Here is a 144,179-nt window from a genome sequence, read left to right as displayed (position 1 = left end):
CGGAATCCCAAATGGTTCCCCTGAACTTTACAAGAGTGATCCCTGAGCACAGAACCAGGAGTAAGTACTGACCCCTGTCAAGTTAGGCCCCAAAAACAAAACAAAACCCCCAAAAAAAACCCCAAAACTGGTATCAATGGTTCACAAATAGACTAAATTTAGAGAGAGAGCCTAACCTATACTGCTGCTCTTCTAAAATAAAAAGAGACATTTTCTTTCTTTGTGGTTCTAGAAGTTCTGTTCCTTCATCATAAGCTCCACTCCTTGTCCCACAGGTTAAGATCTGTAGATCTAGGTCAAGACACCAAGATCTCTAGATACAGAGGTCTGATTTTGTCACCCATGACAAAGCATAAGTCCCCCATACTTCACAAAAGCACTGAGGGGAGAGTACTGAGGGGAGAGTAAATGAACATGCAAGGAGTCTATAGTTAATCCCATGACAGTATACTTCAAGGGTGGAGAAACCCTGAATCTCTTAGGCCAAGGGAATTCCCTCTCTAATGTCCCCAACATTTACTGTGCCTATGCAAGAAAGAAATAAAAAAAAGCACAAAATAATCTCTTTTATTTATTTATTTACTTTTTTTTACTTCTTTGTTTTGGTATAGATATTGAAGTTGATGTCTCCAATTTTATTTTATCTTTTTCTTTTCTTTTTTTTTTTTTTTTTTTTTTTTTGCGCTCTGGTATGTTTTTATTTCAGGACCGAGACTATTATGTGGTGCTTGTCTTTATTACTGTAGTGCTCACTGGATATTCTATTTGATATTTCTTTTTGTATTGTTGTGGTGTTTCAATTCCTTTTTTCCTTTCCTCTCTCAAACTGAGGTTGAGAGCCTCTAGAAGGACTCTGCCCATTTCCGCTTATTTGATTTTTACCCCATTTTTTTTTTTTTTTGGTTTTTGGGCCACACCTGGTAACGCTCAGGGGTTACTCCTGGCTATGCGCTCAGAAGTTGCTCCTGGCTTGGGGGACCATATGGGACACCGGGGGATCGAACCGCCGTCCATCCAAGGCTAGCGCAGGCAAGGCAGGCACCTTACCTCTAGCGCCACCGCCCGGCCCCTTTTTACCCCATTTTATTGCTTTGCTTTTCTTCAAACAAAACCACATAACTTGAACTATCTAGTTCCACCTCTCAGATAGAGGGGGAAATAAGGGAGTGTACCAGGACCAAACAGATGTATGATCACTCTGTAGTAAGCTAGACACAGAGGGGACCACTTATTCTAGCAGCCCAAGAGGTTATGGGGATGCAAGATGGGAATGGGGTGGAGGGAGGACAAATTTGGTGATGAGAATTCCCTTGATTCAATGTCAATATGTCCCTAAAATATTACTGTAAAAGATATGTAAGCCAATATGATCAAAACAAAAATTATATTAAAAAAGAGATATTTTCATCAACAATAGACTTGTTAAAATTCTATTTTTTTAGTGACTGCTCAATTAGAAAGTCAACATTAGACATCTGTCAGAAGAGTGTGAAGAAATTTCCTAGATTGGTGTGCATCAAAAGATGAACAATCTTGGGGCCAGAGAGATAGCATGGAGGTAAGGCGTTTGCCTTTCATGCAGGAGGTCATCGGTTCGAATCCCGGTGCCCCATATGGTCCCCCGTGCCTGCCAGGAGCAATTTCTGAGCCTGGAGCCAGGAATAACCCCTGAGCACTGCCGGGTGTGACCCAAAAACCACAAAAAAAAAAAAAAAAAGATGAACAGTCTTAAAAAAAATTAAGCTTCCTTTTGGCCCAGCAATTCCACTTCTTGGGCCCAAAAACCAAGTGGAAAAAAGACATTGCACCCCTTTGTTTCTTACAGCACAACTGATAAGAGGCCAAGTATAGATGACTGGATAAAGAAAGTATGGCATCTGTACACAATGGAATGTTAGTCGTAAGAAAAGATAAAATCATGCAATTTGGGGGGGGGCAGGCGAGGTGGCGCTAGAGGTAAGGTGTCTGCTTTGAAAGCGCTAGCCAAGGAAGGACCGCGGTTCGATCCCCCATCGTCCCATATGGTCCCCTCAAGCCAGGGGCAATTTCTGAGCCCTTAGCCAGGAGTAACCCCTGAGCATCAAATGGGTGTGGCCCGAAAAACAAACAAAAAAAAAATCATGCGATTTTTGGCAACATGTTGGGTCCTGGAGAGTATCATGCTGAATGAAGAGAAACCAATACAGAATGAGCTCTCTCATTCGTGGAATATAAAAAATAATGATGGAATAACAAATACTCAAAGACAATAGAAACAAAGAATTTGAGAGCTGGTATTCAGTAGGAAACATGCCATTTGAATTAGCTGGAGAATAGGACAGGGAGCGGGCAATGACTATCATGGAGGAAAACATTCAACCAGGAGGAGGAGGTAGCACTAAAAGGTGCTAATGTGTTGAGCATGAAACCCTATCAACACACTACTGTAAACCACAGCAAAAGCAAAAACGTACCCCCAAGAAAGTACGTCTCATAGAAACAGATTAAAGGGTGGTTGGGAGGCAAAGTGGGAAACTGGAGGGGGCATTCATGAAAGAAAATGACACCAGTGAAGGAATCTGTGTTAAAACAGTGTATGTCTGAAGCCCAATCACGAATAATTGTAATTACAGAGTGATTAATTTTTATATCAACTAAATAACAAAAATGAAATCAGCATTTGGAGGTGGGGAAGAAAGGTTCTTAGAACAGTGGAAAATGAGCAAGCAGCCTTTCCCCCACTGCACAGCTCTTCATCTTCAAGGCTAAAGCAAATAGTCACTGGAGGATTTGAATAATCCTCCCAGGGGAAATGACATTTCTGGCTCAACTCAAGAACAAGTAAAACAGGCCCGTGACCAGGCAGAGGCCCTGACAGCGACGATCTATGCCACATCCTGCGAAGAATGTGACACGTAACATGTCAGCTTTATCAACAAGCACATTGTAAGGCAATGTATTTGCCCGGCTGTGGTTTCTCAGAGTTAGTTCACTGACAACAGAAAACTGAAGACACAATCAGAGCTGCGTGGGAGTGGCAGAAATGACTGAAATGCTGGGTGAATCCAGAACTCATCCTGCAACAAAGTCTTTACAATCATGAGGAAGAAGAGGGAAATGAAATATGAGGCGATTTCTAACCCTTCCAAAACTGATCTAGCAGATCAGTTGGACTGCCTCTGGCCTCAGTTGACACCCTGTGAGCAAATCCTATAGTAATGTTGGTCAAAGATGAGACTTAGCATTGAGTAAGTGCAAGCACATCCTTTGCCTGCCATTGTTGTTGCACTTAACTACCAGGAAACCTGAAGAGATTTTCTATTTTAATATACATCCTTTTGTATGATCCAGAAATTGGTACACAATATTGATGTTTTTCCTGAAGACTATTTTCCTTAATTTTGCACCATGAAATTAAGCTTATGGGAACTGATGAAATAATACAGAGAACAAGGCACCCCCGCAACCAGCCCCTCAGAAAGCCTATATTGCTTTAAATATAAGCCATAAATACAAGCTTTAAATACAGAGCCAGGATTAACGTCTGAACATCAGTGGATGTGGCTGCCCCCCAAAAATTAATAATTAAATTAACTTCCAGCCAGTTTTCTTCTTTTCTTTTCTTTCTTTTTTTTTTTGTGTGTGTGTGGTTTTTGGGTCACACCCGGCAGTGCTCAGGGGTTACTCCTGGCTCCATGCTCAGAAATTGCTCCTGGCAGGCACGGGGGACCATATGGGATGCCAGGATTCGAACCGATGACCTTCTGCATGAAAGGCAAACACCTTACCTCCATGCTATCTCTCCGGACCCCAGCCAGTTTTCTTCTTTACAAATGCATGACTCTATTGATTCTACTGTCTGGATGAATTTTCAAAAAATACAATATTCTGGGGCAGGAGAGATAGCATGGAGGTAAGGCGTTTGCCTTGTATGCAGCAGGATGGTGGTTCGAATTCTGGCATTCCATATGGCCCCCATGCCTGCCAGGAGTGATTTCTGAGCATAGAGCCAGGAGTAACCCTGAGCACTGCCGGGTGTGACCCAAAAACCTATATATATATATATATATATATATATATATATATATATATATGTATGTATGTATATATATGTATGTATGTATATATATATATAATATTCTATATGAATTCCTTGGAGATCTTTCAGCTCAAGACTACTGATAGTTTCCTTTGTACTTTCAACATCAGGAGTAAGCGTTCATCTCAAGGAACAAATGGTATGAAATCAGGTCTCCAGAAAGGAGATGGATATTGCTGTCATTTGGATCAATGGTGCAACCTTCCTGAGTGCCAGGGAGAAAACTCAAAGGGCTGGCATAAAGAGGCCCCAGTGTTGTAGTGGGCTCAGACATTCAGGTTCTTGTCTCAAGCAGTCAAAATTAAAAGCAAGAGCCAAATTTAATAAAAGACTTTATTTAGGGAAACACAAAGAAAGAAAACAAGGCAGGGAAGATCCCAGATTGTTGGAGGCATCTTCTAAAGCAGAATTCCCTTTTAGGCCATCTCCTTTAAACCTTTTTAACAAAGGTGGGTTGGTGAACATTTCTTTATTATGCTCCAAGAATGTGAACCATTAAAAGGAGCGGATGATGCTCATATGATTCTCGTCTGCTGGCTGGATCCAGCAGAACCTGGATCATCTGGGTTACTAGACACCACCAGAGTTGTTTCCTTTGTGGCCCTCTGTAGCAAAAGTGCTGAGTGAAATAAGCCAGAGAGAGAGAGAAAAACGCAGAATGGTCTCACTCATCTATGGGTTTTAAGAAAAATGAAAGACACCCTTGTAATAATAATTTTCAGACACAAAAGAGAAAAGAGCTGGAAGTTCCAGCTCACCTCAGGAAGCTCACCACAAAGAGTGATGAGCTTAGTTAGGGAAATAACTACATTTTGAACTGTCCTAATAACGAGAATGTATGAGGAAAATGGAGAACCTGTCTAGAGTACAGGCGGGGGATGGGTGGGGAGAAGGGAGACTTGGGACATTGGTGATGGGAATGTTGCACTGGTGATGGGTGGTGTTCTTTACATGACTGAAACCCAAACACAATCATGTATGTAATTAAGGTGTTTAAATAAATTAAAAAAAAAAAAGAATCTCTTTACCTGAAAAAAAAAATAAAGATTCTTTTCTTTTTTTTTTTTTTTGTTTTTTTTTGTTTGTTTTTTTTTTTTTTTTTTTGGGCAGTGCTCAGGGGTTACTCCTGGCTGTCTGCTCAGAAATAGCTCCTGGCAGGCATGGGGGACCATATGGAACACCAGGATTCGAACCAACCACCTTAGGTCCTGGATCAACTGCTTGCAAGGCAAATGCCGCTGTGCTATCTCTCCAGGCCCAAAAGATTCTTTTCTGTAAGGGCCACACTCCTCATTTTACCCTGCCTGTTCCCCTATCTCTATCACCAGGTCCCAAGTGGGTCCCAGCCTCCTGAGCACAGCTTGAGAGAACCTTCCACCTCCCCTCAAAAGAAGTCCTGACTCTTCTTTTTGAGGGCAGAGTATTCAACTGGTGAGAATTCACACTCATCAAGCTATGGTTTCCAGTAGGACCCTGGAAATATACCCTCCCTAGATTTACACAGCAAAAGCAAAAGCCCAACTGGTCCAGCCAAAGGACCATGATATTGTTGCTATTTCCAGGAGTTCTGGGTAAAGAGAGGCATCAAAGATATTGCTAAATCTAATGACTGGATGAATTCAAAGGCAAAATTGACAAGTACTATCAAGAGAATTGATTATGTAACTCAAATCTCAGCCTTCAAGATTTTCTTAAGTGACTCACTCATAGTGAGCAACCCACCTGACCTGCAGTGGGGAGGATAACTCAAAGGGCAGCAAGCTTGGGAATCCTTGATGAGCTTACAAGCACAGTGATGCAATGACAGTATCACCCAGTGCTCGATACTGGGGCTGCTGATGGCATAGAAAGACAACCTGGGGGTCGGAGAGATAGCATGGAGGTAAGGCATTTGCCTTTCATGCAGAAGGTCGTTGGTTTGAATCCCGGCATCCCATATGGTTCTCTGAGCTTGCCAGGAGCGATTTCTGAGCGTAGAGCCAGGAGAAATTCCTGAGTGCTGCCAGGTGTGACCCAAAAAGAAAACAAAAAAAAAAACGAAAGACAACCTGGACATCACCTACTTGGAATGCTGGGTAGCTGCTTCCCTGGGTAGTTGTTTTCTTCTAAGTTGAGGATCACTTGTGTTAGAAATGATCCTCACATGATTAAACAAAATTAGCCACCACCCTGTGGTTTTTCCTGATGAGCAACAAATTACATGAAAAAAGTCTTTCTCATATAAATAGCAAGAACTCATTATTGCAAAATCTTCTTTTATACAATATGCCTTGGGCCACAGAAACACTGATGAAAACACAAAGCTCAGGCATGTATAGTACTAATATTTTGCAGGTGAGGAGGAAACTAATTTCTAGGAAGCTGCATGACTTGCCCAAGGCACTAAAACATAGGGAAAATAACTGATGTAGGTCTTCTGACACAAAATCACCAACCTTTCACTATTACACTATATGGCTCATGAGTCTGCCCTAAATTCAGACTCTAAAGCTTGGAAAATAAATGTAATTTAAAGAATAAAAAAACTTATTCCCCAGGATTTCTCAAATGAGAGTTACTATAGATTATACACATGATGCTCCTTTTCATAAATCACTACATGCTCACAAACAAGCTAGTACATGGACACGGTTAAAACATCTATTTTCTCAACAACTAATTCAGTTTCTTTTTAACATATAGCTAAATATAACTAAAGCACATGAATTCACATTTTGCTCCAAGTTATACAAGCCTTCTTCAGAAATTCCTAAATAAAATGAATTTTGATCTTGTTGGTAAAATATGCCTTTGCTGAAGGGCAGAGTGTTGAGCTTAAGAGCTTTTAAATATCTGTCACTGGAGTGACAGTACAGCAGAGTGGTTAGGGTGCTTGCCGTGTATGTGGCTGACCCAGGTTCAATCCCTGGTTCCCCATCTGCTGCCCCAAATCAGCCGGGATTAATTCCTGAGGGCAGAACCAGGATGTGGCCCCCAAAGCAAAACAAATAAATATTTTTTAAAAATCTGAGTAGGAGGTCAAGTGTGTTGCCTCAAGTGCCAAAATTTGGCATCCTTTCACATGCCAGGCTGTGAGATTAATGCCCAGTGCTATCCATTGATGCTGCTGTCCAGAACCCCCAGAGCCTGCATGCTGTTCAGGGCACAACTAGGTGTGAGTACCACACCAGGAATGATTTCTGAGCTCAGTCAGGAATAACCCCTGAGCATTGCCTAGCTTGGCCCAAAAACCAAAAATATTTAAAAAAAAAAAAATGAGCACTAAGGCCAATATATGTAAGCAGCGGAGATTCAGGACAAACCACTACTTAAATATGTATGCCCCACACCAACAAAAATTTATCCTCTGTGAGCATCAAGGTGGGCTGTTTGAGCATTGTGACCAGAGAATTTCTACTGGTCATTGTAACTGCAACAATCTGTTGCTAGTAGGATTGGGAAGGGGGATTTTTGGAAGTAAAAAAAATAATAATAAAAAAGTGGATTAAGGAAGCCACTGATAACTCCAACCCCAAAGCAGCCAGAAGCACATATACTGGAAACTCACTGAAAGGCAGAAAAAAGGTCATATAAAATTCTGAATAATGGGGCCGGGCGGTGGTGCTAGAGGTAAGGTGCGCCTGCCTTGCTTGCGCTAGCCTTGGACGGACCGCGGTTCGATCCCCCGGCGTCCCATATGGTCCCCCAAGCCAGGAGCGACTTCTGAGCGCATAGCCAGGAGTAACCCCTGAGCGTCACCGGGTGTGACCCAAAAACAAACAAACAAAAAAATTCTGAATAATACAAGCACAGGCTGATGTCTCCTCTCAGAAGAGGAAAATCTTCAGCATGAAACAAAGGGAAGTAGTGCCAGAGTGACAGTACAATGGGTAGGATAGGGCATTTGCCTTACAAGCTACTAACCTAAATTCAATCTCCAAATGATCCCCCAAGCCTGGCAGGAATGATCCTTAAGCACAAAGCCAGGAGCCCTGGGCACTGCCAAAAGGTGATCCAACCCATCCCTCCAAAAAGGGGAAGAAACAAGAGGCTGTGATAGGTCATGAAAGAAGAACACCAAGGAGAGTCTTTATTTGGGGGTTGGGAGCCCAATGGACTGGAGAATGTGCTTTGTGTATAGGAGGTCTGAGTTGAATCACCAGCACCATGTGGTCCCCTAAGCACAGTCAGGAGCAGCCTCTGAGGACTGCCCAAGAGTAGCCATTTGAACACCATGGGGTAAAGCCAAAAACACAATAAAAAAACAAAATCTCTGACCAAAGAGAAAATACAGCAGGTAGGGTGCTTTACTGCCTTGCATGCAGCCAACCTGGATTTGATCCCTGGTACCATATATGTATATTCCCAGTCCCCGAGTACTACCAGATGTGACCCCCAAAACAAATAAAAAAACCAAAATCTTTATTTCTCCCAGATAAATTGTCTCATTTGTTCTATTTATCTCTATATTTACATAATTCATTAATCACTTTAGTTACTGGGATTTCAACCCTACACACACACACACACACACACACACACACACACACACACACACACACACACACACACACACACACCCCAAAAAGAAAAAAAAAAGAAGTGAAAGTAAACTAAATGATTCACAAGAAACAGCAAGAAAAGCAACTCGAAAAACATCTGTTGGGAGATTTTTTTAGTTTCCTGATGCCCAGGCTTGGCATTGCAGCCATGGCAGGTCAGAAAATGTTCTGAGAAAAAGAGCAGAAGACATCAGGGAGACCTGGGAGCCCAGGAGCCAAAGCAATCCTCTAGGCACACCACAGAGAATAAAGCAGAGAGCAGAGCTGCTGGGGAATGGGGGTGTCACCTAACACATTTCCTTTCACCCAACAAGCCCCTGGGACACAGACAGAGCCTATCCCCACTGTCCTGAGGGGAGGGCCCTTTGGACTGGTCTCATGGCTGCTCTGGTTTTGATAATTATTATTATTATTATTATTATTTTTTTTTTTTTGGTTTTTGGGCCACACCCGGTGACGGTCAGGGGTTACTCCTGGCTATGCGCTCAGAAGTCGCTCCTGGCTTGGGGGACCATATGGGACGCCGGGGGATCGAACCGCGGTCCGTCCTAGGCTAGCGCAGGCAAGGCAGGCACCTTACCTCCAGGGCCACCGCCCGGCCCCAGATAATTATTATTATTATTGGAGCACCTGCATGTGCCATGTCCAGCTCTGATAACATCTTCCACTCATTCAGTTCTACCCACATAGGAACAATGTTATTGTCCTGTGTTAGATCAAGTTCTCCAACCAATAGATGCCAAGATTTGGTTAAGGTGCCCATTTTTTCCCCGAATAAGAGATGAATTAAAGTTAATTGACCAACCACAACAAAAATCATTCATTTTACTCTGCTAGAAATGAGTTCTCAGTCCTGCCAGCATGACCTCAGAGGCAAGACAAGGGCTTTGTTTTTAAGTCTAGAACTGAACAGAAAGAAGCAAAGGGCAAGTTTGTGAGTTCATAGTCCAGTGTGCTCCAGCTATGCATGCCATCTCCTGGAAAAGCACAAGATAAGGGCCTGTCTGCCTGCCACCTCTGTATGTGTGATTTCTAGAATAAAATATTCAAATAACCTTTGGCCTTTACCATAGTACTTTCCCAACATAGTACTGGCTGACTCTCAACTAAAAAGTTCACTTTGAAGCTAAAAGTTTCCCTTTTAACTAAAATGCTTGAAAGCAAGCATTTTTTTAACTGAAACTTAGAAAATGATTACATGTCTTTTCTTCTACAGAACAATAATGTATTATTCTGTGTGTGGCAGGTGGAGAGGCTGGAAGGAGCTGCCACTATCAATGGGGATAAACACGGATTGTCCTCTTCATACAAAGAACAATTCCCCCACTCAAGCCGAGTTTCAAGGCTCCTCGAGAAATAAGGTGGCTGAGATTAATTCTCACTCTGTGAAAATCAAATGGAACACGGGTACAGCTTGATGCCTGGCGTGGAGCCTTCAGGGAAAATAAGGCCTGTACTGTGCAGGTGTGCAAAGCCAGCTCTGCCAGTTCTAATCCTCTCAGAGGCTCCCTAGGTGACTGAGCTGGGTGACATGAAAAGCAATGGGCTCCCCTCTCCAGGATTCCACCTCTCCTCTCCCCACTTCATATATGGCACCTGCAGCCACCCACTGCAAGCCACTTCCCGATATCAACTAAGTCCAAGCCTGAAAAGGATGGCCAGACACTCAGAGAAATCTGCGTGCTGTTCCCTAGGCCTGGTTCCTAAGGTTGGCTTTGATGATCACCTCTGTACTAAACTACAATTTAAGAAACAAAGAGATAATAATGCATGTAGGGCACTTGCCTTGCATGCAGCTGACCCAGGTTCAATCCCCACCACCTCATATGGTCCTCTGAGTACCACCAGAAGTTATCCTCAAGTGCAGAGTCAGGAGTAAGCTCTGAGCACAAATAGGTGTCCTTGCCACCAAAAAAATAAAATAAAATAAAAACAAACTACAATTTAACTTTGACTTCTCTTCACAGCAGTGATAATCTCAAGTTAACAGTACTTTGTGATAAGAAAAATATTACTTTTTATACCTGTAATTCCAATTGAATTGGACACATTGTTGTTTATTTGGTTTCTGTCTAACAATAGAATCAACCACTATGTGAAGGAGAAATGTGGGCACAGGAGCTCAGAAGGGAAAGCCACAGACTGAGATGCACATTTGAACACATGAGGAAACAGATGTGAAGAGGAAACATCACAAAGTCATCTAGGGGTCCTTGGATCAAAGTAACCAACTTCATGTGGGCCAGAATAGATTCTGCCTTAATATCCTTACCAAACGGTTGGGGAGATAGTTCAACAAACTAGAGCACAGGCTTTTTATGCCGGAAGATGAGGTTTCATCCCAAGCACCACAGGAGCAACCACCAACCAACTAATCAGAAGTACTACTAGTTGTAGCCCCAAAGCAAAACTATATTTTCCTGTTGTATTCTGGACTTGCTGAACCCCTGAGGAGAGACAGCAGAACTCAGCTGCTAGGCACTGGTCAGAGATGCTTCCTATTGCTTGTTTTGCAAAGCTAGAGATGGCTGCCACCCACCCCTCCCCATTCTATAGGCACTGAAAGTAAGCCTCAGAGAGTCTCAGAACTTCATCAAAATCACAGAAAGGTGTTTAGCAGAGGAGAAAATAATTGAAGTTTAGGACAGCCTGCCTGGTGGAGGATCACTATGTAGGCCATCTGCTAATCCCATACTTCTTTTGGTTTGTTTTCAGGCTACACTCAGGCCATATAATGCTATGCACTATATTCTACCCATTATACTCTCTGGCCCTAAGCCCAAGCCCTCAAAACCATGTACTTGAGAGACAACCCTTTGGGATTTGCTGGGTATAAAAATAAATAAATAAATAAATAAATAAATAAATAAATAAATAAATAAATAAATAAATAAATAAAAAAGGAAGTCTACGTGTCCTGGATTCAATCAATCCCTAGCACTACAAGAAAGCAAAAAGGAAGGGTTTATTCATTATAACTGCAGAGGGCAACAAAGAGGGAGAAATTCATATTAACTTGGGGTGGGTAATGTTATAAAAAGTTTCCACCTTTAGAAAGGAAAGCAGGTAGGGGGCATTTGTATGCTGCCAGCCCAGCCACCCCAAATGGTTCCCAAGTACAATTAGGAGTGATCCCTGAGAAAAGAACCATGAGTAACAGGAATTTTCTATAACCTTCTTTACTGCTGTAAATGGAAGACACAGCCAAAAAATCAAGAGCTGAGCATATAATTCAAAAAGCCAGAACACATCCATAGGGGCCCTGACTGGCTTGATCCTAGTACCACCAGGTCTCCCAAGCACCATCTGGACCAGCCTTGCTTCTGTGGCAGTGATGGTCCCAGCACTGCTGAGAAACAAACAACAACAAACTAGACATAAACATAAAATTTTATTTGACCACAAGATTCCTAAGGTGAATTTTCTATAGTGATTGCTGTGAACCTTAACCATAGTCGGAAGTCAGACAGAGCCAGAGAACTCAACAGACTGGAACATGACAAGCTGGAGCATAACAGGAGCCTCGGGTTTGATTCCCAGCATGACCCCACTACTACTCCCCACCCCCAAGAAACACACATACGTGCTCGCTTCGGCAGAACATATACTAAAATTGGAACGATACAGAGATTAGCATGGCCCCAGCACAAGGATGACATGCAAATTTGTGAAGTGTTCCATATTTAAAAAAATAAAAAAGAAAGAAAAGAAACACACACACACACACACACACACACAGAACAAACAACACAGAGCAGGGAGCAACCCCTATGGGTGTGGCTCCAAAACAAAACTAACAAAAGTCCCTTTGTCAAGCAGAGAGATAGTACAATGGGTAGGGCACTTGCCTTTCAAGCAGCAGGCCTGGGTTCCATCCTAAATATCATACACAATTCCTTGAGCCCACCAGGAACAATCCCTAAATGCAGAGCCAGGAGCTCTGCCCAGAGCACTGAAAGGTACAGACCAGAAACAAAAAACCAAAACAAACAAGTGAACAAAACCAAACAAATAAGCCCTTTTGTCCAAGATCTACAGGTCCTTTGCACTGGAAACAATCAGGGTTTTACCCACTTCAAAGAGAGTCTTTTCTTCAAAGGAAAGAGACAGATCAGTGTTAATGACCCAGTAAAAAGGGGAGGCACCAAAGTACCACCAGCCACTCAGCTGAGGGCTACCTCTTGGGTGGCAGCACTGAGAAAGGGCAATGCAAGGAGTTCTGGAAGGACAAACCCCATCCAGGAGGAACCACTGAGTCAGAGACAGTTTTCACTAAATATAAGGAAGTCAAATAGCTTTAAAGGAAACAAGGATGTGGCGCCCTGTCCCTGGGTCCACAGGAAATGTTGCTGTGGTTGGTTACTGGTTCAGCAAGATGGCAGATAGGACTGTGGCAGGGAACATAGAATCTTTGGTTCCTGGAACAGGACAAATTACAGGAGCAAAAATGCATTGTAGTCCAGAAGCTGTAGGAAATGCTCTGGTACTTTTTCTTTTCCAGATTCCCAGCACTGCCAGGAGTGATCCCTGAGCCAGAGTGAGAAATAGCCCCTAAGCCCTCCTGGGTGTTATCCTCACCAAAAGCATTTAGCATCTGGATTTAAAACACAAGAAAATCTTTGCATTAAAAAAAAGAAAAAAAGAAAAAAAACTCTCAGAACAGAGACTGACATCATGGCATGAAAGAAACATTGAGTCAGATTGAATTTCTGTTGCTGGTGGAGGGGTCATGCCTGGCAGTTATAGTTTTAACAGAACACTTGATTCTCCAAATTGCAAAGCAAAATAGAGACATCCAGATGTTTCCCTCATACTAACCCCAGAAAAGACAAAGAAATTTTTCATCTGGGCCCAGAGAGATAGCACAGCGGCGTTTGCCTTGCAAGCAGCCGATCCAGGACCAAAGGTGGTTGGTTCGAATCCCGGTGTCCCATATGGTCCTTGTGCCTGCCAGGAGCTATTTCTGAGCAGACAGCCAGGAGTAACCCCTGAGCACTGCCGGGTGTGGCCCAAAAAAACAAAAAAACAAAAAAAAAAAGAAATTTGTCATCTACCCACCCCATCCCTAGGGCACAGGGAACAGACCATGCCAGGCATCCACATGCACTGTTTGAGATGGGGAGCCAATGTTCATCTTTCTCTTTTCACAGCTATATCTGCTCATGTTGGCAGTAGTCTTCAATGACAGCACACAGGAGAACATGTCTCCTTATTGTATATTGAGATGTTTCCACAACAAGCCAAACTCTAAATGGGCGTTAACAATTTAGACAAGGTCAAAGATGAAGGGAGATTAATTGTAAGATTTTTGGACTCACTGTGAGGGAGCATCAAACTAGTTGAAGCCACAGTCCTGTCAAAAGTGCTGGAAAGGGGCCACAGAAGTAGCTCAGGCATAGAACATGTCTCATGTATGAGACCCTGGGTTCCCCTTACCAACAGCCCCCACCCTCCAAGAAACAAATCAGTCTTACGCTAGGTCACCTGCAAAGGGAACCAGTCCATGGAAGTAGCTCTGAAAATCCCTGCTCACATTTTCCCACTGAAAATCTGGGCCTCCTGAAGACAATCAATAAACTATTTGACAAATAGCGCCACCTGCAGTTTGATTCCAGAAAGGCGCCTGGTATCTCAGTATCCAGGCCAGACATTGACTTAAAAGAGCCTCAACTAATATTACCCTAATACCCAAAGCAGAGTTATAACCAGAAAAGAAAATTACAGACCAATATCCCTGATGAACATAAATATCAAAATCCTTAACAAAATATTAACCAAATCCAACAATATGTCAAAAAAATACATCACCCTGATCAAGTGGGCTTCACATCAGGGATGCAAGGATAGTTCAACATATGCAAATCACCAAAACAAAACAAAACACTGGGGGCTAGAGAGATAGCATGGAGGTAGGACATTTGCCTTGCATGCAGAAGGACGGTGGTTTAATCCTGGCATCTCATATGGTCCCCTGGGCTTGCCAGGAGTGATTTCTGAGTGTAAAGCCAGGAGTAACCCCTGAGTGCTGTCGGGTGTGACCCAAAAACAATCAAACAAACAAGAAAAACCATAAGCAAATCAATTCATATACCACATTAATAAAAGGAAATATAAGAACTATATGATCAAATCAATTGATCAGAGGAAGTTTTTTTTCAAGATCCAACATCCATTTATGAAAAATACTCTCAACAAAATAGGTGTGGATGAAACTTTCCTCAAGATTTAGGCCATCTGGGGCTAGAGAGATAGCACAGCAGTAGAGTTTCTGCCTTGCATGCAGCCGATCCAGGATAAATGGTTGTTCGAATCCCAGCATCCAATATGGTCCCTCGTGCCTGCCAGGAGCAATTTCTGAGCACAGAGCCAGGAGTAACCCCTGAGCACCACTGGATGTGACCCCCAAAACAAACAAAAATAAAGATTTAGGCCATCTGTAACAAACACACAGCCAGTATCATTCTTTTTTTTTTTTTTTTTTTTGGTTTTTGGGCCACACCCGGCGGTGCTCAGGGGTTACTCCTGGCTGTCTGCTCAGAAATAGCTCCTGGCAGGCACGGGGGACCATATGGGACACCGGGATTCAAACCAACCACCTTTGGTCCTGGATCAGCTGCTTGCAAGGCAAACACCGCTGTGCTATCTCTCCGGGCCCCAGTATCATTCTTAATGATGAAAAATTGAAATCATTTCCTCTGAGATCAGGTGCAAGGCAAAAATGACCACTGTCTTTTTTATTCAACATAGTATTAGAAGTTCTGGCTATAGAGCCAGAGCGATGGCACAACAGTAAGGTGCTTTCCTTGCATGCGGCTGATCCAGGATAGACCTCGGTTCAATTCCTGGCTTCCCAAGCCAGGAGCAATTTCTGAACAAATAGCCAGGAGTAACCCCTGAGCATCACCGGATGTGGCCAAAAACCAAACAAACAAAATAAAAGAAGTTCTAGGAATCAGGCAAGGAAAAAAATATCAAAGGAATCCAAATTGAAAAGAAGTCAAGCAATGTTGCAGATGATTTGATAATAAACATCAAAGAACCTAAATAATCCCCCCAACAACAACAAAAATGCTCTTAGAAACAATAAACCAGTACAACAAAGTCAATACGTAAAAATCAGTTGCATTCTCAAATCTCCCTAAGCCGGGAAGTCCCTAATACTGCTCTGGCAGCAACTTGCGCTAGGGTGGGTTTATGACACATTGATGAGGAAACAGCAGCAACTTGATCTAAGAGCAGATTGTCCTACCTCAGCACCCTATAATGAGATGAAATCAGTAGACACTTCATCCTAGGAACTGTGCAAAAAACCAAGATCACTAATGATATAAGACCAACTACAACAACTACTACCACTGAGCAGAACTTTTCCTGGGACCATAATGAAAGACTCTATCCTAGACTTCATCCTAGAATCTGTGCTAAAAACAAGGTCTCTAATTACAGAGAACTGACTTTAACAACCAAGACTGAGCAGCATTTTCTGGTACCAAAAAGAAAGAACTTGAAGTTTGATAATGAACATGTCCAAAACCTGTAGTCTGGTCTCATGACAGTATGCTTCAAGAGTAGAGACCCCTTGTATCTCTTAGGCCAATGAAATTTCCTTCGAATTTCCCCAATACTTACTGTGCCTATGCAAAACAAACAAAAATAACTTGCTACATCAGCACCCCCTTTTTTTTTCTTTTTTTAAATGTATATTTATGGCTTCTAGAAAGGGGCTCCCACCAGCTTTCTTTTTTATTTCTTTTCTTTTCTTTTCTTTTCTTTTTTTTTTTTTTTTTTTTTTTTTTGGTTTTTGGGCCACACCCGGCGGTGTTCAGGGGTTACTCCTGGCTGTCTGCTCAGAAATAGCTCCTGGCAGGCTCGGGGGACCATATGGGACACCAGGATTTGAACCAACCACCTTTGGTCCTGGATTGGCTGCTTCCAAAGCAAACGCCACTGTGCTATCTCTCCGCCCCCCCCCCTTTTTTTTAACAGAACCATAGAACATAAATCATTTTGCTCAACCTCATTTCTATGGATTCCTACAAATTGAGAGAGAAAAAAGTGAATGGTAACAGGAGCAAAGTGGTTTCATGAGTATTGAGTGGAAAGAAAAAATGATCAGACCTAAATACCCAACCCAGGGTTAACAACGACAGAATCAAGAGGCCCATATTACAACAAGCTATATACAAAGGGGACCTATGATACTAGCAGTCCAGAGGGCTAAGGGTGGAGGTATGGGATGCATGCTGGGAATGAGGGTGGAGGGAGGTCAACACTGGTAGTGGGAATGGCCCTAATTTACTGTCACTCTGTACTTTAAATACAATTGTGAAAGACTTGTGGTCTCAATAAAAACAAAAATAAAATAAAATAAAATATGACCCCAAGCTAAAAATATTCAGTTACATTCTTTTTTTTTTTTTATTTTAGTTTTTGGGCCACACCTGGCATTGCTCAGGGGTTACTTCTGGCTGTCTGCTCAGAAATAGCTCCTGGCAGGCACGGGGGACCATATGGGACACCGGGATTTGAACCAACCACCTTTAGTCTTGGATTGGCTTATTGCAAGGCAAACACTGCTGTGCTATCTCTCCGGGCCCCTCAGTTGCATTCTTATACACAAAAAGTGAATTAGAAGAAAAAGCTATTGAGGGGCCGGGAAGGTAGCGCTAGAGGTAAGGTGTCTGCCTTGCAAGCACTAGCCTAGGATGGACCGTGGTTCGATCCCCCGGCGTCCCATATGGTCCCCCCCAAGCCAGGAGTGATTTCTGAGCGCATAGCCAGGAGTAACCCCTGAGTGTCAAACAGGTGTGGCCAAAAAAATAAATTAATTAAAAAAAAAAGAAAAAGCTATTGAGGAATCCATCCCACATGAAATGGCATACAGGGGCTGAAGAGATGGTACAGTGAGTAAGGTATCTGCCTTGCACATGGTCAACCTAGGTTCAATACTCCCTGCCCCAAGGATCCCATATGGTTCCTGGAGCACAACCAGGAATAATTCCTAAGCACCGAGTCAGGAGTAAACTTAGTCAGGCTGGGTGTGGTCCCAAAACAGCAAAATAGTATCCAAAAACATCATCAAGCATCAATTTAATAAAAGAAACTATATCTTTATTATATTATATAATAAAATAAAGTAACTATTTGTGGGCTGGAGAGATAGCATGGAGGTAAGGCTTTTGCCTTTCATGCAGAAGGTCATCGGTTCAAATCCCGGCCTCCCATATGGTCCCCCGTGCTTGCCAGGAGCAATTTCTGAGCAGGGAGCCAGGAGTAACCCCTGAGCACTGCCGGGTGATACCCAAAAACCAAAAAAAAAAAAAATCTATTTGCTTTTTGTTTGGGGGTTTGATTTTGTTTGATTTTGGGGTCACACTCAGTGGGTCTCAGGGGTTATTGCTGACTTTGCACCCAGGAATCACTCCTGGCAAACTCAAAGTATGATATAGGATGCTGAGAATCAAACCCGAGTTGGTCATGTGCAAGGCAAGTGCCTTATCCGCTGTACTATCTCTCCAGTCCTTATGCCATAAAAACTTTAAATCACTTTAAGGAAGATAGAAAAAGACTTAGAAAATGGAAATAAAAAATAATCCATACTAATGTAATGGACTGGTTATTACTAAAATGCTAAATGCTAGTAATTGCTAAAATGACTATCCTATCAACACTATTATATAGATTTGATGCAATTCCCATCCAAATTCAGGTGACATTCAAGGACCTAAAAAAAGTCAACAATAAAGTTTGTACAGAATCAGAAGACCACAAATAGCCAAAACCAGAATGAAAAATAAGAAATGCAGAGTGGGGCTGAGGTAATAGCACCGCAGTAGGACATTTGCCTTGGATCTGACCAACCTGGGATAAACCCAGGTTAGATCTCCAGCATCCCATATGTCCCCAAGCCTGCCAGAAGCAATTTCTGAGCACAGAATCAGGAGTAACCCAGGTTGCTGCCAGGTGTGGCCCAAAGAACAAACAAACAAACAAACAAAAAATGGCAGAGAGAGGTATTACAGTACTGTATTACAAAGCTCTAGTGATCAAAACTGCCTGGAACTGGGATAGGCTCTCTGACCAATGGGTCTGCTGAATGGAATAATCAAGGACAAAACAACAACAAAAAAAAAAAACACAAATATATGATCAGTTAATTTTAGAGGTAAGGTGTCTGCCTTGCAAGCACTAGCCAAGGAAAGATCGCGACCTCGGTTCTATCCCCCGGCGTCCCATATGGTCCCCCCAAGCCAGGGGCAATTTCTGAATGCTTAGCCAGGAGTAACCCCTGAGCATCAAACGGGTGTGGCCCAAAAAACAAAAAACAAAACAAACAAAAATAAATATCTGAGAACATAAAATGGAGTGAAGATAGTCTCTTCAATAAATGGTGCTGGGAATTTGGATAACCATGTGTAAGAAATTAAAGCCCTGAGGCCGGAGCGATAGCACAGCAGTAGGGCATTTGCCTTGCACATGGCCAACCCTGGATGAACTCTGGTTCAATTCCCAGCATCCCATATGATTCCCAGAGCCTGCCAGGAGCTCAGACTTCTGAGCATAGAGCCAAGAGTAACTCCTGAGTGCTGCTGGGTGTGACCCCAAAACCAAATAATAATAATAAAAGCCCTGCCAGGAGTTATCCCTACATGCAGAGCCAGCAGTAAGTCAACTGGGTGTGGCCCCAAAACCAAAAATAATTAGTTTTCTTTTTTTTTATTTTTGGGCCACACCCATTTGATGCTCAGGGGTTACTCCTGGCTATGCGCTCAGAAATCGCTCCTGGCTTGGGGACACTGGGGGATTGAACTGTGGTCTGTCCTAGGCTAGCGCAGGCAAGGCAGGCACCTTACCTCTCGCACCACCACGCTGACCCCAGTTTTTTTTTTAATATATTTTTATTTAAGTAACATGATTATATTTGGGTTATAGTCACAAACAGAACACCCCTTTCACCAGTGTAACATTCCCCCCTCCCAATGTCCACCTCCCCCTTTCCCATTCCCTGCCTGTATTGAGACAGGCATTCTACTACAGTTATTTGTTTTTAAGTTCAGTAAATTGTTTTTTTTTTTTCTTAAAGGATAAGCGTTAAAAAAAAGAATAGTAAAGGTGTGACAGTGGCAATTGCCGTTGTTTGCATAGGCCCAGAAAAATATGGGGAAAACAGAAAAAAAAATTCTTGGCCTGATTACAAGGCCTCAGCCCTGAAGTATAATGCATAGAATCCAGAATCTTTAACTATAGGAATCTGATATCAACAACAGCTAGTGTGAAAAAGTTTCACCGGGACCATGGAGAATGACTCAGATTGGACAGACTGGGATGCCTGGAGCCCAGAGTCGGTCTTATGCCAATAATTAGTTTTCTTAAAAAGAGAAAAAAATGATCCCAAGATGTAATTCAATGATAGAACACTTTCCTTCCATGCATGAGACCCTGCGTTCAATCCCTACCGTAACAAGTCACTAGAACTGCAAGAGTAACATGGAAGTCTAAAAGTCAATGTTTAGATGGATTCCTTAATATACCTGCTGTCACTTTTGTAACCTTCCTCTTTAGTTTTTACAATTAGTGGGATAAGCAACCATCCCACTGAGTGGAAATACATTTTTAGCTTTTCAGCACCTATAAGGCTCACTCTAGAACTAAAACTTCTACTCCCCCAAGCAAGGGACAGGTAAGTTAGAGCAAAGTTAAGTGGTTTGTTCCTGCTACTGCAAAATTTTAAGCTTGAATAAAGAAAAAGCAACCTTAAAAAAACTTTTAAGGGGGCTGGAGAGATAGAATGGAGGTAAGACGTTTGCCTTTCATGCAGGAGGTCAGTGGTTCGAATCCCGGCATCCCATATGGTCCTCTGAGCCTGCCAGAAGCGACTTCTGAGCATAGAGCCAAGAGTAACCCCTGAGTGATGCCGGGTGTGAAATAAAAACAAAACAAAACAGCAAAAAAAAAAAAAATCTTTTAAAAGGAGAGATGGGTAGGAAGTCATAGCACAGCAGGTAAGACATTTGCCTTTCACATGGCAGACTGAAGTTTGGATCCCGGCATCAGTTATGGTCCCAAACCTGCCAGGAATAATTTCTGATCACAGAGCCAAGAGTAACCCATGTGCCACTAGGTGTGGTCCAAAAAGCAACAAAAAAAAAGGGGGGGGGGTAAGGGGCAGGAGGAGGTAACTGAAAAGTGCTGGTGCATGTGCCCAACACACAAGGGACCGAGTTTAATTCCTGGCACCTGAAAGCCTACTAAGCATCACCTGGTGTAGTCCCAGTGACCGCAGCATCACTGAGTTCTGTGAAACCAAACAAATTGTTTATTTTATGGATTTCATCAAAACACGTAACTGAAACACTGACTTTTGTGGGGTTTTTTTGTTTGTTTTTTTTTTTTTTTTTGGCTTGAGGGCCACACCTAGCAGTGATCAGGATCTTTTGGGATATCAGAGATTGAACCTGGATTGGCTTTATGCAAGTACTGTAGCTGACCTAGGATCGATCCATGACACTTATATGGTGCCAGAGTCCCAGCAGCTGTGATCCCTGAACACAGAACCAGAAATAAGCCAGGTGTGGCCCAAAAATGAAGAAAAAAAGTTTATATAAAATATGCAATAGTTGGGCTGTAGTGATGGAGCAAGCGATAGAGCATTTCTCTTTCATGCACTAACCTAGGACAGATAGAGGTTCGATCCCCTAGACTTCCATATGGTCTCCAAGCCAGGAGCCATTTCTGAGTGCATAGCCAGGAGTAACCCCTGAGTGCCATTAGGTGTGACCCTAAAACCAAAAATCAAAAGAAAAAATAAAAAGCAATAGTTATGTAGTGAAGTACTAGTAGACTAGCACTAGCAGTTGTGTCTTGAAAAAGTAGTTGATAGTTGTCTTTTATCTAGCCAGAATCCTGGAGGAAAGGAAGCAAGATGATGATATACTTGGGAAGCATCAGCAGAATGCTATTTCCAAGCGCAGACCCAAAAGAACAGTGTTGTAGAATCCTATGTCACAAGGGGGCTGGAGAGATAGCATGGAGGCAGGGAGTTTGCCTTGCATGCAGGATGGTGGTTCAAATCCCAGCATCCCATATGGTCCCCTGAGCCTGCCAGGAGCAATTTCAGAGCATAGAGCCTGGTGTAACCCCTGAGTGCTGCCAGGTGTGACCCAAAAACAACAACAACAACAACAACAAAAAAAAAGAATCCTGTCACTTGAACAGAAGGGTGAATTTGTTGAAGCCCAAGTTTAAAAGAAAAATGAGAAAACACGCATCCTGATCTCCAAGAGCTTGACTTTCAACCACAGACCAAACAGGACAGTAGACAATTCCTCAAGGTCAGCCCAAAAGAAGCACTACAGAAGGATATTGTGGCAGGGGCGAACAGACTACAACCAGCCTGTTTGCCAAATGGTTTCTGGAGCTTGCAACCAAGAAACAAAATAAATATGCCCTATTTTCATCATGAAATTAAAAATCAAAGAAATGAGGCTACTTTCTGAGGGTCACATGGGCAGTAGGTATAGAACTCCAAAATAAGTAAAAGAAATTTTAAAGACCACAAATTTAAAGCATGTTAGTGTGTATATGTGTCATACATGTGTATATATGTACTTCTACGGCTACATCAGAACAGAGATGTCTAAACCCACAAGAATGCAATGCAAAAGATACATCAATGAAAAAAATACATCTGCCATTTTCAGAGTATTTTTATTGAAAGCAAAATAAATATTTGAAGTGGAAATCTATTTAGATTAGATCAAAATATACTTCCCCCAATTCAAGATTAAGAGTAAAGAATCAGGGGTTGAAGTGGTAGCACAGTGGTAGAGCGTTTTTGTCTTGCGTGCGGCAGATCCAGGAAGAACCTGGTTCGTTCCCAGCGTTCCATATGGTCCCCCTAGCCAGGAGTGATTTCTGAGTGCAAATTAGCCAGGAGTAACCCCTGAGCGTCACCAGGTGTGGCCCCCAAAACCAAAAAAATAGAGAGTAAAGAATCAAATGTTAGAAGAAAAAAAAAAGAATCAAATGTTATAGCAAATATTATGGAACTTCCATGAAGATTCATTAAAATCCAGAATCCTGGGCTAGAAACATTTCTGGCAGAGCACTTGCTATGTATATGCAAGACCCTATCCCAGGACTTTATGTCCCTTCCTCCTTCATACACAGCCCCATCTATATGGCCCTTGTGGTCCCCAGCACCTCTAACCCTAAGCACTAACCAGCACACCATTCAATTCATTCAACACTCAAATTATTGACTTAAAAGAATTCCTAAATTTATGTTTTCTTTTGATTTAAAAAAATTCTCTACCCCACCCCTTTCGGTGGTGGGAGTGTCTAGTAACAGTGCCAGGGACTGAATTCAGGGCCTTGGTCATGCTAGATTTGAACTTCAGCACATGAGCTATTAAGAGTCCAATAGTTCTCTAACCATTATGAAAAGCAGTTGTCACTTTGACCTCACAGCTCCAGCCCCACCTTTGTCCTCTTTAGTAACTTATCTCATTGTCTTCCTGTCTCCTGCTATTTCTTACTGTTGTAATGTGAAGCATTATTGATTTTCCACTCCAGAACATGAAGAACTGCTTTTCACCTACCCTCACCCAAATTCTTTCTGCCAATACATTGTCAACAGGTAGACTGTCAACACTTAGCTTGATTAGTATTCAAGGTTGCCAAATGCGCGCCTAGTTAAACATTTGTCATAGCTGGGCAATGATCATGTTATAGTTCCTTTCTCAGATATAATCAAGATTTGTGTGTATGTACATAAACATTTGTCATAGCTGGGCAATGATCATGTTATAGTTCCTTTCTCAGATATAATCAAGATTTGTGTGTATGTACATATATGTACATGCATGTTATTTTGGGGTGTATGTGTTATTGCAGTGGGGGAAAATGCTCAGGATCACTCACAGGGACACTGTCAAGATCTGTGCTTTGGCTCAGTGATGCTGGGGACCTCCAGATTTCACCTGATAGAATTGGGGGTGGGTCTATTTGGTGCTGGAGATAAGTCAGGTTCTTGTGCTTACACAATATTTGCTTCTAACCTGGTTCTCTTCTTGGTCCTTATAATGGCTTTTGTTTTGTTTTGTGGCTTTATCCAGTGATGCTCAGGGGTTACTCCTGGCTATGCACTCAGAAATCACTCCTGGCTTGGGGGATGATATGGGATGCTGGGAGATCCAACTGCAGTCAGTCTTAGGCTAGCGTGCAAGGCAAACACCTGCAAGGCAAACGCCCTACCACTTTAACACTACTCTGGCTCCAATAGCTTCATTTTTTATTTGCTTGCTTCTGGGTCATAAATCTATCCAGACTCCTTGCCAGCTATCCAAATCTCTCCATATTTCCTTATCACTGGGTCTGTTCTTGCCTTCAAAAACTCCTGGCTCTAATCCAATATGGCAGAAGCACGTGAGGGCCACAGCTGGGGATCTAGGTTAGGGTTGGGTTAGGTTGAAATGTGGTGTAGACAGCCAGGAAGGAAAGAGAAATGCAAAATCCAAAGCAAATTTGAAAAAGTCTTTGTGTTAAACCGTTCCAAATCCTCCTGGCAAAGCAAGCTTTGCCCTGTTCAGTCACAACATTGTAGCTATTCACTGAAAAATAAAACCAAGGATGAAGGGAAAAGCTCAAAAACTTCAGAAAATTATCTAAAGCTGCGTAAGAAACTCAACTGCTTGCTGGGTTCATAGTCTGCAGTAGTCAGTAGATAAGATACCTAAATCATCCCACAAATGCTTCTTGGTGGCTTCTATCAGGAGCAGAAGTCACAATTAGCAATAAGTCATCAAAAAACAAGGCAAATCACTGCACATGGGGGCTGAGTTATGAGTCTGCTTAAGAACACAACCCAAGGTGAGTGGGATACAAAAAAGAAAACAAACAACACAGCCCATCCTCTACCCCTCATATTCATGCCTCAGAGATAAGACTTTCCTACTGTGACATAAACTACTTTTTTATTTTATCATCTTTTTTTGGGGGGGGCCACATTTAGCATTTAGTGGTACTCAGGGGCTGCTCCTAATTCCATACTCAGAAGTGATTTCTGGTGGTGCTCAGGGGATCATAGGCAGTGCTGGGGATTGAATGTGAGTCTATCTATACAGCCTTATTTTTCAATTATAAAATAAACACTTTATAGAAAACCAAGAACTACTATTAGTAACAAAATCCATGCACTCTATTGTTTTTTGGTTTGTTTTTTGTTTTTGGGCCATTCTCTGCAGGCTCAGGGGACCATATGGAATGCTGGGGATTGAACCCAGGTCCATCCTGGGTTGGCTGCGTGCAAGGCAAATGCCCTACCACTGTACTATCACTCCAGCCCTCATGCACACTATTCTATCATTCAATCCAGATAAGCATGATTATGGGTTTTTTGTTTTGGTTTGGTTTTTTAGTCACACCTGACTGCGCTCAGGGGTTACTCTGGGCTCTGCACTCAGAAGTCGCTCCTGGCAGGCTTGGGGGACCATATAGGATGGCAGGATTCGAACCAAGATCCGTCCTGTGCTGGCCGTATGCAAGGCAAATGCCTTACCACTGTGCTATCACTCCGCCCACCCTGATTATGGGTTTTTGTGTTTTTTTTTGTTTTTTGTTTTGGTTTTTGGGCCACACCCATTTGACGCTCAGGGGTTACTCCTGGCTGTGCCCTCAGGAGTCGCTCCTGGCTTGGGGGACCATATGGGACGCCGGGGGATCGAACCACGGTCCGTCCTAGGCTAGCGCAAGCAAGGCAGGCACCTTAGCTCTAGCGCCACCGCCCAGACCCTGTTTTTGTTTTTTTTATGGGCCACATCTAGCAAGTGGTTCAGGCTTCCTGGCTCTGCTCTCAAATCACTCCTGATAGGGATCAGGGGACCACATGGAGTGTTAGGGACAGAATCTGGGTCAGTCACTAAGTGCAACTTGGTGCCCAACCTGCTATACAAACTCTCCAGCCTCAGACTTTCTATTTTAAAAAACTAAGTGTCGGGGGCCGGAGAGATAGGATGGAGGTGAGGCGCTTGCCTTGCATGCAGAAAGTCGGGTGGTTCGAATCCCGGCATCCCATATGTCCCTGAGCCTGCCAGGAGTGATTTCTGAGCGTAGAGCCAGGAGTAGCCCCTGAGCACTGCAGGGGTGTGACCCCCCCAAAAAGAAAACAAAAAAACAAAAAACAAAAAAAACAAACAAAAAAAAAGATAAAAAACTAAGTGTCCTTGGTTTAGTTGAAGTCTCTGAGAAATAATGACCTATCACTGTCATATTCAAAACGCGTTTATTAGTGAAAATTTTTCATTTTATTTTGTCTTCTTCCCAAGAAAGGAGCTATGAGAATAATCTAATCAATATGAAGTTCTTCCCATTTAAGGCACCTTTACTCAAACTTGATTCCTTGAGCCAGAGGAAGGTCCTTACTGTAGTTAACGGTACTAGGGGAGAAAAGGAAAAAGAACAAAATTAAAGATAGTACATAAAAATGTGATGTATAATATTTTTATATTTAAAAATAGAGAGAGAGGGGACCAAGCGATAGCACAGTGGGAAGGGGTGTTTTGTTTTGTACACGGCCAACCCAGGTTGGATCCCAGCATCCCAAATGGTCTAAGGCCTGCCAGGAGTGATTTCTGAGTATAAACACCAAGAGGAATCCCAGAGAATGACAGTTAAAACATATAAACAAAAAAGCAGTAATGTCTACATCTCGGGGGCCGGAGAGATAGCATGAGGTAAGGCGTTTGAATGAATTTCAGCGTCCATATGGTCCCCCGTGCCTGCCAGGAGCAATTTCTGAGCATGGAGCCAGGAGTAACCCTGAGCACTGCCGTGGTGTGACCCAAAAGGCACAAGAAAAAAAAAAAAAGTCTACATCTCAAGAATCTCAAGTGGGGGGTGTGCAGGTTACATGTGCTCAGGCGTCATGTATCCAGACAACTTTAAATCAGCTACTCAAGTCTGTACTACAATAACTGGTACTGATTTAGCAGGAAAAAAAAACAACACATAAATTCATATTTTGACTAAAATTTAAAAACCTGTAATAATTTAAAAAGTAAAAGTGTCCCTATTAGGGGGCCGGAGAGATAGCAATGGAGTAAGGGCGTTTGCCTTTCATGCAGGTCATCAGTGCGAATCCCGGCGCCCCATATGGTCCCCCGTGCCTGCCAGGAGCAATTTTCTGAGCCTGGAGCCAGGAATAAACCCCTGAGCACTGCCGGGTGTGACCCAAAAACCACAAAAAAAAAAAAAAAAAAAAAAAAGTGTCCCTATTAATTGACTGTTTCATAATTAATTCCCTGGCTTTTTCCTTTTGATTTTTTGTTTGTTCATTTGGGGGCCATCCATACCCTTGGGGAGTTCAAGGATCATTCCTGGCTGGACTCTCAGGGGACTATATCCTGTTCCGAGGATTCAATCTGGATCCAACACAAGTTAGCTGTGAGCAAGACAAATAAACCCTATCTGCTGTACTATGGCTACAGCACCATTATTTCAAGAGAAAAAGCACCCCCACCTACCTCAAAAAAAATAACCACTTCTCAGGTGCATTGGTGGAGGAAAAAAAGGTCAGAACTAAATATCCAAGCCATAGTCAATGACAATAGAATCCAGGGACCCAAACACCAACAATCTAAACTTAAAATGGGCCTGTTATATTGGTAGGCCAGGAGGCAAAGGGTGGAGGAATGGGATGCATGCTGGGAACTTTGGTGGAGGGAGGTCAGCACTGGTAGTGGGAATGGCCCTAATTCACTGTCACTGTATGCCTGAAGTCTAACTATGAAGGACTTGTCATACAATGTCAATAAAAATTTTGTTTTGTTTTGTTTTGTTTGGGTCACACCCGGCAGCACTCGGGCTACTCCTGGCTCTGTGCTCAGAAATCGCTTCCTGGTGGGCTCAGGGAAACCATATGGGATGTTGGGATTCAAACCACCATCCATACGTGATTGGCTGCTTGTAAAGCAAATGCCCTACCACTTTGCTATCTCTTCGGCTCCTCAATAAAAATTTTTTTAAAAAATTGCCACCAGGGGCCGGAGAGATAGCAATGGAGGTAAGGCGTTTGGCCTTTCATGGCAGGAGGTCATCGGTTCGAATCCCGGCGTCCCATATGGTCCCCCGTGCCCTGCCAGGAGCAATTTCTGAGCCTGGAGCCAGGAATAACCCCTGAGCACTGCCGGGTTGTACCCAAAAACCACAAAAAAAAAAAAAAAAAAAAAAAAAAAAAAAAATTGCCACCAGGGGCCGGAGAGATAGCATGGAGGTGGAGTTTGCCTTTCATGCAGAAGGACAGCGGTTCAAATTCGGCATCCCATTTGGTCCCCCGAGCCTGCCAGGAGCGATTTCTGAGCGTAGAGCCAGAAGTAACTCGAGCACTGCCGGGTGTGACCCAAAACAACAACAACAACAAAAATTGCCACTAACTGGATCCAGAAAGGCCACAGCCACATTTTAGAATATGCTTGTAGTAGTTGAAACACAACAATACAGAAAGAAATATTAAATTATTCAGTGAACACTACAGCAATAAAGACAAGCACCACACAATAGTCTCAGTTCTGAAATCAAATCATGCCAGAGTGCAAAAAGAAAAAGATAGATAAAATAAAGTAAAATGAAATAATATTGAAGACATCAACTTCAATCTCTACACCAAAATAAGGACGTCAAAAAAAATTGATCCGGGGCCGGAGAGATAGCATGGAGGTAAGGCATTTGCCTTTCATGCAGAAGGTCATCAGTTCGAATCCCGGTGTCCCATATGGTCCCCCGTGCCTGCCAGGAGCAATTTCTGAGCATGGAGCCAGGAATAATCCCTGAGCACCGCCGGGTGTGACCCAAAAACCAAAAAAAAAAAAAAAAAAAAATTGATCCACCAATAAATATGTGGAGAAAAAAAAAAAAGAATATGCTTGTATTCAAGACTTAACAAGCCAAAAGAACCCCAGGAGCTCCTAACGGGCATAACTACTCAGGATTTGGGAATGGGACTGGGACTGGGACTGGGACTGAAAAGCCCACTTGCATCACCTATCTAGTAAGTAGTAACTCAGACCCAGGCAGGCAACCTGGGGTTGTCAATCTATGATCTTTCCAAAACTTACCACTGAGGTTTCACAATCTCCACGCACAGGGAGTAAAGCTCTTTCCTTGCCAAGGTAAAAAGGATTCCAAATCCAGGACATACCTCTCGCTCCAAACCTCAAGACACAGATACCCAGACCAGCAGGTGGGTGAGACAGATGCTAAGTGAGATGTGAATCCGTTGTCCAATCTGGATTTCAGAACAGGCACTCCAAGCCCTACCTCCCAACCGTCCCCTGCCAATTCTCCAGCCTGTAAGGACAACTCGGGAAGGAAGCTAAGGGCACAGTGCTGGCCCAACCCATCTCTCCACCTCGGGTCCCACTATAGTGTCTCCTAACTGTGACTGCCCACAATGATGACACTGCTGGACACTAGCTAAACAAGTCAGGCATGAAAGAATTTGGAATACCAAATGCCTGCTCAGTGAGAGAAGTGTGGAAAGTGAGAGAGGGGAAACCAAATGTAAAGGCAGGGAGAGGAACAGAATTCAAAGGCATAAAAATTGAAGTAATTGTTGCATTGTGTGGAGGGGTCGCGGCCCGATTCTCACCAAGTGGATCTTCTCATGTACTGCTTCCAAGAGTCACTGCCGGATTCGCGGCCGCCACCCGTGTGCTTCTCCCCTCCTACAGAGAAACAAGAATGGTCGCCCATGATATCTCCTCCCTGGAGGGTCTCCAGCTCCTTACTAGGGGAGAAAATGAAACTACCCTTGACAGGCCAGAGCTGGTGATTTTAGAGTGGACCCTGGAGACACAGCAAACCTAAAAAATAAAGGAACTAGGGACTAGGGATGTGACTCCAGGTCTTGCATGTACCAGGATCTGAGTTTGATCCTCAGCACCTGCACAAAACCTACAAATATGGCCCTTATTAATAGGGGGAAATAAAAGGCACTAAGAAAAGAAAATAAAAGGAGCTAAGAAAAGAAAGGAAAAAAAAAAAAAAACAGAAAATGTGAGGGTTAGCTCTGAATACAGAGTCCATGTCTGTTTGGGCATGTGGGAACAGGACAAAAATCATCTTATTATTTCAGATCTTTGGTTGTACGTCTCCAAAAGCTACTTCTACTTTCCTTTTATGCCCATTATGACCCACATTGTGCCCTCTCCCAAAATTCCAATCCCAGCTTCCTAATCCACAGAATGTGAGTATATTTGAAGGCTACTAAGGCTAAGAGACCTGGAGGATGGACCCTGCACCAGCAAGACTGATTTCTGAGAGGAGACAGTAACACGGACATGCACAGTTGCCCATAAAAGGATCTTGGGAGAAACTAAACCTGTCCACCCTGTGATCTCTAAACCTCCACAAATGTCCCAAGTCAGTGTACATGCTATTTAAGTCACCCATCCCTGGCATATGAACGTTTAGCCCCACATGGAATGAGACAGAGAAAAGAATCTCTACATACCAAAGGCACCTCCAATCTCAGCCCCACTTGTTGGAATGTTGACGTTTACAATGCCACAGTCTGATCCTTTAGGTCTGCGAATAAAAAGAGAGGTTGGTGAAATCAATACATGGAAACTAAATAAATTTAAAAAAGAAAACAAACTTGTAAGACTCTCAATACTGGAAAATGGGATTTCCACTCCTGACTTTGTTTTCATTCTGTAAATTCCATTCACCACACAAATCAGATTCACCTAAGTTCTCAAAACAGATAAAGGGGCCAGTGAGATAGCACAGTGGGAAGGCATTTGCCTTGCCTATATCTGACTTGAGTTCAAATTCCAGCTCCCCAAATGCCCCCAAAGCCTGCTAGGAGTGAGCCCTGAGTACAAAGCCAAGAGTAGGCCCTGGGTACAGGTAGGCTGATCCAAAAACCAAAATTAGAAGCAAACAAAAGATAGATCAAGTTATACCCAAGCCAGCGGAAAATTCTGCCCAAGTCCTTGGTGAAGATGCTACTTGAAAGTCCTTGTTTGACTTCATTATTCCATTCAAAGACCTCTTCTTCATTCTGAAAGGGCATTAAAAGCACTGAGACAGTTTTCATATCGAAGTCCCCTCATGTTGATTAAATACATGTCATGAGATCTCAGTATCACTATAGCCAAGATGGGAAATAAAGAATCAACCTCTTACTATGCTCTTTTACACTGCTTCGTGAGATTTGCTCAACTCTAAGAAACAACAATTAGTAAGTAAATGCTTCCAATCAAACTACTTCTGGTGACAGCTGATACATAATGAGCCATGTGTAAACACATGAACTGAAGTCCTTAGTATATATTTATTTATTTAATCCTCATTATATCAAGGTTTTTGACCTCCAGTCTATAAAGGGAAGCAATAAAGAACTGAGGAAGCTAAATAACCTGCTGAAGAGTTCAGTTTCACACACACATAACCCATTAAATTAAATGCCCTAGTCATCACAAACGAAACAAGAATAGAACACTACTACAGGATTTGAAAATGTGCAATCCTATTACTACTCTAGGATGCAATTCTTACCATCCTTTAACTGTTCATCATGTACTCTCAACCCTTCATTTATTCTTACAAATTGGCTGACAAGCCTAGACCCAGCCCATATAATAAACATAAGAGTTATCCTTATTGTTCACACCGATACATTCAGGGCTGGGACTGGGGCTCAGTGGTACACTACATGTCTTGCTTAGACCCTGGGCCCTGGTGCTGCAAACAAAAACTGAAGCAAAACAGAAAGAAAAAATGTAGTGTTGCATTAAATAATTAACGATGGGGCTGGATGGTGGATGATGCCATCCAGCCCACATGGCTCTGCAACCTCCATGCAGCCGGCGAGTTCCAGGCCCAGGTGAAATCACTCACATGCAGGCTTCAGGAAGAATCATCTTTATTTATGCCCTAGCCACCACAGGTGTGTGGCCTATGTCAACCTTTTAAGCATTCAGCTATATTTTGCTAGCCCTGCATCTTATCTCCTGTTAGCCATCTTCCCTTTGGGCTCCATGCGGCCCAAAGATCCAAAAGCCAGGAAGCCAAGCCGGGCCAAGAGAGAAACGGCAAAAGGGCCCGAATCCCCTGGCTCAGAGGTTTATCTATCCTTTTCCAGACCCCTCCCAGAAATGGGAGGTCTTGCAGGTAGTTACACCTATTATCCGGTTCCCAAGACCCCTCCCAGATATGGGTGGGTCTTAGGGTCTTTGCACCCAACTTCAGGGTTTTAGCTAGGTACACCAACAATGTAGGTCTCAATGGTACCCCAAATCTTCATGATTAGCCCACTGAGACTTAGGCTATCGAGTCCATTTTGTATTGAAGCTGGCTGTCTGGTTCACACAGCTCTAAATAAGATGAAACAAAATGTGAGCGTTTGGGGCCGGGCGGTGGCGCTGGAGGTAAGGTGCCTGCGCTAGCCTAGGACGGACCACGGTTCGATCCCCCGGCGTCCCATATGGTCCCCCAAGAAGCCAGGAGCAACTTCTGAGCGCATAGCCAGGAGTAACCCCTGAGCATCACAGGGTGTGGCCCAAAAACCAAAAAAAAAAAAAAAAAAATGTGAGCGTTTCCTTCTCCATTAATTCAAAAATTGGCTTTTTGCTCATCTAAGTTTCCTTGGCTGTCATGTAACGCTGTAATTCAATGTGTTCTTCACATTTCATTTGATCCCTAAGTTTCAAATTTCCACCAATCAGAATGACTTTCCTAAAGGTTATTTAAGAGAAATTTCGCACCCATCCATTGTCTTTCAGTTTTCTCATTTATTTCAACACTAGCGTAGAGAAAAGAGAGACAAAAATCCATTTTTACCTTGAATTTAAAGACATAAAGAATCGGAGCAAAAGTCTCTGTGTGAGCAATGGCTGCGTTGTGAGCAAGGCCTGTCACAATTGTTGGTTCTACATAATTTCCAGGACGATTCATAACCTTCCATAAAGAAACAATAAAAACAAAGTCAGAGTCTTGGTTTTTAGTACCTGAATCAGAGGACACGATCTTTGTCTAGATTCATGAGGGGGGAAAAAAAGAACCACCATTTATAATTATTTTTCCCAGGTAACATTCTATCAAAAATTACAATGCTCTGGGCCAAAGAGAGAGCATATTAGTTAAGGCAATTTCCTTGCAATTGGGCCAATCCTAATTCAATTCCCAGCACCACGTATAGGCTCATACCACCAACAGAAGTAATGCCTGTAGGACCAGATATAGGACAGTTAGTAAGGGACTTGTTTGACACACATCTGATCCAGGTTTGATTCCCAGCACCAAATATGGTCCCCCAAGCCAGCCAGGAATGAAACCTGAGAGCGTTTTTTTTAAATAGTTGGATATAGTATTCCATAGCACAAAAGCACCACACCTTCTTTACCCAGTCACCCATCAATAGCACTTTGGTTGCTTCCTTTATTTTAATTATTGCAAATATCACGTAATAAGCATTGAATAAGAGTTAACATTGGTGTTAATGGCTTCTTATTTTTCAAATAGACACCCAAAATGGGATTTACTGGATCATATTTTTTTTTGTTTTTGGGCCACACCCAGCATTGCTCAGGCATTATTCTGGCTCGGCACTCAGGAATTACTTTTGGCAGTGCTCAGGAGACCATTTGGGATGCCAGCGATCGAACCTGGGTTGGCCACATGCAAGGCAAATGCCCTACTCACTGTCCTATTGCTCTAGCCCTCTGGATCAGATTTTGGTTGGTTAGTTTGTTGGTTTTGTTCCACACACATAGGATTCAGGGCTTACCCCTGACTCTGTACTCAGGAATTCATCCTGGCAGTGCTTAGGCTACCACATGGGATGTTGGGGATCAAACCCTGGTAGGCCACATGCAAAAAAGTGCCCTATCCACTGTACTCTGGCCCCTGAATCATATTTCTTTGTTTGTTTTTGGTTTACTCCTTGGCTCTACACTCAGAAATTACTCCTGGCAGACTTGGGGGACCATATGGGATGCTGGGATTAAAACCACTGTCCTGCATACAAGGTAAATGCCCTACCTCCATGCTAGGTCTTGGGCCCCCGAATCATATTTTTAACTCTAAGTTTTAGCTTCTTCGAGGAAACCCTCAATATTTTCCAAAATGTTCAGACAAATTTATATTGCTGCTAGAAACTTCAAAGACAGCCACAGCTCTTAGTTTGCATCCTTAAGATATATTCCCTAGAGGCTAGAGAGATAGCATGGATGTAAGGCATTTTGCATGCAGAAGGACAGTGGTTCGAATCCCGGTATCCCATATGGTTCCCTGAGCCTGCCAGGAGCGATTTCTGAGTGTAGAGCCAGGAGGAACCCCTGAGCGCTGTCAGGTGTGACCCAAACACAAAAACAAAAAAGACATATTCCCTGCATTTTGAGTAGTCACTATTTAAACATGTTTTACGGGGCCGGAGAGAAAGCACAGTGGTAGGGCATTTGCCTTGCACGTAGCCGATCCAGGTCAGAAGGTGGTTCGAATCCCATCATCCCCTATAGTCCCCCACACCTGCCTAGAGCAATTTCTGAGTGCAGAGCCAGAAGTAACCCCTAAGCGACACTGGGTATGATCCCAAAACAAAAAGAAATAAACAACAACAACAATAAAACAAATGTTACTTTTAGCACAGGGCTAGGAGAAAAAGATGGCATTCTGAAACCCTTCAGCCATCTGCCCACAGCCCTTCTGATGCCTCTAAGATCACTATAGATGCCACCACTACTGACCTCAGGGCTTTCCTTACCTTGCCACCAGTGACCACTGTGCCTCCTTCCTTCTTTGCTGCTTCCACAGCTCCAAGATACATATTCACTGCCTGCTTGGTGTGGAGTGGCCCATAGAGAACATTAGCTACAGAAAGAAAAAAAAAGCTTTGTTTAATCCCCAGTGGCATCATTTCTTACTCTGAAATGATCATCCCTTCATCAAGCCCCTTAATTTAGAGTCAAAGCCAACAACCTTTTTCTGGAAAAGACCAGAAGCAAACATTCTGTGCTTGGGGACTGGAGAGATAGCATGGAGGTAGGGCATTTGCCTTGCATGCAGAAGGACAGTGGTTCAAATCTCGGCATCCCATATGGTTTCCCGAGCCTGCCAGGAGCGATTTCTGAGTGTAGAGCCAGGAGTAACCCCCGGGCGCTGCCAGGTATGACAGGAAGGCAGGAAGGAGGGAGGGAGGGAAGGAGGGAGAGAGAGAGAGAGAGAGGGAGAGAGAGAGAGAGAAGGAAGGAAAGAAGGAAGGAAGGAAGGAAGGAAGGAAGGAAGGAAGGAAGGAAGGAAGGAAGGAAGGAAGGAAGGAAGGAAGGAAGGAAGGAAGGAAGGAAGGAAGGAAGGAAGGAGGAAGGAGAGAGAGAGAGAGAGAGAGAGAGAGAGAGAGAAAGAAAGAAAGAAAGAAAGAAAGAAAGAAAGAAAGAAAGAAAGAAAGAAAGAAAGAAAGAAAGAAATAAAGAAAGAAAGAAAGAAAGAAAGAAAGAAAGAAAGAAAGAAAGAAAGAAAGAAAGAAAGAAAGAAAGAAAGAAAGAAAGAAAGAAAGAAAGAAAGAAAGAAAGAAAGACATTCTGTGCTTGGTATCACTTATGAGATCTCAGGCCTTGTCCCAGGATAAAAGCAACAAAAGGTCAACAAAGGGTGTGGTGTCCCTTGAAATCTCTCTTTTCAGAAATGGATACATGGTTCAGAGAGTACAATGGACAGGGATTATGCCTTTCACATTTGGGTCTAGATTTGATCACCGGTTCTATGTGATCCCCAGAGCTTGCCAGGAGTAATCCCTGAGTGCAGAGCCAGGAGTAAGATCTCAAAACACTTCCAGGGTGCCCCCACAAAAAATAGAAGGACAGCAGGCCAAATCTGTTGATCAACTCCTGGTTTATTTATCTATGTACACATGTATGTAACTAGGAGGTGGAGTGTTGGGGTTCAGCCAGCCAGGCTTCAAAGCTTACTCCTGTATCTATACTCGGGGTAACCCCTGGTAGTACTCAGGGAACCCCGAGTCAGTCACATCTAAGGTGAGCAACTCGCTGCTGGCATTCTCTTGGCCCTTGGCTCCTATTTTAAATAAATAAATAAATAAATAAATCAGGGTGCTGCACAAAAAAAAAAAAAAAAAAAAAAAAGAGGGACACGTTTTCTCATTACACGGAGCTCATTCTCTAACTCAAGGACTCAACAGTTATATGTAACTAAAGAGAAGAGACCTCAGCGAGAGAAATCAGAGCATTTCCAATTAGCTAAAGGAGAGAGGTAGGATGAGGCGGGTGGGGGAGGGCTTTCAGTGGTGAAGAGCAGAAAGTGGCAGGACAGAGCCTGGAAGACCTCCAGCAATGAGAGAAGGTACAAGAAAATGGAGGCAGGGGCCAAGTGGCACACAGGGAGTCAGAATGTAGGCAGAAACTGGATCCCACGGAGGAGACTTAAAAGGACTCTAAATTCTGACCTAAGGGGCTGGAGAAATAGCATGGCGGTAAGGCCTTTGCCTTTCATGCAGAAGGACAGTGGTTCGAATCCCGGCATCCCATATGGTCCCCTGTGACTGCCAGGGGCGATTTCTGAGCCTACAGCCAGGAGTAACCCCTGAGCACTGCCAGGTGTGACCCAAAAACCAAAAAAATAATAAAATTCTGACCTAAAAGAAGTAAAGAAGTTGTCATGGGCTTTAAGCAGAAGAGTAAATAATCTAACTCTTTTTTTTTTTTTTTTTGGATTTTGGGCCACACCCATTTGACGCTCAGAGGTTACTCCTGGCTACACACTCAGAAATCGTCCCTGGCTTGGGGAGACCATATGGGACGCTGGGGGATCAAATCATGGTCCGTCCTACACTAGCGCTTGCAAGGCAGACACCTTACCTCTAGCGCCACCTCTCCACCCCCTGATCTAATTCTTAAAAGAAGTCACTCCAGTAACCGTAAGACTAAGAAGGAAGCATGACAACGGCCAGTCAGGCTGTCCACAAAGAAGATGGGCGGCTTGGATGAGGATAAAGCTGTGGAGAGAGAAAGGCTCCTCACGCTCAGCCCATTCCTACAGCATCCCCCTGGCTCATCCACCAGTCATATATAATGCTCAGGATCACAAATGCTCTAACACTGGGGCAAGAACAATAATATAGCAGGTAGGGCATTTGCTTTGCAAACAACTCATCTGGTTCCAATTCCCAGGACCTGAAACGGATCCCTAAGCACAGCCATTATAGCCATTAGTGATCCCTGAGCACAGAGCTAGGAGTAAGCCCTAAGCAGGGTCCAGAAATGAGGGGGTGGGAAATCAAAACATGATCTAATGCCTGCTTCATGTGCTCTTAGTCTTCTCAAGGACATGAACACAATAAGGCCGGAGCAATTGCATACCAGGCAGGGTACTTGTCTTGCACGCAACTGACCTGGGTTCAATCTCTGCTACACCGTGACCCCCTGAACCACTGAGTGATCCTTGAGCACAAAGCCAAGAGTAAGATCTGAGCACCACTAGAAAGAAAACTGAACACAAAACATATACAACAGACACATTGCCCAGTGTCCTGACATCTGTTTCATGTGTCCACAGACCTCTCAAACACAAACACTCACCCACACATTCCCACACAATCAGAAATGATTTAGACTCACGGTCCCAAGGGTCCCCGACACGGATCTGTGCGTAGGCCTTTTTAAGTCTGTTCACAACTTCATCATGGATGCTTTCATGCAAAAACTAAGGAAAAAGGAAATATCTGAAGATGTGGCCAAATAAACATACACATTTTTTAAGTCATGAACAATTTTTCGTAATTATAGTGATTTGCTCTGCCCAGTTTCTGAACGACAGTGATTCCTGAAAATAGGAGCAAGCAACCAACCAAGAGTGAGGCTTAAGTAGGTGCAATCAGCCCTCACTTTCCCCAGGTCGGATGTGAAGATATCAAGCCACCCACTCTCCGGGCTGTTCTCCACAGGACAAAAGGCTTGACATTAAGAGAACTACAAATCAATCAAGCAATTGATTAGAACTGTTGCTGGGAGGAAGGACAATCTACTTAATGCACCTGAGCAGTACACTCACCAGTCTCCGTGCAGTGGTACACCTCTGGCCAGCGGTCCCCACAGAAGCAAAGACAGCAGAAGGAACGACTAAGCTCAAGTCTGCATCTTCAAAAACTTAAGAAAGCAGAAACTCAGGCATGACTGTAGTGAAGCAAGCAAACAGCTTGTCCCTAACTAATATAAACACTGCCTTTATTCAGCATGGTCAAAGCCCCATGTGCACCCTCACTGCAGGGGCCACAGTGGGAGAACCAAGAAGTAAGCTCTATATACAGATTTAAAAAAGAACAGGGGGGGCAGATACATAGTTCAGCCAGCAAGGTGCTTGCCTTGCTTGCAGCCGACTTGGGTTCAATCCCCAGCATCCAATTTGATCCATCAGGTGTAGTTCAAAAAAACCAGGACACTTTTTTTGGTGTCATTCTACCAGTCTTTGAAATCCCTCAAGCTCTTTACTCCTATTCCAGAAGACCTCATCCTACCTGGTCCTTCCCCAAACCCTGCTCTGCTTAAGACGTCAATACAAAATCACTTCCCAGTTGCTCTCTATTCTATTCATCCCTCCTCTCCTCTGGCCTCTAAAGGGAAAACCAGCAGTCTTTATAGTGGTACCCTTTCTACTCATACTATGTCAAATTCCTTTCTTAGGGCCCGGAGAGATAGCACAGCGGCGTTTGCCTTGCAAGCAGCCGATCCAGGACCAAAGGTGGTTGGTTCGAATCCCGGTGTCCCATATGGTCCCCCGTGCCTGCCAGGAGCTATTTCTGAACAGACAGCCAGGAGTAACCCCTGAGCACCGCCGGGTGTGGCCCAAAAAACAAAACAAACAAACAAAAAAAAATTCCTTTCATAAACATAGTCATGATTCACTGTTCAATTCTGCCCCATCTGAGCTAGAACTATATTCTCAGACTGGCTTGGAGGTAAAATCAAATAGACTAGAGTTCTTGATAGTCTCTATGACTTGTGTGTTGTTTTACCTCTTCAAGCTTCAGTTTCCTTCATTTATACAATGGAGTAATATTTAGGATACCAATAGGATCCAGAGCAAGGAATTAGAAAGATGCAGCTCTGGGATCTGGTACCCAGGATGCTAACACTGGCTGGGTGGGACTTGCTAGCTGCAAACTTCTGTCAAACAATCAGTTCAGACTTCCAATGACACCAATAATGGCATTCACCCTCACAGCATTATTGTGGGGATTAAAGAAAATAATGCAAATGAGTTGATAATAATGCAAACAGCTGAGCAAAATGCCTGGCAAAAACTCATTTTTATAGCTAACTATAAGGCTGACCTTGAATCCTAGGGACCCATGCCAGACATATGCTCTAATCACTGTGTTATCTCCTGGCTCCTACCACATGCGTTTTAAACTTCTAGTGTATAATACAGATAAGCTTTTTTGGCTTTTGGGTCACACCCGGCAGCGCTCAGGGGTTCCTCCTGGCTCTACGCTCAGAAATCACTCCTGGCAGGCTTGGGGGACCATATGGGATGCCAGCATTCGAACCACTTTCCTTCTGCATGCAAGGCAAATGCCCTACTTCCATGCTATCTCTCCAGCCCCACAAAAGCATTTAAACATGATGATGAAGAGCGCTGGAGATAGTACAGTGGGTAGGTGATTGTCATGCATGGGGCAGACTCGGGTTGGATACCCAGCATTCCATATGGTCCCATGACACCTGATTGCAGAGCCTATAGGAATAATCCCTGAGCATAACCAGATGTAGTCAACAAACAAACAAACAATAAATAAATAAATAAAAATATACATAATAACTAAACATGGTGGTGGCAAGATACAAATTAGTTAAGTGTTGTTCTTCATTACAATCCATAATTCTAATATTGACTTACATCAGAGCTTCATTGTGCTATCTACAGTTACAGTGGTTCTCTTTCCCCTTGTGTCTCTCTGGTCAGAGAGACAATGCAAGCATTAGAGGATCAGAAGAGCCCGTTCAATCCCCAAGACCACTATGGTGTCCCAATGCCTGGCAGGAATTATCCCTGAGCATAGAGTATCTCCAGGTAGAGTCCAAAAAAATTAAAAAAGATCTCCAGCTTGCTCAAAAATAAAAAAAGTGCTTGCTCAGCTGATCCAGGACCTAAGATGGTTGGTTCGAATCCCGGTGTCCCATATGGTCCCCTGTGCCTGCCAGGAGCTGTTTCTGAGCAGACAGCCAGGAGTAACCCCTGAGCAACGCTGGGTGTGGCCCAAAAACCAAAAAAAAAAAAAAAAATGCTTGCTATTGCCACTCTAAAGAAGCCAGTGTTCTCTCTTGAACATGCATTCCCCGTCTTACTCTCCACTAGCAACTTTCTAAGTTTCTTTTGCTGTCATTTTTGTCTTTTTGTTCAGGCCACAGCCAGCAATGTTCAGGGCTTATTCCTAATTCTGCATTCAGGAATTACTCTTGGCAGTGCTCAGGGGACTAAATGAGATATCGGGGAATAAACCCAATTAAGGTAAGTGTAATACCTAGAGTATTCTCCAGACCCTCTAAGTGAGTTTCCTTAAAAATCATCTTGCTCAGGCCCGGAGAGATAGCACAGTGGCATTTGCCTTGCAAGCAGCCAGGACCTAAGGTGGTTGGTTCGAATCCCGGTGTCCCATATGGTCCCCCCATGCCTGCCAGGAGCTATTTCTGAGCAGATAGCCAGCAGTAACCCCTGAGCACCACCGGGTGTGGCCCAAAAACCAAAACAAAAAAAACAAAAAAAAAACAAAAAAATCATCTTGCCTCACCAAAAAGCGATCACCATCCTATCAGTAAGTGATAAAATGCCTCAAGGAAACACTCCTTCCAAACATGAAAATCCTTAATTATCTACTAAAGACAAACTAAAGACTAACTAATGTTGTGAAATAAAAAGGAATCAGCCAGTTATATCTGGTTGTTACATCTTCAAACCACTGTGCTGCCTTAGAAAAAATTCCTATACAACAGACTTGCGTCTATGATACACACAGATTAAGCACCGTGAGAAAAAAACAAGATAAACACAGATTAGAAAAGATGAATGACAATAGTCAGGGCTATTATTGAAGATATATTTAAGATAAAATAAACAAAAGAAAGACTTACCAATAATGGCATTGTTTCCTCCAAGTTCTAACAAACTTCTCCCTTTAAAAATATATGAAAACAAAAAATAATTAAATATATATATAAATAATTAATGTAATAGTCTTTCCTAATTTCACAATTTTAATCATTTTCCCATGGTTAGATGACAGACTTTCCTTGTTCTTAGAAAACAGATTAACTAATTAGTGGCAAAGCAACATGTGAAAACATGTGAAAACTTCTGCATTTAGTTAAAAAATATGCAACAAGAATATGTGTATTTATGCAAATTAGAGAAAGACTATATATATATATATATTTTGGTTTTTGGGTCACACCCGGCAGCGCTTAGGGGTTACTCCTGGCTCTACGCTCAGAAATCACTCCTGGCTAACCACACGGGATGCTGGGATTCAAACCACCGACTTTCTGCGTGCAAGGCAAATGCCCTACTGATGTGCTATCTCTCCAGCCTGTGCTTAAATTATGAGGTTTCCTTTTTTAAATACACCAAGACATATCTGACAGATTGATAAAAAATAGTTGCTATTAACCTACTCTGTTCTTTGGAGGATTGGGGTATAGCATTATTATGCCATTTTTTTTGGTTTTGTTTTTGTTTTTTGTTTTTTTTGGGCCACACCCTGTGACGCTCAGGGGTTACTCCTGGCCATGCGTTCAGAAGTTGCTCCTGGCTTCTTGGGGGGACCATATGGGATGCCGGGGGATCGAACCGCGGTCCGTCCTAGGCTAGCGCAGGCAAGGCAGGCACCTTACCTCCAGCGCCACCGCCCGGCCCCTTATTATGCCATTTAAGTAAGCAATCTCCCTAATGTCAACCACCATGACAGTATCCAATGTTTTGGTTTGTTTTGGTGCCACACCCAGCATGCTCAAGGCTTATTCTTGGCTCTGCAGTCAGGAATCATCCTGGTGGTGCTCAAGAGACCATATGGGGTGCTGGGGATCAAACTCAGGTTGACCTCACACAAGGCAAGAGCCTAAACTCACTATATTATTGCTCCAGCCCCAATACCCTTTAAAAAAACAAACAAACAAACAAACAACTTAGGTATTCAAATAAACCTGGCTGTTATCTCCACAAGAGGGTCAAGAAGAATGAAATCTTCAATTTCAGGTGCATATATAGGAGAGAATGAAAATTCCCATTAGAAAATCAGCACTTACCAAACCTCTCTTGCACCATAAGAGACACCTGTTTTCCCACCTGAGTGCTTCCGGTGAAAGACAGCAGGTTCACCCGCTCATCTCTGGCCATTGCTGTGCTGCAGGGAAACAGACATGGTCACCCAAGAAGAGTGACATCACTGAACAGTGTCCAGCCAGAAACCTCAGCAGGGGCACCCCGTCCTAGAAAGGCAGGTAGTGAAAGCCATTCAATGCCAAGCCAGGGGCATGTGAAGGTCTTCATGAAAAGGAACAAGATTTCTTGGCAAGACCATGTAGCCAAAGAGGCTGTTTAATTTTTTGTTTTGGTTTGGTTTTGGTTTTGGGTTTTTGGATCACACCCGGTGGCGCTCAGGGGTTATTCCTGGCTCTGCACACAGAAATTGCTCCTGGCAGGCTCAGGGATGGTGGTATTTGAACGACCATCTGTTTCAATCAGCCAGTGCAAGGCAAATCCCCTACTGCTGTGCTATCTCTCTGGCCCCGCTGTTTATATTTTGAGCATTCTTTAAACAAATTTCATCTCCAGGACATGAAGGGGGTAAAACAGAAACCTTTCCTCTACTACAGTAGAGAACAGGAACTTATCTCCAAGAGATTATTCCAATTCTGATGCAGGTGCTTAGAATTACTAATTTCCTGAAAATCTAGGACTGGAGAAACAGCTCAATGGCTGAGCACATGCTGGGCATACAAGATGCCTGAGTTCAACCCCTGATACCACATGATCCCTAAACACAGCAGCACAGAGCCAGGGGGAAGCTCTGAGCACTGCTGGATATAGACTAAAACCAAACACAAAGAAAAATAAATCCCTGAAACTCTGCAGGCTTATAAGGAAAGCATCCTAATTATCTCTTGAAATCTGATTTAGGATTTTCAGTTGCTTTGGAGAACTGCAGTTCAGACACTGTTGACATGAGCCTCTCGGCTCACGGTTGCGTTTCAAAGGACTTGTGTGGCACAGGCCAGACAGCGTAGCCAGGACTTGTGTCTAACGTAGCCCTGAAATAGCTTGCTGAAATGCAGCAGGCAGGCATCCCCAGGCCCAGCCCGGCAAAAATGATACAAAAGGAAGTTGTTTAACACTCTGGCTATACTCCTTTTTTTTTTTTTTTTTTGGTTTTTGGGCCTCACCCGGTGACGCTCAGGGGTTACTCCTGGCTATGTGCTCAGAAGTCGCTCCTGGCTTGGGGGACCATATGGGATGCCGGGGATCGAACCGCGGTCCGTCCAAGGCTAGCGCAGATAAGGCAGGCACCTTACCTCTAGCGCCACCGCCTGGCCCCACTATACTCCTATATGAATGTGTGCTTTTCCAAGAAAAAGGCAAAGATGTTCAAAATGCAATAATAAATGAGGGCAGAGGAAATAGTCATGCTTTCAATGACAATGATTTCAATAATAGATTCACCATGCACTCTTAAGAATTAGAATTGTGGGCCCGGAGAGATAGCACAGCGGCATTTGCCTTGCAAGCAGCCGATCCAGAACCTAAGGTGGTTGGTTCGAATCCCGGTGTCCCATATGGTCCCCCGTGCCTGCCAGGAGCTATTTCTGAGCAGACAGCCAGGAGTAACCCCTGAGCACCGCCGGGTGTGGCCCAAAAACCAAAAAAAAAAAAAAAAAAAAAAGAATTAGAATTGTGTGTTTTTATAATTTTTCCATTTATTAGAAAAAAGGAGTAGATTGCTGTTACTCTTTGAGATGGCCCAGCAAGAGTCCAAGTATTCAAGAGTGTAAAGTTTAATATTTTGGCAGTAGCTGAACAATGTGATAATGTTTTTAGAGGGGCCACACCCAGTGATGCTCAGGAGTCACACTTCTGGCTACGTGCTCAGAAATCTCTCCAGGCTCGGAGGACCATATAGGACGCCAGGGGATCGAACCGTGGTTTGTCCTAGATTAGCAGATGTCTACCACTTGCACCACTGCTCTGGCCCCACAATGTGATAACTTTTAAGTCATTCCTAATCAAAATCTTAGCCAATAACCAGCTTCTCAACTCTCATTATGATTCAGCGCAATTATGGTTGATTCTTGCTTTAAAGAGTCTGAGGGAAGAGCTGGAGAGATAGTGCAATGGTAAGGCACTTGCTTTGCACATGGCCAAACTGGGTTCAATCTCCAGCATCTCATATGATCCCCCAAGCATTTGCTAAGATAAATTCCTAAGTGTAGAGCCAGGAGTAACCCCAGAGCATCTGAGGGTGTGGCCCACCCAAAAACTGTCAAAATAAATTTTAAAAAAATTTAAAGAGTTGAGATATGATGCTGAATCAGAAACAAGGGGAAGCCAGAACTGAACTATGCCAAGTTCCCTTCCTGCAAGCGGGAGGCGGTGTCTTTTCTTTCTCTTTTGCTTTTCAACAAACCTTCCTATTTCTAACTCTGGGACAAAAATTTTCAAATGAAAAAAGAGGGAATTCAGGCCAGAGAAATAGTATAACAGGTAAGGTTCTTGCCTTATACTTGAGCCAGAATTAAGCCCTGAGTGCCCCAGAGGGAGGAAGAGAGGGAGGGAACGACCTACAAGATCCACAGCAATGATTTCAGAGGCTCACTCATTTCTGTAGAGGAACCCAGTTCCATTATTCTAGTAAATTAAATTCTCATTAGCCCTTCAACAGAATGCTACTCTCCACCTATGAACCTACCCGATGTCTGCCCCACCACAAGTCAAGGAACAAATTGCACCAGGCAGGCTGTTGCTCTCCAGAACCTGGGCAATTATCCTGGAAAGGAAACAACAATTAATTACGAAAAAACAATTTCATTCTTGAGCGGTTTGAAAAGCAAGGGATTAATTCTAAACATTCCTTTTCAGCTTGCCCACCCTTCACATTTTTAAAGCTGGTCAAACACCTAAAAGCAGAGGGTGGGAGAAATACAGAGCACAAAAGGCTGAGTGTTTGCTTTGATGCAGGAAGCCTGGTATGATCACTGGCATCATATGGTCTCCAAGCACAAAGCCAGAAATAGCCCTTTGAGATAGATGGGTATAGCCCCCCAAAGAACTGGAAACATAGAACAGGAGGTGAGGTGCTTGTCTTGCATGTGCCTTGCATGTGGCCAATTCATGTTCAAATGCCCAGCACTACTTATGGTCCCCTGAGCATAGCTAGGGGTCACTTCTGAGCAAAGCCTGGAAAAGCCTCTTAACAGTGCCATATATCAATCCAAAACAAAATCACACAAATAATAATACTCTTTTCTTTATCCTAAAAGAATGTTGACTAAAAAAACAAAAAAAACAAAAAAAACATACAAATTAAATGGCATGAAAAATTAGTGAGGTAGTCCAAATAATCACTCTATGTTGCCAGACGTATCAAAACATTATCTGGCTCAAGATGGTAGACTGATGGTCAGAGATTTTTCAGTTGTATGTGGTCATACCCTAGGACACATTCAGTTTTTCAAATGGTAACTAAATGTTGTTGTTGTTGTTGTTGTTGTTATTTTGTTTCTGGGCAATACCTGGGGGTACTCAGGAATTATTCCTGGCTCTTTACTCAGAAATTACTCTTGGCAGGCTTGGGAGACCATCTGGGGTGCCAGGAATCAAACCTGGGTTAGCCACATGCAAGACAATGCCCTACCCACTGTGCTATCACTCTGACCCCAAATGATGACTAAAATTTTTGTTTGTTTGTTTTAGGCCACTCCCGGTGATGCTTAGGGGTTACTCTTGGCTATGTGCTCTGAAATTGCTCCTGGCTTGAGGGACCATATGGGTTGCCAGGGATAGAACCGCAGTCCATCCTAGGCTAGCACAGGCAAGGCAGGCACCTTACTACTTGCGCCACCACTCTGGCCTCGACTAAATTTTAAATAGAAATGAAAAGGAATAAGACCTACCAAGCTGAAGAAATTGAAAAATAGCCTCCAGTAGCTAATGAGTAATATCATCAATTCTCTGCAAGGCAAGAGCCGGCTAGACAAGTGAAGGGTGAAATGGGAAAAGCAAATGCTAAGGACCCTGTTAGGCACCAAGGTCATGTGTGCAAGTACCTCAAACCAAATCTGTAACCTCTAAACAAACATGACAACTAAAAGTGTGTGCGGCTCCTAGTCTTCACAGCAACAAAAACAACAAAAGGAACAAAAGGTGGGCTGGAGAGATAGCATGGAGGTAAGGCGTTTGCCTTTCATGCAGAAGGTCATTGGTTCGAATCCCAGTATCCCATATGGTCCCCGAGCCTGCCAGAAGCAATTTCTGAGCATGGAGCCAGGAGTAACGCCTGAGCACTGCTGGGTGTGACCCAAAAAACAAAAAAAAAAAGGAACAAAAGGTAAGGAAAGAGGGAAAAACTTAGAAGAAAGGAAAATCAGGAAGGAAAACTGGGCTGCAATGATAGTAAAGCAGGTAAGACATTTGCCATGCACATGGCAGACCCGGGTTCAGTCCCCAGCATTCCATATTAGGATCCATCTCAGAATCCTCCGAGCCCCTCCAGGGGGCTCTATCACATGTAGCTCAAAAACAAAAACAAATATATTCACAAGAGTATCCAAAACAGTAAGTAGGAATTCGTTGAACCAAGGAAGACAAAGACCTACACAGTGTGGGCCGGAGAGGTAGCATGGAGGTAAGGCATTTGCCTTGCATGCAGAAGGTCGGTGGTTCAAATCCTAGCATTCCATATGGTCCCCCGTGCAATTTCTGAATGCAGAACCAGGAGTAACCACTGAGCGCTGCTGGGTGTGACCCCCCCAAAAAAAACAATAAAAAAAGATATACACAGTGAAATCTTTAAGATTCCATTAGAGAAATATAAGATATAAACAAAGACGCCTATGTTCAAGATCAGAAGGATATTGTTAAAAATGTCCGTAATAGGGGCCAGGGAGATAGCATGGAGGTAAGGCGTTTGCCTTTCATGCAGGAGGTCATTGGTTCAAATCCCGGCGTCCCATATGGTCCCCATGCCTGCCAGGAGCGATTTCTGAGCCTAGAGCCAGGAATAACCCCTGAGCACTGCCGGGTGTGACCCAAAAACCACAAAAAAAAAAAAAAAAAGTCCATAATATCAGTCATCTACATATCAACACAAAATCTCCATTAAAATACCAAAGACAGGGCCCGGAGAGTGGGGTTTGCCTTGCAAGCAACCGATCCAGGACCAAAGGTGGTTGGTTCGAATCCCGGTGTCCCATATGGTCCCCGTGCCTGCCTGGAGCTATTTCTAAGCAGACAGCCAGGAGTAACCCCTGAGCACCGCCAGGTGTGGCCCAAACCCCCCCCCCAAATAAAATAAAATAAAATACCAAAGACAGGTGTTCCTTACAGAAATTGGAGAAACAATCCTATATTTTTGTAGTTCCAGCAATATTTGAGCAATTTGGGGGTGCATGAATAGAACTTGCTGAAGACTTAACACTTCTTAGATTTATAATACAAAACAAATAAACAGTACTGGCAGAAGAACAGTCACAGAGATAAAACTCACAATTAAATTCTAGTATATACAATCAAACAATATTCAACAGAGGAGCCAAAAACACCCACCAAGCAAGCAATAGTCTCTTCAACAACTATTCTGGGAGAAACTGACAAACACATGCAGAACAATAAAACTGCTTTATCTCTCTCTCTCACCACTCATAAACACTAATTTAAAACAGATTACAAAGCACACAAACAAAAATGCCTAAGACCCCATACCATGAAATTCCTAAAAGATAAGAAAAGGGCTGCTTGGTATTTGTCTCGGTGGTAATTTGTGAACATGATATTAAAACCACAAACAACCAAAACAAAAAAAATCAACAAGTGAGACTGAATTAAATGTAAAAACTTCTGGAACTAGAGAAATAGTACAGAAAGTAAGGTGCTTATCTGGCCCACTGACCCCAGTTTAAATCCCTGGCACTATATATAGTCCTCTGAGCACAGCCAGCAGTTGTTTTTGAGCATATAGTCAGGAATAACATACAGGGTGTGACCCCAAACCCCTAAACAAAAGCAAAATAATAACAGTCAAAAATACTAATTTAGTCAAAAGAGCAATAAGTTACCCAAATCCCATTCTTAAAATTAATTATGACCAGAGCCGGAGAAACAATACTGGTCCCCTAAGCACCACCAGGAGTGGTTTCCTCGGCAAAGAGCTCTGGATACCATTGGCTGTGACCAAAAAATTAAAATTAAAATTACCCTTGCACACAAAATTCAAGGTCTATTCATAACCTTTCAAGATTATTTCATATCCAGTAACATTAAAGTCACACATACTTACTTTGTGACAGCTACACTAATGAGCGAAGTTGTTGGAGCTCCTTTCCTTGAGAAAAGAAAGAGAAGAGATCATAAATACCTTATATTATCAAGCAGAAGCAAAAATTTTTGTGCACAAACTTCTATTCTAATAGATTATGAGCCTGGTAACTGAGATGAAAACTGAGATGTCCTTTAGCTTGGGACTTCTGGAGGACCTTTAAAGGACACAATAGTTTCTCGAAGAGGAAAAGGGGGGGGGGAATGGCAGATTGATGGCATCAATTGGAGCACCTGCTTTGCATGCAGGAGGCTTGAGTTTGACCCCTCAAATCATGGTCCCCTGAACACAGTCAGGAGTGGCCCCAAAGACCAAACTGGGAGTAGCACTTAAGTACTAGTTATACAACTGGTACATACAAATGAAATATGGCACCATGCATGAGTGTTTGCCGCACTCACAGAAGGAAGGTTTTATTCACTTTTGCTGGATGCTAACAGATACCAGTGAAACAAATTCAGCAACGTGAACTTCTATTTGAAGAGCCAGAGAGCTCTTTCTGGGTTAGAATACTAGAAAGCTTGGGTCCCACTGGCTTTCAGCATAATGACAAATCCTCAATGCTGATGACTCAGCCGTGATGTCAGTCTCTGAGTGCACAAAACATAGAGAAGAGCATTGAGAAAGGAATTCACTCGCAGGAGAGGACATGGGCTTAGAAGGCACTCCTGCTTTTCCTAATCCTACATGTTGGGCCACTGAAAAAGAGAACTAAAACGCAAGCTACTATCTCATCATCTGTAAAATGGACATTTCCCACAGTAACTTGACTGTAAATACTTCACAGAGATGTAAAGTATAATGCATCCCTGGGAACACTAGCCAAATGCCTCCAAATCACTTGGGAATTCCATTTTTATTGGAGAAAGCAAACCAGAGTCAACAGTTCATAAAAGAAAGTTCTTGCTGCTACTTAGTTACTTGTTTCATGTTTAGATTTTGTCCTGTTTCTAAGAGAACTTCAAAACCCTTAGAATTTCCTCAGTGGAAAGAAAAGTCTTTCAATGTGTGCTGACATGTGAGCTGTCGGGGCAGTGGTTAACTTCAGGAAGCCAACTTGGCTAGAGGTCACCAAGAAGAACCATGTGGAAGCTGTTTAGCAGGACCACAGTTGTGGGGCACCAGGGCACACTTGTGGCTGGTACTACAGGAGCTCCCTGTGGAGATCAGGGCCTGACACAAGCCCAGAAGGCAGCAACAGAGCTGAATTACAAGACCCACCTCCTGGGGAGAAAAGCTGAGTCAACTGCATGGCAAGACTGGGACTAAATTTTACAGAGAGTAAAATGGGTAAGTATAAAAAAGGGGGCCGGAGAGTAGCATGGAGGTAGGGCATTTGCCTTGCATGCAAAAGGACAGTGGTTCGAATCCTCGCATCCCATATAGTCCCCCGAACCTGCCAGAAGCAATTTCTGAGCATAGAGCCAGGAGTCACCCCTGAGTGCTGCCAGGTGTGACCCCCCCCCAAATCAGCATTTGGGGGCAGGAAAAAATAGCTCAGTGCACTAATACGCATGCTTTGCAATGCAGGAGGTCTGGGTTCAATCCCCATCATTACAGGGTCCCTCAAGCATGTACCACCAAAATAAGCATTTCACAACAGGTCGAACACAGTATGAGTAACAGAGAATACATCTCTATGTCTTGAAACTTTTAAATCTGGAACTGAAGGAATAGTGTAAAAGACTGAGCAAGAGGCCCAAGCTCAATCCCACCACCACCGATGGTTCCCTAAACACCCTGGAAGTTATTTCCTACCTACTCCCCCTCCTCCTTCTCTTCCTCTTCCCCTCCCTCTTTGGGCCATGCCCAGCATAGTCCTAGCTCTGTGCTTAGGTATCAAACCTGGTGATACTTGAGGGACCATATTAGGTGCTGGGGATCAAACCTGGGTCTGCCATGTACAAGACAAGAGCCTTACCAACAATAAATTTTCTCACCAGCCCCCCACCCATATTTGCTCTTCAACATACGTATTATTCTTTCTTTCCCCTCTCACATCTGCCTAAGTAATTTTCTTTACATATATAAACAAAATATATAAATATATTTATGTGTGTGTGTGTATATATATATATATTTGGTTTTTGGACCACATCCAGCATTGCTCAGGGGTTACTCCTGGCTGTCTGCTCAGAAATTGCTCCTGGCAGACACGGGGACCATATGGGACACCAGGATTCAAACCAACCACCTTAGGTCCTGTATTGGCTGCTTGCAAGGCAAACACCGCTGTGCTATCTCTCTGGGCCCCCCCCCTTTTTTTTTTTAAAGCAGTGCCTTCTCTCATTTTCTTCCTACTGGATACCAGCCCCACGTAGGACTTACCAAAGGCAGACGTTACCACAGATCATGGAGATGGCATTGTTCCAGCCATACACCGCCACCGGGAAGTTGAACGCAGTGATGATCCCAACCAGGCCTACTGGGTTCCACTGTTCAATGAGTGCATGGCCAGGTCCTGTAGGCACAGGGAGGCACATGACAAGTTGAACAAGTTAACTAATGCAGGTCCAAGTCCAAGAGAACCAAGTCTAAAATCTTTGCACTTCACAAAGTGCTTGGGACCATATGGGGGTCCCAACTGCCTTGTGGGAGATCGTATTACACAGCTATGAGTTATGGGTACAGTCATCTGCATATAACATAGCCTAATACTGCTCCACGTTGTAATCTACAGACCACTGACCCTTCCCGGAATACTCTGTGGGTGAGGCATCTCAGTCCCTCCTGTGAGGGTGAACAAGGGCCTAAGGGAAGTGGCCCTCCCTTCTCTAGGAGGCTGAGGACCCTGGCTGAGATCCTTCTTCCCTGCAAATGGAAGTAACAAGTCAGTCTCTGGAACAAGAATCTTGAGTGGCTTACACATCCCACCCCTTAAAGATAACAGAATTGATTTCTGGTGTTACTATAATGTGACTTCAATAAAATTATATTCCTTTAATTAATTACAGAAACGGTTCTATTTTAATTGATTCCATTAATAATTACACAACAGGCTTGAGTATAAATTGGAATCTTCCAGTTTAAAATGAAAGCACTGAGATGGAATAGAACTTCTAGAACCATAAAGAAAGACTCCATCCTAGGCCCCATCCTATGACCTGTGCAAATACCAAGATCTCTGTCTACAGAGGCCTGATTTTAGCATCCACGATGAAGTAAACAGTTTCCAGACATCACAAAAAGACCTAGGGGAGAGTAAAAGAACATGTATGGAGCCTGTAGTTAATCCCATGACAGTATACTTCAAGGGCAGAGAAACCCTGTATCTCTTAGGCCAAGGGAATTTCCTTTCTAATCTCCCCCAATATTTACTGTATCTACGAAAAAAAACACAAAATAATTCCTTTTTCTTTTTTTTTTTTTTGGTTTTTGGGCCACACCCTGTGCCGCTCAGGGGTTACTCCTGGCTATGCGCTCAGAAGTTGCTCCTGGCTTCTTGGGGGACCATATGGGACACCGGGGATCGAACCGCGGTCCGTCCTAGGCTAGCGCAGGCAAGGCAGGCACCTTACCTCCAGCGCCACCGCCCGGCCCCTTTTCTTCCTTTTTCCCTTTCTTCTCTTAAATTGATATTTATAGCCTTTAGAAGGACTCCTCCCATTTTTTTGCTTGTTTGATTTTTGCCCCATTTTATCTTTTTCCTTCCTTCAAACAGGACCACATAATTTGAACCATCTCGTTCTGCCTTACAAATTAAGAGGGAAATAATGGAGGGTACCAAGACCAAACAGTCATATGAACATTAAGTAGAAATAAAAAATGATCACCAAACCCAAAGCCAAGGACAACAGAATCGATACCCAATCTACAACAAGTTAGACACAGAGGGGACCACTTATACTAGCAGCCCCGGGGGAAGGAGAGAGATATGAGATGCATGCTGTGAACAGGGGTGGAGGGAGGACAACATTGGTGGTGGGAATGCCCCTGATTCAATGTGACTATGTGCCTAAAGTGTTACTGTGAAAGATCTGTAATCCACTTTAGTCAAAATAAAAATTATTATAAAAAAAAAAACTGAAAGCACTAAAACCGGAGTGCAGTTTGCCTCAAATAGGTGTCTGCCTCAAATGCAGACAATCCAGAACGAACCCGGGTTCAATCCCTGGCATCCTATATGGTCCCTTGAACCTGCCAAGAGCGATTTCTAAGAGCACTTTTCACAAATTTCTAAGTAACTCCTGAGCACCGCTGGATATAGCCCAAAAACAAAAGCAAAAACAAAACAGAAAGAAGCACTATCACTCTCTGAACCTTACAATACATGCTGCTTTAAACCTATTTTCCCCCCTAGATTTTTAATCTACACCAGGCTCTGAGCTTGGTAGATCCCAGGGTTCCTACATGTAACACATAGGCTCAGCCCTTTAAGTAATCTCCTGACCTTTCTGTCTTCTCCCCACAATGGAGTGCAGACCTGATGTGTGTTATCACTCTGATGTCTGGATCAATGTTGCAGGGACCTACAAGTTTATGAAGTCCAATCTTTTCAGGATAGGAAAGCCTCTTTCTGAGTCCCTCTCTACCCTCTCCTCCTGCCCAGCTGCTGTTGAAACATCAGTGTCGGGAAGGTTTGCTTGCTTGGGACTACACATGGTAGTGCTCAGGGTACATATGTGGTAACAAGTAGCAAAGTCCAGTTGAGGTTGGATGCATGCAAGGCAAGCGCCTCAGCCCTGTTCTACCTATCCAACCCTGAAACTGTTCCCCAGGTAAGCATTGTTCTCCCATCTGAACCTTTCACCCAGGCTTCTTATTTTGAAGCAGCCTTGGGCCAGAAATGTGGATAGGAATGAGGGGTGTCCTCACAGATCTGCATGTGTGAGACCCTGAATTAGCACCTCAGCACTCCACCCCTTCCCTCCCAGAGTCCTTCACCTGGCTTACCTTATTTTTGTTTGGAACCACACCTGGCAGTGCTCATAGTTTACTCCTGGAATCACTCCTAATGGTACTCAGGGGTATGTATGGGTTGCTGGGGATCAATGGAACCCAGGTCAGCCAAGTGCAAGGCAATCACCTTACCTGCTGTACTATGTCTCCAGCTCGATGTCTTACCTTCTTGGGGAATCCTTTCCTGACCACCCCCCAGCCCCACCTCATAGCCGGCACCGAGGCTCACCCCCTAGCGCTGCAGCCCGAGGTTTCCATGCTGAGAATGGGGCATGTGTAATGTGTCATGTTCACAGTTGCAGAGGAAGCAAAGCGGATGACTTTGCTTTGCAGTCTCCACACTGCAAATACAAAAATGGAAATATGCCCAAGAAGCACCACAAGTCATCTCTGCAGAACAGAACAACTAACAGTTCATCAATAACTATCTTTCTACTTCTTTATGTTTTCCAATACCTCCATGATGGAAATTGTGTTACTCTGATAAGTTACTCTGATAATCAGGAAAAGAGCCAATTGTGTTCCTTCCCCTCCCTTTGCTACACTTGCTGCTTCTGTCATAATGCCAGGAGGGGGTCTGACATGGTGTGAAGGGAGAGGAGCTACAATCATTGAAGGGTCCAGGTTAGCATGGCAGACTACATCGCAGAACCACGATTCATTCTGTATTTGGGAAGACCAACTAGAGTGAAGTAGGCATGTTTCCAAATGCAAGCAAGCACCTTGACACCGCACTCTCTCTCCAGCCCCAAGAAATCTTTAAGGTATTTTCCTGCTTTTTTAGAACACTGAGCAAATTCTCTACTTATACAAAGAGACGGAATAATGGGACTGGAGAGATAGCATGGAGGTAAGGACGGTGGTTCGAATCCCAGCATCCCATATGGTCCCCGTGCCTGCCAGGAGCGATTTCTGAGCATAGAACCAGGAGTAACCCCTGAGTGCCGCTGGGTGTGACCCAAAAACCAAAAGCCAAAAAAAAAAAAAAAAAGAAGAGATGGAATTATTTTTAAGTATGCAGTTAATGACCTTAGTAATATAAAATGGTGATCTCCAATATCTAATACTACATCTACTTCAATGTCATTCAACATTTACAAACCACATTAGCGGCCAGAGAGATCGCAGAGTGGAGAAGGAGCTTGTGTTGCAAGCAGTAAATCCAGGTTCAGTCCCTAGCATCCTATATAGTTCCCTGAATACCGCCAAGACTAATTCCTGAGCAGAGCCAGAAGTAACCCTTGAGGATTTGGTGTGGCCCCAAACAAACAAACAAACCCACATTACTTTTCTATATTTTCTACAGATTTTTCTAGTTAAAAATATCGGTAAACAAGACCCAGAGTGATTGCATAGCGGTAGGGCGTTTGCCTTGCATGCGGCTGACCCAGGACGGACCCAAATTAGATCCCCAGCATCCATATGGTCCCCTGTGCTTGCCAGGTGCAATTTCTGAGTGCAGAGCCAGGAGTAACCCTTGAGTGCTGCCAGGTGTGACCCCCCCCAAAAAAAAGGCATTAGAAACTACAAGCAAGAATAAGAAAGATACATACAAAAGGTGCTTGCCTTGCACAGTCAACCTGGGTTCAATCCTCAGCATCCCTTACAATGTAATCCCTGAGCCTGCCAGGAGTAAGACCTGAGTACCACTGGGTGAGGGCCCCTGCCCCCAAAAAATAAATCTTAAGATTGATATTCAATTTAAGAAATTGTTTTTCAATTATTTTCTAATTGTTTTCCAGATGCCTGGAACTTTGTCTAAAGTTCCCATGAAAAACCACTTTACCCAAATATGTCATACCAAGTTTTATCTTTAGAAAGTTAAAAATTGGGGCCAGAGGGGCTGGAGAGATAGCATGGAGGTAAGGCATTTGCCTTTCATGCAGGAGGTCATTGGTTCAAATTCTGGCGTCCCATATGGTCCCCTGTGCCTGCCAGGAGCAATTTCTGAGCCTGGAGCCAGGAATAACCCCTGAGCACTGCTGGGTGTGACCCAAAAAAAAAAAAAAAACACAAAAAAAAAAAATTGGGGCCAGAGCGGTGCAGCAGTAGACCACTTGCCTTGCACGCAGCTGACCCAGGATGGACCTCTGTTCTATCCCTGGCGTCCCATATGATACCCCAAAGCCAGGAGCAATTTCCGAGTGCATAGTCAGGAGTAACCCCTCAAGGTCACTGGGTATGGCACCCCCCCAAAAAAAAGAAAGTTAAACCACCTGTATGATCATGGTCTCTCTCTGGTAAGAAGAGTTAAAATAATTTTATAAGTTACAATTCGCATTTCCCTTTCACAAACTGTTAACCATTTGTTGCCTCTTTTTTTTTTTTTTTTAACTTCTATATCTGTGGCTGAAGTGACTTCACTGCTTACTTTCAGAGGGCAGGATGGGTCCTCCGATCATGCGCGACAAGCCAACAGCATAGTCACAAATGTCCACGTATTCTTGAACTTCTCCTATACCTTCCACTAAGATTTTCCCCATCTCCAAAGATACCTAAAAATACAAAAAGCCAAGCAACATTTTCCAACAGAGTTCAAGTATTTTGTGTTTTTTTAGTAAGCAAGATAGTTTTTACTGAGTGAAACTTACTTGTGAGCAGAAAGGACTATGTCTTCAAGAGAGAACAAGCACTTGAAAGAATATGCGAACAAAAGAGAAAAATGTGTTCAAAATAATATATAATAAATTATTTGCACCTGCCAAGGAGGCAGGCTTGAGAATATGTGAGTACTTGGGGGCAATGGTGGAGGGACGGTTATACTGGTGTAGTGGGATTGGCGTTTGAATACCGAATGCCATAAACAACTGTATTATGAACAACTTTGGAAATCAATGTCAAAACTTAAAAAAAAAAAAAAAAAAAAACTTCTGGGGCCGGAGAGATAGCATGAGGTAGCATGTTTGCCTTGCATACAGAAGGATGGTGGTTCGAATCCCAGCATCCGAATATGGTCCCCTGAGCCTGCCAGGAGCGATTTCTGAGCAGAGCCAGGAGTAACCCCTGAGTGCTGACAGATTTGACCCAAAAACCAAAAAAAAAAAAAAAAAGCCTTCTATTTGATTATCATTTTTCCTTATTAGTCTTTTTACGGTACAACGTAATAAACCTTTAACCCAAGGTTAAAAAAAAAAGAAAAGAAAAGAAAGATGTAATTCAAGGAAAAACACATCCCTGAATTCAATTTTTAAACATTAAATTGATGAAGGTGGTGGAGAGCCAAGCATAGGTTGTGACTGTTTTGTGAAAAATCTTCAGAAAGGAAGCCAGGACACAAACAGCAGTTAGGGTGCATGCAGAGTATGAGTCAAATACAAGTTCAATTCCCAGCACCACATCTTCCACACCATCACCAGGGCAGGTGTCACTCTAAAAGACTCTAGCACTGTCCGGGTAGCCCAAGTGTGGTCCAACACTGAAGGGCGCAAGCGGCAACACGTTCCAGTTCTTGCACTGAACTACAGGCCCAGTTAATTGGAAATTGCTGGTGGGGGCCTGAACCACTTTAGCAGCACACCTGGGAAGCTCCCACAAAATAAACAATCTTCACAAAGTACACTTTTATTTTTTACACTTTTTTGCTGTTGTTTCTTGTTCTGAAGTCACACCTAAAGGCACTCAGGGCTTTCTCCTGGGGGTCTGTGTTCAAGGACTCACTCTTGACAGGGTTTGGGGAAAACATATGCAATGCCAGGGGTGAAACATGTAAGACAAGTGCCTAAAACCCCATATTATCTCTCCACATGTTTTGGTTTTTGGGTTTTGGGGCACACTCAGCGGCACTCAGTGGTTATTCCTGGCTCTGGCTCAGAAATCACTCCTGGCAGGCTCAGGGGACCATATGAGATGCTGGGATCAAACTAGGGTCAGTCCTGTGTGGGCTGCATGCAAGGCAAATGCCCTATCATTGTGCTATCACTCAAGCCCTCCAGCTTGATCCCTTATGCACTACCAGGAGTAATTCCTGAGTGCAGAGCCAGAAGTAACTAACCCCTGACATCACCGGTTATGGTCAAAAACGCAAAAAAAAAAATCATTCCCCCCACCCTTTTTTTTTTTTATCTCCATAGTATTTCCTTAAAAAAAAAGTTTTTTTGTGTGTGTGTTTTTTTTTTTTGAGGAGTCATTCTCAGTGACTCTGGGACTATTGGTAGGTTCTGGGTTCTGGGTTCAGGGTTCAGGGTTCAGAGTTCAGTGCTGGAGGCAGCCAAGGCCATACTAGGTGGTACTGGGGGCAGAGGGAGGCCAGAGGACAAACTCGGGGCTTGCAAAGGCTGAGCCTGAGCTCTACCACTTGAGCTACCATGATGGCCCCTAGATGCTGTATTTTTTTTTTAATTATAATGGGATTATTATAACTCCTATTACACTGTTAAGGAAAGAGGGATAGTTCAATGGGCTGAAACACATGCTTTGCACTCAGGAGGTCTGAGTTTGAGCCGCAAAGCCCTAGGAGCAACCTCCAAGCTCAGAGCAGGCATTTGTCTGAGCCAGAGAGATAATACAGCAATACAACAGGTAAGGCACTTGCCTTACACACAGCCAACCTGGGCTTAATCACTGGCACACCAGTTGGTCCCCAAAGCACACCAGGAGTGATCCCTGAGTGCAGAGTCAGGAGTAAGCTCTGAGACCTGCCAGGTGTTGCCCATAAGCAGAAGAGAAAAAGAAATCTGTCTTACACCCAAAAGTGCAGAACTATTTTATCTGTCACTCAAAGGCATGGAAGAAAATTACTGCCAAGACACTTTACCAAGTTTCCAAGTATTTGGATCTTTTCTCGCAAGGCTTCACCAATCTGTCTCACCACTTCTCCTCGCTTTGGAGCAGGAACCTAAGAAAAGATAAAAGGTATTTAATATTTGAGTCAATATAGACTCCTATAGGTAGTACAGATTAGAGAAACATGTTAAAAAAATACCAGCACATCAAACTTTTGTTTTGATACAGTAGGCAAGTGTATAAATAAGCTTAGAAAAAAGCTTAGAAACAAGAAAAGGTTGCCTTTGGAAATGTCCAAACTTAAGCAAATAAACTAAATGAAATAGGTTTTTCCTCATATGCACAAGGCCAGCCAAAAGCATCAAAGTCGGGGCCAGAGAGATAGCATGGAAGAAGGGCATTTGGCTTGCATGCAGAAGGACGGCGGTTCAACCCAACATCCCATATGGTCCTCCAAGCCGGCCAGGAGCGATTTCTGCACATATAGCCATGAGTAACCCCTAAGCGCTGCCAGGTGTGACCCAAAGACAAAAACCAAAAATCAAAAAAACAAAAGCATCAAAGCTATACAGGCAAATATCAGAGTTGGAGACCTATGAGGGCACCGACTTTGATCTGCTCATCAGAACCTAGGCAGTATCTGAGATACCACCCTACTGGCAGTCAATAATAGGCTCCTGCCAATCAGTTAGGCTCTTCCCTAACCTCTGGACTCAACAATGTAATTCAAATGCCCCCTTTTTTTGGTTTCGGGCCACACCCAGTGGTGCTCAGGGGTTACTCTTGGCTCTGAGCTCAGGAATTACTCCTGGTAGTGCTCATAGGACTATATGGGATGCTGGGGATAAAATCCAAGCTGGCTGTGTGCAAGGCAAATGCCCTACCTGCTATGCTCTCGCTCTGGTCCTTTATTTTTTTTTTCTTTTTTTAACCAACAGTATTTTGGGGGCTGCTCCTAGCTGTGTTTTCTCCTTACAGTATTGGAGAACCAGGTGTTAAGGATCAACTCCCAACTAATCTCCATCACTCAGAAAAGTACACTGTTTCCATTTCCTCACCTTTTCTGAATTTGGAAGGCTAAAATTTATGACACAAATGAAAAAGAATGTTAGGCATGTCGGAGTAGCCTGTCAGATTAATGGTCTAGCAAACTGCTGGAGTGAAAAGACAGTTCAACAGGTTGAGTGCATGCTCTGCACGGAGGACCACAGAGAAGAGTGTGGCCCCAGGCACTGTTGGGTGTACTCTATACCCCCCTCCAAAACAAAACAAAAAAACAAGAGTAGACTCCCAATGGAGATTCTGAATGTAAAAGCAGCAACAACAACTGCAAAGTATGATGCAGGGTTAGATAGCCCAAAGGACTGAAATACATTCCTGGCACACGCAAGACCCCAAGTTCAATTCCCAGGACCACAAGCCTCCCCCCACCCCAGCACCCCTGGGAGAATTTCTAGTGGTCTCCACTAGACCTGGGAAGCACTACATTGAGCACACACCTGCCAAGTACAAGTCCAGTATCATTGGGCATTAGAATATTAGCAATAATAATAATGCCCCCCCCAAAATGGAGGCCTGAGAGATAGCATGGAGGTAGGGCATTTGCCTTTCATGCAGAAGGACGGTGGTTCGAATCCCAGCATCCCATATGGTCCCCCAAGCCTGCCACGAGCGATTTCTGAGCGTAGAGCCAAAAGGAACCCCTGAGTGCGGCCGGGTATGACCCAAAAAAAGCCAAAAATATAAAATAATAATAATGTATTGTTTGGAAGCCAGAGCACTGGCGTGGAGCGGTAAGGTGTCTGCCTTGCCAATGCTAGCCTAGGATGGACTGACCACAGTTCAATCCCTGGTGTCCCATATGATCCCCCAAGCCTGGAGAGATTTCTGAGCACATAGCCAGGAATAATCCCTGAGCGTCACTGGATGTGGCCCAAAAACCAAAAAAAGAAAAAGAAAAGTTGGAAAGAGTGGTAAGACACCACAGAATATCTTATCACATTTTAAGAGGTGGTTTTTTTATTGAGCAAAGGCAATCAAACCACCACCACCACCACCACCGTACCACTACCCTAAGACTGAGAAAGATTTTTGTCTACCCTAAGTATAACAAATAGAGCGCTTGCCTTGCATGTGGTCAATTTGAATTCAATCCCCAGCAGCCCATATAGTCCTCCAAGCTCACCAGGAGCTATCCTTGAGTGCAAGCCAGGAGTAAGCCTGATCTCAAAAAAACAAAAAACAATTTGACTTACTCCTAAACTGCTTGAATGCATTTAAGAAGCATTTAAGGAAAAGAGTTATCACTAGAGATATGTCTGCTCTCTCTCCTCATCCCCTTTATTGTTACAATGACCAAGGGTCACACAAAGCTCAAGGATGGAGCTTGCACACTCGACCCTGCTGCATGCCAGGGATCAAAACCTGGCTCAGTCCTCACACATCTTCAGTTGTGGTGTTCAGAAGCAATACACACTTCAGTTGTGGTGCTCAAACACCCTGGCTGCAGAGCACCAGAGCTCACTCACTCCACTTGACACTACGAGTCCCAAAAAGACGCAGGAACCAGGCTTAGCACACGTGGGTAGCACCGGTGATAACACTCAGCCTCAGGCTTAAACTTTTACCGGTGACAATTTCTCAGAGGTCTTGAGACATTTCTATATGGCAGGGCAAATACTATTTACCTAACATTTGTTGATCTCTTCTCTCCTATGAAAGACCTTTTTTCCCTTTCAAGCCACAGGTCCCCAACTCCTTCTTCTTAGTTCAGGATGCTATCTAATCCTTGATGATATACATTTGTGTATATCAAACACAAATCATGGGGCCGGTGAGGTGGCGCTAGAGAAGTTGTCTGCCTTGCAAGCCCTAGCCAAAGAAGGACCTTGGTTCGATCCCCCAGCATCCTATATGGCCCCCCAAGCCAGGGGCAATTTCTGAGTGCTTAGCCAGGAGTAACCCGAGCATCAAACAGAAAAAAAAACCCACAAATCATATATCTTTTTTTTTTTTTTTTTTGTGGCTTTTTGGGTCACACCCGGCAGTGCTCAGGGGTTACTCCTGGCTCCATGCTCAGAAATTGCTCCTGGCAGGCACGGGGGACCATATGGGACGTTGGGATTCTGCATGAAAGGCAAACGCCTTACCTCCTTGCTATCTCTCCGGCCCCACAAATCATATATCTGTAGTGAACCTGAGGTGCACAGGCACAAAATTAAAATTTTGCTTCCTTGAGGCCGGAGAGATAGCATGGAGGCAAGGCCTTGCATACAGAAGGGTAGTGGTTCAAATCCCGACATCCCATATGGTCCCTTGAGCTTGCCAGGAGTGATTTCTGAGTGTAGAGCCAGAAGTAACCCCTCAGCGTTGCGAAGTGTGACCCCCAAAAGAAAAGAATCGGGGCTGGAGAGATAGCACGGAGGTAGAGCATTTGCCTGGCATGCAAAAGGACGGTGGTTTGAATCCCGGCATCCCATATGGTCCCCTGAGCACTGCAGGTGTGACCCAAAAACCAAAAAAAAAAAATTTTTTTTGCTTCCTCCATTTATTTATTAAATCTGGCTGGTCCGATGGCAGTGGTTTATCAGAACTTATTAACATTAGTATCACAAAAGTTGGTATATAACCCCCCCACTGCTCAATTGGACTGGCTTCAAAAAAAAAAAAGATATATTAAATCTTATTAATTTAATTTTACCAGCTACAAAACCAAGACAGTAACAAGAGAAAAAAAGTCCTCTCTTATACTGTCACTTAAAATGACTCTTAAAATTATTCAGGAGCCGGAGTGATAGCACAGTGGTAAGGCATTGCCTTGCATGTAGCCAACCTGGGATGGGCCGGGACGAAGCAGGGTTCGATTCCAGGCATCCCATATGGTCCCCTGCCAGGAGCAATTTCTGAGCGCAGAGCCAGAAGTAATCTCTAAGCATGGCGGGGCATGGCCCAATCTCTACCCCTAAATTAGTCTATTTAGTACAGCAGGTAAAGGCTTGCATGTGGCCAACCTGGTTCAACCCTCAACAACCTGTATAGTCACTCAAGTACCACCAGAAGTGCAGTCAGGCATAAGCCCTATAAACTGCAGTGTGCTCTCTCCCCCTGTAAAGAAAAAGTGATTATAATTTTATGTTCAAGTTTGGTTTTTTGTCTTATACATGCAAGACATGCACTTCACCCATGAGCTACAACCCTGACCCGTAAAGGCACTTCCGATTACATATAACAGAAACCTGAGTGAGACGACTTACAGTCAGAATTAGAGAAAATTTTTCCTTTGTTTCGCAGTCTCTGCCAGTTAAAATGTACCCAATCTAAGGCTTTTTCCAAAGTCTGCTCTCCCAACTTCCCTGAACAATCCATCAGCCTTAGAGAAAACTGCTGACTCAGCAGCACTTGGTTTTAAAACTTGCACAAGCCAGTGCCTGGCTTCCTGTCTGCCCAGCCAATGATTAACTCAATTTAAACAGAAGGGAGTGAAGAATGTAGGCAAGCCTGGTCTCCCCATTTTACAAAACAAAAGCACACTAGCAAAGCCCCCCCCCCCAAGTCCTTTGCATATCAAAAGGAAGGGAAAGCCCAAGCTCCCAGGATCCAAATCAGGCTGATTTTTTATTGCTTCCTCTAGCAGAGCCAGACATAGTATAGTAGCCCACAAGGACACACTAACAGCTGAGCAAGACTGGCCCAACTGCCTTTTCTCAGCCACCTCCAGCAGACGAACAAGAGACCTGGAAGCAGTTGCTTCCACGCTGGGCCAGAGTAGGAAATCCAGCTTAGCCTGCTGAAAGGCCACACTGCCACAAAACTGAAAACTACTGCTCTTGGGACCAACACACAGATCTGCTGTGATAATCCTTCTACCAGGGGTCCTCAAACTTTTTAAACAGGGGGCCAGTTCACTGTCCCTCAGACCATTGGAGGGTCTGACTATAGTAAAAACAAAACTTAGGAACGAATTCTTATGCACACTGCATAGATCTTATTTTGCAATGAAGAAACAAAACAGATACAAATACAATATGTGGCCCGCGGGCCATAGTTTGAGGACCACTGTGTCTAGACACTTGGCAGGAGGTTAAGTTTGCCTTCATGTGGAGGACCCAGATTCATTCCTGGCATCCCATATGGTGCCCCGAGCCTGCCAGGAGTGATTAAGAATCACTGAGCCAGGAGTGGCCCGAGTACTGCCAGATGTGGCCCCAAAACAAAAACAAAACAAAACAAAATGACAAAAGGGAAAGAAAAGAAGCAAACAGGTAGTTTTCACATTTTAGTCTGGCTTTGTCTTTGCTCAATTACTTTGGTTGGAGCATAAAAAGTTTGTTTTTTCATTTTTTCTTTTTTTTGTTTTTTTGGGTAACACCCGGCAGTGCTCAGGGGTTACTCCTGGCTCCAGGCTCAGAAATCACTCCTGGCAGGCATGGGGGACCATATGGGATGCCGGGATTTGAATCAATGACCTTCTGCATAAAAGGCAAACACCTTACCTCCATGCCATCTCTCCAGCCCCAGAGCATAAAAAGTTTAAAGCTATGTTAGTACATAGTATTTTTTTTTTTATGGTTTCTGGGTCACACTTGGCATAAATCAGGGGTTACTCCTGGCTTTGCACTCAGAAATCGTTCATGGCAGACTCAGGGAACCATAAGGGATGTTGGGAATCGAACTGGGGTCAGTCCTGTGTTGGCTGCGTGCAAGGTAAACGCCCTACTGGCCCCAGTATTTTCTTTCTATTTTTTGATATTATAAGAATCACGCTAGGCAGTTATTGTTGGGGCTCATGCCCACTACAAGGGGTATAGGGATGGGAGAATGCAAGGGGAGGTACAGATGGTGTCTAGGATAGAACCCTCCTTGGCAATGTGCTCTACCATTTGGACCATATCCCAGCTCGAGTGCAGAAGTTTACTTAGTCATTTAAAATTACCCATTTGCGGGGGCGGAGAGGTGGCGCTAGAGGTAAGGTGTCTGCCTTGCAAGCGCTAGCCAAGGAAAGACCACGGTTCGATCCCCCGGCGTCCCATATGGTCCCCCCAAGCCAGGGGCAATTTCTGAGCGATTATTCCAGGATCACAGCAGAGATTATCACAGCATGCAGCAAGCCCCTCTACTCCACCCCAATTGCCATTTCCAAAATGGAGCACCGCCAGCTGATCAGTCGTCACTCAATGGCACTGCAGTTACAAAGGGGGTCACTGATGCCTCTTCCACCACAGTCAACATCAGGATGTCACACTTACATCGGCCCAGATTCTCCAAGCTTCTCTTGCTTTCTTCACAGTTTCTTCATAGTCAGCTATGCTGGCCTAAATTAAGAATTTGGGAAAAACAAAGGGAAAAGCAAGAAAAGTGGTGATTGTACACTGGGTGGGATGTTTGCCTGGCATGCAGCACACCTTGATCCGAGCCCCAAGCACAGCCAGGAATGATTCCTGAGCTCAAAACCAGGAGTAACCCTTAGCATTACCAGGTGTACTGCCCCCACCAAAAAGAGAAGGAACAAAAAAAGAAAAAAGAAAAGTGATAAGAACAATATCACAGCGGGTAGGGCATTTACCTTGCACACAGCCAACCCAGGTTCAATCCCCGGCATCCCATACAGTCTCCTGAGCCTGCCAGGAGCAATTTCTGAGCACAGAGCCAGGAGTAACCCCTGAGCACTGATGGGTGTGGCCCCCAAATCAAAATAAATAAATAAATAAATAAATAAATAAATAAATAAATAAATAAATAAATCAAAGAAAGTGATGAGTCTTCTAAGAATGTATGTGTTAGTTATAAAAAAGAACCAGAAAAAAAATCTCTGGATGACTTTTAAGATTTCAGGTTAGGAATGACATCCACACAAGCCTGCCTCGCCCTCCAACATCAAAAATCTCTGGAAGGCAAGTCGAATCTGTGCTTGTGTAAACCTTGTTTCTCCAAGCAGAGTCTCTGCGCCTTATTGGAGGAATATTGGAAATGCAGAATCTTGGGCTCCCGCCTGGACTTTAGAATTTGGACCACACAAAGCCTGAGAGCTCCCCTGACCATGGGCATGTTTTGCACGCAGGGGGCCTGGATTTGATTCCTGGCATGGCTCAGAGTATCAAGTATTCCAGGAGCACCACTGGGGATGGCCTCCAGAAAATAAACCAAAATATAAACACAGGTAATATAGAAGCACTGGCCTGAGTGGACCTCCCTCCCCAGTTTTCTTTATGTTCTTCTCCTTGTTTAGGCATGCACAACCCCAACATACACACACAGTGGGTGGTCTCTACCACTTCTTTTTTTTTTTTTTTTTTTTTGGTTTTTGGGCCACACCTGTTTGAGGCTCAGGGGTTACTCCTGGCTATGTGTTCAGAAATCGCTCCTGGCTTGGGGGGACCATATGGGACGCCGGGGTATCGAATCGCAGTCTGGTCCGTACTACGCTAGCGCTTGCAAGGCAGACGCCTTACCTCTAGAGCCACCTCTCCGGCCCCTATCTCTAACAGTTTTAAATGTCCATTGAAAAAAGAATGTACTGGGGCTGGAGAGATAGCATGTAGGTAAGGCATTTGCCTTGCATGCAGAAGGTCAGTGATTCAAATCCCAGCATCCCATGTGGTTCCCCCAAGCCTGCCAGGAGCAATTTCTGAGCATAGAGCCAGGAGTAACCCCTGAGCGCTGCCAGGTGTGACCCGAAAAAAAAAAAAGAAATGTACTGGGGCCAGAGCAGTAGCTCAGAGCGGTAAGGCGTGTCTGTTTGCTGGTGCTAGCCTAGGAAGGACCGTGGTTCCATCCCCTGGTGTCCCATACGGTCCCCCAAGCCAGAAGCGATTTCTGAGGGCATAGCCAGGAGTAACCCCTGAGCGTCACAGGGTGTGTCGCCCCCCAAAAAAGGAAAGAAAAAGGGATATATCATCCTTTAATTCTGTGACTGCAGGTGGCAGTGATAGCACAGCGGTAGGTTGTTTGCCTTGCACGTGGCTGGCCTGGGACAGATCTGGGTTCAATTCCCGGGATCCTATATAGTCCCCTGAGTGTGCCAGGAACCACCGAGCCACAAGTAACCTCTGAGCACCGCTGCCAAGTGTGGTTAAAAAAAAATTGTGATCTGAGGCCGGCGAGGTGGCGCTAGAGGTAAGGTGTCTGCCTTGCAAGCACTAGCCAAGGAAGGACCACGGTCCAAAGAAGGACCATGGTTCGATCCCCTGGCATCCCATATGGTCCCCCAAGCCAGGGGCAATTTCTGAGCGCTTAGCCAGGAATAACCCCTGAACATCAAACGGGTGTGGCCCGAAAAACCAAAAAAAAAAAAAATGTGATCTGCAATAGTCATATTCTGGTCATTTAAATTTCGAAAAGACACTTACCTGTCTGACTCTGGCTATTGGTTCATTGTTAGCTGGGCAATAGGTTGTGATAACCTTTGGAGGAAATAAAAATAAAGATGGCTGTTATTTTTCCGAAAAGGTAATCTCGACCTAATAAAGGGAAATAAACCAGGAAGAAGAGAAAAATAAGATAAAATCAGATCTTTAAATTATAAGGTACAAATAAGACAGTCTACAGGGCTGTGTAACTTATTTTGAAGGACAGAGGGTGGAGGGAAGGAGAATTCCACACTTTCTCTAACACCAAGGTACATCCCAGCCCTATGTCCTTCATTTTTGACGTAAATATTGGGAACCACCTCTTTATAAAACCCACTCTTGACACCTAACTTCTAGGTATATAAATGAAAAAGCTAAATGTAAGCAGTTATTCCAGCTCTTCATCATTACCAGCAGATCAAAGATAACAGCTGGACCCATTTCTCCTCTCCCTTACCCCATGACACTCTGGCCAGAAGGTGAAGTGTCCAAGGCCAAAGAACCAAGGGAAAGATCAATGAAAAAGAGGTCATCCAGGCACAGGTTTTAAATTCGATAGTTTAATGCCCCTGTAAAAAGAAGAAACTACCCAATAGGAGAGAGAGGGAGCGAGAGGAATAACTAAAGGCATTGCTCCTTCCTCCTATAAATTACAGAAAGAAAAATGTGTTTCCCATAATCGGGCATTTTATTATATAACATTTACCGAAGTCGGGCCGGAGAGATAGCACAGAGGTAGGGAGTTTGCCTTGCATGCAGACAATACAGGACGGGCGGTGGTTGGAATCCCTGCATCCCATATGGTCCCCCGAGCATGCTAGGAGCCATTTCTGAGCGCAGAGCCAGGAGTAACCCCTGAGCGTGGCCGGGTGTGACCCCAAAACAAAAAACCAAAAACCAGAACAAAACCCCAAAGTTGAAGTCATGTCACACTTTCTGATCAAAGCTGTCTTTTGTAGGCAGCTCTCCAACCATCAGGGCCGCGGTCCTCTGACCTCGCCACTTGCTGCACATTCCCCAAGACATTTTAGGCACACCAAGTGGGCTCCAGCTCTTGGAGTTGGACTTGGGGCAGCACAGAAGTGGGCTCCCCCGGCCCCCAAGGAAGCTCAGCGTTTAAGGAACACCAAGACTGCACTGGACGGCAGCAAGTCCAGGCGTGCAAATGAATTTGCAACAGGATTTCTTGCACAAAGGGGAGGGGGCACTGTGGAAGGCTCCCTGCGGCCTAGGGCTCCAAGGAACCAGCAGCCGCGTTGCAAACCCGGGACCCCTTCCCTGCCACGTCCGCAGGCGGCCTCCACTCCGGGGATCCCCCGCGCGCTCCCCAGGCACCCTCGGGGCGTCCATCTTTGCCTCGGGGCCCAACACTGGCTGCCCGCGGGCGCCGAGATTCGAACCCCGCCCTGCCCGGCGCTCCGGGGCGCCCACGTACCTCGCCCCGGCCCCCCCAGCTCCCGTGGTACACGCCCTCGTTCTCCTCGCGGAGCCCCAGCTCCTTGAGCCAGGCGTACTGGGGCTGATTGATGAGCAGGCCCGACATGCCGGCGGCGGCGCTCCGGGGGCCGCTGAACTTGGTCCGCCCGGCGAGGTGCACGTAGAGCGGGCGGGACACGCGCCACATGCCGGGGTCGGGGAGCGAGCGGGGGTCCGGCCGGGGGAGCCGCTCAAATAGGGCCACGCCCCCCGCCCGCGAGCGCCCATTGGCCGGGGCTGACCGCGCCCCCGACACGCCCCCTATCGTGACACGCCCCATAGACACGCCCGATTATGCGTTTCTGGGTCACGCCCCGGTCACACCCCCGAAGTCGTCATGGACACGCCCCTGACGTGACACGCCCTTAGACACGCCCCCTGGAACGCCTCGGATACGTGGTTCCTTAGGGCCCAGCCCTGGACACGCCCCCTATCTTGGCTTGCCCCTTGGATACGCCCCCAAGTCTTGGACACGCCCCTTGTCCGCCTCCTGGACACGCCCCCGTCCCGCTCGGGCCTCATGGTCCCGATCTTCCCGCGCTGTCCGTCGCCCAGATCCCGGGACAAGGGCCTGACTCCCTATAGGAGGCCGCATGCTCGCTGCCGTCTGCCGCACGGCTTCAGGCATCGCGGCACCAGCTAGAGGCTTTGCTGCAGAAGCTCGTTGGCGCTTGCTTGCACAGTAGCTCAGAGCGGGGCTTCTCCAACCTGGAGGATGCACGGATTTCATTTTGGGAATTAGGGGAGGAGGGGACGTGCTGAGAAGTGTTGCTTGTGTGGGGGCCGGAGAGATGGCACGGAGGTAGGGCATGCATGCAAGAAGGACGGTGGTTCGAATCCCGGCATCCCATTTGGTCCCCTGAGCCTGCCAGGAGCGACCCAAAAAACAAACAAAAAAAGTATTGTTTGTTTTCATGACTGTTCCGTTTCAAATCAGTTTCGTAATACTTGAGAAAGGTTTGCTTAGGGTGCTGCGCTTTGGTGTATGTCTGTGCCAGGTGCCAGGTGCTCAGTTCCATCCGTTCCTTCCGCTCCACCTGAGCTACATTACAGCCCCTAGTGATGGTAAAATCCCCTTTTGCTTTTAAGTGAAAAAGAAAATTGATTTCCAGGAGGGAGCTTTGGTGGTGGGAAGGTGGCACTGGTGAAGGGGGGTGTTCTTTTAGTGGCTAAAGCCCAACTACAGCCATGTTTGTAATCACGGTGTTAAAATAAAGATATTATTTTAAAAAAAAGAGAGAGAAAATTTAATTTGCTTCTTTGTCTTGGGGAAATACCTGGAGCTACTCCCAGTGCTGAGGAGACCAGGTGGTGCCAGTAATGAACCCTGGGGTCTTCCATGTGCAACACTGGCACTCCAACCCTTTCAGCTATCTCCCCAATGTACAGCCAATATAATTTGGGGAAGGGGAAGAATACATTTAAAATGACCTAATTGCTGGTTTGAGATCACACCTAGTGGGACTCAGGGCTCACTCCTCGCTCTGCTCAGGAATCACTCTCTGTGGGACTCAGAACCTATATGCTGTTCCACGGATAGAACCCAAGTCAAATTGTGCAAGGCAAAAAACCTCAACCTGCTGTGCTCCAGTCTCTAACATGACCACTTTTTTTGGAGGGTGGGGGGGAGGGTTGGATCACACCCAGCCGTGCTCAGGGGTTATTCGGGCTCTGTGCTCAGAAATCAGTCCTGGCAGATGTGGGGGACCATATGGGATGCCAGAACCAAACCCAGGTTCCAGATCGGCCACATGCAAGGCAAATGCCCTACCACTGTGCTATTGCTCCGGGGCCCCATGACCACATTTTAATTACTGTAAACTTATGCTTTTAAAACCATAATAATGAAGCTTGTGTTTTGTTTTGTTTTGTTATTTTGAATGGGATTTAAGTTACACCTGATAGTGCTGGCAATCAATCAGGGCCAATGACTAAAGCAGCTGCATACAAGGCAAGTACTTCCTATAACTGCCTTCTTACCATCTCTCTTGCCCAATAAAGTATTACATTAGTGTGAAGATAAACTTAAAGCTCAAAAGAACAAATGGAAAAGTCCAGAAATAGACGTATATGTGTAAATTTTCAATAACAGTAGCAAAAAAAAAGTTTCTCAATAAATGGTGCTACAATGATTGCATATTTCTATATAAATGTGTTGGGGGGTACAGAATGATAGTACAGCAGGTAGGGTGTTTGTCTTGCAGTCGACAGACCTCGGTTGATCCTGGGCATCCCACACGGTCCCAGAGACTGCAAAGAGTGATTTCTGAGTACAGAGCATAGGCCATACCAGATGTGGCCCAAAAGCAAAATGTTGAGGCTGGAACAATGGTGCAGAGTGTGCTGGGGGGGGGGGGTGCTTTGCTTTGAAAATAACCAGCCTGGGTTTAATCCCCAGCATTACATATAGTCCACAGGGTCCTACCAAGAGGAATTCCTAATCCCTGAGCTCAAAGCCAGGAGTAAGCCCTGATGCCAAGAGAGGCCAAACAAAACAAAACAAAAAATACAACAACACAAATAATCTTGACTTTATCACAGCATACAACAATTAACTGAAAATAGAAAATAAAGTTAAAGGAACGAATCAAAGCTCTACAACTTCCAGAGGAAAATATGGGAAATATTTTCCAGAGGAAAATATGACAGCTGATCTCTGCAAAGGATGTTCAGCTGCATCTCAGGCATCCTTTGCATTATATTCTACAGCACCTCTAGTTCTGATAATCAAAAGATTCTATAGGGACTAGGGAGATACAGTACAGTACAGTGGATAGGGTGCTTGCCTTGCATACAGCTGACCTAGGTTCATTCTTAAATCTCATTAAAATATAGATAAATACACAATATATTCATCTATATTTATCTATAAATATATATGGTAAGGCACTTGCCTTGCACATAGTCAATGAGAGTTCAATCCCTAGCACCCTATATGGTGTTCCTAGCCCTCTACGAGTAATCCCTGAGTATTGAGCCAGAAATAATCCCTGAAATAAGCCCAAACTGCCAGGTATAGCCAAAACAATATATATAATTGAGACATTGCTAAATATTTCCTAGAGAAATTGCTAAATATTTCCTAGAGCCCCAAATTAAGAAATACTGATTTATTCTAAGAAAGTTCTTAGATTAGACACAAAAAGCATGAATTATGTAAAAATATAAATCATACTTCTGCTTTTGCAAAGGATTTTTGAGAATATAAAAAATATGCAAAGGAATCTGAATGATAGCACAGCTGGTAGGTTGCCTTGCATGTGGGCTCAATCTCCAGCATCCCATATGGTCTCCTAAGACCACCAGGAATAATATCTGAGTGCAAAGTCAGTAGTAAACCGAGTGCATGTAGATGTGCCCCCTAAAAAAAGCTAAATATGCATTGGCAGGATTATATTTTAATCACTTTTGGGGGGGCCACACCCAGTGACGCTGCTGCTGGCTCTGTGTTCAGAAATTGCTCCTGGATGGGCCGAAGAGATAGCATGGAGGTAAGGCATTTGCCTTGTAATGCAGAAGGAAGGTGGTTTGAATCCCTGCATCCCATATGGTCCCCTGAGCTTGCCAGGAGTGATTTTTGAGTGTAGAGCCAGGAGGAACCCCTAATTGAGCACTGCTGGGTGTGACCCCACAAAAAACAACAACAAATAAAAAAAAAAAGAAATCGCTCCTGGTAGGCTCGAGGGACCATGAGATGTCTGAATTCAAATTGGAGTCCATCCTGTGTAGGCTGCATACAAGGCAAATGCCCTACCCCTATGCTGTTGCCCCATATTTTAATCACTTTATTGTTTTGTTTTGGTTTGGTTTGGTTTGGTTTGGTTTTTTGGTCAAACCCGGCAGCACTCAGGGGTTACTCCTGGCTCTATGCTCAGAAATCGCCCCCAGCAGGCTCGAGGGACCATATGGGATGTCTGGATCTGAACCACTGTCCTTCTGCATGCAAGGCAAATGCCTTACCTCTGTGCTATCCCTCTGGCCCCAATCACTTTATCTTTTATATACATATCTATGATAAATGGGTGTCAAAATCTTGAAATTTTATTCCTTCTCTTCCCTCAAAGAAATAAAATTATGGACTCTAAATCAAGGGTTAGGAAAAGTTAAAAGAGACTAACCTGAGGCTGCAGGTTGTCCATGGGAGAAGCCATCCAGTTGTATTCTCTGCCTTGAGACAGAACTTTTAGCATTTATCTGTGAAGTAGCCAGGCCAGTCTGGACAGGCCAGTGGAGACTGCACAGTTGAGCCCTTCTTGCCTTTCATCTTCCTTTTCATCACTGCTGAAAACATACCCTGATAACATTTCTCTACCATTTTCATTTTTCTTTTTCATTCATATTGGATGATGGGAATCAAACCCTTGACCAGCCATGTGCAAGGCAACTGCCCTATAACTGTGCTCTCAAGCCCCTTCTCCATATTTTCTTCCACAGAAGTCAATGGAAACGGAACTTGAGATGCTATCCAGGGGTCCTCAAACTTTTTAACCAGGGGGCCAGTTCACTGTCCCTCAGACCATTGGAGGGTCTAACTATAGTAAAAACAAAACTTATGAACGAATTCTTATGCACACTGCATATATCTTATTTTGCAATGAAGAAACAAAACAGATACAAATACACTATGTGGCCTGCGGGCCATAGTTTGAGGACCACTGCATAGACTCTTACTACAGTGTTCATTATAAGAATGTTTTAGCTGGGGCCAGGAAGGTGGTGCTAGAGGTAAGGTGTCTGTCTTGCAAGCGCTAACGTAGGATGGACCGCAGTTCGATCCTCTGGCATCCCATATGGTCCCCCCAAGCCAGGGGCGATTTCTGAGCGCATAGCCAGGAGTAACCCCTGAGCGTCAAACGGGTGTGGCCCAAAAACAAAACAAAAGAAACAAAATAAAAAGAATGTTTTAGCAAACTTATTTTCAAACTGTATATAAATGTATGCATATATATATATATACATAAACTTTGTTAAAATCACAAAAACACAAAGTTTATGAAAAGGAACTTGATGTTCTAGACTTGTATTACAGTGCTCAATATAAGAATATGTAAGAATTTTTTTTTCTTTTTGGTTTTTCTCAGAAATAGCTTCTGGTAGGCTTGGGAGACCATATGAGATGCTGGGATTCGAACCACCATCCTTCTTCATGCAAAGCAAATGCCCTACCTTCATGCTATCTCTCTAGCCCCAGTTTAAGAATTTTTGTATTAAGTGTATCTACAGAAAAAAGGGGGAAAAAGTGTATCTACAGAAAGGTTCTAATGTTTGTGTTCAGAGAAGTCTGAAAAAAATTGATATGTATAAGATATGGAAAAAGCTGATTGTTTGAGAATGATGTCTATACAATTAAAACTTATTTTTTTTTTTGATCACACCCAGCAGCGCTCAGGGGTTAATCCTGGCTCTGCACTCAGAAATCACCCTGGCAGGCATGGGGGACCATATGGGATGCCAGGATTTGAACCACCAATCTTCTGCATGAAAGGCAATCGCTTTACCTCTCTGCTATCTCTCTGGCCCCAACTTTGACACTATTACAACCAACTTTTACTGTGCCTATGCAAAATAGCCACCTTTATAAGTTCTGATCTGGGGTTCCTCTGGCGGAGAAAAGTAGAACTTTTCTAAGTTTTCTCATTTATTTTGTTTCCTTGTAAACAGAAAGGGTGGAAATGTAAGATGATACTTGGCTACCAAACAAGCCTTAGAAGATTATGGCTACACTGGCCCATGTAGCACAAAGATGGCAACTCAGGAGGAGAGTGGGTCAAACCCCACCCTGTTAAAACCAACCACACTTGCTGCCTCTATCACCCAGAATCACTGTGATTCCCTGTAAACGCCAATCTGACCACACTTTAGGTAGGCTAGTTGTAGGGCTGATATCACCAGGGCATTTTGGGAGAGAGTTCAGACACCCTCTCCAGTATCTTCCTTCTGGGAAAGCCTGGCAGCTGTAATCATGCCTACAAATGCAGTGTGTTTGAACAGGGCTTCTTCCAGGAGGGCTTGCAGCTGAGTATATGCCCTTAAACTTCATAGCAGTTTAGCTTTGAATTTCTGCACTTCAATGTTTCATGCTGTCATCCCTATAAAATTAAAAAAATTAAAAAAACAATTTAACAAAAACTTACTAAAACTTCAGTCACTGTATTATTAATTATATATAATTATGTTTTAATAACTTCATTGATAATACAATAATTTACACAAATGAACTTGCTATTGTATTTTTCTCTTTATTTTCTCTTCTCTTCCATTTCTTGGGGGGGTGGTCACACCCAGTGGTGCTTAGGGGTTACTCCTGGCTCTGTGCTCAGAAATCGCCCCTGGCAGGCGCGAGGGACCATATGGGATGCCAGGATTGAACCTGGGACTGTCCCAGGTCAGCTGCGTGCAAGGCAAATGGCCTACCACTGTGCTATCTCTTCGGCCCCTCTCTTTCATATTTTTATAAATTAAAAAAAACAATTATTTTGGTTTTTGTACCACACCTGGTGACGCTCAAAGGGTTACTCCTGGCTCTGCCTCAGAAATAATTCCTGCCAGGTTCAGGGGACCATATGGGATGCCAGGGATTGAACATGGGTCCACCCCAGGTCAGCTGCGTGCAAGGCAAACACACTACTGCTGTGCTATCGCTCTGGCCCTACCATTTTTTCTTTTCTTTCTTTCTTTTAATAACTTTGCATTCACTTATCTGGAAACACATGCATTATGATCAACTGTGCCAACTATGTGATGCATTTTCTTTAAATACATAAAAAAAAATTTAAAAATCACTAAATTTGGGGATGGAGCAGTAAGGTGTGGCTGCCTTGCTGGTGCTAGCCTAGGACGAACCTCGGTTCAATTCCCTGGCATCCCATATGATCCCCCCCAGCCAGGAGCAATTTCTGAGCACATAGCAAGGAGTAACCCCTGAGCATCACCGGGTGTGCACCCCCCCAAAAATAATCACTAAATTTTCCTTATCACCCCATTATATTCAGAAATCACTAGGCTGGATGGACCATGGGAGGAGGAATGGAGGGAAGAGAAGAAACAGTAAGCTTACAGTTAAGTGAGGACTCTGCCACAAAACAAAGTGAATAAATATATGACAATAAAGCCCTCAAGTTTTAACAGTGACAACAAGGAATCCTGCTTTAATTAGGGGCCATGGTGCTGGGAGGCTTGGCAGGCCCCCAGCCGTCCTTGTCTTTTTCCCCTGACTCCAGGCCTTCCCTGGGTGCCAGCTCAGATGGCCAGAAGTGGGTTCAGGTGGACTCTTAGTGGTCCTCAAGCTTCCCCTCTACCTCTCCCTACACTAATGGAAATGCGCTTTGGGAGGAGGGTGGGCCGTTCTAGCACTGGTTTATGTTGGGACAGTCACTGGGATTTTTTTCTCCTTGTTTTCCTATTGATAGTATTGTATGCATATATGTTATATATCCATAACATCATTCTTGTATTGTGACCTTGATACCGCCCTACAAATCTCATTTCTAATATTTTACTGCTTCAGTCCCAACCCTTATTTCCCCCCATCTTCCCATGTAGGTGCAGCCCATGACATGAAGCTCACCACATAGAGTGATAAGTGCAGTTAGAGAAATAACTACACTGAAATCTATCTTAACAATGTGAATGAATGAGGGAAAAAGAAAGCCTGTCTCGGGCCCGGAGAGATAGCACAGTGGCGTTTGCCTTGCAAGCAGCCGATCCAGTACCAAAGGTGGTTGGTTCGAATCCCGGTGTCCCATATGGTCCCCCTTGCCTGCCAGGAGCTATTTCTGAGCAGACAGCCTGGAGTCACCCCAGAGCACCGCCCCAAAAACCAAAAAAAAAAAAAAAAAAAAAGCCTGTCTCGAGTACAGGTGTGGGTGGGGTGGGGAGGAGGTAGATCTGGGAAATTGGTGGTGGGAATCCTGCACTGGTGAAGGGGGGTGTTCTTTACATGACTGTAATCATACAACTACAATTATATTTGTAATCACGGTGTTTAAATAAAGATAATTTATAAAAAAAAAAATTAGGGGCCATGGCAGGTCTCTCTGGGAGGTGGCATTTACCCTAAAACCTGAACCAGGTGCACATCAAAGCTCTGTTTAAGCCAGGAAAAAAAGAAGAAGAAAAGAAAAACAGTGCTTGAGGGTAGGAAAAGGGCCCAAAGGAACTGAACAGTGCTCTGTGGATCTAGGCCCATCCCCAACACTGCTCCCACCATGCCCAGCACTACTCCAGGAGTGACCCCTAGCCTGCCAGCTGGGGTCCAAGATCCAGACCCAATGCAAAGCAGGACCCCATCCCTCAAATAATTTAGGCTTGGGGCCAGAGAGATAGCATGGAGGTAAGGCATTTGCCTTGCATGCAGAAGGACACTGGTTCGAATCCCGGCATCCCATCTGGTCCCCCGAGCCTGCCAGGAGCGATTTCTGAGCGTGGAGCCAGGAGGAACCCCTCATTGAGCGCTGCAGGGTGTGACCCAAAACCAAAAAAGAACAAAAGCAAAGCAAAGCAAAGCCAAGCCAGGCCCGAGGCCTAGCCTCAGGAGGGCGGGGCCCGCAGAGACGTTCAGACGCCGCTAGGGAGCGGGGTGTGAAGAGCGCACGGGCCCGAGACTATCCCAGGACCTGGCCCCGCCCTCCCTCGGAACTCGACCTCGCGGAAGTCTCGCGAGAGGAGCGCCCGGTTGGGGCGGGAAGTTCCCGTGCGACCCCCGCGCGTGCGCCGCGTGACCCGCCGAGCCTCCCGCCGGAAGCGCGCCCGCCCCGACCCCGGCCCGGCCCCGCGCTGGGGGAAGATGGCGCAGGACGCCGGCGTTATGGAGGACGGGCAGCTCTCGGACTCGGACTCCGACATGACGGTGGCCCCCAGCGAGCGGCCGGTGCGTGAGGGGCGCGGGGGGCGGCCCCGGGACCCTTGGGCCGGGCCGGGCCGGGCCTTCCGGCCGAGGTCCCTGGGGTAGGCCCGGCCCCCGCCCGCCGCCTTGCTCGGAGCGAGATGCTGCGGTGCCCATTGCTGCCTGCGCTTGCTCTCTGCGCAGTGCTCGTCCTGCCCCCAAGCTGGTGGTATTTAGGGGCCCGTTAATCTGGCACCGCTGGTAGAGCCCGGCCTGGCCAACTAGGAGCAGCCTGCATTTTGCTAATTGCTTGTTTTCTTGAAAATAGGAAAGCCTAGCCAAGCCACGTGCAATGCACGCTGCGAACCCCAGTTCTGTCCCTGGCACCTCCTGTGGTCGCCCCTGGAGTGATGACCCCTGAGTGCAGAGCCAGGAGTGACTCCGAGTTTTGGATGTAGCCCCCCCCAAAGCAGGGTGGGGATTGCTGCCAGGGATGTTGTGTGTTTCTGTACCAGGTAGAAGAACATGGTGGGCGGAGGCTGGTGTAATTTATGCTATTTCCCTTTTCCTTGCAGAAAGGACTGTGCGGGGACAGCACCGTGAAGCCCTTCCAGGCCACTGCAGCAGCTTGCATGCCACCTTCCCATTATCGGACTGTCAAAGGTGTGGATTCGAGTGAAGAGAGCTTTTCGGATTCAGACGAGGAAAGCTCCCTGTGGAAACGCAAGCGGCAGAAGTGTGGTAATCCTCCTCCCAAACCAGAGCTATTTCCCTTTGGCCAGAACATCCAGAAACCTGCGGCCGGAGGGAAAAAGGTGAACAACATCTGGGGTGCTGTGCTGCAAGAACAGAACCAGGACGCAGTGGCCACCGAACTTGGAATCTTGGGAATGGAGGGCACAATCGACAAAAGCAGACAGTCAGAGACGTACAATTATTTGCTGGCGAAGAAACTCAAGAAGGAATTCGAAGAGCATACAAAAGAATTAGACAAAGAGCTAGATGAATATATGCATGGTGGCAAAAAAACCGAAGCCCGGGAAGAGGAAAATGAAAATGGGCAAGGTCATCTCAAACGCAAGCGACCCGTCAAAGACAGGTTGGGAGACAGACTGGAAATGAACTATAAAGGTCGTTATGAGATCACAGAGGATGATTCTCAGGAGAAAGTGGCTGATGAAATTTCTTACAGGTGAGCATTTAAATTTTCTCACAGGGCCGGAGAGGGCATTCTCTGGGCGGAATCACATGTTTTTTATGCAGGAGGGTCCTGATTCCACCCCAAGAGCATTGCTGAACGTGATCCCAAAACAAAACAATTTGTTCTACAAGTGAGCATTGTCTTATTTTATAAGAAACAATAGATTCCAAGAAGGTGGGTAAAAAAGAAATAAGAAACAATAGGTTCCAAATATGTTAATAATAATCTTTCATTTTTTTCTGTTTGGAGTAGGCCATACCCAGTAGTGCTCCGAGCTTGTTCCTAACTCTGGTTCAGGAATCATAGGGTGGCAAGAAACAAACCCAGGTTGTGTGCAAAGCAAGCGCCCTGCCTGCTGTACTATTTCTCCAGCCTCATTAATGCTAACCGTTATTTATTTATTTATGCTTTAGGGGCCACACCTAGCCATGCTCAGGGGTAACTCCTGACTCTGTGCTTGGGCATCATATGGGAATATCAAAAATCAAATTTAGGTACTCACTATACTATCACTCTGGCCCCTAACGATAATTTTACATTTATGAAATGACTTGGGCTTGTTTATATAAATCTATTTTGGGAAGGGATTTGGGCCACTCATGGCTCTGGTACAAGGAATCAGGAACGGGTCTACTGTCCAGAGCAATAGTACAGCAGGTATGGTGTTTGTTTTGCGTGTAGTTGACCCTGGTTCAATTCCCGGTATTTATGTAGACACTCCATACTCCACCTGGAGTGATTCCTGATCACAGAGCCAGAAGTAACCCCTGAGCACCACCAGGTGTGGCCCCAAAACAAAAATAATCCAAACAAGAGACTTGGGTCTATTGCATGCAATAAAATCATTATGCCCCTGTACAAATAGAATCTTTGATTCTATTTGGGGAGTGTCTGTCTGCCTGTCTGTCGGACATGACAAGCATATTCAAGAGCTGCTCGTGTACCTAGCTCAGGGATGTTTAGCCCAGGCCTCCAGTATGTGAGTTTTCTTCCAGTCCCAACATTCAAGATATTTAGATATTTTCTTTTGTTTGTTTGTTTGGTTTTTGGGTCGCACCCAGTGGTGCTCAGGGGTTACTCTTGGCTATGTGCTCAGAAATCGCTCCTGGCAGTCTCGGGGAACCATATGGGATGCCGGAATTCAAACCACCGGTCTTCGTCATGCAAGGCAAACACCCTATTTCCATGCTATCTCTCTGGCTCCAGGTATTTAAATAGTTTCATATCACATAAGTGTTTAGTAAGAATTCCTTAATATGTGGTGATTTTTCTGTTTGTTTTAAGGCCACATCCAGAGAGACTCAGGAGTCACTCTTGGTTCTGTACTCAGATAGCAGTTCTGGTGTTACCGGGACCGTAGGGGTCACAGGGATATAACCCTGGTCATGCAAGGGTTTTATATATATGAAGGATAGAATAGGAGTAAATCCTGAGCGTTGCTGGATGTGGCCCAGTTCTCCTTACTCTCCTCATACCTCCAAAAAACTGAAGAAGGTTGATTTTGTGGGGGGTTTTTGGAGGTGTGTGCGAATGAACACCTGACATTGCTCAGAAGCTACAGTTGATGGCCCAGTGCTCAGGCATTTCTCCTGGTAGTACTTGGGAGACCATGTGGTGCCACACAACTGAACCCAAGCCTCCTGCTTGCAAAGCGTGTGCTCAGCCTGATGAGCTATATCTTTGCATCCCAGAAACACTCAAAACCAAGCAAGATATTTTGCAATCTAAACTTCATTTTACAGTTGAGAAAACTGAGGCCAAGTGCTGTGTCATTTGTTTAAAATCATAAGTTACGGGACCGGCGCTAGAGGTAAGGTGTCTGCCTTGCCAGCACTAGCCTAGGACGGACCTCGGTTCGATTCCCGGGCATCCCATATGGTCCCCCAAGCCAGGAGTAACCCCTGAGCGTTACTGGGTGTGGCCCAAAAACCAAAAAAAAAAAAAAAAAAAAACAAAAACCCACATAAATAAAATAAAATCACAAGTTACAAGTGTTAGAACTGAAACTATATTATCGTTCTTTGGATTCACAGTTTAGTGTGTTTTTGACAGTAATGTACTACTGCTTGTTAGGAAGAAGCAAAGGAAGCCAGGTCTGATTACAGAACTGGTAAGTCTCTGCAGTATTGGAGCCAAAGAAATAGTACAGCAGGTAGATTGCTTGCCTGGCATGTGGCTTACCTGGGTTTCTGTGGTTCCCTGAGCACAAAACCTGGAGTAAATTCTGGACACACTTGGGTGTGGCCACGAAACAAAACAAAAAAGACTTTGCAATATTAATCCTCCATCACTAGAATGTAGGATCTGCAAAAAAAATTTTTTATAAAAAGGGCCAGAGAGGGGCCGGAGAGATAGCATGGAGGTAAGGCATTGCCTTGCAATCAGAAAGTCAGTGGTTCGAATCCCGGCATCCCATATGGTCCCCTGAGCCCACCAGGAGCGATTTCTGAGCTTAGAGCCAGGAGTAACCCCTGAGCGCTGCCGGGTCTGACCCAAAAACAAAACAAATAAAAAATTAAAATTAAAATGTAGGATCTGATACTTAGAGGTATCTCCTAGGCTCTTTGTGGGTTTTTGTTTGTTTTGTTTTTGTACCATACTTGGGAATGTTCAAGTATTATTCCTAGCTCTGTACTCAGGAATCACTCCTGGTGTTGTCTGGGGGATCAGATGGGATGCCAGGGATCAAACTGCATGTTAGGCAAGTACCCTATGCTTCAGTCCCCATGCTCCTTATGTTTTTTACTTTCTCAAATGTTGAAATGGAGATACTAGTTCCTGTTTCAGATGAATAGCTGAGATCTTCTAAAAAAGTTCTGAGTACTGTGCTTATCTATAAGTTATATTTAGCTATACTTTTCTGACACAGGATGCCTATGAGGGAAAGTCATTTTCATTTTAAACCTCCCAGACATTGCTGGACCTGACAAAGTTAAATTTTAGGCATAATTGGACCCGGAGAGATAGCACAGCGGCGTTTGCCTTGCAAGCAGCCGATCCAGGACCAAAGGTGATTGGTTCGAATCCCCGTGTCCCATATGGTCCCCGTGCCTGCCAGGAGCTATTTCTGAGCAGACAGCCAGGAGTAACTCCTGAGCATCACCGGGTGTGGCCCAAAAAGAAAAAAATTTTTTTTAGGCATAATAATAAAATCATGTGTATAAAATTATTTCCCCACAGGATTATACTGATTATTTTTTCTTCATTTACTTTTTTTGACTGGCACACCCCTACCCCTTAGTTCATGTACATTTTTATTTTGAAATCTGTTATAATTTGCTAAGTCAAAGTGAAGAGATAGAAACTTGAGATAGAACAACTCTGAGGTTCCTTTCTTCTTGAGGATACAAAGCAATACTTTCATCTACCCAGAGAGAAAACTGAGAGGTTACTAGGATATTTGCCTTACCCAAATATGGTTCCATTGACACAGCCAGAAGAGACTTCTAAGCAGACTGCTCCCCCATACACAAAAAAGAAATGTCTTCTTTTTCTTTTTTGGTTTTTGGATCATACCCGGCAGCGCTCGGGTTACTCCTGGCTCTACGCTCAGAAATCGCTCCCGGCAGGCTCGGGGGACCATATGGGATGCCAGGATTCGAAGCCTTTCCTTCATGCTATCCCTCCGGCCCCCAAGAAATGTCTTGTCAGTGATTCTAAGGTTATATATTAATCTAAGATGTCAAAAAGTGAATGTCATTGGGGCCTGAGTCATAGTACAACACATAGGGTGTTTGCCTCGCGTGAGGCCAACCCAGATTCGATCCCTGGCATCCCATATGGTCCCTGAGCTCACCAGGAGTGATTTGTTTGTTTGGGGGTGGGCACACCAGCAGCACCAACAGCACTCGGGTTACTCTTGGCTGCACTCAGAAATTGCTCCTGCAGGATCCGGTGGTTGAACCCACCTGGATCCATCCGGGGTCAGCCTTGTGTAAGGCAACTGTGTGCTATCACACTGGCCCCCACCAGGAGTGATTTCTGAGCACAAAGCCAGGAGTAACCCCTGAGCACCACCAGATGTGGCTCAAAACGGTGAATGTCATTAAGTAGGTTTTGACTCCAGTTGGGAATCCAATTGCAGATTGAGGTAAATTTCTTGGCATTTCTATAGCAAAGCAAAAGCAGCTGCCTTGCAGACCTGAGGCCCAGGGAGTCTTTCCTTTCTATCTCTAGCATTAGTCTCCCTCCCCCCCATTCCCAGTTTCATAGCCCTGCTGTTTGTGATCACTAGCACTGCCCCCCCAAAAAGGGCATTACACTACAAAAATATTTCAGTGTCACAAACAAGTGCTCAACTCATCATCACAGCTACAAGAAAGGGAATAATGAGGCTAATTCTTTTTGTTCCTTTTTAGGTTGCAGGAACCTAAGAAAGATTTGATAGCCCGTGTAGTTAGGATAATTGGAAATAAAAAGGCAATTGAACTTCTGATGGAAACTGCTGAAGTTGAGCAAAATGGGGGCCTTTTCATAATGGTAAGTCTGACTTTGGTTTTATTTATGTATTGTTTTCTATTTCATCTTCCACAAAATACTATTTATGTTGAATAACCATCATAAATTACTACTGTTTTCAATTAAAGCTTCCTTGATGATGAAGACTGAATTTCAAAATTCAGTATAGTCCGTTTTTGCAGTTAAATTTTGCCGTATGTGGCCAGAACAATAATATAATGGGTAGGGCACTTGCCTTGCCTGCAGCCAGCCTGGGTTCAATTTCTGGCACCTCATACGGTTCTCCAAGCACCCGAAGGAGTGATTCCTGAGTGCAGTCATGAGTAATTTCTGAGCATCACATTTTGAGTGTGCCCCAAAAAAACAAAAAGAAAAAAAAAATTGTCTTGTGCCAGGAAGATAGCTCAAGAAGTAGAACACATGCTTCCTGTGTTTAAGCAATGAATTTGATTCCCAGTACCTGCCCACTCACCTGCCCCCAGAAAAGAATGAATGCCGTTACTGAAAGAAGCAGTCTGTGAGCTTAAATAACAAGTCAAAAGCAAACAAAATAACAAAAAACAAATTAGGATATTTGTGTTGTACTGGAATATTTTACTTATTGTTCTTTTTATTTTATTTGTGGTTAAGGTACTTCAATGTTATGTTTTTGGGCCTTGCCCGGCAGTGCCGGCAGTGCTCAGGACCTTTTCCTGGCTCTGAGCACTGGGGTCACTCTGGCAGTGCTTGAGGACTATCTGGGTCCAGGGGATCAGACCCAGTTCCACAGTATGCAAGACAATTGCCTTATCCACTGTACTGGATATAATTCTGGCCCTGAGTTTTGTTGAGTACATAGTCAAAAACTAATATTTTAATATTATAGTAATAAAACTTAACTTGCTACGCTAATATATGTTGAATGTTGGGATTCAAATCCAAACTCCCTTTTTTAAATATATTCTTTTTTTTTTTTTTTTTTTTTGGTTTTTGGGCCACACCCGTTTGACGCTCAGGGGTTACTCCTGGCTATGCGCTCAGAAGTCGCTCCTGGCTTGGGGGACCATATGGGACACCGGGGGATCGAACCGCGGTCCGGTCCGGTCCGTCATAGGCTAGTGCTGGCAAGGCAGACACCTTACCTTTAGCGCCACCGCCCGGCCCTTTTAAATATATTCTTTCCCTGAAGAATTGGTACATTTTGGGCCGGAGAGATAGCACAGTGGTAGGGCGTTTGCTTTGCAAGCAACTGATCTAGGAGGACCCCAGTTCGAATCCTGGCATCTCATATGGTTCCCCGTGCCTGCCAGGAGTGATTTTTGAGCATAGAACCAGGAGTAACTGAGTGGTGCCGGGTGTGACCCAAACTTAAAAAAAAAAATTCATTTCATATTCAATTCTTTTTTTGTTTTTGTTTTTGTTTTTGGGCCACACCCGGTGATGCTCAGGGGTTACTCCTGGCTATGCGCTCAGAAGTCGCTCCTGGCTTGGGGGGCCATATGGGACGCCGGGGGATCGAACCGCGGTCCGTCCAAGGCTAGCGCAGGCAAGGCAGGCACCTTACCTTTAGCGCCACCACCCGGCCCCTCATATTCAATTCTTAACATGTTGGAAATGAAAGGAATAGTCTATAAAGAAATATAATTTCTTGGGGGGGGGGGCGTCACACCCAGTGGCACTCCTAACTCTGCTCAGAAATCACTCCTGGCTCGGGGATTATATGGGATGCCAGGAATTGAACCCACATCTGTCCTGGATCAGCCACATGCAGGGCAAACGTCCTACCATTATACTACCACTCTGGGCCCTAAAATATAATAATTTCAAATATGTTAGAAAATGATGAATGTGGGCCAGAACAATAGCATAGCTGTAGGGCATTTGCCTTGTGTGTGTGTGTGTGTGTGTGTGTGTGTGTGTGTGTGTGTGTGTGTATGTATATATATACGGTTGACCCAGTTCAATCACCGACATCCCATATAGTCCCCCAGCACCACCTGGAATGACCCCTGAGTGCAGAGCCAGGAGTAATCCTTGAGTTCTGCTGGGTGTGATGCTACTCTCACGCCCCCCATGATGAATGTATGGGAAATTGACAAAGTAAAGGGAGATATAGATGGAAAAGACATTGTAGTTAAACTATAATTATCAGGGTAAACCTGTTGATTTGTTTTGCTGTTTTCGGGAAGAGTCTATGACTACAGCTCAGTCGCTCTGTTCCTTTTTTCTAGAATGGTAGTCGAAGAAGAACACCAGGTGGAGTTTTTTTGAATCTCCTGAAAAACACTCCTAGTATCAGCGAGGAACAAATTAAGGTAAAAATCATACTGCCTTTAACTTTTAAGATTATCATATGATTATCACTTGACCTCTACCTTTTTTTGAAGGTTGTAGTCAGCACACTATTATGCCTAAGGGTTACTCTTGAATCCTAAAAAAAGAAATTTAAGGGCCAAAGAGATGGTACAGTGGTTAGGGGTTGACCTTGCTTATGACCCAAGCAACCTTTTTTGTTTGTTTGTTTGTTTTTGGTTTTTGGGCCACACCAGGCGGTGCTCAGGGGTCACTCCTGGCTATCTGCTTAGAAATAGCTCCTGGATGGGGCCGGAGAGATAGCACAGTGGCGTTTGTGCCCGTGCCTGCCAGGAGCTATTTCTGAGCAGATAGCCAGGAGTAACCCCTGAGCGCCACTGGGTGGACCATATGGGACGCTGGGATTCGAACAAACCACCTTAGGTCCTGGGTCAGCTGCTTGCAAGGCAAAGGCCGCTGTGCTATCTCTCCAGCCCCTCAAGCAACCTTTAAGGAAGCACTATTAAGTATGGCCCCCAAAAATACAATAAAATAAAAATACTTTAGGTTATAAGATGTGGTCCTGCCTGTTCCAGCTTCTGTTTAAATCATTGAATAGTTTGTCTTACAGATGTTAATTGGGCCTTCTTGATCCGTGACCTACTTTTCTTTCTTCTTACCTGCTAAATTATTTGTTTTGTTTTGGGTTCACACCTGATGGTACTTCAGCTATTTCTGGTCTGGGTTCAGGAATCAATCCTGGCAGGCTTGGAAACCTTTGGGATGAATAGCAGGGATCCAAATGGGGTCTGCCACTTACCAGGGATCAATCCTGGTTGACCCAGTGCAAGGCATGCATCCTACCACTATACTATTTCTAGTCCCCTGAGATACATTTTTATAAACCCTAAACTTATGGTTTTCCTAATATATATTTCTTTTTTAAAAAGACTTCATTTTTTGGGCCCGGAGAGACAGCACAGGGGCGTTTGCCTTGCAAGCAGCCGATCCAGGGCCAAAGGTGGTTGGTTTGAATCCCGGTGTCCCATATGTTCCCCTGTGCCTGCCAGGAGCTATTTCTGAGCAGACAGCCAGGAGTAACCCCTGAGCATCGCCGGGTATGGCCCAAAAACCAAAAAAAAAAGACTTCATTTTTATCTCAGGGCTTGAAAGATAATATAGCAGGTAAGATGCTTGCTTGGATACATCTGACTCAGGGTCAATCCCTGCACCCTATTTTGTCCCCTGAGTCTACCATGAAAAATTCCTGAGTATAGAGTCAGGAGTAACCCCTGAGCATTGCTGCATGTGGCCCCAGAACAAAAAATTAAAATTTAAAGTTCCCTTTAACATAGAGATGATGTGATGTGGTAGAATAAACATAGGCTCTAGATCTAATATTAGATGGAATTTGAATCATAACTCATTCTCATCCTCTGCATGGGGATTTATTTAGTCAAATATCATTTGCTCCTTTTTTTTTCCCCATTTACTCCTTTTAATGAGACATGAAGATAACAAGCTTTTGTTTATTTCTTTCAGTGAATAAATAGTTGGGTTTGTTTGTTTTTTGGGTCATACCCGGCTTTGCTCAGGTGTTCCTCCTGGCTCTATGCTCAGAAATCGCTCCTGGCAGGCTCGGGGTCCATATGGGATGCCGGGATTCGGACTGACATCCTTCTGCATGCAAGGCAAACGCCCTACCTCCATGCTATCTCTCCAGCCCCAGATAGTTTTGTTTTTGTTTTTGTTTTTCTGGTTTTTGGGCCACACCTGGCGGTGCTCAGGGGTTACTCCTGCTGTCTGCTCAGAAATAGCTCCTGGCAGGCACGGGGGACCATATGGGACACCGGGATTCCAACTAACCACCTTTGGTCCTGGATCGGCTGCTTGCAAGGCAAACGCCGCTGTGCTGTCTCTCCGGGGCCCAGTTTTTTTTTTTTTTTTTAAGCAATTTACTTCAAGAACTGTGAGTAGTAGGGAGAGAGAAATGGAGATACATGCTCAGGAGAGAATTCAAGTTTCTCCAAACTGGAAAAAGCAATAATAAAATTTTTTTTATTTTGGCAATAATAAATTTTTGTATCTGCCTTGTAACAAGCTCCTTTTCATGAATTATGATTCTTATATACCAACATTGTTCCTTTATTGTAGGACATTTTCTACATTGAAAATCAAAAGGAATATGAAAATAAAAAGGCTGCTAGGAAGAGGAGAACACAAATATTGGGGAAAAAGATGAAACAGGCTATTAAAAGTCTAAATTTTCAAGAAGATGATGATACGTCACGAGAAACTTTTGCAAGTGACACAAATGAGGCTTTGGCCTCTCTTGATGAAGGACAGGAAGGACATGGAGAAACGAAGTTAGATGCAGAGGAAGCCATCGAAGTGGATCATTCTAACGATTTGGACCTCTTTTAATGCGATTTGAATTATAAACCTTTCTAAGTTAACAACATTGTAACCATTTCTACTGAGATTATTTTGTTTTACTTTGCACTGATTAAAAAATCTGGAAAGACAAGTTTTCTGTTGTAAATAAAAAGGAATAAATTGGGAAATGAATAAGATTATAAAAAATTGGATTTCTGTCATGTCTTATAAAATACTTTATATCTTCTGCCTATATATTATAGGCAGAAGGTTTAATTTCTCAATCTGTTGCATGTCCTATTTATACTAGTTGATAATCAGTTGAATCAAGATCATAACATGTTATTCAAAAGTGTTTCTTGGGGCCGGGCGGTGGCGCTCGAGGTAAGGTGCCTGCCTTACCTGCGCTAGCCTAGGAGACGGACCGCGGTTCGATCCCCCGGCGTCCCATATGGTCCCCCAAGCCAGGAGCGACTTCTGAGCGCATAGCCAGGAGTAACCCCTGAGCGTCACCGGGTGTGGCCCAAAAACCAAAAAAAAAAAAAACAAAAAAAACAAAAGTGTTTCTTGAAATTATTTTGGTAGTAAATTACAAATTATGGTTTCAGATCATTCCACTAAAATATATAAACAGGCTACACAAATTACTGAGCTGTCGCAAAGCATTCACGTTTAACTTTTTCTGTGTTCTAAAAATTCGGGCAATCTTAAATATAGACTAAAATTAGACTATGTTGATGTTTCTTCTCACTATTTGTCTAGAAGTAATCGAGTATCAGAAAATTTTTAAAGAAATATGATGAACTTGACTTCGTTTTTACTTCTTACTCACTTGGTTTTCATATGCTAAATATTTCTAAATGTGATCTATGCCTGTGTAATGACCATGGACATTAGAAAAAAAAAACCTCCCAGTTGTGATCTGCCTAAGACTTTCAGTTTAAGGAAGTTAGGTCTAAAATGCCACATCTGCATGAGGTTTCAGAAAATTCATTACTGAAGAAAATAAAGGTAGTTAAGCTGTTTTGAGGGTTGAGTATAGTTTAGAAAAACAGATTAAGCAAAAGTCTAGTAAGCAATTAAACTTTGCAGTGATCTTGAAATGGCAATAATTACTGAGAAACATAGTTGTTGAAATTGGATATGATTATGAAATGTGAAAAATTGTTACAAGTTGCTTTATATTCATAAAAAATGAAAAAATAAAATTAGAACTTAAGCAGTCTTTAATGAGCTTCAAGTGACTGTATGGTGTCTGGTATTGAACCCAGGGTCTCACAGATGCAAAGCATGTGCCCTATTAATGAGCTGTATCTTTGGCTCCATAATCTATGTGTGTATTTAATAAATGGGCTATGTGTTAATCATTTGCAGTAAAGGACAATCAAGTTAAGACATACTATTTTTTTTTTTTTTGGTTTTTGGGGCACACCCGGTGGTGCTCAGGGGTGACTCCTGGCTGTCTGCTCAGAAATAGCTCCTGGCAGGCACGGGGGACCATATGGGACAGCGGGATTCGAACCAACCACCTTAGGTCCTGGATTGGCTGCTTGCAAGGCAAACACCCCTGTGCTATCTCTCCAGCCCCAAATTAAGACATACTTATTGTGGGTGTTGGGTCACACCCGGTGGTGCTCAGGGTTTACTCCTGGCTCTGTGCTCAGAAATAGCTTCTGGCGGGCTTCTGGGGACCATATGGGATGCTGGGAATTGAACCACCATCTGTCCTGGGTCAGCTACGTGCAAGGCAAAACACCTGACCGCTGTGCTATCACTCCAGCCCCCATATTTTAACTTTATAAATATCAGGTTTAGGGGGCCGGGAGGTGGCGCAAGAGGTAAGGTGCCTGCCTTGCCTGCGCTAGCCTTGGACGGACCGCGGTTCGATCCCCCGGTGTCCCATATGGTCCCCCAAGCCAGGAGTGACTTCTGAGCGCATAGCCAGGAGTAACCCCTGAGCGTTACCGGGTGTGGCCCAAAAACCAAAAAAAAAAAAAAAAAAAAATATCAGGTTTACTTGAAAACATCAAACTTAAAGTACAGGTTTACTTAAAAGCATATTAAACATCCTGAAAATAGGGCCAGAGATGATAATACTACAGCATATAAGGGTGGCTTGCCTTGCACGCAGTGCTGACCTGGGTTAGAACATAGGCTCCACATATGGTTCCCCGAGATTTGCCAGGAGTGATCCCTGAACATAGGTAGGAGTATGTCTTGAGCACTAGAGGGTGTGGCCAAAAAAAACCCCCCAAATTCAGAAAATTTCTGAGCTCTGCCTTCCTAACTACTGAACTACTCAATTACTAGATGCAAAGTAGTTGTATTTCCATGTAATTGAGATAACAATGAAAGACCTCTGAGACTGAAATGTCATAAAGGAGTAGGAAGTTGGTAAAATTCTAAATGGGAATTCTGTTACTTGCTGGTCCAGATGGCTTCCAAGAAAGACACTACTGTTTTACCAGAAGACACTACTGTTTTACCAGAAGTCAAGTGTTCTGATGAGCATTTAGATGAGCCTAAGTGAGTACTTGGAGTTTCTGAGGTCTGATGAGCACAGGTTTGCCTTTGCCTGGTTTGGATATAGAGAGCCAGTTAAGGGCAATGCATGTACTAACGGGCTAGAGATTCAGACAGCGAATGCTGCGCCATTCTATGGTGAATCATGGACTTCTCTTAATAGATGAAAATGAACATTACTGACAAATTGTGAGAGTTGACAGCATGCATTTGGAGGTGCAGATGCCCAGCCTATACGCTACCCCCTTTTTTTTCTTAAGTCAGATGAAAATTTTACTTAATGGGAAAGTTTAGGAAGCCGCCTATAATGGGGTTTGGGGGTGTCCCTTCTGCAGGATTTCCTGGACTCTTGCATTGGGTGATATTTGGGGATCAATGAACTTCTCACCTGTTAGTGAGTCTCAAAAACCGGCATAGCAGCGACCATGGTCTAAACTTGGGCTCAACACAACTTCCCATTCTCTTGAAGCCCAACTTAATATTATTATTGTTGTTATCATTATTTTGGTTTTTTGAGCCACACCCGGTAACACTCAAGGGTTACTACTCCTATGCATTTAGAAATTGCCCCTAGCTTGGGGGACCATGTGGGACACCGAGATCGAATCACTATCCATCCTAGGTTAGCCACTACTGCTCCAACCCCAAGATAACTCTCTTTTTTTTTTTTACTGCTTTCCTAATCTTTAGGGATACTGAGATCCATTTACCACGATTTTCATTTAAGCAAGGAATGATTCCAAATTACTATGTTATGCCTTGGAAAGAAAACATGGAATTCAGGTGTTTAAATATGAAGGTATTTTTCTATAAATATTCATAATTAAAAGAAGTACTTTATATGGCTATGAATAAATATAACCAGGCTATTTTATATAGTTTTATAGAGGAATAATTGATATATATATATATATTTTTAAGTGTACAAAATGCTGATTTGTGCTTTAGCATTGAAATTATGATTAGTGGTACCAAGTTAACTAACATACCCATCACCCTCGTAGTTAATTCTATACATTTGGTGACAATGTTTAAAAATCCCAACAACCTTTAAGCATAACATCCTAAATATTGTTTCCCTACTATACAATAGAGCCTCAGAACTTAAATTTTCTTGAAATAAAAGTGGGCATGTACCCTTTGAAATCTCTATTTCGTTTTCTACATTCTCCTGGTAACCACTTTCTGTACTCTGACAAAAATACTTTAATGTATTTCAACATAAACTTGCAAGCAAAATTTTTTGGTTTTGTTTTTGTGTACCACCCGGCAGTGCTCAGGAGTTACTCCTAGCTCTAGGCTCAGAAATCACCACTGGCAGGCACAGGAGACCATATGGGATGCTGGGATTCAAATCACCATCCTGCATGAAAGGCAAACGCCTTACCTCCATGCTATCCCTCTGGCCCCGCAAGCAAAATTTAATAGTAATATCTATTCAAAGAATCCAATTATAAACTGAAAAATCTGAGGGATTTCAGAATTATTTGCCTACCATTCCCTCATTCAAGCCTCAATTAAGATGCCATTAATTTTTTTTTTTCCTTTTGTCTTTTGTTTTGTTTGGGGGCTACACCTGGTGATGTTCCTTGCTTTGCACTCAGGAATTTCTCCTAGCAGTGCTCAGGGGACCCATATTGGTTGCTGGGGGTCAAACCTGGCTCAGACATATGCAAGACAAGTGTCTTGGCTGCTGTATTATCTCTCCAACTCCCCTTTTTAGTATTTTTGAGAGGGTCACACTTAGTGGTGTTCAGGGGCTGAACCCAGTGGTTAATCGGGATTGTTCCCAGTAGTGTTCAAGGGGGCATTTTTTTGGGGGGTGGATTTTGGGTCACACCCGGCAGCGCTCAGGGGTTACTCCTGGCTCTATGCTCAGAAATTGCTCCTGGCAGGCTCAGGGGGTCATATGGGACGCCGGGATTCGAACCACCGACCTGCATGAAAGGCAAACGCCTGCCTCCATGCTATCTCTCCGGCCCCAAGGGGCCATTTTTATTCTGGAAATTAAACGTGTGGCTCCTGCACACTAAACATACACTCTAATCTGTTGAGCTAGCTTCCTGGCCCTGAATCATCATCATCATCATTATTAGTTTTTGGGCCACACACAGCAGCACTCGGGTTACTCCTATTTCTGCACTCAGAAATCACTCCTGTCAGGATTGGGGGACCATATGGGATGCCTGGAATCAGGTCGGCCACTTGCAATGTAGATGTCCTACCCACTCTGCTAACACTCTGGCCCCCTGAACCATTGATATTAAAGCTACAGCACAGCAAGTATTTTTCACACTATAATCAGGTACAAAGCTATGGGTACTAGTTAGATTTATAAATGAGTCATTGCTTATTCAACTCTTTTTCGGTTTTTGGTTTTTGGGTCACACCCGGCAGCGCTCAGGGGCTACTCCTAGCTCTATGCCAAGAAATTGCCCCTGGCAGGCTCGGGGACCATATGGGATGCCGGGATTCAAACCACTGTCCTTTTGCATGCAAAGCAAATGCCTTACCCCTATGCTATCTCTACGGCACTTTATTCAGCTTTCTTAATGCAGTCAGTAATTTCAGAATGCTTTTTTTTTTTTTTTTTTTTTTTGGTTTTTGGGCCACACCCGGTAACACTCAGGGGTTACTCCTGGCTTGGGGGACCATATGGGACACCAGGGAATCAAACCGTGGTCCGTCCAAGGCTAGCGCAGGCAAAGCAGGCATCTTACCTCTAGCGCCACCGCCCGGCCTCTCAAAATGCTTTCTACAACATGAGACTGGTCAGTCATTTGTGAAAAATGTAAGTCAGTTATTTTTTATTCTTTCCTTTTTTATATTTATTTATTTATTTATTTATTTATTTATTTATTTATTTATTTATTTATTTGGTTTTTGGGCCACACCCGGTGACGCTCAGGGGTTACTCCTGGCTATGCGCTCAGAAGTCGCTCCTGGCTTGGGGGACCATATGGGACGCCGGGGGATCGAACCGCGGTCCGTCTCCTAGGCTAGCGCAGGTAAGGCAGGCACCTTACCTCCAGCGCCACCGCCCGGCCCTTTTATTTTTATTTTTATTTTATTGTTTGCCACCCAGTATAGGACCTATTCCTGAACCAGTGAGCAGGGACTTCTCAGGGCCCTTGTAGTGCAAGGTTTCTGTGTGCAAAAACTTGCACTCCAGTCCTTTAAGCTACCTTCCCATTCTAGAATATGTTCTTTATAGGAGACCAGGAAGATATAATAATGAGACTACAAGAGATTTCATGTTACAAATCCTATAAAGAAGTACAGACTGAAGAGAGTGCAAGAAGCTGAGTCCTACTTTGGATGTGGGAGGCCCTGATTCCATCCCCACCAGTATCTCCTGGTTTTCCAGGCGTTACTGGGAGTAATCAGAACACATAGCTGAGAGTAGGCCCGAAGCACTGAAGGGATAGTATAGCCCAAAAGTGTCTCTCTCTCTCTCTCTCTCTCTCTCTCTCTCTCTCTCTCTCCTCTCTCTCTCTCTCTCCTCTCTCCTCTCTCCTCTCTCTCTCCCTCTCTTCTCTCTCTCTCTCCTCTCCTCTCTCCTCTCTCTCCCTCTCTTCTCTTTCTCTCTCTCTCTCTCTCTCTCTCTCTCTCTCCTCTCCTCTCTCTCTCCCCTCTCTCTCTCCCTCTCTTCTCTTTCTCTCTCTCTCTCTCTCTCTCTCTCTCTCTCTCTCTCTCTCTTTGCCAACCGGTGGATGGGCACTGCGCTTGCCCTGCCAGGCTGACCCAGGACAAACCTGGGTTTGATTCCCAGCATCCTATATGGTTCCCCGAGCCAGGAGTAACTTCTGAGCACATAGCTAGGAGTAACCCTTGAGTGTCATCAGGTATGACCCCCCCCACAAAAAAGGGCAAATGGGGCCGGAGAAATAGCATGGAAGTAGGGCTTTGCCTTGCATGCAGAAGGACCGTGGTTTGAATCCCAGCATCCCATAGGTCCCCTGAGCCTGCCAGGAGCGATTTCTGAGCATAGAGCCAGGAGTAACTCCTGAGCACTACTGGATGCGACCCAAAACCCAAGAACCAAAAAAAAAAAAGGCAAATGGAAATGAAGTGAAGGTGCTGGCATATGCATTTCAGCCTTTTACTTCCCCTGGCCATTTTTCAGTAGGAGATACTGTAACCCCTTAACAGCAGCCAGGCCTATGACTCAGGTGGCAAAACACAACCCTAACATGCAAGAGGCTCTGAGTTTGATCCCCATGCTCACCCCATGCCAGCATCCTGGAAGGAGTCCACTCTATATGACCACTAGCTATGGCTTTATTAGCAAATGGAGAGGAAGAGTGTACACTGTACAGGATGGCGCTGCACTCCAAGGCCAGGCCACAGTGCTGGCAGTGCAGTTTAGAAGAGAGAAATATGGGGCCAGAGATTTAGCATGGAGGCAAGGCATTTGCCTTGCATGCAGCAGGATGGTGTTTCGAATCCCTCGGCATTCCATTTGGTCCACCAAGCCTGCCAGGAGCGATTTCTGAGCATAGAGCCAGGAGTAACCCCTGAGCGCTGCCGGGTGTGACCCCAAAACCAGAAAAAATGAAGAGAGAACTATATATATATGAGAGAACTATATATATATGAGAGAGAGAACTATATATATATATATATATATATATATATATATATATATATGCACTCTACCATGGTAGAATGCAAGGTTCACATGTATATATATATTTGGGGGGGGTTGGGAGGCCACCTCTGACAGTGCTCCTGGCTCTGCACTCAGAAATTACTCCTGGCAAGCTTCGTGGACCATATGGGATTTTAGGAATCGAACCCAGGTCCCTGCTGGTCTCCTATCTGTTGTTTCGATTGTTGTTCCCAGCACTGGGAATCAAACCCAGAGCTTCACACATGCAAGACAAGTGCTATCCTACTGAGCCACACACCAGCCCGAGATGTAAATTTAAGATAACGAACTCAAGCCACAGCTAGTTATCTTGCAGCAATTGCAGCTTCAGCATCACATTTTGCATCTGTATGTTAAGTAGTTAGAAAAACATCTGTTCAGGGGCCAGGCGGTGGCGCTAAAGGTAAGGTGCCTGACTTGCCTGCGCTAGCCTTGGACGGATCCCCCGGTGTCCCATATGGTCCCCCAAGCCAGGAGCAACTTCTGAGCACATAGCCAGGAGTAACCCCTGAGCGTTACCGGGTGTGGCCCAAAAACCAAAAAAAAAAAAAAAAGAAAAGAAAAGAAAAACATCTGTTCATTCATGTGAAAAGATTTATTTAACACTGAAATAAATATGAAATAAATGAAACCACACAGAAAATGTGGGGTCGACACTTTTCTGGCAGGAGTGCGACAATTTTAATTTTTTGAGCAGGGGAATTTATAGGGGTAAAATTAGCCACAGGTGAAGAAAAATTGTAATCACAAAGCCTAGTACAACCATGACAATACCTAAGCAATGGGTGTGACTAAAAATTTTAAGTTACCAGAGAGAAGATCATACAACTCAAGGTAACTCCTTGCAAGCTTACTTTAAATGCAAAAAATCAGGATTGGGAGGAAGTAAGAAATATCTAGAAACTTGGTCTTTCTAGGCTGGACTCTATTGTTTTAGAGGTTAAATGAAGGGAGGTACCAAATCCCCAGGAATGAGCTTCCCTGTTTCTAAAGGAGGGTCAAAAGTCAAAATCCGTATTCTGGTTATGCCCTTGATTACCAGAAACTGCAACTGCAAAGGACATATTTGAGGAGAGAAAAATTGTCTTTGCTTTTAGGGCTGACTATATCCAGAAAAACGGGTTCTCAAATAAACTTTGGTGCTGGAATTTTTGAGCCAAATTATTTGATAGAGGCTATTATTTTGCCTGATATATACAAAGGAGAGATAGTCAAATACTGGCTGAAAATGTAATGCTAGGCGTCTCTTTGGAAATTCCTCAACCATCCACGCAGGGGAAAAAGGCATCCACAGCGGGCCTTTTGAGGAATCCCATGGGGGTTAAATTAGTTCTACTCACCAGGAAAATCTGAGGATACATCTGGTGGGCTGAGTCCTCCTAAAAGCTTAGGCATGCCCTGGCAAGAGATAGTACAGGAGGTAAGCTGTTTGCCTTTCATGAATTGATCTCAGTTTAGTCATATGGTTCCCCGAGTACTGCCAGGAGTAATTATTGAACAGTGTGCCCAGTGATTCCCCAAATCCCAAACAAATGAAAAGAAATAGCAAAAAAAGATTTCTCATTTTATAATTAGGAAAACTGCTCCTCACAATGGTAAATGGTATGTGATGGTCACATCAACAGTGAAATGCAAGTTCAACCAGTTGACTCCAAGTTTTTCTTTATAGCCTTTAGTTCATTTCTTTTTCTTTTCTTTCTTTTTTTTTTTTCTTTATATTTCTTTTTTGCTTTTGGGCCATATGTGGCAGTGTTCAGGGTTACTCCTTGCTCTGCCCTCAGAAATTACTACGGGCAGGTTCTGGGGATCATATGAGATGCTGGGGATTGAATCTAAATCAGCCACTTGCAAGGTAAATGCCCTACCCATTGTGCTTTCTTTCTAGCCCCTTTAGTCCACTTTTCTTCCTGATGATTGGAACAGTGTTTTTGTTTATTTTAGGTCACACTTAGCCATGTCTTGAGGAAACTCCTGTCAGTGCTTGGGGGACCATGGTGTGCCAAGGACTGACCCGGGCTATCTACATACAAAGAATTAACTAGGGTATGGCTTAGTGCAAGATCATGGGATTTGCATGTGTCCTGAGTTCAATCCCTGGCACCCCCACCACACACACACACACACACACACATATGAAAAAAGGGGTGGTGTGATGTCTGGTAGGTCTTCCAAAGGGACAGTTAGAAATATCACAGGTCTTGGGGCGAGAGAGACAGTACAGCAGGTAGGGTATTCGCCTTGCATGTGGCCAACCTGGGATCGAGCCTTAGCATCCTATGTGGTCCCCTGAGCCAGCCAAGTGTCACTTTGAGCACTGCCAGGGGTAGTGCCCCCCTCTGAAAAATATAAAATATCAGGGACCAAACATAGCACACCGGTAGGGCATTTACCTTGCATGCTGCCGACCCAAGACAGATTTGAATCCCAGCACCCATATGGTCCCCCGAGTCTGCCAGGAGTGATTTCTGAGCGCAGGGCCAGGAGTAACCCCTGAGCACTGGTGGGTGTGACCCAAAAACCAAAAACAAAGAAAATAAAAAAGAAAACTATCAGAGAACTGGAAAGATAGTGCAGGGGTTGTGTGCTTGCTTTGTGTGTGGTTGGCACCACATATGTATGGTTCACAGAGAATTGCCAGGCTGATACTGCCAAGAATTCTCAAAAAAAACAACAACAACAACAAAAAAAACAAAACACAACATGAAAATAGGGGCTGGAGCGATATTACAATGGGTAGAGCACTTGCCTTGCATACGACAAACACAGATATGGTCCCTCCAAGGACCACCAGGAGTGATGCTTGAGTGCAGAGCCAGGAGTAACCCGGGTACTACCCAGTGTGTTCCCCAAATAGTATTAGGAGATAGAGAGATACTATTGGGTTAAGGTGCTCATCTTATGTGGTCAGCCCAGTTTAGTCCCTTGTACCCTATAGGGATATAGGGATTATACTCTAATGTTCTGTAGCAAATAATGCAGTGGTAGGGTGGTTTGCCTTGCACGCAGCTGACCCAGGAAGGACCTCAGTTTGATCCCTAGCGTCCCATATGGTCCCACCAAGCTAGGAGCAATTTCTGAGCACACAGCCAGGGGTAACCTCTGAGCATCACCGGGTGTGGTCCAAAAACAAAACAAAACAACATAAACAAAAGAATTCCCACCCAATCTGCAAAAAAGAAAAAAAAGTTGGATTATTATGTTGGATAACTTGTATCTTAACTAAGTTAACATGAAAGTGATGATTTTACCCCAAATTTTTTTTTCTCTCTCAGCGTGCACAAGCATGTGGAATCTATGCTGGTATTTTAGAAGAGCCTCTGTTTCTAAACCGCAGTGAAAGGCTTTGCCATGGGGAAGATCGTAAGTCTGTCTTCAAGAAAGGCCCACCAGAAGTGATGGTTGCAGACATTCCTATGCACTCCCCTCTCTCCAGATACCAAAGCACTTTGATTTCCCACAGTTACAGGAGACGACTGGTCTGATACAAAATAAAGTGATTAAATGCTTGGGTGTCTGTCTCCGTGAGGTTTAGTGAATTCTCTGTGCATTTGCACTTCACCTATGGGTTCTGCTTATTTAACACATGGATGCCAACACATACTACCAATGGCTCATGCTGGTAGAGGTTTTAAAAATCAGTTGTAACACTAATGTTATAAACACTCGTAAGAAACTAGGCTTTGAGAATATCAAGTTGACGTTGGGGAATATGAACCCCCACATAAAGTACAAAATAGAAATAGATCCAATCCCTTCCATTCCTGTGCCCAACAACCTGAGCACCAGAAGATAATCATCTTGACATCTTGCTTTCTCTTATCAGCCTTTCTGCTTTAAATCCATCCCCCCAACCCCCAGGGCTGGAGCAATAGCACAGTGGTAAGGTGTTTGCCTTGCACGCTGCCAACACAGGATGAGCCCCGGTTTGAGTCCCATCATCCCATATGGTCCCCGAGCCTGACTGGGGTGACTTCTGAGCACAGAACCAGGAGTAACTCCTGAGCGCCACCAGGCGTGAACCTCCCCACCAATAAATTCCCCTAATAAAGAGAGATAAGAAGAGAGGTACTTGCCTTGAGCAGGGTTTTAGGGAAAAGCAGATTCCAGGTCAGGAATGCATACACTGAATATATACATAAATCTCAAACTTTAACTTTTTTTGGGGGGGGAGGTTTGGGCCACTCCCGGCAGTGCTCAGGGGTTACTCCTGGCTGTCTGCTCAGAAATAGCTCCTGGCAGGCACGGGGGACCATATGGGACACCGGGATTCGAACCAACCACCTTTGGTTCTGGATCGGCGGCTTGCAAGGCAAACGCCACTGTGCTATCTCTCTGGGCCCAAACTTTAACTTTTTTTTTTTTTTTTTTTTTTTTTTTTGGGTTTTTGGGTCACACCCGGCATTGCTCAGGGTTTACTCCTGGCTGTCTGCTCAGAAATAGCTCCTGGCAGGCACGGGGGACCATATGGGACACCGGGATTTGAACCAACCACCTTTGGTCCTGGATCGGCTGCTTGCAAGGCAAACGCCACTGTGCTAACTCTCCGGGCCCAAACTTTAACTTTTTTAAGCACCTGACTTTTGTATGCAAATCTCAAAAGCCTTCTGATGAAAAAAATTACTTTCATGCTAATTATCACTTTTCATGCTAATCCACTTTAATGCGAAAAGTCAAGGCCTCAAAAAAGCACATTGCAAAGCATATACTCCATAAATGAGCCACATTTTTTCCTGTGAAGTTTATTTCAGGGGCACCAGAGACAGTACAGTGGGTAGGGCTGTTGCCTTACATATGGCCAAACCCTCGTTCAATTTCCAGCATCTCATGGTCCCCTGAGCAGCATGAGGAGAGATCTCTGAGTGCAGAGCCAAGTAACCCCTGAGCACCGCCAGGTGTGAGCCTTTCCAACATATAGATAATTTTATATTTTTTTTCAAGAGCTCTCAACTTTTCCATTCTATTCTGCTTCTTGACCAGAAGAGGGCTCAACTGCATCACTTAAGAATTTTTGTTTGTTTTGTTTTTGTTTTTGAGTCACACCAACAGTGCTCAGAGGTTATTCCTGGCTTTGTGCTCAGGAATCACTCCTGGCAGGCATGGGGGACCATATGGGATGCTGGGATTCGAACCACCATCCTTCTGCATGCAAGGCAAATACCTTACCTCCAGGCTATCTCTCCAGCTCCCACTTAAATTTTATTGGGGAACTGGAGCAATAGCACAGCGTTAGGGCAGTTGCCTTGCACACATTCAACCCCTGATGGAACCCAGTTTGATTCCCTGCATCCCATATGGTCCACAGAGCCCTCCAGGAGAAATTTCTTAGTGCAGAGCCAGGAATAACCCCTGAGTGCCAACGGGTGTGACCTAACCCCCCCATTAAAAAATGTTAGTTGATTTTTTTCGGGGGTAAGTTGAAGCCGTAACACACACCCATAAAGCATCTGCTTAACCCTAATCTATCTAGCACCCCAGATGGTCCCTAGGCTCTCCAGGAATAATTCCTGAATGTAGAGCCCAGAGCACCTACTAAATTCAGACCAGAGGTGACCTAAGGATAATGGAAGAGGATTACCAGGTGTGACTCAAAAACCAAAAGAACCTAAAGGAGAAATTAACACATTTATTTATTTATTTATTTATTTATTTATTTATTTATTTATTTATTTTTTGGTTTTTGGGCCACACCCGGCTTTGCTCAGGGGTTACTCCTGGCTGTCTGCTCAGAAATAGCTCCTGGCAGGCACGGGGGACCATATGGGACACCGGGATTCGAACCAACCACCTTTGGTCCTGGATTGGCTGCTTGCAAGGCAAACGCCACTGTGCTATCTCTCCGGGCCCCGAAATTAACACATTTAAACAGGAAAATATATTTCCTCGAGGCACACTTAAAGCCACTTAGTAAAAATGAGTATGGGCTCTGAGGATAGCATAGACCTGGGTTCAAATGTGACTAATTTAATGCATGGCATTAAGCAAACTCTTTATGTTGAAGTCCTCTTCTTCAGATCTGGAAAACAGGGTTTCTGGCATCCTATTCACAAGATATCATGTTGCATATTCAATTGCTGCAGATTGTGTATTAGAAAATATAAACTGGGGGCCAGAGAGATAGCATGGAGGTAGGGCGTTTGCTTTGCATGCAGAAGAATGGCAGTTCGAATTCCAGCATCCCATATGGTCCCCATGAGCCTGCCAAGAGCAATTTCTGAGTGTAAAGTCAGGAGTAATCTCTGAGCACTGCTGGGTGTGACCACAAAAAATCCAAAAAAAAAAGAAAGAAAGGAAGGAAGGAAGGAAGAAGGAAGGAAGGAAGGAAGGAAGGAGGAAGGAAGGAAGGAAGGAGGAAGGAAGAAAGGAAGGAAGGAAGGAAGAAGGAAGGAAGGAAGGAGGAAGGAAGAAAGGAAGGAAGGAAGAAGGAAGGAAGGAAGGAAGGAAGGAAGGAAGGAAGGAAGGAAGGAAGGAAGGAAGGAGGGAGGGAAGGAAGGAAGGAAGGAGGGAGGGAAGGAAGAAAGGAAGGAAGGAAGGAAGGAAGGAAGGAAGGAGGGAAGGAAGGAGGGAAGGAAGGAAGGAGGGAGGGAAGGAAGGAAGGAAGGAAGGAAGGAAGGAAGGAGGGAAGGAGGGAAGGAGGGAAGGAAGGAAGGAAGGAAGGAAGGAAGGAGGGAAGGAAGGAAGGAAGGAAGGAGGGAAGGAGGGAAGGAAGGAAGGAAGGAAGGAAGGAGGGAAGGAAGGAAGGAAGGAAGGAGGGAAGGAAGGAAGGAAGGAAGGAGGGAAGGAAGGAAGGAAGGAAGGAAGAAGGAAGAAGGAAGGAAGGAGGGAAGGAAGGAAGGAAGGAAGGAGGGAAGGAAGGAAGGAGGGAAGGAAGGAAGGAAGGAAGGAAAGAAGGAAGGAGGAAGGAAGAAGGAAGAAAGGAAGAAATTTCTGAGTTGGATGGTGGTGATAGCTGCACAATACCATAAATGTACTTAATGCCATTGAACAATATGCTTTAAAATGGTATTAACTTGAAAAGGACAAATCTAAAGATAGACACTGGTGACTGTTCTGCAATATGCAAACATTTGTTGAGTCTTATATACCTAAATGCGTTATATCTTAAATACAAAACTGAATGCCCTACCACCACAATCTCTCCAATGAGCAGAGAGACACAGCTTATAAACATGACTTGTTCACATTCCAGCAACCTAGGCCTTTGTGATAGAACTCCAGATCTCATACACTTAAGATAGTAGATTTAGATTTATTTTTCCCTTTCTTTTGCAGGGAGGGGTGTCACACCCAGTAGCGCTCGGGGGTCACTCCTGGTTCTATGCTCAGAAATTGCTCCTGGCAGGCTCAGGAAACCATATGGGATGCCGGGATTCAAACCACTGTCCTTCTGCATGCAAGGCAAAACACCTTACCTCCATGCGATCTCTCCGGCCCCTATTTTTCTCTTTTCTAACAGAAGAAAAAAATTCTATGTGACAGGCACTATTTTCAGTACATTATAATACTCTCTTTTGTTATAATAACCCCTATTAAGTTAGCTACTTCTTAATGATGAACCTACTCATTTACATTTTTTGGGGGGTACACCTGGCAGCACTCAGGAGTTACTTGTGGCTCTATGCTCAGAAATTACTCCTGGCAGGCTTGGGGGACCATATGGGACGCCGGGATTCGAACCACTGTCCTTCTGCATGCAAGGCAATTGCCCTACCTCCATGCTATCTCTCTGGCCCTCATTTACATGTTTTTTGTTTTGTTTTTTTGGGGCCACACCCGTTTGTTGCTCAGGGGTTATTCCTGGCTAAAGGCTCAGAAATTGCTCCTGGCTTGGGGGGACCATATGGGACACCGGGGATCAAACCTCAGTCTTTCCTTGGCTAGTGCTTGCAAGGGAGACACCTTACCTCTAGCGCCACCTCTCCGGCCCCCATTTACATTTTTTTTTAATTTTTTGTTATAACACCATGATTTGCCAAGTCGTTCATAATATAATCATGTCAGGCATTAAATGTTTAAACACAACCCCTTCTACCAATGTGGCCTTCCCTTCACCTATGTAATAACCTGCCTCCATGCAGACACAAATAATTCACTTTATATTGCTGGCTATATGATACAGAGGCAAATGGAATTATAAAAACTTAGATCAGCAAGGGTCAATTTGAAATAATTGTTCTATCTCCCCATGATGTTACTAAAGGCAGTTTTCTAAGGATTTTCTGGTCTGTGGTTGATGCTTGTTGAGCCTTCTGTGTCATTATTTAAGCTCACTGAGCTTGGTAAATTTCCTGTCAGACTTCCTGTCAGACTACTGGGCTAACACTTTTTTTTTTGGTTTTTGGATCACACCTGGCGGCGCTCAGGGTTTACTTCTGGCTCTGTGTTCAGAAATTGCTACTGGCAAGCTCTGGGGACCATATGGGATGCCAGAATTCGAACCACCATCTGTCCTGGATTGGCTGCATGCAAGGCAAATGCCCTACCACTGTGCTATATCTCCAGCCCCTGGACGGACATTTCTTTTTTTTTTTTTGGTTTTTGGGTTACACCTGGCGGTGCTCAGGGGTTACTCCTGGCTGTCTACTCAGAAATAGCTCCTGGCAGGCACGGGGGACCATGTGGGACACCGGGATTCGAACCAATCACCTTTGGTCCTGGATTGGCTGCTTGCAAGGCAAACACCGCTGTGCTATCTCTCCAGGCCCGGACGGACATTTCTATAACATTTGAGGAATCTACTAATTTCTTATTTTGTAAAACGACTCTTTTTGTGTGTCATGTGCCACACCCAACAATATCCAGGGGACATTCCCAGCTCTGTGTTCGGGGACATGCTCTGGGGACCATGGTACTTGGAAACCAGTTGGGCTCCATCCAGCATGCAAAGCATACACTTACTTCTATTGAGCTATCTGTCTGGTTCCAATAAATCCAATAAGTCTTCTAAATAATCTCTATTGTTCCTTATGTCAGTCTAATAAACTTATTCTTTTAGTTCTGGGAAAGTTCAATTTCCCCAGAATTTATCTTTATAGGTTGCATTGTTACCTGGTATGGGAAGACACCGATCAAGGTTGAATTTACTTTTTTTTGTTTGTTTTGTTTGGGGGCCACACCCAGTGATGCTCAGGAGCTACTCCTGGCTAAGAACTCAGAAATCGCCTCCTGGTTTGGTGAACCATATGGGACTCCAGGGGATCGAACCAGAGTCTGTCCTGGGTCAGCCATGTGCAAGGCAAATGCCCTGCAGCTGCACCACTGCTCTGGCCCCAAGAATTTACTTTTCTTAAGCAACTAATTCTAGATGCTAACAAGGCAAGCAGTTCATACTTATAGAGGAAATAAAAGTCTTTTTTTTTTTTTTTTTTTGGAAATAAAAGTCTTAAGAGTTCTGATCAGGGCACATTCCAGGAGAATGCAGGATTGAGACATGTAAGAAATGCAAGGAAATGGGCCCGGAGAGATAGCACAGCGGCGTTTGCCTTGCAAGTAGCCGATCCAGGACCTAAGGTGGTTGGTTCGAATCCCGGTGTCCCATATGGTCCCCTGTGCCTGCCAGGAGCTATTTCTGAGCAGACAGCTAGGAGTAACCCCTGAGCAACCCTGGGTGTGGCCCAAAAACAAACAAACAAAAAAAAGAAATGCAAGGAGAATGGAAAAAGACTCTACCTGGGGAAGGCATAAGCAGATGCAATGAGGAAAGCCGTGTTAACAGAATAGTGAAAATATCCCAGACAGAGTTGAAGTTTTTTTTGACAGGGAATAAAAGAGGAAATCTTAGACATGTAAAGGAATTCCACTTGTAAAGGGCTTTAAATCTCAAACTAGGGGCCAGAATGATAGCACAGTGGTAGGGCATTTGCCTTGCACGCAGCTGACAGCGTGGAACTGCCCTGGTATGCCATTTGGTCCCCCAAGCCTGCCAGGAGCAATTTCTTTTTTTCTTTTTTGGATTTTATTTGGGGGGGGGTACACCCGGTGACGCTCAGGGGTTACTCCTGGATATGCGCTCAGAAATTGCTCCTGGCTTGGGGAGACTATATAGGACACTGGGGGATCAAACTGCGGTCTGTTCTAGGATAGCACTGGCAAGGCAGACGTCTTACCACTCCACGCCACCGCTCTGGCCCTTTTTTTGTTTTGTTTTGTTTTGATTTGTTTTGTTTTGGGGCCACACTGGTGACTACTACTGGCTATACACTCAGAAATCACCCCTGGCTTGGGGGACCATATAGGATGCCGGGGATCCAAGTGCAGCCCGTTCTAGGCTAGCATGTGCAAGGCAGATGCCTTTCACATTGCTAACAGGAGCAATTTCTTTGGTCCTGGATCGGCTGCTTGCAAGGCAAACGCCACTGTGCTATCTCTCCGGGCCCCAAGGTGGCTGGTTCGAATCCCGGTGTCCCATATGGTCCCCCGTGCCTGCCAGGAGCTATTTCTGAGCAGACAGCCAGGAGTAACCCTTGAGCAATGCCGGGTGTGACCCAAAAACCAAAAAAAAAAAAAAAAAAAAAAAAAACTTAAATGAGTAAATGAAATGGATTACTGTAAAGAACTATGTTTTTTTTTTGTTTGTTTGTTTTTTGTTTGTTTTTGGGCCACACCCGGTGACGCTCAGGGGTTACTCCTGGCTATGCGCTCAGAAGTCGCTCCTGGCTTGGGGGACCATATGGGACACCGGGGGATCGAACCGCGGTCCATCCAAGGCTAGCGCAGGCAAGGCAGGCACCTTACCTCGAGCGCCACCGCCCGGCCCCCATGTAAAGAACTATGTTAACAAAAGATATTATTGTTTGCTTGGTTGGTTGGTTATTTTTTTGGTTTTAGGGTTACACCCGGCAGTGCTCAGGGGTTACTCCTGGCTCTATGCTCAGAAATCGCTCCTGGCAGGCTCAGGGGATCATGTGGGATGCCGGAATTCGAACCACCGTCCTTCTGCATGCAAGGCAAACACCCTACCTTCATGCTATCTCTCCGGCCCTTGTTCTCCCACATACTTTGTGTGGTCCCCTCATTTCTTCCTATTTTGCCTACACTGTTTGTGCATCCATTCTCCTCAAGGGGACTCAAAAAAGTTCTCTAACACAAAGCTAGCCGTAGCATGTAGCATGGCAGTGGCCAAGAGTTATTCCTGGGTCAGCCACATGCAAGGCAAACACTCTACCCAGCCCCCATTTTTTTTTTGTGTGTGTGTGTGTGTGTTTGTTTTTTTGATCACACCCAGCAGCGCTCAGGAGTTACTCATGGCTCTACGCTCAGGAATCGCTCCTGGCAGGCTCGGGGGACCATATGGGGTGCTGGGATTTGAACCACCGACCTCTGCAGTCAAGGCAAATGCCTTACCTCTATGCTATCTCTCCGGCCCCCCAGCCCCCATTTTTACTTTCTAATATCGTTTGCTTAAGTCTAGCTTAGTTAGATAAGGCACTTATCTTATCTAGATAAGACACTAAAGGTCAAGATCCGATCTTATGAGCTCACCCAGCCACTTTGCTGGACCACAAGCTTCGAGGGGTGGTTGCTCTCAGATTCCAAATGAAAACGTTTGAGGGCTTTAATTCTACAACCACAAGATCTGGCCTGGATCTTTGGGCTGAAATTGTTCCTGTCTGCCAAATCCAGATCATGAAGATAGTCCCAACAAAGCCTTTTCAGACTCCTTTGTGGATTCATACCATGCAGGTGCAGGCCAGACAATGGCCCCAGACTTTGTTGTTCAGCTCCCTCAAAGCCTTGCTGGATTCAGAAGACACACACACACACACACACACACACACACACACACACACACACACACACACACACACCAAGCAGCTGTCTGGGGTCCAGAGTGGACAGCAGAAAGCTCAGCGGCTACAAGGAGAAAGCAGGGAAGAGAAATCTCAACCTTCTACTCTACAGACCGAACAGCTGCAGGCCTCTGAGGACTTGCTTGGACGGACACAAGGACCAGTGTCAGAGAGAGTGACTGATTGTAGTGCTGATCAAAGCCCTGCCTTCCTCTGTTTCACACTTGCCTAAGCTCTGTGGCTGCCAAGGAGAAATCTCCTGAGTCCAGGAAAGGTCCCAAGTCTGAACAGATTTGGAGAAATTGATGCCCTTTTACAGAGTGAAGAAGTGAGCCATATTTTCTTCTTGCCTCTTTTGGATGTTCCCCTCTGTCCCAAGCACTCCTTTACTGAGTTGTCTCTGGGGTGAACGGAGCCAGAGTGAAGAATTGGCTTCCTTGAATTCTGTGTCCCATCTGGGGCTTTAGAATCATAATAAAGAAGTTCATAAAAAAAATATGAGGGCTTCAGGAAAAAATAAAAGATTACTTATATCTTATAAAAATTCTTGAAAGTGGTCATACAGAAGGAGCTCTGAGTTTATGTAGGTGGGTGTACATTTAAATATTTTTAAATATAAGCACTGTGATTTGCAAAGCTTATAATAACAGTAATAATATTTCTAACTCGTTTTTCTTCCTTAATGAGGTGTGGTTTGGGAAACTCCTGTAGTATTCAGGGACTATTCCCAGCTCTATGCTCAGGAGTAATGAGCTGTGCTTAGTGGACTAAATATGGTGTCAAAAATTTGATCTATGGAAGAGTAAGGCAAAGTCCCTTAGTCTTTATTCTTTCTCTGCCCCCATTTGCCCCAAATTAGCTCAGTAGTTCTTTTTTATTTATTTATTTTTTTTTGGTATTTGGGTCACACCCAGCAGCGCTCAGGGGTCACTCCTGGCTCTCTGCTCAGAAATCGCTCCTAGCAGGCTCGGAGGACCATATGGGATGCCGGGATTGAACCACCATCCTTCTATATGCAAGGCAAGCACACTACCTCCATGCTCTCTCTCCGGCCCCAGCTCAGTAGTTCTTACTTCTCCAGTGATTAGAAAGAAATCCTTCCCATTGGACCAAAGAGATAATATAGAGGACAAAGCACTTGTCTTGCATGTTGCTGACTTGGGTTTGATCTCCAGAACCCAAGCCCTGCCAGAAGTAAGCCCTGAGACAGCCAGTTGTGACTCCCTCCCCAAAAAGTCCTTTTTAGAATAAGGTTTTTATTTATTTAGAAAATAAATAACTTCTCCAACAGACTTGGATGATCTCAAGTGTCCCCTGTTCTGACAGTATTAAAAGCATAGACTCTTCCCCACACCTTTTCTGCCCCTTGTGGTGTTCACACTGGTTTTCTTTCTGCACTTCAAATGCATCAATAGTGTCCCCATCTCAGAATTCCTAGTTGAGCCAGAGCAGATAAGACACTTGTCTTGCCCACGGCCAACCCAGATTTTATCCCTGGCACCCCATAGGATCCCTAAGCACACAGGTGTGATCCCTGAGTACAGAACCCCTGAGTACTGTTGGATATGGCCACCTCTTGCCGAAAACAACATCAACATGGGGCCAGAGCAATAGTGCATTGATAGGGCATTTGCCTTGCTTGTGGCTGACCCAGGACGGACCTGGGTTCGATCCTGGGCATTCCATATGGTCCCCCAAGCCAGGAGCAATTTCTGAGCACATAGCCAGGAATAACCCCTGAGCATCACCGGGTGTGGCCCAAAAACAAAACAAACAACAACAACAACAACAACTCTGAGTACTCTAAAAATGTCACGTAGCTGTTCCCTTCCTTTATTGTGTTCAATTGAATACCATTTTCTTATGGAGACAGACAGAGGTTGTTAGGAACTCTGCCATTATCCTCCTTCATAAGCTCTGTCTCCATAATCTTTCATGATTCCCATCTTTATCTTCTTGTAGAGAATGCTCTATGCTTATAGGAGCATCCTTCCCCTGCTCTGATACAGTGTCTGAAAGTTATATCCTCCAGACAGAAGTGCAGGCAAAGGCTGTATGTTGAAGGGGTCCATAAGTCCTCTGGCCTCTCAGTGGGACAGCTTTGGTGGCCAACACATCACTCAATGCACTTTCCAGGCTAAGGTCAATCTTCTCTTGAATGATACCTTTGGGCCAAAGAGGTAGCTCAATGGGCTGAGCACAAGGTTTGCCCATTGGAAGTCCAGGTTTGAACCTTGACCTTTCATAGTCCTCTAGCAGAGCTGGTAGTGACCCAGAGTTGGGAGTAGCCGCATGGTCCCAAAATCCAAAAGAAAAAGAAGATATGACTTTGCCTAATTTCTTCCCCTATTAGCTTATATTATTTTGTTTTCACCTTTTGTTTTTTGGGCCACACCTGGCAATGCTTAAGAGTTACTACATCTCTGCCATCAAAAATTATTCCTGGGGCAGGAGCGATAGTACAGTGGTAAGGCATTTGCCTTGCATGCGGCCAATATAGGATGGACCCCGGTTCGAATCCTGGCATCCCATATGGTCCTCCCGAGCCTGCCAGGAGTAAGTCCTGAGCGCTGCCGGGTGTGACCCAAAAACCACCCCCACACACACAAAATAAAAATCCCTGATGATGCTCAGAGGACCACAGGGGATACCAGGAATAGGCCGGGCGGTGGCGCTAAAGGTAAGGTGCCTGCCTTGCCTGCGCTAGCCTTGGATGGACCGTGGTTCGATCCCCCGGTGTCCCATATGGTCCCCCAAGCCAGGAGCAACTTCTGAGCACATAGCCAGGAGTAACCCCTGAGCGTTACCGGGTGTGGCCCAAAAACCAAAAAAAAAAAAAATTGGGTTGGCCACATGCAATGCAAGTATTCTACCAACTGCACTATGGCTAAGGCCCTGCTCTCTTTTTATTTCTCCACTCTTTAACAACTTTTGTCCTTAATATCACTGAAGCAAGAAGTCCCACCTCAGTCTCACAAGGAACAGAATATAAGATAGGGTCAGACATAGTGCTGGGCTGATGACTCATTCATCCACTAGATGGCAATGAAAACTCTGTCTTGGTGGTGTCAACTGACTTGCTGTCATGCTCAGTTGCTAAGCTTTTCCACCTGGAGCAAACTGGAACAAAATAAAGGGAGAGGGGCTACAATAAATGATGTGGTAGCTTTGTTATTTGGCATGATGGGAGAAACAGGAAGATCACCATGGTCTGTTAATATTGGAAAAAGACTGCTCTCACACTATAATCCACTTGACTGAAAATTCATCAGTGGGTGGAATTCCATTTGGTGCTATTGATTACCTACTTAACCTGGAGAGAAAATTCACCCCACCCCAGAAAAAAAAAGTGATACACATCTGAGAATTAGGGGCAGTGACAAGTGGCCAGGAAAAAGCAAGATTGAAAAATCAGGGGCCGGAGAGATAGCATGGAGGTAGGGACTTGTCTTGCATGCAGAAGGACGATGGTTCGAATCCCGGCATCCCATGTGGTCTCCCAAGCCTGCCAGGAGGGATTTCTGAGAGTAGAGCCAGGAGCAACCCCTGAGCGCCGCCCAGTGTGACCCAAAAAAACAAAAACAAAACAAAACTAAACTAAACAAAACAAAACGAAAAGAGATTGGGAAATCATAAATAAGAAGGTCTGGGGCCGGGAAGGTGGCGCTAGAGGTAAGGTGTCTGCCTTACAAGCGCTAGCCAAGGAACGGACCTCGGTTCTATCCCCCGGCGTCCCATATGGTCCCCCCAAGCCAGGGGCGATTTCTGAGCACATAGCCAGGAGTAACCCCTGAGCGTCAAACGGGTGTGGCCCAAAAACCAAAAAAAAAAAAAAAAAAGAAGGTCTGAGGAGAAATTGCATGAAAGGATAGAGGTCAGCAAGATGCTCTGGTGAATGTTCCTGAGAGTCCCTACTGCTGAAGCACTCACCAACCCAGAGACAAGAAAGGTCGCATAGCAAATGCCCTCTTGCTGTTCAATTACCCCTACTAGATACTAAGCAAAAGTAAGCATTATGGCAACGATGGATATTCTGCATGAGTTTAACAACCTGGGTCCCGTCTGCTCCACACAGACCTAGGGACTCTTGCTGCAGCAAAGCTAATCAACACTAAGAGAAAAGTTGAGTCTTCCAGATGGATTGACTCTGGGAAAAGCACTTGGGAACAAAACAATTGCAATCAACTCTTCTTTATGCTGGAATGGGCAACAACCTCTCCTGGGTGTGTGAATGTAGTCTATCCCATTGGAATCTATCAGCCATGGTCAGAGACAAGTATGTGCTAGTAACCTTCCCTTTAGAAGTACCCAGAAATTGCACCAGCCAGATCCCAGAGGACCTATAACCAGATGGAATGAAGTTAACATGAAAAGCAGTGGGATCTTTGTGGTCCAAAGGGTAGAACATAACAGATGCTACTGGTGTGTCCATAAATCCCCTCTAGATACTGGTGTGAAATTCTGACTGCTAAAGACTCATAACTGCTTTCCCTAAAGGCCTACATGTGTCTGAAAGGCACTGCCTCAAAGACACAATGTCCAGACACAATGATTCACTTCCCAGCCCAGGGAGAGCCAGCAGGGACTGACATAGCAGAGGTGGCGATCCAGTCCCCTTGCTTAGATGGATGCTCAACCCGTGTGCCTCAATCCTAACAGTGTGTAGAGGCAGCTGTTCATCCACAGACATCTTCCAGGCATCTCCCAGCTTCTCCTGCAGCTCAGTACAGGAACACAATGAGTATTTCTCACAGTGGAATATAAGAGAGGTGAGATGCTTTCTCTCAAAATTCAGATGGGGGGGGGGGCTAGAGAGATAGCACAGTAGTAGGATGTTTGCTTTGCACGCAGTTGACCTGGGGCAGACTCGGATTCAATTCGCAGCATCCCACAGGGTCCTCTGAGCCTGCCAGGAGCAATTTCTGAGCACAGAGCCAGAAGTAATCCCTGAGCGCCAGTAAGTGTGCTCCCCCCCCCCCACACAAAAATATCCAGATTAGGAAGCCTCTCCTTGTCCTTTCCCCATTTTGCTGCATATAGAGAGCACCACTCTCTGGGAACAGGAGGCTACTGAAGAGCCTGAATTCCTGAGTCATTGTGGGGAGGTTGCCGCACTCAGCAGCCTTTAAATAGCTTTTTAGGTGCTCAGGGTTTGCTCCCAGCTCTGTGCTCAGGACTCACTTCCTGCAGTACTGGGGGGTGGAGGAGCCTGTGTGGTGCCAGGGACCGAATCTAGGCCTCTTGAATGCAAAACATCTGTTCCAGCTCATTGAACCTCCTCTCTAGATCTGTTTGTTTTTTATAGGGGTCAACAGCCTACCAGGGGTCAAACTCATGTTAAGCACGCATGCTGGCACATAAATCTCATCCCCACCCCAGGAATACTTAGGTGAGTAAGAAGAAACCCTCCATGCTTAGCATCTCATGTTTGGGACAGGTCACACAGTAAGTCTGACCCACACATTCTCTCGCTGTGGATTCTGGTTGGATTCCTAACTGACTCAGAAGTTGGACTGGATGTTTCTGAAGTTCTCTCCTGATATAATATTTTCTGGCAAGTTTCCCGGGAGAAATGATTTTGCATCGTTCGTGCTATTTTTCACTTGAAGGTTAGGTTGTGAAATGGTGTCACTCAATTATGCTATAGTCAACATGGTCAAGTTCAAAGGCCATCGAAGCAGAAGAAATAGATTCCAGCACTCAGTCCTCTGCTAGTCTGTTCCAGGGACTGGTAAAAATTAACTTTGCCTCTCAGTCTTACTTTTGCCAAATGTAAGCTAAAATATAAGTAAAGCCAGGATGGCCTCTAAGGTTCTTTTCAACTCGTGTAGTTAGCGATTCTCCAAATTGTATTAAAATAAATTCCCTCCTATATCTATATCTATATCTATCTCTCTTTACAGCTATAGATATCAGCTTTTTATAGACTAGGGATAGAGCAGGACATGGAACATAGCACATTAAATATTGCACCAAACTTAACCTACTATAAACTGCATTTCATTTTATTAACAGATTTCAAATTTTGGAGGCGAGTCAAAAATGCAGGTTCTTAGTTTTTGGCCTGCATGTAAAGTTGTAATCTCCAACCCAAGATAATCCATGAAATTGAGATGGTTTTGGAAGATGATTTATTTCACATGAGTGGCAAACAGAGCCAGGCGGACCTATTGGGAAATAGCTCTGTGTAGCAAGGCCAAAAAACAGTTCGGGGGACCAGGTCATGACTGTGTCAGCACACACAGTCCACACTTAGGACGAACAAAGCATTAAGCTGCAAAATGAAGTTTTGTTTCCACTTATAAGAGAATAGGTCAGAGCAATGGTGCAGGAGATAGGTTTGACTCCCCACCCCCAGCACCCCATATGGCCTCCTGAGCATTGCCTAGAGTAATTCCTAAATACAGAGTCAAGAGTAACCCCTGAGCATCTCTGGGTGTGGCCCCAAAACAAAAAACAAAAAGAACAAGAATATCCATGGGCCTGAGAGTGATAGTACAAACAAATAAGGCACTTAGCTCATATGGTGTCCTTAAGTTGTCCAGGAGTGATCGCTGAGCACAGAGCCAGGAGTAATCCTTGATCACTGCCAACTGTGGCCCCAAAACCAAAATTAAATGATATTAAATTAAAAGATGCAGAATGGCTAGAGAAAATTTCACCCAAGCTGTCACAGATAAATCCTGGCCACCTGACATTTTTGTCTCTAAGCCAGAGATCTTTTTTGTATTGGATGGGGCATTTCATTAACCTCTTGAAACTCTTGTAGAAACCCAGGCCAAGAATAGATAAGGAGGTATCTGGAGAGCAACTGGGGATTTCTCTGACCTTTTCTGGGATGCTTTAGACTTAACTCATTATATAACACGCTGATTTCCCCAGAGATTAAGAGGGAGATCCATCTTCAGAGGTTAAAGGGACTGCTGGATTTAATTTAGGCTGCTGGGTTATGCCTTCCTGAATAGTCATACTTTACTTAGGAGTGGGAGAACAGAATCACATTTGGCAGTGTGTAAGCTGATGGGAGCATTATGTTCAGCAGTGAGGGGTGGAGGGGGGACGGGTAATCATTCCTGATGACACTCAGGGCAATGATTTCAGGAATTGATCCCAGTACAAAACATGAGCTCAGCCAAATGAACTCTCTCCAGGCTCAACCGTGCATATTTTTGTTAAGTTGAGGAGGTTAACTGCAACTCTAGCAGTGAAAAAAATGAGAGGGGGTAGAGGGGAGAGAAGGGGAGGAGAAAGGAAAGAAAGAGGCGAGGGGGGAAGAAGGAGGAGAGGCGAGGGGAGGCTGGAGAGAGGGGAGAAGAAAGGGGAAGGAAGGGGAAAAAGGCAGGAAGGAAGGCAAGAAGGAAGGGAGGCTGACCCCTGTTTGACTCCCTGGTATCCCAGAGTACCCCCAGGAGTGAGAGCACTATTGGCTGTGACCCCAATGTCCAGGCCCCCAAACAAACAAACAAACAAACAAACAAACAAACAAACAAACTGCCTTTCAGGACCAATGCGCTTTTTTTTGGGGGGGGGGGTCACACCCAGCAGCGCTCAGGGGTCACTCCTGGCTCTACGCTCAGAAATCGCCCCCAGCAGGCTCGGGAGACCATATGGGATGCTGGGATTTGAATCACCGTCCTTCTGCATGCAAGGCAAACGCCCTACCGCTGTGCTATCTCTCCAGCTCGACCAATGCATTTTGTTTGTTTCTTTGTTTTCTGGGCCACACCCGGCGATGCTCAGGGGTTACTCCTGGCTGTCTGCTCAGAAATAGCTCCTGGCAGGCACGAAGGGCCATATGGGACACGGGTATTCGAACCAACCACCTTTGGTCCTGGATCGGCTGCTTGCAAGGCAAATGCCGCTGTGCTATCTCTCCGGGCCCTCTATTTTATTTAATTAATTAATTGATTAATTTTATTTATTTATTTTGGTTTTTGGGCCACACCCGGTGATGCTCAGGGGTTACTCCTGGCCGTCTGCTCAGAAATAGCTCCTGGCAGGCACGAGGGAGGGGGGCATATGGGACACCGGGATTCGAACCAACCACCTTTGGTCCTGGATCGGCTGCTTGCAAGGCAAACACCGCTGTGCTAACTCTCCGGACCCGACCAATGCATTTTAAACATGCTAATAGATTAAACATTTTCAACTCTTTTTCTATTATATGAATTTCTGCTCACCTACGTTATTTTATTTTATTTTATTTTATTTTTTGGCTTTTGGGCCACACCCGGTGGCTCTCAGGTGTTACTTCTGGCTTTGTGCTCAGAAATTACTCCTGGTATGCTCCAGGGACCATATGGGATGCTGGGAATCGAACTCAGGTTTGTCCTGGGTCAGCTGCATGCAAGCTGTGCTATTGCTCTGGTGCCTCACCTACATTCTTAAACTTATTCTGGGCATCTCTTATAGCTAGGCTCAGATTTGCATTTTCCAGAATTAGTTTCTTAAAATCAGTTTCACATATCCAATTACTGAACAAACTTAAACTTTATTACATATTTGTTTTTCTTCATACCATGTATTTGGGGGTCTCCAAATTAATGCTCAGAAATTCTGAGGTTCTCTCCAGGCAGTTTTTGACCAACCAGGCTGCTTGCAAGGATGCTCTGTAACCCCTGTACTATTTCTCCAATCCTATACTATGTTGTGGAACTCTTCTCAAAATTTCCTATTGGACCTGGCTGTTGTTTTTCATAACTTTGACATTAAGTGCAAAGTCACTCACATAACTGGTTTGGGATATATTTTTGTGAAAAATGGATTACAATAGCAGTCCCTAAGATATAATTCAGTATCTATTTTGGTATAGCCAATGCTATGGGACTAGAGACACAAAAGTCAACATAGTAGGAAACAAACAAACAAACAAACAAAACAAAAACAAGGGGCCGGAGAGATAGCATAGTGGCGTTTGCCTCGCAAACAGCCGATCCAGGACCTAAGGTGGTTGGTTCGAATCCCAGTGTCCCGTATAGTCCCCCATGCCTTCCAGGAGCTATTTCTGAGCAGATAGCCAGGAGTAACCCCTGAGCACTGCCGGGTGTGGCCCAAAAACAAAAACAAAAAAAACATAGTAGGAAGGAATTCCTGCACTAAGGAAGTTTGGGTGAAGCAGTGTTGTGTGTGTGTGTGTGTGTGTGTGTGTGTGTGTGTGTGTGTGTGTGTGTGAATAAATATACAAATATGCAACATATATCAAATGTTCTATGAGAAGTGAGCCCTAAAAGTGACAGAATAGGGGAGACCAGAAATAATTGAGAAGGCTTGGCTGAAATATAAGAAATAAGAAGTAACTGGAATTGTTTTTCCCCGATGATGCACTCATAAAAATGTTGTCCCAAAGTTGTAGGAAATAGTCCAAAGGGGTTAATGTGCATGTTTTACTTGCCACAGACTAAGGTTCAATCTATGGCAGCACTTGGTTCCCTAAGCACTATTGGGAGTGACCCGGAGCAAAGTGCTGAGAATAGTGAATAAGCATAGCTCAGTGTGAATGAACTAAACCAAATGCAACAAAACAATTATTAAAAACTACTGTAAGAAATTGGGGCCGAGGGGCTGGGAAGGTGGCGCTAGAGTTAAGGTGTCTGCCTTGCAAGCGCTAGCGTAGGATTGGACCGCGGTTCGATCCCCCGGCGTCCCATATGATCCCCCCAAGCCAGGGGCGATTTCTGAGCGCATAGCCAGGAGTAACCCCTGAGCGTCAAACGGGTGTAGCCCCAAAACAAAAAACAAAAAACAAAAAACAAAAAAAAAAAAAAAAAAAGAAAGGTTTTGGGGCCGGGCGGTGGTGCTGAAGGTAAGGTGCCTGCCTTGCCTGCGCTAGCCTTGGACGGACGGCGGTTCGATCCCCCGGTGTCCCATATGGTCCCCCAAGCCAGGAGCAACTTCTGAGCACATAGCCAGGAGTAACCCCTGAGCGTTACCGGGTGTGGCCCAAAAACCCAACCCCCCCCCCAAAAAAAAGAAAGAAATTGGGGCCGGAGAGATAGCACAGCAGTGTTTGCCTTGCAAGCAGCTGATCCAGGACCTATGGTGGTTGGTTCGAATCCCGGCATCCAATATGGTCCCCTGTGCCTGCCAGGAGCTATTTCTGAGCAGATAGCCAGGAGTAACCCCTGAGCACTGCCGGTGTGGCCCAAAAACAAAAACAAAAAACAAAAAACAAACAAACAAAAACTACTATAAGAAATTAATACGGGGGCCAGAGCAATAACACAGTGGATAGAGTGTTTGTTTGCCTTGCACACGTATGATCTGGGTCTGATCACCGGCATCCCATATGGTCCCCTGAGCCTGTCAGGAGCAATTTCTGAGTGAAGAGCCAGGAGTAACCCCTGAGCACTGCCGGTGTGGCCCAAAAAACAAACAAACAAACAAAAAATACAAATAGCACAGCAGGTACAGCAGTTTCCTTACATGAGCAGACCTTGGTTTGATCCCCCAAATCACATATGGTTCCCTGAGCAGAGAGCCACAAGTGATCTCTGAGCACAAGGCCAGGAGCACACACCCTGAACACTACTGGGGTATCACCCTACCTCCCCCCAAAAAAACATACAAGGTACTCTGGGGTGTGAAAATAAAAAATAAGAATAATCAGTCACTCTGGACACACTATTTTATTTACTTTTCTCAACAATTGTATAGAGTAGGTATTATCACTCCCTCTGCATGGGGAAACAGAGGCACAGTAAAGTCATTCAGTTCTAAGTGATTAGAGAGGATCCCACAGAGAAAGTGACATTTGAGTTAAACCCTGAAAGGGGTGAAGGAATGAAGTTGGAATTTCAGAGGAAAGAACAGTAGAAGGATAAAGGGTTGAATTTGTGCTTTGCATGTGGGAGGTCAGGGTTCAATCCCTGGCACCACATGGTCTTCTGTGCAGTGCTAGGAGTGACCTGTAAGAATCAAACAGAATGTAGCTCCTGAGAACTTCTAGGTTTGGCCTTCCTCCTCAAAATTTTTTCTCTAGGGTTGAAGAGAGCTGAATGAATTGAATGCAGGTTATGTAGTTAGGAGAACTTGGTTTGACTCAAGGCATCACACAATCTTCTAGGTACCACCAGAAGCAACTCTGAAAATCAGAGTTAGGAGTAGTCCCTAAACACTGCTAGAGTATCCCCAAAATGAACAAAGCAAAAATGTTTTCCCCTAAGGACTAGAAAAATGGCTCAGAGGACTCATGTGCATACATTGCATTCAGGAAGAACTGGTTTAATCCCTGGCACCACATGGTCCCCTAAGTACCAGTGAGGAGTCCTTAGCAGTGACCCAGGAGTAGCATCAAATATGACTCAAATACAAAAAACAAAATAAGGGGCCGGATGGGGCCGGGCGGTGGCGCTAGAGGTAAGGTGCCTGCCTTACCTGCGCTAGCCTAGGACGGACCGAGGTTCGATCCCCCGGTGTCCCATATGGTCCCCCAAGCCAGGAGCGACTTCTGAGCGCATAGCCAGGAGTAACCCCTGAGCATCACCGGGTGTGGCCCCCCCAAAAAAACAAAACAACAACAACAACAACAACAAAACAAAATAAAACAAACCCAAAACCTAAACACACAAATAAACACTATTAATGCTTTTTAAGCTTAAAGTACTTAATAGGGTTCATAATACCAAGTTAAATCTCTAATTAGATTATTGCTTTCCTTTTTCTTTCTTTTTGAGTTTTTTGGTTTTTAGGCCACATCTGGTGCTCAGGGGTTACTCCTGGCTCTGAGCTCAGAAATTTTGTTTTGGGGCCATAGTCAGTTATGCTCAGGAATTACTTTTGGCTTTGTACTTAAAATCACTCCTGAAAGGCTTGGGGGAATAATATGGGATCGAACACAGGTTGGCTGTGTGCAAGACTAGCACCCAATCTGTTATACTATATCTCCAGCCCCACATATATATATATTTTTTTTTATCCCCCATGTGTGAATATATATGTGTGTGTGTATATATATATATATATATATATATATATATATATATATGAGAAATGCTTTAAGTCTGTTTAACAGTTAGAATATATATATTCTTTTGCTCCTGGCAGGCACGGGGGACCATATGGGACGCCGGGATTTGAACCAATGACCTTCTGCATGAAAGGCAAACGCCTTACCTCCATGCTATCCCTCCGGCCCCAGAATATATATATTCTAACTGAAGTTTAGTGAGACTATTAAACAGACTTAAAGCATTTCTCATGAAGTAGGTGCTTTTCTTTTTGTGGCCTGTTGTTTGCTTTGTTTTTGTTTGGGGTCACACTTGGTGAGCTCAGGGGTTACTCTTGGCTCTGCACTCAGAAATTACTCCTTGCGGGGTTCAGGGAATCATATGGATTGCCAGGATCAGAATGGTGGTTTGGGGCTGGAGCGGTGGCGCTAGAGGTAAGGCGTCTGCCTTGCAAGTGCTAGCCTAGGACGAACCGGGGTTCGATTTCCCAGCGTCCCATATGGTCCCCTCAAGCAGGAGGGATTTCTGAGCGCATAGCCAGGAGTAACCCCTGAGCATCATTGGGTGTGGCCAGAAACAAAAAGCAAAGCAAAGCAAAACAAAAATGGCTGACCTGGGCTCAATCTCCCACATCAGATATGGTCCCCAGATCCCAGCAGGAGTGATTCCTGAGTTCAGAATTGGGAGTAAACCCTGAGCACTGTTGAGTGTGACCAAAACACAAAATAAATACATAAACTTTTGTCCCTTTTGTCCTTCAAAAAAGAATTTATTTTTTTTTTTTGGAGAGGCATTTGGACCATACCTGCTGTGTTCAGGACTCATTTCTGGAGGTGCTCAGCTTACTCCTGGCTTTGTGTTTAGGAGTCAATACTGGAAGTGCTTGACTCAAACTCTGGTATCCTTCATGCTAAATACAGTCTTCAACTCATTGAGTTATATAAAGTGTGACCTCACAATTCAATATTTTAATCCTTCCAAATTCTTCCACATCTTGCTACAGAATGATAATTATTTCTAGTTAGTAAGACATAATTAAGTAATAAGACACTTTTGCTAGTAATGGCCCACCTGTAGTTCTAGCACTCCAGTCCAGTAACAATCTTTTTTTTTTTTTTTTTTTTTGGTTTTTGGGCCACACCCAGTGGTGGTCAGGGGTTATTCCTGGCTGTCTGCTCAGAAATAGCTCCTGGCAGGCATGGGGGACCATATGGGACACCGGGATTCGAACCAACCACCTTTGGTCCTGGATCGGCTGCTTGCAAGGCAAACACCGCTGTGCTATCTCTCCGGGCCCCAGTAACAATCTTTTTGATTCAGTTACAGATTTACTATGTTTGGGGAATGCATCTAACTGTACTCAGGGCAAATTCCTAATAGACTTGGGAGAACATTTGTGGTGCTTGGGATTAAAACCAGATCAACCATATGTAAGACAAGCATCTGATCATTGCATTATTGCTCTGACCCTTTATAATAATGTTTTGGGGGGCCACACCTGGTGACACTCAGGGGTTACTCCTGGTTATGCGCTCAGAAATTACTCCTGGCTTGGGGGACCATATGGAAAGCTGGAGGATTGAACAGTGGTCCATCCTAGGCTAGCACGGTCAAGGCAGACACCTTACAGCTTGTGCCACTGCTCTGGCCCCTTATAATGATTTTTTAAAAACAATAAATTATAGGGACTGATACATTCATGATATAATTTTATTCAGATTCTATAGTAAAAGAGGGGTCTGAAGAGATTTTTAATTTATCCAAACACATTCTTGTATGTCTCATTGTTTAGTTTGCCACTTGAATTATCTATTTCATATTTCCCCTCTGAAGTGTTTATCTAGTTATTCTCTGAACAGATGGTCCCCTAAAAACACCTCATTTAGGAAGGGGTAATTAAACATAAAAATTATGAGGGGCCGGGCGGTGGCGCTGGAGGTAAGGTGCCTGCCTTGCCTGCGCTAGCCTAGGATGGACCGCGGTTCGATCCCCCGGTGTCCCATATGGTCCCCCAAGAAGCCAGGAGCAACTTCTGAGCGCATAGCCAGGAGTAACCCTTGAGCGTCACAGGGTGTGGCCCAAAAACCAAAAAAAAAAAAAAAAAAAATTATGATACAAAAGATGGTCTATTCTTCCAAAGGAAATGCTACAAAATCCTAATGAAGGGGTAGATTATTTTTAAAAGTATCTTGGGGCCTGGAGAGATAGCACAGCAGTGATTGCCTTGCAAGCAGCCAATCCAGGACCAAAGGTGGTTGGTTCTAATCCCGGTGTCCCATTTGGTCCCCCATGCCTGCCAGGAGCTATTTCTGAGCAGACAGCCAGGAGTAACCCCTGAGCAACACCGGGTGTGGCCCCAAAACTAAAAAAAAAACAAAAAACAAAAAACAAAAAAAAAGTATTTTTAGATATATTGTGTTTAGAACAAGAAAGTGAAAGAGACCTTTGGCTGGGTAAAACAGTAAGAAGAGAAGCTGTTGGTCCTGTATTTCCAGTTAGGAAAGGAAGAACTTTTAGGGCTCACTGGCTCTCCAGTTACCTGAGATTTTCAGTAATAAATTCTGCTCAGGGGATCAGGTGAGGTGCTTGAGATTGAACCTGGGTCAGTGGGTGCAAGGCAAATGCCTTCCCCGCTGTATATCTCTCCAGCCTCTGCTTACTATTGTTGTATAATATTATGGAACTTCAGGGGAGAGTGTTCATGCCTCTATATGTGTATAACTGTCATCTTTCCCTTCACTGCACTTCCACTGCCATCCCACTGCCAGAAAAATCCTTTACTTAACTCTTCCATCTCCATCCCCTTTCCCTCTGGTAATCATCATAGTTTTCAGTAAATCTGGTTAGTTTTGTTTTTATTGTCAGTTATCTTGCTTTAGGCAGCAATTCATATTTCCTATCAGTGAAGCCTAAAATAATTATCTTTTATTTCCATTTTTTTGGGGGGGCCACACTCAGCATTGCTTAGGGGTTACTTCTGGCTGTCTGCTCAGAAACAACTCCTGGCAGGCACAGGGGACACTGGGATTCGAACCAACCACCTTTGGTCCTGGATTGGCTGCTTGCAAGGCAAACACCACTGTGCTATCTCTCCGGGCCCCTTATTTCCACTTTTAAAAAAAAATTTAGTGGTACCAGAAATCAAATTCAAGGTCTGACCCATTTAAGGCAAGTGCTCTACTTCTGAGCTACATCCTAGTTCCTTGAAATTTCTTTAGGTATTTATTATGACCTGCATAAACCCCTTTTACTTTTGTAAGGGTCCGACTTGACCACGAGAGTTGGCATTGAGTCAAAGACCACCTTCGATAATGCAAGATGCAAGAGGGAGCTTATTCGGCTAGTTGAGGTTCAAGTACCATCCAACCAGTGGAGGGGACAAGGACCCCAAGTTAAATCTTCAGGCAGCGTATAGAGGGCTTACAGGCTTCAACAACGCAAGCATTTCAGCCACTTGAACAGAAATCACATCATGAAGGGGCTGGCGAGGTGGCGCTAGAGGTAAGATGTCTGCCTTGCAAGCGCTAGCCAAGGAAGGACCGCAGTTCGATCCCCCAGCGTCCCATATGGTCCCCCCAAGCCAGGGGCAATTTCTGAGTAACCCCTGAGCTTCAAACGGGTGTGGTCCGAAAAACCAAAAAAAAAAAAAAAATCACATCATGCTTAGGATTGATGTCCCAACTCATTGCTGACTCAACTTTGTGTCAGGAGGTTCTTATCTGATAGAACATTCGAACCCCAGTTCCTCTATTTTAGCTGAACAGGGAGGATCTTGCCTTTACAGGGTGGGTACATTTTGTGGTTTTTATCTTTGGGCTAACACCCTCTGCCTATGGGGAAGTTGTAGGTGGAAAAATACTTTACAGTGGTTTTACTGGGGGGCTTGAGACCTCTTTGGACCTAGGCCCAGGGGGCTTTCGTTCTTACACATTCAATTTTTTTTTGTTTTGTTTTTGGGCCACACCCAGCGGTGCTCAGGGGTTACTCCTTGGCTGTCTGCTCAGAAATAGGTCCTGGCAGGCACGGGGGACCATATGGGACACCGGGATTCGAACCAACCACCTTCCGTCCTGAACCGGCTGCTTGCAAGGCAAACACCGCTGTGCTATCTCTCCGGCCCCACACATTCTATTTTAATGGAACTTTTAATAAATTCTTGACTGAGCAAGAGGGATCATCCGGAGGTAAGGCTCTTGCCTTGCATACAGCTGCAACATGATTAGGTCCCCAGTGCCACATATGGTGCCCAGAACACTACCAGGAATCACTACTGAGCACAGAGCTAGGTGCACCGTGAGCGTGGCCCAACCCTCCTCTAGCAAGGTAACTAAATCCTTGATTGAAGAGGCTGGATGTTGCTCAATGGTAGAAGCCTTGAGCTCAATCCCTGGCACCACCAAAACAAAAGCAAAACCCTCAAAGATGGGCCTGACTGAAAGCACTGTAGGAAGGCTCTTGCCTTGCACACTGTAGACTCAGGCTCAATTCCCACTATCTCATATGGTCCCCCGTGCCTCCCAGGAGCGACTTCTGAGCACAGAACCAGGAGTAACCTCTGATTGCTACAGGGTGTGGCCCCAAAACAAAAGCAAAAAAAAAACAAAAACAAACAAACAAACAAACGAAAACCAAAAACCCCACAAAACTCAAGAACAACCACAACATAAAAAACACCTCCAAGGATATTTGGGTCATTGGTGATGGGAATGTTACACTGGTGATGGGGGGGGGGTGGTGTCATCTTATATGACTGAAACCCAACCACAATCATGTTTGTAACCAAGGTGTTTAAGTAAAAAATATCAAAAAAAAAACTCCAAAAATTTTTTTAAATTTTTATTTTGATCATATTGGCTTACATATCTTTCACAATAATATTTTAGGTACATATTAACATTGAATCAGGGGAATTCTCATCATCAAATTTGTCCTCCCCCCATCCCCGTTCCCTTCCTGCAACCCATATCCCCCACCATCACACCCTGGGCTGCTAGGAGAGGAGGTCCCCTCTTTGTCTAGCTTACTATTAGTGATCATATATCTGTTTGGTCCTGGTACCCTCCCTTGTTTCTCCCTCTATTTGAGAGGTGGAGCTTGATAATTCGAGTTATGTGGTTTTGTTTGAAGGAAAGAAAAGCAATAGAATGGAGAAAAAATAAGAAAAAATAAAAAAAATAAATCAAATAAGCTGAACATAGCAGAGTCCTTAGAGGCTTTCAACCTCAGTTTGAGCGAGGACATGAAAAAGGTCATTGAAACACCACATTAAAACAGAAAGAAATATCAAATTAAATATCCAGTGAGAACTACAATAAAGACAAGCACCACTCAATGGTCTCGGTTCTGAGATCAAACCATGCCGGAGTACAAAAAGAGAGAGAAAGATAAAATAAAATAAAATAAAATAAAATTGGAGACATCAACTTCAATATCTACACCAAAATAAAGACGTCAATAAAAATCAATCAATAAACTTATATGTGGAAAAATGGTTATTTTGTGCTTTTTTCTTTCTTTTTCTTCCTGCATAGGCACAGTAACTATTTGGGATATTATAGAGGGAATTCCCTTGGCCTACAAGATACAGGTTTTCTCCACCCCTGAAGTATACTGTCATGGGATTAACTATAGACTCCTTGCATGATCATTTACTCTCCCCTCGGTGCTTTTTTGGTGTATAGAAGACTTCTGCTTTGTCATGGATGGTAAAATCGGACCTCTGTATCTAGAGATCTTGGTGTCTGTACAGCTCAAGGAATAAAATCCTCCAAAATCTTTTACTTTTATTTATTTATTTATTTATTTATTTATTTATTTATTTATTTATTTATTTATTTATTTATTTATTTTTGGTTTTATGGTCATACAGGCAACACTCAGGGGTTACTCCTGGGTCTGTACTCAGAAGTTGCTTCTGGGCTGGTCCAATGGCAGTGGTTTATCAGAACTTATTAACGTTAGTATCACAAAAAGTTGGTATATAACCCCCTCATTGCTTAATTTGACTGGCCTAAAAAAAAACAAAAACCAAAACAAACAAAAAAAAAACAACAACAAAAAACGAAGTCACTCCTGGAAGGCACAGGGGACTATATGGGATGCTGGGAATCGACTAAAGTCTATCCAGGCTGTTAATCCCTCATCTTTATGGTATAAAATTTATAAAATTTTCGGGCCCGGAGAGATAGCACAGCGGCAAGATGCGGCGTTTGCCTTGCAAGCAGCCGATCCAGGACCAAAGGTGGTTGGTTCGAATCCCGGTGTCCCATATGGTCCCCCGTGCCTGCCAGGAGCTATTTCTGAGCAGACAGCCAGGAGTAACCCCTGAGCACCGCTGGGTGTGGCCCAAAAACCAAAAAAAAAAAAAAAATTATAAAATTTTCTAAAATGGGAAATTTATTCAGTACTAACACCCACATGCTATTTGGAGAGATAGAGGTAAATATCAATAGAATAGGAAGAAATAGTTAAAAGCATTACTTGAAGCCTCATCCCTCCTTTCTTCCTAGGTAACTTGACCTTACCTGCAAGACCCCGCCCATTCCTGGGAGGGGTCTTGGAAAAGGTAGATAAAGCCTTTGACTCAGGGGATTAGGCCTTTTTGGGCTTTTGCTAGCATGGAGGTCAAAGGGAAGATGGCTGAAAGGAGTTACGATGCAGGGCTAGCTAAGAATGGCTGAATGCTTAAAAGGTTATGATATAGGCCACACATATGGTGGATAGGACATGAATAAAGTTGATGCCTCCTGATGCCTGTCTCTGGATGAGTCTGATTCCACCGTTCACCTAAACCTGGGACCCAACTGAATGGGGATTGCGGAGCCACTTGGCCTGGGATGGCAGAGAAAAATCCATCCACCCACCTCTATCCACCACCATCGCTAATTATTTAACACTACAGTTAAAAGCATTACTTATCACTCCGATGAGGCTGGAGTTATAGCACATTGGTGTAACCCCACTCTGCATTCTTTGTGTAACTTTACCTACAAGAACAATCCTCCCATTTCCGGGAGGGGTTTTGGGAAGGTTACAGAAGGTTTGGCCTCAGGAGCAAAAAGGAGATTGGCATGGATGGAGGATGGAGGAGGAAGTAGGAGGAGATTTCCGAGAGACAAGGTATAATGCAGGGCTGACTAGGAATCCAGTGTAAAAGGTTATGATAGGCCACACATGTTGGCTAGGGCATTAAAGTTGATATTTCCTGAAACCTGTATGTGGATGATTTCCTTGCTGCTACCTGAAACTGCAGACCCGCCAGGGTCAGAAACATGTGGTCCTGGGTTGGAGGAGAAAGGCCTCCATCACCATCCACCTCCATCCAAAGGTCCTATTTATTATTTTATACTACACATTGGTAGGGCATTTTTCTTGCAAGCAGATGACCCATGACTGAACCAGGTTTGATACCTCGCATCCCAAATAGTCCCCTGAGCTTGACAGGAGTGATTTCTGAGTAAGGAGCTAGGAGTAACCCTTGAGTGGCGCTGGGTGTAGTCCAAAAAAAAAAAAAAAATTACTCTAGACAGTGGTCGGCAACCTGCGGCTCGCAAGCCACATGTGGCTCTTTCTACTTTGAATTTGTCTCTTCTTGTGTGCCAGGCGGCTGCTCCAGGAGTCAGGACTCTGCTCCTAGCCTCTGTCAGTACGCACCCTGTGTGGCTCTCAAAATAAATTTCTTTTTTTTTTTTTTTTTGGTTTTTGGGCCACACCCTGTGACGCTCAGGGGTTACTCCTGGCTATGCGCTCAGAAGTTGCTCCTGGCTTCTTGGGGGACCATATGGGACACCGGGGGATCGAACCGCGGTCCGTCCTAGGCTAGCGCAGGCAAGGCAGGCTCAAAATAAATTTCAATCGTGGTTTTGGCGAGACTTGGCTTCATTGGAAAAAGAAAAGGTTGCCGACCACTGCTTAGGAAATAGAAATAGAAGATGGGGTCAGGTTGAGAAGCTAGGAAATAGCTGGGAGTAAAAATAATAAAATGTGGGGCTGGGGCTGGAGAGATAGCATGGAGGTAAGGCATTTGCCTTTCATGCAGAAGGACGGTAGTTCTAATCCCAGCACCCCATATGGTCCCCCATGCCTGCCAGGAGTGATTTCTGAGCATAGAGCCAGGAGTAACCCCTGAGTGCTGCCAGGTGTGACCCAAAAACCAATATATATATATTGGTTGAGAATGGGGCTTGTGAGGGGCCGGAGAGATAGCACAGTGGTGTTTGCCTTGCAAGCAGCAGACCCAGGACCTAAGGTGGTTGGTTCGAATCCCGGTGTCCCATATGGTCCCCCGTGCCTGCCATGAGCTATTTCTAAGCAGATAGCCAGGAGTAACCCCTGAGCACACACACACACACACACACACACACACACACACACACACATATATTTACAGAGTTACCTGACACCTTACACAGTGTATATAACATTTGGTAAAAAAAAATATTGTAGGGCTGTATTCAACTGTTTTAAATGTTGTCAAGAAAAACGTGAATGATGAGTATATTTGGCAACTCAGGAACACTGATGTTGATCCTTAAAAACAGCAACAACTTCTATCCACTAACAAGGTATAAAACCAGGTGGGAAATTAAAGAGGTTAAAGCACTTGCCCTGCGTGTTGCCCACCCTCGTTCAATCCCCAGAGCCCCACCAAGAGTGATCCCTAAGCATAGAGATAAAAAAGATTAAGTCCTGAGCACAACCAGGTGGTGCATCTATATGCAATGTGTATATAGAGCTCATATAAATATTTTGGTTCATGAAGACTCATAGGTCATCCACTGCCATTTTCTCTAACATCATTTGCTTGCAGAACACATCAAAGGATAAATGACATGTAATCTTCATTCCTTCCCACCCACCCTGCACCCACTCATTGAAATTCTTCACTTGTACCTAGAGGGATCTCCCAGGGAGCTCCCTATGTGTCTGCTTTGCCTTCGGGCAAGCTAAATCATCCAGAGCGACAGTCACAGTCTCACTCTCCCAGTCCACCCCTTCCAACATTCTCACCAAAGAAGACTTCGCTGATGAAGGAAGAGGAAAGGTGACAGCACACAAGAAGAAGGTGGAGAAAGGAATCGGAGTTTCATCTGAACAAAGATGCCTGGAAACAGAGGCAGGTCCAGTTCCCCACTCTGCTGGGTATGTTTGTCATCCTGGTCTGATTCTACCCCTTTGCCCTCTGACACCCAAGCAGTCAGCATACCACACATGGCTTATGTTAGGAATGACAAGACAAGCCCCATTCTCTCTCTCTCTCTCTCTCTCTCTCTCTCTCTCTCTCTCTCTCTCTCTCTCTCTCTCTCTCTCTCTCTCTCTCTCTCTCTCTCTCTCTCTCTCTTTTGGTTTTGGGGCCACACCTGGCTGTGCTCAGGGGTTACTCCTGGCTATCTGCTCAGAAATATCTCCTGGCAGGCACGGGGGGACCATATGGGACACTGGGATTTGAACCAACCACCTTAGGTCCTGGGTCTGCTGCTTGCAAGGCAAACACCACTGTGCTATCTCTCACAAGCCCCATTCTCAACAAAGGTTGTCACCTCCCCACTCCAACATGTTCACCAGGTCTTTCAGTGGCTTGCTAACCCTCATTGGGAAAGACTGGACCAGACAAAACTAGCTGACAATTTCTCCTCTAAAGGGACAGGGAAGCACTCCTATAACACTACCTTCTGGGAGGACCATCCAGTAGAAGGCAGAAATTAAGGACAAATGGAAACAACCCAGATACATGACAACAGATGAATAGCTAAAGAAACTGTAGTACATATACACAATGGAATACTACGCAACTGTCAGGAAAAATGAAGTCATGAAATTTTCCTATACACGGATGGACATGAAAACTATTACGCTGAGTGAAATAAGTCAGAGGGAGAGATAGACACAAAGTAGTCTCACTCATCTATGGGATTTAAGAAAAATAAAAGACATTGGGGCCGGAGAGGTGGCGCTGGAGTTAATGTGTCTGCCTTGCAAGCGCTAGGGTAGGATGGACCCTGGTTAGATCCCCCGGCATCCCATATGTTCCCCCCAAGCCAGGAGCGATTTCTTTCTTTTTCTTTTTTTTTCTTTTTGGTTTTTTGGGCCACACCCGTTTGATGCCCAGGGGTTATTCTTGGCTAAGCGCTCAGAAATTGCCCCTGGCTTGGGGGGACCATATGGGACGCTGGTCGTGATCTTTCCTTGGCTACGCTTGCAAGGCAGACATCTTACCTCTAGCGCCATCTTACCGACCACATAGGAGTGATTTCTGTGCGCATAGTCAGGAGTAACCCCTGAGCGTCAAATGGGTGTGGCCCAAAAAACAAAAAAGGAAAAGACATTATTGTAATAATACCAAGAGACAATAGAGATGAGGGCTGGAAGGACCAGTCTGCAACTTTCGTGGGGGACCCCCGACCCTCGGGGATGTGGAAATGAAGGTTGCTAGTTATTAGTGGGTTCACTCGAGCAGAACCGACCTGTAAAGAAGAACTAGAGAAATTAGTAAGAAGGGCCCTCAAGACAACGCATGGTGTTCAAAAGGGAAGTTTATTGTTGGGGGATCAGCTTTTAAGGGCTGAGATAAGTCAGAAGGTGTTACAAGTTTTACACCAATCACAGTTACAAGCATTCATTAGCATAAACTGGGGCAGGTAATAGGGAGGGGCAAAGAGGTAGACCTGAGCACGTTTTACTAAAAGGCATAAGATTCAAACAGAGTTCTTAATAATGTTTGCTAACACAAAGGGAAACTCTATATCTTTCTTTCTGGCTGGATATATTAGGCTGCTCTGAATTACTTTATTTGTCTATTTCCTTTGTCCTCAAGGCATGGGCGCCTTTGGTCACGTGGGTGACCAGATTAGGAATTACTGAGGTGTCTTTATGTTCTAGGTTTATCAGCTAGGCTCCCCACACCAGTCCACAATATGAAGTTTACCAGAGTGATGAGTTCGGAGAAATAACTACACTAGCAACTATCGTGACAATGGTAGTGACTGAGAGAAGTAGAATGCCTGTCTCAAAATTAGGCAGGGGGTGGGGGAGGAGGGAGCTGGGGGCATTGGTGGTGGGAATGTTGCACAGGTGAAAGGGATATTCTTTTTTATAACTGAAACCCAGCTACAAACATGTTTGTAATCATGATGCTAACATTAAGATATGAATTAAAAAATAAAAAATATATTTTATTAAAATAAAAAAAAAAGAAATTAAAGACAGGGAAGAGAGAAGCTCTCATAAACTGCCTAACTTTGCCATTTTGTCTCCAGAAATTCCATCCTTTACCCTGTATTCTAGATGAGGCAAAGCAAGGGTCATACTGGATATGACTTTGAATCTGTCCTTTTTATTTATTTATTTATTTTAATTTTGCAAGGGAACTAATTCAATATCAATAGTTGTTCCCAGGGGACAGAGAGATAGCATGGAGGTAGGGTGTTTGCCTTGCATGCAGAAGGATGGTGGTTCCAATTCTGGCATCACATATGGACCATCGAGCCTGCCAGGAGTGATCTGTGAGTGTAGAGCTAGGAGGAACCCCTGAGTGCTGCCAAAAAAGAAAAAAATTGTTCCCAGGGGCCAAATAGTACTTGTACAAACAGTACAAGTAAGGTACTTGCCTTGCAAACATGCCAACCAGGATTCAATCCCTAGTATCTCATATGGTCCCCTGAGTACCTCCAGGACTCATTCCTGAGTGACGAGTCATGAGTAACCCCTGAGTACCGCTGAGTATGGTCCAAAATCCAAAAAGTTTATTCTTGTTTTTTTGTTTGTTGGTTTGTTTTGGGTCACACCTGGCAGCGTTCAGGGGTTACTTCTGGCTCTACGCTCAGAAATCACTCCTGGCAGGCTCGGGGGACCATATAAGATGCCAGGATTCGAACCACTGTCCTTCTGCATGCAAGGCAAACACCCTACCTCCAGTCCTCTTCTTATTTTTCAAAATTTTTCTAATGAAACTTACTGCCTTTCTGAACTTTTAGAAAAATGAAATTTTTAAGTATATAGACAGTATATAGATCAGAATTGGCCAAATATATTGTGTACTCTTCCATTCATAGAATTTATTATTACATGTTGGATAAGATAATGTTGAGGCCAAAAGTGATTTAAAATACATACAGTTCCAAACATGATGAACTATGATGTCATTTATTTTGAAATAATAATTTCAGCTGAATTATTTTTTAATATTTTTAAAACCACCCAAAACTTTTTTAATAAACCACATATCTGTAAGAACTTGACAAATTCGGGGCCGAAGAGATAGCAAGGAGGTAAGGTATTTGCCTTAAATGTAGAAGGACAGTGATTGAATCCCGGCATCCCATATGGTCCCCTGAGCCTGCCAGGAGCGATTTCTGAGTGTAGAGTGTAGAGTCAGGAGTAACCCCTGAGTGCTGCCAGGTGTGACCCAAAAACCAAAAACCAAAAAAAAAAAAAAAAAAAAAAGAATGTGACAAATTCTAGTTCCTTAACTCTATACTTCAAATATGTAAGCATTGGTGATTCCAAGCTTTATAATCTTAGACTGGCTCTGTGTTTATATAATATTGATTGCTGAGGTTTTAAGTACTTATCTAAGCTAAACTCAGACAAAAGGAAAACAGTTCAGTATTTTGAAAATTAGGTTTTTAAAGATTGTTAACATTTAAACTTTAATCTTTTCTTCAAACCCTGAAAGATGAAAAAGTGAATACTTTTTTATTTCAGGAGTTAGTCTGTAGTGGTGAGAGAGAAAGGACAGCAGCTAAAATGCTTGACTTACATGGGGGCTAATCCTGGTCTAATCCCTTCCACCACATTTGATCAGTGTCAAGAGTCAGCCCTCGGGACCAGAGAGATAGCATGGAGGTAAGGCGTTTGCCTTGCATGCAGAAGGTAGGTGGTTCGAATCCGACATCCCATATAGTCCCCCGTGCCTGCCAGGGGTGATTTCTGAGTATAGAGCCAGGAGTAACCCCTGAGTGAGCCCTGAGCACTGGCAGGTGTGGCCCAAATCTATTCTTCCCACACCAAAAGTCTTTTTTTTTTTCTTGTCACCAAAAGTCTTTGTAGTGATAAAAGGATCTATTTCCTTACAGCCTTTCCAAAAGTATTATTTCTTTCTTTTTAATTAACTTTTTTTTTTTTGTTTTATGTAGGGGGGCGGTCACACTCTTGGCTCTGTACTCAGAAATCACTCCTGGCAAGGCTTGAGGAAGGACCATATGGAATGCCAGGTTGGCATGAGTGCAAGACAAGCTCCTAATCCATTCTAATATCGTTCCAGTCCCATGCAGTCTTTACTATTTGGGGGGGGGGGTAACGTTTGGGTCACACGCGGCAGCACTCAGGGGTTACTCCTGGGTCTTCACTCAGAAATCGCTCCTGGCATGCCTGGGGGACCATATAGGACACCGGGGATTGAACCTGGTTCCATCTAGGGTTGGCCTCGTGCAAGGCAAATGCCCTATGACTGTGCTATCGCTCAGGACCCCAAGTCTTTACTCTTTGTTGTTGTTGTTTTGGGTCACACCTGGCAGCACTCAGCGGTTACTCCTGGCTCTATGCTCAGAAATCGCTCCTGGCAGGCTGGGGGACCATATGGGATGCCGGGATTCAAACCACAGTCCTGCATGCAAGGCAAGAGCCCTACCTCCATGCTATCTCTCCAGCCTCTGAGTCTTTACTCTTTTTTTTTTTTTTTTGAAAGTGACACTTTTATTCTAGGGACTGAACACAGGTCAACAAGGCTGTGGCCGTCTCGGTGTGGAGGGCCTCAGGATGTGGAGCCCGACACTCACGGGAAGGGGAAGCTGAGCACTGCACCCCACAGCGGCAGGTTGGACTGGGTCAGAGCAGTACGGGGCCCCAGGGAGCCTCTGAGCACTAAGCTGCCACTTTGCTCAGGAAGGAGTGCTGGCAGAGACCTGTCCACCCCCCACTCCCACAAGCCCTAGCTTTCCCAGCTTCTTGGCCTCTGAGACATGGTGCTCACAGGCCACGGGGCTGAGGCCTCACTTCTCCCCAACTCTGGGTAAGGAATCGCCTTGCTACAAGCAGCTTGTCCCATCTCTGGGATGATCCCAACAGCAGGGTCCTGAGCATAAAACACGGCCATACCCCAAAAGCTCAAGACACGAAGGCCTGAGCAGTGCAGGATATTCTGAGTATGCAGCCGCTGCCTCATTTCTGTGTGGAGGGATGGAAGCTCAGGCACCATCACGGCCTTGAGTCTTTACTCTTAATACAATTTTTTTTCTATATTTTCCCAAGAAACCATTGCTCTCAAAACTGAAATACCATATATTATATCTAAACTAAACTTGAATTTTTAGATAAAAGCCAACAAATGACTATAACCATATTCTGTTTGTATATTAGCATAGCAAAGCATAATAGCTAAACCATTAGAAAATGTGGTTCACTTTCTGGTATTTTAAGATTCTTAGTTATTCTTTTTTTTTTTTTTTTTTTTTTTTGGTTTTTCGGGCCACACCCGTTTGATGCTCAGGGGATACTCCTGGCTAAGTACTCAGAAATTGCCCCTGGCTTGGGGGGACCATATGGGACACCAGGGGATCGAACCGCGGTAGCAATCTTTCCTTGGCTAGCGCTTGCAAGGCAGACACCTTACCTCTAGCGCCACCTCGCCGGCCCCCTTAGTTATTCTTTTTATAAAAAAAAATAGCACACATGCCTGAAGATATTAGGTATCTTAAATTTGGAAACACAGACGTAATGATACTAGTCAGACTGTTTCTGCTGTTGTTAGAAGAATCCTCTAAGGCAGGGGTCTCAAACTCAATTTACCTGGGGGCCGCAGGAGGCAAAGTTGGCGTGAGGCAGGGCCACATAAGGGATTTCACCAAAAAAGTCCTCAAACGTCATTATTAACAGTTTTAATTATTTCTTCTGAACATGAATAGAACATTGAGTGAAGATCATGAACAGTTCTTCTGAACATGGCATCTTTTGCCTATTCCTTGCTGCCACAGACTTGACAGCACTTCTCACAAATCTGAACCACATTTGGCTTTTGAGAGGAAGCAGTTGAGACCCTCAGTATGGCTTGAAGATGATCATCATTAAGTCTAGATCTGTATTTTGTCTTATTGAAGTTCAATGTGGAGAATAACTTTTCACACAAATATGTGCTCCCAAAAAAGCACATGGTGCTCTTGAACATTCGGGAAAGCTCAGGGAAGCTGGGGGGGCAATACTCTCAAAAATTTCCCATGCATGTCTGCTTTTCCACTTATCTCCCTAAACTTGGCTTTGAGATCAGAGTTGCATCGCAGGTCAATGAGCTCCATTTGAAGCACAGGAGGGGCATGTTGCACATCAAAGGAAAAGGGGTCCACAAAAATTTAGAAAGTGGCTCTGTGCTCTTTGAAGTCTGAAAATCTGTGATCAAATTCCTTCTCTAGCTTAAAAATAGCATCAACATATTTCTCACCACTGAATGGTATGCCTGCATCCACAAGTTCCTTGAATGCTGGGAAATGGCAAAGGTTTGTCTGAGAGAGCTGGGATTTCCATAACACAAGTTTTGTGGAGAATGCTCTCACGTTGTCATAGGCAGCACTGATAAGCTGCCCTGGGCCTTGTAAAATCTTGTTTAGGACATTCAGCTTATGTGTGATGTCAACAAGAAAAGCTAAGTCCATGAGCCATTTGTGATTACTCAACTCAGAAACAGCATTCCCATCCTTCTCCATGAAGGTTTTCACTTCTTCTCTCAACTCAAAAAATCTTTTTTTTTTTGGGGGGGGGTGTCACACCCAGCAGTGCTCAGGGGTTACTCCTGGCTCCATGCTCAGAAATTGCTCCTGGCAGGCACGGGGGACCTGGCAGGCATATGGGACGCTGGGATTTGAACCGATGACCTTCTGCATGAAAGGCAAACGCCTTACCTCCATGTTATCTCTCCAGCCCTTCAACTCAAAAAATCTTTTCAGGACATTTTCCCTGCTGAGCCAACGTACCTTGGTGAAATAGAGCACATCTCCATATTCTGACTTCATTTTCTCTAAAAAAAGCCTGGAACCTCCTGGCTATAAGCCCCTGGATCTGATTTGGTTGATGCATTTCACAACAGACATCACATTGTCACACAGCAGGCATTTACTGCAAAGGGCCTGCTGATGGATAATGCAGTGAAGAGCAATGGCCTTCTCTACACCCTCCTCTTCAAGGTTTTTTTGAACAAGTGCCACCAGTCCATTTTTCCTCCTGTCATCAATGGTGCTCCATCGGTTATTATTCCAACAAATCTCTTCCATGGCAAACCTACATTCTCAATGGAATCACACAGATGCCGAAATATCTCATTAGCGGTGGTCTGGCCATGCATTGGAATTATTGTGAGCAGCTCCTCTGTCAATTCAAAATTGCAATCAACACCATGGACATGAATTGTGAGCTGCGCAGTGTCTGTTATATCTGTGCCCTCGTCAAGAGCAACTGAGTATGCATCAAAACATTTGGCTTTCTCACACAGTTGATAAATGTCACTTGACATGTCAGAAATGCACTCTGCCAGAGTGTTGGCAGAAAGGCTGATTTTGCTAAACTGACCTTTCTTTTCCAGACAGATAATACTTGCAGCTTGTAACATGCATTCTCTGAATGGTTTCCCTGCCTTAGCAATCATCTCATTAACCATATAACTAGCTTCGACTGATGCAACATTCTCTTTGGTTGCTTTCTTGAAGAAATCTTGTTGCCTCATTAGACATGCTTTAAGACTGGCAACTCGCTTGACTCTCTCATTTCCTTGATATTTTGCACATTCCTCAGCATGTTTAGTTGAATAATGGCGTTTCAAGTTGTATTCCTTGTACACTGCAACTTTCTCTGAGCAAATAAGACATGTGGGGATGCCCCTGTGCTCAACAAAGAAATACTGCGTCTCCCACTTTTCCTGAAATTGTCTGTGCTCGTCATCAATCTTTCTCTTCACTGCAGGCTTTGATGAAGTCATGATGAAGGTATGACAAAATCTAATTCTGTAATAAACTTCTCTCCCTTAGGCCTCCGACAATGCAAGGGACAGCGGGCAGGAGCAGCGGAAATGACATCTGCGCTAGGCACAAAGTATTCGCAATTATTCACTTACCTAATATTAACAATTAAAAAAATCACATTAGTAAGAAAAATAATCACAAAAAATCGCATTAAACATTTGCATATCCCGAACGGAACTGCTTGGGATATGCGAGTGTTTAATGCGATTTCTTTCTTACTAATGCGATTATTCAGTAAGCGAATAATCACGAATACTGCAATATTTGAAGGCTGGCCGAGGGCCACAAAATGTTGTACAGAGGGCCGCAAACGGCCCGTGGACCACGAGTTCGAGACTCCTGCTGTAAGGGCATTTAATTTCCTAAGAGCACAGAAACTTCCTGGAGTAAATCAAAATCAGAATTTTGCACTATCTTATATGAAAATGATTTAGGAGAACATGGCCAGAACTGGTATCAGCAAACGCCCTTTCTGAGTTTTTCCACCAAGAGAGAAACAGCTAGTACATTTGTGAGCTGCATTCATAGGAAAACATATATCACATCCACTCTTCCTCTCATCTACAAGTGTAACATAATCTCAATGTCCTCCCTTCCTTCCTTCCTTCCTTCCTTCCTTCCTTCCTTCCTTCCTTCCTTCCTTCCTTCCTTCCTTCCTTCCTTCCTTCCTTCCTTCCTTCCTTCCTTCCTTCCTTCCTTCCTTCCTTCCTTCCTTCCTTCCTTGCTTTCTTCCTTCCTTCCTTCGTTTCTTACTCCCTCCCTCCCTCCTTCAAATATTTTTTGGAGGTTGGAGGGAGCAGGGACACACCTACCAGTGCCCAGACCTTATTCCTGGCTCTGAGATCAGGGATAACTCCTGGAAGTGCTTCAGGGCCCATATGGGGTTCCAGAGATCAAATAGAATAGTCCCTGGGTCCAAACAGAATGAGGTGCTTAGAAAATAGTGAACTCAGTCTTGACATCTATTGGAATAGACTGGGAAACTTTTGGCAAGATTTCTATATTGGGTATGCGTTAATTTCTTTGTTTGTTGTTGTTATGGTTTTGGGGTCACACCCGGTGGCACTCAGGTGTTACTCCTAGCTCTGCACTCAGAAATAACTCCTGGCTGGCTTGGGGACCAAATAGGATGCCAGGAATTGAACCTGGGTCTGTCCCGGGTCTGCCGCATGTAAGGCAAACATCCTACCACTGTGTTAGTCTCTCCCCACCACCCCCTTTTTTGGTTTTTGGGCCACACCAGGTGTCTCTCAGGGGTTACTCTTGGATATGTGCTCATAAATTGCTCCTGGCTTGAGGGACCATATGGGACTTCAGATATCAAACTGAGGTTCGTCCTGGGTCAGCCGTGTGCAAGGCAAATGCCCTACCACTGTGATATTCTCTGCCCCCCACCCCTTTTTTTAAACAGGAACTCAGGGCCGAAGTATGGTAGTTTGTATGCAATTGACCTGGGTTTGATCCCCAGCATCCCATACTGTCCCCTGAACACTGCTAGGAGTGACTCCAGAGTACAGAGACAAGAGTAAATCCTAAGCACTACCAGGTGTAGCCCAAAAGCAAAAAAATAGGGACACAAAAATGATAGTACAATGGGCAGGGCTTTTGTCTCGCACACACCATCCCAGGCTTGATCAAAACCACCCCCTAACCCCCAAGTACTGCCAGTAGTTCCTGAGTACACAGACAAAAATAAGTCCTATGCACTGCTGTGTTTGGCCCAAACCCCAAAAAATAAAATAAAAATAGAGGTCGTTCCCTGTATCTGGGAGGAGGCATGCAGTGCTGGTATCTGAACTCAGAGCCTTGCAACCACTTGAGCTATCTTTTCAGCAGCTAATGAAGAAGTTAACTTCCCCTTCCTTCCTTCCTTCCTTCCTTCCTTCCTTCCTTCCTTCCTTCCTTCCTTCCTTCCTTCCTTCCTTCCTTCCTTCCTTGCTTTCTACCTTCCTTCCTTCGTTTCTTACTCCCTCCCTCCCTCCTTCATTCCTTCCTTCCTTCCTTCTTTCTTCCTTCCTCCCTCCCTCCCTTCCTCCCTCCCTCCCTTCCTTCCTCCCTCCCTCCTTCCTTCCTTCTTCCTTCCTTCCTTCCTTCCTTCCTTCCTTCCTTCCTCTCTCCCTCCTTCCTTCCTTCCTTCCTTCTTCCTCCCTCCTTCCTTCCTTCCTTCTTCTTCCCTCCTTCCTTCCTTCCCTTCCTCCCTCCCTTCTTCCTTCCTTCCCTTCCTCCCTCCCTCCTTCCCTTCCTCCCTCCCTCCTTCCCTTCCTCCCTCCCTCCTACCTTCCTTTCTCCCTTCCTTCCTTCCTTCCTTCCTTCCTTCCTTCCTTCCTTCCTTCCTTCCTTCCTTCCTTCCTTCCTTCCTTCCTTCCTTCCTTTTTTTTTTGTTTTTGTTTTTGGGTCACACCTGGCGGTGCTCAGGGGTTACTCCTGGCTGTCTGCTCAGAAACAGCTCCTGGCAGGCACGGGGGACCATATGGGACACCGGGATTTGAACCAACCACCTTTGGTCCTGGATCGGCTGCTTGCAAGGCAAATGCGCTGTGCTATCTCTCCGGACCCCCTTCCTTCCTTCCTTTCTTCCTTCCTCTCTTTCTCCTTCCCTCCCTACCTCCCTCTTTCCAAGGTCTCACATAGACAAGGCAAATGTTGTACCTTTGAACTACACCCCATACAAAATTAAACAATATTTGGTTATCCCCTAGCAGAGCTGGAGAGATTGTACCAGGATTAAGATTCTCATCTTGCATATGACTGACCCAGTTAGTTCTCTGGTCCCCAAAGCACCTTCAGAAGTAAGCCCTGAGCACAGAGATAAGAGGAATCTCTGAGCACCACTAGGTGCTAGGGATAGTCCCCAACCTCCTCCCCACCAAATAACAAAACAAGACAAAGTTTCTCTACCTAAGTACCATTTTTGGCATCGCTGACTCACTGAACCCAACTCATACTCTTGGTAATTAAAATATATATATATATATATATGTATATATCGAGGCCAGAGAGATAGCATGGAGGCAGGGCGTTTGCCTGCATGCAGGACGGTGGTTCAAATCCCAGCATCCCACATGGTCCCTCGAGCCTGCCAGGAGTGATTTCTGAGCGTAGAGCCAGTAGTAACCCCTGAGCACTGCTGCATGTGGCCCCAAAACAAAACAAAACAAAACAAAAATAATGAAATAAATATATTTCAGTGGGGCCAGAGCTATAGCAGTAGGGCATTTGCCTTGCACGCGGCCAATCTCCAAATGGAATTTGGTTTGATTTCTGGCATCTCATATGGTCCCCTGAGCCTGCCAGGGGCGATTTCGAAGTGCAAAGCCAGGAGTAACCCCTGAGTGCCAACCGGTGTGACCCCCCCCCCAAATATATGTCAAGAAGGAATAGCAATAGTCACCCACTCTTTTCAGTCATAGGGCTAAAAACACAATTGGACAATCTTTCGTTTACTTTATTTTTTATTTTTTATTTATTTATTTTTGGGGAGTCACACCCGGCAGCGCACAGGGGTTACTCCTGGCTCTGCACTCAGAAATCACTTCTGGCAGGCTTGAAGTACCATATGGGATGCCAGGATTTGAACCACCATCCTTCTGCATACATGGCAAACACCTTACCTTCATACTATCTCTCTGGCCCACTTTTTTTTTTTGAGCCACATCTGCTGCTACTCAGGGACTACTCCTAGCTCAGAGAACCATACAGTGTAGGGAATCAAACACAAGGCTTTTATGTAAAAATCATGTGGTTCAGGCCTGCAAATAAAGTTCCCAAGGTTAACTCTTTTTGTTGTTGTTGTTGTTTTGTTTTGTTTTGTTTTGGCCACACCCAGTGGCACTCAGGGGTTACTCCTGCGTCTGCACTCAGAAATCGCTCCTGGCAGGCTCAGGGAACCATTTGGGAGCCCACGAATTGACCCTGGGTCTGTCCTGAGTAGTCCGAGTGCAAGGCAGATGCCCTACTGCTGTTTGATCTCTCCTGTCCCCAAGGCTAACTATTATTTTTTTTTTGCATGGTGGTTTGGGTTTTGGGACACATCCAGCTGCATTGAGGGTTATTCCTGGTGATACTCAGAGGACCACATGGGGTGCAGGAGATTAAACTGGAGTTAGCTGCGTGCAAGGCAAATGTCCTGCCCCCTGTACATCTCTCCAGCCCCAAGATAACATTTTTTTTGAGGGGGGTCACACCCAGCAGCACTCTGGGGTTGCTCCTGGCTCCATGCTCAGAAAATCGCCCCTGGCAGGCACAGGGGACCATATGGGATGCTGGGATTCGAACCACCATCCTTCTGCATGAAAGGCAAACACCTTACCTCTAGGCTATCTCTCTAGCCCCCAACCAAGATAACTCTTAATTAATTAATTAATTAATTTTTTAAAAATTAAAAAAAAAGAAAAAATGTATTTATTTATTTATTGCACTGTTTGAGATTAAACCCAGGGCTTCACACACACACAAGGCCGATGCTCTATCATTGAGCTGTAAACCCAGTTTAGGAGTCAGGAATAGAGATTGGGGTGTTCTGGTACTGGTCTGCCTGGATTCACATTCCTGTTACATTACTACTCAAATCCTCTGCTTCCTCATTCTGGCTTCAGGGAAGATAAAGCATCCAAACTTACTGTAAACCAGACTTCTTTCAAGAAGTTCCATGATGCATGGTGGGACTCTGAGAATCCCAGCACAAACTGGAAGCCCTGAAGAGAAGGAAGACTTTCAAGACCGAGCCCTCAGTTGGGGCATCAGTGGGTACGGGGATAGCCCTTCAGTTGAGCAAAGCTAGTTGATGAAATTTAGGAGGAAGTCTTTTTATTACCTGGTTATCTCCTTGTTTCTTTGTCTTTTGGGGGGCCATTCACAGAGGTGGATGTCCAAAGGGTTCACCCCCAGCTCCATGCTGTCCTCTAGGATGGCTTAACAACCCCCTAGTGAGATTTACTTTCTTACTTTTCTTCTTTTTTTTAAAGGCAATATATATTCCTTGAAGGTTCTCCTGAAGGTTCTTGGGGAAGCATATGGGCTATCAGAGATTGAATCTGGATCAGATGCATGAAAGGCAAGTACCCTACCCATCGTACTATTGCTCCAACTCCCTTTATGAAATGTTATAATTTTAAAGGTTTTACAGTTTTTTTTAACTGAATTATCTTATTTATTTATTTATTTTTATTTTTAACATATCAAATCTTTATTTAAGCACTATGATTGCAAGCATGATTGTAGTTGGGTTTCAGTCATAAACAGAATACCCCTTCACCAATGCAACATTCCCAACACCAAGGTTTTACAGTTTTTATTATCTCACATACTTTTCTTATCTTGCCCAAAGCCCTCAGTTTGCTTCCAGGACACTAGAACTACTTCCTCTCATCCTGGGTTTTTCTTAGACCTTCAATACGTGGCACTTCAAAGTTGATTGATTGATTGATTGTGTGTGGGTGTGTGTGAGTGTAGTGAAGGGAGAGCCCACACCCAGCTATGCTCAGGGTCTACTCCTGGCTCTATGCTCAGGAATTAGTTCTGGTGGTACTCAGGGGACCATATGAGGTGACAGGGATTGAACCCAAGCCAGTCTTGTGTAAGGCAAGCGCCCTGCCAGCTGTATATATTTCTACCCCTGAATTTAAATGATTATTTGTTATTTAGAAGCCTTTATTATACTTTTGTTCTCAAACTATCCTATTTAGACTATCCAAGGATCTTCTCTCACTTATATCTAAAAGGCATATTAAGATTTAATTAAAGGCCAGAGCAATAGCACAGCAGTAGAGTATTTGCCTTGCATGCGGCCAATCCTGGATGGACCCCGATTTGACTCTAGGCATCCCATATGGTCCCCCAAGCCTGCCAGGAGCGATTTTTGAGCACAGAGTCAAGAGTAACCCCTCAGCACCGCTGGGTGCTACCCAATTCCCCAAAAAAGATTTAATTTAAAGTATGAAGGGAAAGGTCAGAGTGATAGCAGAGGTTAGGGCTCTTGCCTTGCACGTGGCTGACCTGGGTTCGATCCCCGGTGTCCCATATGGTCCCTGCCATGCCAGGAGTTATTTCTGAGTGTAGAGCCAATAGTGAGTGTATTTGTGTGTATATATGTATGTATGTATATATATATGTGTGTGTGTATGTATATACTCAAATATATATATGTGAGGGGAAAGAGAGAAGTGAGGTTAGAGGGAGAGAGAATGTGAAAAATAAAAAGAGAAAAAGAAAATAGAAGGAAGTGGGAAGAAGGGAGGGAGAAGAAGTAAAGAAAGCAGTTTCCTACTCAAAGGAGAGGGCTTCTGTCTATTTGGCCCACTACATTTTTTCCCTTTATACACCAGTGTTTGTTCTAAGCCCAGATCATTTTCATAGGTTGAGTCCCTAGAACTAGACTGCTGAGAGGAGGGTAGGAACATTTAAACCTTTTCAGATGTTGTATTAAGTTTCCTTGTCACAGCGCCTTTGGCTGGTTGGCTCTGATCTCTCCCTGACCTGATCCGGGCTTTCTACTGGTCGCTCAGCTCACTGGGGAGTCAGACTTGGACCACAGCACCCAGGAGAAGTCAGTTCCCTATCACAGAGAGATTGCTGCACTGGGCCACAGCACTGGGGGTAAGTCTCGAGGAAGGTTCTCTGGTTCACTCGGTTTGGTTGGATGCTTGCAGGATCAGCAAAAAGAAGTGCCTGCTTTTTTCTAACGGGGGCGGTGGTGGTAGTGGTGATTGGGAATGATTTCTTCCACCAAGATTCCCACTTACTCTTTACCCCAGATTAGGATGTGATACTAAAAAGCTCAAGTTAGAAAGGACATGTATCTACTACCTATCTATTTGGACTTGATTACTTTTCTAGTGTTTGAGATCACCTTATGATTTTTTCTGTCTCAGATTCATGATAGCAATCTGTTTCTAGATTTTGAACCATCTTCCCATTCTTGAAATAAAACCCTGTTGCTTGTAATACTGTATTATTTGAACATGTGTTCTATTTGCTTATACTCTGTTTAAGACTCATGAGTGAGATTAAAGATCACAGTTCTCAGGATTTTAATGTTTAGATTTGATTTCATTATAAAATCTCTGGATGTTTATTTCCTTAATCCTGGAGCAGTTTGAATACTTGTAAACATTTGCAAAATTCTTGGGGGTGGGGCTCATACCCAGCCATTCTCAGGATTTACTCCTGGTTCTGCCTTCCAGGATCACTTTTGGAGGAGCTCAAGGGATATAAGGGATGAATCAATAACTCTTCTGAGTGCGGTACATATATGAATTTACTCTAAAATTTCTCTGCAACAACTATCTGAAGCAAGTATCATTATTCCCACTTTATATAAGGAAAATATATCATAGCATTTTATAACTTGTGCAAGACTGCAATGTTAATCAATATCAATGCCCATGTTTCTTGAAGATTAGATTATTTTTTTTTACCTGTTAAATATAGCCAGGAGGGCCCGGAGAGATAGCACAGTGGTGTTTGCCTTGCAAGCAGCCGATCCAGGATCTAAGGTGGTTAGTTGGTTCGAATCCCGGTGTCCCATATGGTCCCCCGTGCCTGCCAGGAGCTATTTCTGAGCAGACAGCCAGGAGTAACCCATGAGCATTGCCGGGTGTGGCCCAAAAACCAATATATATAGCCAGGAATAGTTTTTATTTGATAAGGATTTCTTTGACAGGGGCCTGAGAGATAGCATGAAGGTAAGGCATTTGCCTTGCATGGAGAAGGTCAGTAGTTTGAATCCTGGCATCCCATATGGTGCCCTGAGCATGCTAAGAGCGATTTCTAAGCATAGAACCAGGAGTGATCCCTGAGCGCTGCCGAGTGTGACCCCAAAACAAACAAACAAAAAAATCTGATAATAATAATAAAAAGGTAAACAAGCGGAGCCAGAGAGATAGCATGGAGGTAAGGCATTTACCTTCCCTGAGCGCTGCCGGATGTGACCTAAAAACCAAAAAAAAAAAAAAAGAAAGAAAGAAGAATTTCTATGACAATTTAAAAGCAGTAATTTAATTTTTTTCGGCCACACCCATTTGATGCTCAGGGGTTACTCCTGGCTAAGTGCTCATAAATTGCTCCTGGCTTGGGGGGACCATATGGGACGCCAGGGGATCGAACCACGGTCCTTCCTTGGCTAGAGCTTGCAAGGCAGACACTTTACCTCTAGCGCCATCTCACCGGCCCCTAAAAGCATTAATTTAAATAGCAGTTCTCAAAGTGTGGTTCTAGGCTAATGGCAGCAGCATCATTTCAAAGAGAGATCTATTAAGGGGCCAGGTGATGGGTTAAAGGGCTGTAGCACATTCTTTGTAGACGGGAGTCCTGGATTCACACATCCTGGCCCTCCCCCACCCCACAGTGTACTTAGTGTTCCCCAAGCAATACCAGTCCAAAACCTGAAGAAAGAAAAGAAGCCTACTAAATTAGAAAGTCAGAGATGAATCTCAGTGTTGTGTGTTTTAACAAGCCCTCCAGATGTCTCTGATGCATGTAAAAATTGTACAACTACCAAGGGCCTGGAGCAATAATACAGTGGGTAGGGCACTTGCCTTATATTGTTAGGTTGCAAGTGTAGGTTGCCCACTGGAAATGAGTCCTGAGCATAGTTTGGAGTAAGCCCTGAGGATAGCTGGTGTGGTTCAAAAATTAAATCAAATAAAAAAAAAAAGACAAACTACTGAGTCAGATACAGTCATATTCAGCATGGATCAAAAGGCAAGGCAGATTGAAAGTTTTCGGCTAAAACTTTCAGGAATGTCCTTTGGCTTTGTTTCCATAGCTCCTCTTCCTTTTGGGAGTTGGTTCTCATCCACAGCAATGCAATGTGAATTGGGTGGAGTTGATAAAGCAAGGCCTTGCATAGAGGGCAGAGAGAATTCCAGACATTCCTAATATCCCAGTTACCTGGCTTTTGGTAGACATGAAATCCAATTGAAGTTAATAAAAAATGCCTCCTGGCACTTTGACCGCAATAAAAATAAAATGAATAAATAAAATAAATTTGTAATCTGGAAAAAAAAATGCCTCCTGGGGATAAAAAGAAGTGGAAGCTGGAGAGATGATAGCACAAGGTCAACGTGCTTGCCTTGCAACCTTAATCCAAATCCCTGATATGTGTCCCTGAGCACTGCCAGGAATGACCCCTAAGCAGAGAGCCAGGAATCTGAACCAAAAGCCCTTTCCAAGAAAGAAAGGAAAGAAAAAAGAATCTAAGAATCTCTCTTTCTTTCTTTCTCTCTTTCTTCCTTCCTTCCTTCCTTTCTCATTCTTTTTCTTTCTTTCTCACTCTCTTTTTCTTTCTTTCTTGCTCTTTCTTTTTCTTTTCTTTCTTTTCAATTCTTTCTTTCCAGTTCTTTCTTTTTTCTTCTTTCTTTTCTTTCTTTTTTCTTTCTTTCCAATTTGTTTTTTCTTTCCAATTCTTTCTTTCTTCTTTCCTTTTTCCTTCTTTTCTTTCTTCTTATTCCTTTCTTCTTTAGGGTATCAGGCACAGGGCTTCACATAAGAAAGGC

At 44.4% G+C, this 144,179-nt stretch overlaps 3 protein-coding genes and 1 non-coding gene across 4 annotated transcripts; 3 read left to right on the top strand and 1 right to left on the bottom strand.

The window, feature by feature from the left end:
• The first annotated feature begins 12,202 nt into the window (after positions 1-12,202).
• Positions 12,203-12,306, top strand: LOC126007445 (U6 spliceosomal RNA). The gene has a single exon (XR_007495017.1). It is a non-coding gene; the product is annotated as a U6 spliceosomal RNA (small nuclear RNA).
• Positions 12,307-25,903: 13,597 nt separating this feature from the next.
• On the bottom strand, positions 25,904-67,820 carry ALDH7A1 (aldehyde dehydrogenase 7 family member A1). The gene is made up of 18 exons (XM_049771849.1): positions 67,610-67,820; positions 66,175-66,228; positions 64,075-64,140; positions 57,861-57,941; positions 55,479-55,602; positions 50,537-50,669; positions 48,170-48,214; positions 44,585-44,662; positions 41,928-42,025; positions 40,758-40,799; positions 37,681-37,775; positions 37,248-37,332; positions 34,382-34,488; positions 32,461-32,577; positions 30,582-30,679; positions 30,128-30,201; positions 29,264-29,339; positions 25,904-26,054 (listed from the first exon to the last, which is right to left on the bottom strand). Exons 1-18 carry the CDS (start codon positions 67,796-67,798, stop codon positions 26,000-26,002), a joined length of 1,617 nt encoding a protein of 538 aa, XP_049627806.1. The 5' UTR covers positions 67,799-67,820; the 3' UTR covers positions 25,904-25,999.
• An 8,571-nt stretch (positions 67,821-76,391) lies between these two features.
• Positions 76,392-86,968, top strand: PHAX (phosphorylated adaptor for RNA export). The gene is made up of 5 exons (XM_049771872.1): positions 76,392-76,519; positions 77,050-77,666; positions 82,034-82,154; positions 84,344-84,427; positions 86,559-86,968. The coding sequence occupies exons 1-5, from the start codon at positions 76,436-76,438 to the stop codon at positions 86,826-86,828; spliced, it is 1,176 nt and encodes a 391-aa protein (XP_049627829.1). The 5' UTR covers positions 76,392-76,435; the 3' UTR covers positions 86,829-86,968.
• A 2,246-nt stretch (positions 86,969-89,214) lies between these two features.
• Positions 89,215-97,436, top strand: TEX43 (testis expressed 43). Its single transcript, XM_049772731.1, has 3 exons — positions 89,215-89,306; positions 89,994-90,102; positions 97,227-97,436. Exons 1-3 carry the CDS (start codon positions 89,215-89,217, stop codon positions 97,434-97,436), a joined length of 411 nt encoding a protein of 136 aa, XP_049628688.1.
• Positions 97,437-144,179: the final 46,743 nt, after the last annotated feature.

Source organism: Suncus etruscus, chromosome 4, assembly GCF_024139225.1.
Source record: "Suncus etruscus isolate mSunEtr1 chromosome 4, mSunEtr1.pri.cur, whole genome shotgun sequence".
In the NCBI taxonomy this organism is placed as follows: Eukaryota; Metazoa; Chordata; class Mammalia; order Eulipotyphla; family Soricidae; genus Suncus; species Suncus etruscus.
The sequence above is the reverse complement of the archived record's forward strand: the minus strand, read 5'-3'. Positions and strand labels throughout refer to the sequence as shown.

Excerpts from the sequence above, each read along its gene's own strand:
- ALDH7A1 (XM_049771849.1), bottom strand. The coding sequence starts at position 67,798 with ATGTGGCGCGTGTCCCGCCCGCTCTACGTGCACCTCGCCGGGCGGACC. Across the intron at positions 40,800-41,927 it reads TATGGTGCAAGAGAGGTTTG|GGAGAAGTTTGTTAGAACTT; the intron begins GTAAGTGCTGAT and ends ATATTTTTAAAG. Across the intron at positions 37,776-40,757 it reads AGGAAACAATGCCATTATTG|TTTTTGAAGATGCAGACTTG; the intron begins GTAAGTCTTTCT and ends TGCTTTCTTAAG.
- PHAX (XM_049771872.1), top strand. The coding sequence starts at position 76,436 with ATGGCGCAGGACGCCGGCGTTATGGAGGACGGGCAGCTCTCGGACTCG. Across the intron at positions 76,520-77,049 it reads TGGCCCCCAGCGAGCGGCCG|AAAGGACTGTGCGGGGACAG; the intron begins GTGCGTGAGGGG and ends TTTTCCTTGCAG. Across the intron at positions 82,155-84,343 it reads ATGGGGGCCTTTTCATAATG|AATGGTAGTCGAAGAAGAAC; the intron begins GTAAGTCTGACT and ends CCTTTTTTCTAG.
- TEX43 (XM_049772731.1), top strand. The coding sequence starts at position 89,215 with ATGGCTTCCAAGAAAGACACTACTGTTTTACCAGAAGACACTACTGTT. Across the intron at positions 89,307-89,993 it reads GAGCATTTAGATGAGCCTAA|GGATACTGAGATCCATTTAC; the intron begins GTGAGTACTTGG and ends CCTAATCTTTAG. Across the intron at positions 90,103-97,226 it reads TCAGGTGTTTAAATATGAAG|CGTGCACAAGCATGTGGAAT; the intron begins GTATTTTTCTAT and ends TTTCTCTCTCAG.